This window comes from Larimichthys crocea, chromosome XVI, assembly GCF_000972845.2.
Source record: "Larimichthys crocea isolate SSNF chromosome XVI, L_crocea_2.0, whole genome shotgun sequence".
Taxonomy (NCBI): domain Eukaryota; kingdom Metazoa; phylum Chordata; class Actinopteri; family Sciaenidae; genus Larimichthys; species Larimichthys crocea.
The window spans coordinates 14,829,888-14,969,721 of NC_040026.1; the positions used below are offsets into that span (position 1 = coordinate 14,829,888).

At 40.6% G+C, this 139,834-nt stretch overlaps 7 protein-coding genes across 11 annotated transcripts; 3 read left to right on the forward strand and 4 right to left on the reverse strand.

Annotated features, from left to right (window-relative positions):
* Nucleotides 1–3,388: 3,388 nt before the first annotated feature.
* LOC104934374 (melanopsin-A) lies at nucleotides 3,389–26,492 on the forward strand. 2 transcript variants are annotated; one of them, XM_010750060.3, is made up of 11 exons: nucleotides 3,389–3,637; nucleotides 9,935–10,074; nucleotides 10,438–10,571; nucleotides 13,860–14,063; nucleotides 16,604–16,775; nucleotides 17,331–17,492; nucleotides 18,331–18,438; nucleotides 19,784–19,955; nucleotides 20,062–20,232; nucleotides 23,183–23,248; nucleotides 24,239–26,492. In XM_010750060.3, exons 1-11 carry the CDS (start codon nucleotides 3,515–3,517, stop codon nucleotides 24,401–24,403), a joined length of 1,617 nt encoding a protein of 538 aa, XP_010748362.3. In that variant the 5' UTR covers nucleotides 3,389–3,514; the 3' UTR covers nucleotides 24,404–26,492. The 2 variants fall into 2 exon arrangements, 1 of the variants encoding a protein (XP_010748362.3); XR_002042398.2 differs by lacking the exon at nucleotides 24,239–26,492 and having other exon boundaries at nucleotides 19,784–19,980.
* A 3,000-nt stretch (nucleotides 26,493–29,492) lies between these two features.
* ldb3b (LIM domain binding 3b) lies at nucleotides 29,493–43,340 on the forward strand. 3 transcript variants are annotated; one of them, XM_027289576.1, is made up of 10 exons: nucleotides 29,493–29,593; nucleotides 29,803–30,133; nucleotides 33,274–33,425; nucleotides 33,573–33,648; nucleotides 37,513–37,535; nucleotides 38,869–39,066; nucleotides 40,649–40,672; nucleotides 41,728–41,897; nucleotides 42,035–42,071; nucleotides 42,667–43,340. In XM_027289576.1, the coding sequence occupies exons 2-10, from the start codon at nucleotides 30,038–30,040 to the stop codon at nucleotides 42,761–42,763; spliced, it is 873 nt and encodes a 290-aa protein (XP_027145377.1). In that variant the 5' UTR covers nucleotides 29,493–29,593; nucleotides 29,803–30,037; the 3' UTR covers nucleotides 42,764–43,340. The 3 variants fall into 3 exon arrangements, with proteins under 3 accessions (XP_027145377.1, XP_019121597.1, XP_019121598.1); XM_019266052.2 differs by having other exon boundaries at nucleotides 29,580–29,671; XM_019266053.2 differs by lacking the exon at nucleotides 40,649–40,672 and having other exon boundaries at nucleotides 29,580–29,671.
* Nucleotides 43,341–45,659: 2,319 nt separating this feature from the next.
* On the forward strand, nucleotides 45,660–55,721 carry sncgb (synuclein, gamma b (breast cancer-specific protein 1)). 2 transcript variants are annotated; one of them, XM_019266043.2, is made up of 6 exons: nucleotides 45,660–46,087; nucleotides 49,589–49,630; nucleotides 50,751–50,878; nucleotides 51,793–51,810; nucleotides 52,722–52,763; nucleotides 53,862–55,721. In XM_019266043.2, exons 1-6 carry the CDS (start codon nucleotides 45,967–45,969, stop codon nucleotides 53,868–53,870), a joined length of 360 nt encoding a protein of 119 aa, XP_019121588.1. In that variant the 5' UTR covers nucleotides 45,660–45,966; the 3' UTR covers nucleotides 53,871–55,721. The 2 variants fall into 2 exon arrangements, with proteins under 2 accessions (XP_019121588.1, XP_010733328.1); XM_010735026.3 differs by lacking the exon at nucleotides 51,793–51,810 and having other exon boundaries at nucleotides 45,665–46,087.
* Nucleotides 55,722–57,324: 1,603 nt separating this feature from the next.
* Nucleotides 57,325–72,528, reverse strand: glud1b (glutamate dehydrogenase 1b). Its single transcript, XM_010735140.3, has 13 exons — nucleotides 71,862–72,528; nucleotides 68,225–68,305; nucleotides 67,199–67,254; nucleotides 66,454–66,517; nucleotides 64,582–64,676; nucleotides 63,405–63,584; nucleotides 61,345–61,482; nucleotides 61,047–61,184; nucleotides 60,873–60,953; nucleotides 60,403–60,526; nucleotides 59,268–59,359; nucleotides 58,820–58,882; nucleotides 57,325–58,349 (listed from the first exon to the last, which is right to left on the reverse strand). The coding sequence occupies exons 1-13, from the start codon at nucleotides 72,256–72,258 to the stop codon at nucleotides 58,230–58,232; spliced, it is 1,629 nt and encodes a 542-aa protein (XP_010733442.1). The 5' UTR covers nucleotides 72,259–72,528; the 3' UTR covers nucleotides 57,325–58,229.
* Nucleotides 72,529–80,596: 8,068 nt separating this feature from the next.
* Nucleotides 80,597–87,584, reverse strand: epas1a (endothelial PAS domain protein 1a). The gene is made up of 9 exons (XM_010735257.3): nucleotides 87,285–87,584; nucleotides 85,615–85,781; nucleotides 84,372–84,625; nucleotides 84,179–84,263; nucleotides 83,955–84,055; nucleotides 83,665–83,828; nucleotides 82,187–82,293; nucleotides 81,903–82,071; nucleotides 80,597–80,743 (listed from the first exon to the last, which is right to left on the reverse strand). Exons 1-9 carry the CDS (start codon nucleotides 87,308–87,310, stop codon nucleotides 80,680–80,682), a joined length of 1,137 nt encoding a protein of 378 aa, XP_010733559.2. The 5' UTR covers nucleotides 87,311–87,584; the 3' UTR covers nucleotides 80,597–80,679.
* A 131-nt stretch (nucleotides 87,585–87,715) lies between these two features.
* prkcea (protein kinase C, epsilon a) lies at nucleotides 87,716–121,679 on the reverse strand. The gene is made up of 15 exons (XM_010735359.3): nucleotides 121,335–121,679; nucleotides 103,354–103,417; nucleotides 99,627–99,792; nucleotides 99,465–99,499; nucleotides 97,054–97,142; nucleotides 96,619–96,748; nucleotides 95,752–95,894; nucleotides 95,514–95,616; nucleotides 94,737–94,960; nucleotides 93,225–93,398; nucleotides 92,974–93,128; nucleotides 92,683–92,821; nucleotides 92,199–92,387; nucleotides 91,168–91,314; nucleotides 87,716–89,651 (listed from the first exon to the last, which is right to left on the reverse strand). The coding sequence occupies exons 1-15, from the start codon at nucleotides 121,677–121,679 to the stop codon at nucleotides 89,502–89,504; spliced, it is 2,253 nt and encodes a 750-aa protein (XP_010733661.3). The 3' UTR covers nucleotides 87,716–89,501.
* A 4,982-nt stretch (nucleotides 121,680–126,661) lies between these two features.
* Nucleotides 126,662–128,862, reverse strand: six3b (SIX homeobox 3b). The gene is made up of 2 exons (XM_019268012.2): nucleotides 127,837–128,862; nucleotides 126,662–127,383 (listed from the first exon to the last, which is right to left on the reverse strand). Exons 1-2 carry the CDS (start codon nucleotides 128,532–128,534, stop codon nucleotides 127,245–127,247), a joined length of 837 nt encoding a protein of 278 aa, XP_019123557.1. The 5' UTR covers nucleotides 128,535–128,862; the 3' UTR covers nucleotides 126,662–127,244.
* Between the last annotated feature and the right edge of the window lie 10,972 nt (nucleotides 128,863–139,834).

The window sequence follows — 139,834 nt, forward strand, 5'->3', positions numbered from 1 at the left end:
CCTGACAGACCTAACCCTTTGAGTTTAAGTGAGTGAAGTGTAGTTTACACCACCACACCTGGATGGTGATAGTAATGGCATATTTGTTGAAACGAATTAGTGATTCTCCTCATGCATTAATCACACATCAATAACAGTCAGATTTTACACAGGATCCATGAAGATGATGAAAAAAAACAAGAAATGAATGGCAACCTACTAAAATTTCATATTTTTCCATGTTTTCTGGGGAGCTCATGTCTTATCAAGAAGAGTCGAGCTCCCCTCGGACGTTTCAGTGGCATCTAGCGGTAAAGTTGCTTTCCTAACAATTCTTATTTTCAGGTGATATGAAAACATAGCTATGTGTATTGTTCTCCGTGAGCCCTTTCTAATCTTACACACTGGACCTTTAATTCACTCAGTCACAGTAGATGTGAAAATATTTGAAAAATGGGCTGCAATGGCAGCAACAAAGCTAATCCATGGGGACAAACTATTTTTATTTTATGCACAACTGTGTGCTCATTTGCTTGTTTAGGGAGGCGCATTGTTTATTGACATGTACAACAACCAAATAACATGACTGCAATGAACTCGCCTGACCTGAAACTGGGTCATTGGATTTGCAGTTAATGATCATTATTTTCAACTCTGAGCTGCTGCATGGACGGAGTAGGATGAAAATTAAACTTATTTAACCTGAACGGGAATAAGTAAGATGGGGGGGAGGAAGGAAGAGGGGGACCATGCCACACAGAGTGTTATTGTTTTGTTTATATAACGCTACTGTTGGGTAAATCCAGACCCAGATTCTGATCCTCTTATTATCAACCAGAACTCCCCATCATGGGACTTCGTGGGATTTACAGCTGCCAGAGGGCTGCCTAGCTTGCAAATACATATACACAACACCCATGCAGGAAGGATGTGTGGTTGTTTGTTAGAGAATTCAGTGAGACAGGAAGACGATAGAAGTTAAGCGTTAAAACATGTTGCAGACCTGAACTTACAGGCACTTCGCTTGTAGGTATGTGTGGATATTTGGTGACGGAGAAAGTAAATTAGTGATTTAGTACGGTGCTATGAGAGAGGCAAACATGCAGAAAGCATGGTGACCCCGAGTGCAAGAGGGGGTCAAGCCTGGAAAAGGCGTTTTTTCACACACGATCGTGTCACTCATCTTTGCCGTAACTGATTACATCTTTCTGCAGTTAAATGCAGTTAAATTTGATCCGCTGTCTCGCTTAATTTCCTGATAGTGGATCAAAACTTAGCATTCCAGAGTTGGGGTAGCTTGACTGAGTTTAAGGGTGTTGAAGAGGCAGTTGCGCCGTATTATGGAGCATTAAACAGCATTAAGGAGCATTAGAAACATATTACTCCTGAAATGGTGAAGGGTGTTATATAAATGGTAAAATGGGTTATGAGGGAAGAGGGTAGTGTGCCTTAGTGTATACAAACCTAATACAAGCTCAAACAGAGCGATATGAACGGAAGGAGGTCAGGGAAGCAAGGAGAGGCATCATAAGACTTTCCTTCTGATCAAATAAAAACTGGCAGACAGACGTACAAATTCCTCAACATCCTTTTTCTGCTGTTCACAATCAGCTATTGTTCCCAACCTATCATTCAGCCTCTCTAACACTCTCCTTGTCCACATGGTAGAGTGCTCTCGGCTAAATGTCATCTCCAATGTGTAGAGATGAAAAAAAAGTTTTATTGCTCACCCGGGAGCCATTAGAGTCACAAACAAACATGCTCCTGCTACAGGTTTCTCTCTATGTACTAACTCAGCTTTTTCACCCTCTCCAGAAATCATGAGACAGAGAAGTTAGTGCGGGTATATGCAGATCTCTGATCAGTCTTTCTGTTATTCTGCCCCGTGGCAGCACTAAATAAACATTAGCATGAAGCTGTCCTTCCATTCACATTCCCAAATGTGATTTTCTCAAAGCTCAGCTGTACAGACACAATGTCAGTTTTAATTTACAATTTAAGTCGTGAAATATCTTTAAAGCGACAATAATATTTTTTATATGAAATAGGACTTTGTGGTGGCTTTCGCTTGTTTTGATTTTCCGTTCCAAAACTTTACCATTTTGGCTTAGACTGATCCAAGCAGCAACCTCTGTGACTGTGAAGTGAAGCCAAAACTGCAGTTCCTCAAATGCCACTTGAGGCTGGCTCCAGAACGAGTCAGTCTCCATAAGCCCCCATGTTAAAATGTCCAACTTCACAGCAGAAATAAACATGTTTCCAGCCTGGTACAAAAAACTGTTTTGGTCTCTATAGCTAAATTCCCTGTTCGTGATAACTGTACTGTTTCATTCTTTACACTGTATATGGTCTCATTGATCTGACTGATCAGCATGTTCGACTGCGACCTCGACCTTTCCCACATGGATGCACTCAAAAGCCAAAGCTTCTGCCGACCCTAATGAAACATGATTGAGTTGTCTGAGCAGCAATATAGATTTTATTTATTATTATGTGAATAAAATGGCTCAGGAGGTAGAGCAGGTTGTCCACTAATCAGATGCCTGGTTGTTCGATGCCATTACTGAACCCCAAATTTCTCCTGAAGGCTGTGCCATCAGTGTGTGAATGCATATGAATGGTTAGCTCCTAAAAATGATGAGTGGTCGGAAGACTAGAAAGGCGCTATATATAAGCACAATTCATTTACCATTAAATGCAGAAGATGTGAGCGAGACCTCTGCAAACTGCCGCACTGCATTTTTTGGCACGTCTGCATTGGCTTCACTTCACAGCCACGGACGTCGGGCACATGGGGAGTGTTAGTGTTTGTGCCACAGGCATTTCTGGACAAGAGGAGAACGTTTTCAGGCCTGGGTCACAGGAGAGTGCTAACGGCGAACGTCGTGCCAGAACGGGAGCTGGGCAAGCAGACAAATGTAACCAGGTTTTACAGCCTCTGTGGACATAAAGACAGAAGTGAAAAAACTGAACTGTTGACGGAGGAAGCTAAGAAGAGAAAAGAGGAGTATAATCGAGCAACTGACTTTTAGTCGTTGCAAGAGCTTCATGAAATAAAAAGACAGACGCCGAGCTGGACTTTTTGTTGTTGGACTAATAATTAATATTAGCTGGCGGAATTTTTGATCATAAGTCATATAATCCGAATACACAAACAAATACCAATTTACTAAATCACAAAAATACCAATTCCTGCATAATGTTGCTTTAATTTTTAACACTAACTTGTCTGTTAGCAGAGAAACTGGGAAGGAAAGGGGGCACACACTCAGAGGCATCCCCAGAGAGAGAGAGAGGGAGAGAGAGAGAGAGAGAGAGAGAGAGAGAGAGAGAGAGAGAGAGAGAGAGAGAGCTCTTCGTCCCCCTCCCTCCCTCCACAGCTGCTGTTACTACCAGTAGCCCTGTCAGAGTGAGACATGACAGAAGGACGGCAATGATGACGGGCCACTTAAACACCTAGACCACCTCTCTACACTCCACACTTCTCTTTCACACACACATAACCGCTTTTCATTAACCACCGTGGACCCCGGGAATGGATTCCAGGCTGCTGATTGGACAGGGGATCCCCACACAGGACCCGAGCGCCCGGGCACTCTGGAACATGAGCTCCATCAGTCCGCACCGCCTCATGGAGCTGTCTCCAGTCACTACAGCCGTGAGTATCCCGCTCCACGGCACTCTCTGTTTAGTTTTGTGCGGAGCGTGGATAAATACAAAGTAAAGAAACTGTCGGCTTAGTATCTGTAGTTATTGCTTTCATTCCTTCAGCAGATCATTCATAAAATATGAGGGATACCATGAGAGGAGTGTGAATGAATGACTCACACGGTCTTCTCTTTGCGCATCTGCGCTCCGTTCATTTGGCACCACACCTGAATGAAGACAGAAGTAAATCCCGATACATGTTTCTCCAGCTTGTAGTGAATTTGTAACCTCTGTTTGCACTTTTTTTGAGCCAGCATTAATTTGTGGTGAGTTGTATGGATCTCATCTCCTGTCAGTAACATTTCAGAAAGCTTGTGTACATGTGCAGCGGACTTTTATGATCCCAACAATCCAAAATATCCTATCCTATATATGCTTAATTAATTTGTAATTTAGTACATGCAGGCTGCAGGTTCAATTCGGATCAGATCAGAAAATTGCGTTCAAGATAGCATAAAAACATAGAAAGGTTTGTGATTTGTATGGAAGCCCTAAGCAGTCATGCATTCATACATTTTACTGTCTTGTGTTTTTGTGATAATGAGTTAATTTAATTTCTTATTATGTTATTTATGTTGTATATTCATTTAAAAAATGCAATTGTAACATTCTCCTGCTCCTCTGACAATGAATGATGTTTCCTGCAATGATTTAATATATTAGATTATCCTTTTGATTTCTCAATATTGAATTAATTATGGAATTATCTCGGGAAAATAAAGTTTCGTTTTCTTGAGACCTTGACAAAATTATCCTGTTATCTCTGGGAAACACGATGATATAAATAACTCATTATTACAAGAAAACAAATGAAATTAAGTGTATGAATGCTTGACCACTTAGGGCTTCCATAGATTTTGGATTGCTGGTTGTAAGCAACAGTTGTTTTTGTCAGTGTCAGCTTTGATATCATTCTGCTGTCTTGTTGACACATTTTCACTCCGGAGAGAGACGTGTGGTCACCAGCAGGAAGAATGTGTTCCCTGCAAAGTGTCGTGGATGAATCTTCTCTTTCTCTGTGTCTGTGTCTGAGACTGGGATTAGTTTACGTGTTGCTTCAGGTAAATCATTTTCCGGGAAATCCTTTTATAAGGATGCATAGACAAATACAGCGGCGTATCCACCTCTTTATTCTAAGTAAAAACATAAAGCATAAAACTTTGCTTCAGGAGCCCAACTATGATTTTGGAGACATGCTGAGAAACACATGTGTGCACAGTATGGTAAATGTAGTCCAACAAGTGAGAATGCTCCAGTTTTGACTCTGACTTTGAAGTGCAGACCTGCAGGCTTCATCTTCTGTAGCTTTTCTGGTCTAGCCTTCATGGTAGGAGTGCTGGGAAAGCTGATACTGAAGCAATGCCCAAGGGCAGCGTCGACTGAGACAGATGGGATCTTCTGCTCAGCAATAAGTGTGGTTTTCATTTTGAAAAAACTTTAAAGCCCTCTTTTCGTTGTACCACTGTTTGTTGTTTTTTCTACCATGAATCTCCAAGATTAAAAAAATATGTAGATTTGTGTAGCGGGTGATAGAGTGTGTTTTTGCGTTTGTGTGATGCCCTTTGTGAACATGTCCTCTGATGTGAAGTTGATTAGTACATTAGCTGGTAAACTAATGATTTCGTCCCTGAAGTCTCAGTCAGATAACCGGTTATTGACAGGCTAATCACGGTTAATGACTTTCTTGTGATGTGTGGCCGATAATGAGTATGATAAAACATGATAAAAGTCAAGTCAATCAATGCTGAAACAGATTAGGTTAGGTTTGAACTATGCCAACAATTAAACCATAAGTAATCATTTACCTCCTCTAACTAGTCCTGCTATAAATAAAGGCAATTGAAACACCAGACAGTAAATCGATATAAGTTGAACAGTTTACATATCATTAATGGAAGAATCTAACTCACAAAATCATATCAGAGTATCATTTTATTCCAACAACTTGACATTTTAGAATAAATCTCAGAAAGCAGATCTACCAAAAATGAGCCACTATTTCTCCAAAGCAGACTAGAGTCAGGATTCAGCAACACAAATTGGCAACACACCCATGACACAAGAAAGCTACCCCCTCTAGAACTGTCACAGTACTTATTGTTTGTCACACTTTACCTTGATTGTTTCCGTTTTAGTAAGTCGCTTTGGACAAAAGCATCAGCTAAATGACTAAATGTAAATTTCTCTTCATGTTAATCGGTTCACGGAAAGAGATTTATGTTTGAACAATTTAATAGCTGACACAGAGGAAAGCAATCAACTGAAGGCATACAAAAAAAAAAACAAGTCAGAGGTCTAAGTGTATATATATTTATGTCATTATAACTAATTTACTGAATCACATTGTTCCACAGCTCCCAGTAATATGTTGAGCCTGAGTGGCTAATGGAAACACACTTCTGCCCATTGCATAAGGATGATAATGGCGCCGCTAGAGGTACTTTTTGTTTAGTGTAAAGCCCCTCTATTTAACATGTAATTCTCTTCTTGCCCTTCAGTCTGTCCTCATCGCTAATCATTTTATTCTTTATTTATTTCTAATTTATTATCTGTTTATTTGTCTTGCCTGTTCTGAATCACCGTGCATTAGACGACCACAAGACCATTTACATTTAAATTACTTGCTCTCCACTGATAGCGGAAAACACAAAAAATGCTGGCGACGTGGCTTCAGTACGTGCTCGCAGATAATGAGTATAGAGAGACGTTGCAACACACTACTTTCACCTATAAATCCCATGCTTCAGAATTTTCAGGCTATTGCCTCTCTTCCTCAACAAGTGATCGGCCTATAATCCGGCCCAGAGCTGCTAGAGCCAAGGAGAGAGGAAATGAGAGAAAGCAAGAAGAAGGGAAGGAGTGATCGAGAGATTTAAGGACCAGAGGGACAGGAGTGAAGCAGGGAATTAGTTGGGATTTGGGTAAATCGACAGTGGAGATGAGAAAGAGGGAGCAGGGAGAGCGGCAGGAATGTGGAAAGAAGAAATAAAGCAGTGAAAGAGAGAGACCTTGAGTGTGATCCACCACATCTCAGGTGACATACTGGATCTAAGAGTGTTTATGTTCCACAAACACACCACATCGGCATTTCACCTTCATGTCAGTAACACAGCTGCATGACCTTTTGCACTCATTTGCTTACATAACCGCTCACACTTCACTATAGCATTCAAATGTCCTCCTTTCAGTAACAGCAGCTTGTGACTCTGCAGAAAAGTAGGACTGCTGGAACAGATGTTGGACACACACACACACACACACACACACACACACATATGAGGTCTTAAATGCGGTGGCCAGGATTATTGAAAAGAGATAAGGCGACGTGTATTCCAGTAGAACACTTGGGTGGAGATTTAGTATCGTGGAAGTAGTCCTCGTGAGTGGGTGAGTGTGTGTATGTGCATGTGTGTGTGTGTGTGTGTGTGTGTGTGTGTGTGTGTGTGTGTGTGTGTGTGTGTGTGTGTGTGTGTGTGTGTGTGTGTGTGTGTATGTGTGTGTGCGCGCATCTGCCTGAAAGAAACAGCCAGACACAAAGGGTGTGTGAATGCAGGGGAGTGTGTCATCGTCTCTGAAATTAATTCTCATGGGGAGGTCTGTGCTCTGAGGTGTAGCAATGTCTCAGAAGATAAATACTGCTGTGAAGTGAAAAGCTTTTAGGGAGTAACAAGTTGTTTTTTAGCACGTCAACGCAACACTGCATAGAAATACATTTTATTTGTACAATTTCACATTGTAAATCACAGAGAGTTGATGCAGCGCATAATGATGCAGTTTCACTAAAATCTGTGAAATAGCTGGTGGTGTGTGACTTAGTGAAGCCGTAAAGTGTTATGTACTTCTTGCAGACGATCGTAGCAGGAGCACAGAGTTACATAGAGCAGAGACATGTTTCTACACTGTGCTACTTTTACTTAAGTAAAAGATTTGAGTACTTCTTCCACCATTGTGTTTGTACATGTGTTGACAGCACAACACAAATACTGAGTGTGGGAGAGACAAGGTTAATCTGTAGGAGTTAACAATCAGAAACAGACATGTACTTTCCTCATGTGTCCTTGTTGAGTTCAGAATGTGAGTTGAAGAAAGATATCATATTTTCTTTGAAAAACTCATTCTAACCTTAAATTACATTTTTTTTATGTAAATTCAAGATGTTTGAAACAACCAAAGGTTCTGTGTACATTTAATGTTTTTCACCAAGACACATTCTGTGAATCCTGAATGTATTTTCCTTCCTCATTAAATGTCAAAGATTTTCTATAACAAAAGATAATGCATTATAAGTTCTAAGTTTCAAATCTCATTTGAAAGCGTTGTGAACGTAGAATCAGATTGTGTTGTACCAGAGAAGTTTTAGTTGTTATAGATCGTCTTTGGTGAAACCAGACAGATAATTGAGCACCGTCAGAGAGAAGAAATATCTGTAGTCAGATCCTAATGCTGCTGAGACAGAGAGAGTCTTAAATAAAGTTAATTTTCTCCTGATTTATTTTATTTATTTATCAGCCTGAAAATGTAATTTTAGTGTCAAAATGTTCAGAAGATATATGGCTTGGAAAAAAGTGCCCCTTTATCCACGTTTATGTTTACTTGCTTAGTTTTCACTCCTGGATGCCTATAACAGTATTTTATTTGGAAGATATCATTTTTAAGATGTTCATGAGCCAATACTGTCTGTACTATTACATTTATTAGTAAAATTCCCCCAAACTGCTGAATCTCTGAACTATCTCTTCACATTTAGGCTTGTGTGACCTCTCTGTCACCTCTCATTTTTTAAAAACCTTTTAACCGATATTTTAGTATCTTTCCGCTGTGGTTTTGCTTCTTTTTTGTCATCATTAAAGGGTTTAATTAAATCTTCCACTGCTGCTTTTTGGTTTAAGTCAACCCATGATTATCCATTTTACTACTTCTGTTATGTAAATGTGTCTTTTCAAACATCTTAATTGGCAGCCATTGGATTTTTTTTGTTGCTGACAGAGGTCATTAGAAGTCAGTGTCTCCATGACCTTCAAAAACAAAAGAGCTTCTTTCAGCTCATGAATTAGGATGAGATGGGTTATTTGTGTACTACAGGTCACTTAAAGTCCTCTAATGATATTTTAGACCCCAGTAATTATATTACTAAACCCTATTACTAAAATTATTGATATAATATTGATTTTATTTTAAATCATTGTCTGGAATGTGTATAGCGTGGCTCCAGATGTGTTTTTCTCTCACTTCAGAGATTTACAGTATCAGTACCACATTTGAATGCATACGCACCAAACCAAAGCCACATCTTGAATCCTTACAGTGCAGTACATTCACAAGCATCAAATAAAAACCAGTCATTGTAGTTTTTTTCTAGCTGGTATAAGCTTGATCTTCTTTGTTGTAACGAGTTGTTTTAACCCTCTAGACCACATAGCACCCCAAAGCACTAGTTCTAGATGTCACTACAGTCACCAGGAATCTTAAAATCATTCCCAGTGTATCCAAAACACAGAGAAAAAAGTCCTGAGCTTTGTATTGTTGATATTTTAAATCGTGATCAAGAAACCAGAACGAGAAAAACACATCATTACGTTGATATCTACATTTTATTTACAAGTTTCCACTGTAAATCTATCTAATCTAAGTATCCTGGTTTATAAATCTCATAGAAGCTGTTAGATTGTGTTGTGGGGCAGATCCTTACCCACCGTGCTTAGTGGAAAGAGACAAAGACATTATTAGTGTTTTCAGTGTATTCAGTGGTTTCATATCACATAATCACCAGCAGTAAACAGCGGGACTTACCCGACTCCCACTGCCGAGACGGAGGCTGTTTTACGGAAGAAGAAGAAGTCAGCAGGGAGGACGACTTTTTTCCTCATGTACTGTAGCTGTCCTGTTGTATGTTCTTATAAAGGAAAGAGATATTTACAACAGCTTTTCGTGCCATTTGTTGAATCAAACTTGGTTTAAATGCTATATATTTGGTATCAAATTAAAAAAGAAATTGTCCATCTATGCATTTTCTGTTGCTGCTTGTCATTATCAGTACTCGGTGCAGTTGTCATGAACTTGGGAACTGGCTACAGAGAGTAAAACATTTTTTTGTACCAGGCTGTAAACATGTTTCTTTCTGCTGTGAAGGACATTTTAACATGGGGCCTTGGCTTCACTTCACAGCCACAGAAGTTGCCACTTTGTCATGACTTGATATCACAATCCTACCACCACAAATTAACCCATTCCCATTTCCTGTTGCTAGGGTTCCATGGTTACAGGCCACCCGTTTCCACCCGTGGCAGACGTCCCAGACCACGCTCACTACACCATCGGTGTTGTCATTCTGGCCGTGGGCATCACAGGCATGCTGGGAAACTTCCTGGTCATATATGCTTTCTGCAGGTACTTTTTTTACACCAAGATATTTCCTCTTTTGGTATTTTCAGCGGCGGCGGTGGAGAAAGCAGTCTAACACATCGCTCTAAAATCTTATAGCGCTGTGTAATTGGAACTGTCATGATATATAATATGATTCATAGATTTTTCTTATTCATCAGACCCTTCACTACCCGTCATTCGTGCCCTACATGAAAACGTCTGCATTTGATATGAGTCTCCATTCATTCATTCATTCATTCATTCATTTCTTAAATTTGACATTTTTTACACATCTGTATGTGATAATGAGATGATGATTTATTTATAGTCTCTAATAAGATCAATGCCAATATTTCACCAGCTGTGTGTGTGTGTGTGTGTGTTTAGGAGCCGGAGCTTGCGGACACCATCAAATATTTTCATCATTAACCTGGCAGTCACAGACTTTCTCATGTGTCTTACTCAGACACCCACCTTCTTCATCAACAGCATGCACAAGCGATGGATATTTGGAAAGAAAGGTAACACATGCATTCAAAGAAATAATATGTGAAATATTTACTGTATTAAATCATAAAACTATCTCATCAGAGATTAAGAAAACATGCTAAATTGAAATATTGGCTTCTTGACAACAATACTACAGCCAGTATGTGTCTTCTTTTTCAAATCTGCCTTCTGTTGGGGGTCTGTCTGTTTGTGTTGAATGTAACCGCTGTGAAACACTCAGAAAATGACTTTTTGTTTCACCGATCAATCAACTTTATTGATGCCCGCGCTTGCTCATTCTCATTCACTGTCTGTCTCTTGACCAGTGCTTGCTCTCTCCCCGTCCCTCTCAAATGAAATAAACCAAGCCAGAACACAACAGAGTTTAGTCCATGAATCCAGCTGGATAGCCTCAATTTTAGAGACATTTCAGGCTGATTGCAGAGGGGTTCGATCACCTGATTGGCGGCCGCAGCGTGATATTGGGCTGTGTTTTTCCAAAAGTTGTATCTGGCCTAACTCCTGCTGCAGGTCTGCATACCAGTTTGTGAGTTTGTTTACCTCTGATGGCACTTATACCACAGTTTAAGAACCAAATCATTTAAGATGTCATCAATAACAGGGGTATCGTTTAAATCTGACCTATGGCTCTTTCCTGCATGTCATTCCCCATCTCTCTCTCTCTCTCTCTCTCTCTCTCTCTCTCTCCACATTCCTGTCGTTCTTCAGCTGTCTCTGTCAAATAAAGCTCAAAAGGCCAAAAAAAATTATCTTAAAAAAACAAAGATGTCATCAATAACCTTAAAATATATATCATAATGTTGATTTTTCCCCCCACCCAGTAAATCAATCTCCTGTAAATGAAAAAATGATTTCCTCCATCATTGTTCTTTTCAGTCGTAAGATTCAGTTGTGAGAGAGATCCTGACCTACAGTTCAATTTAAATTCAGTACACACACACCAGCCATCCTCTATCACCCTTTTCTGCTACAGTGTAAAAAGCAGCACCAAAGACTTACTCTGCAGTATCCAAATCCCATCGATCACAACAAGCAAGCAAGAATGCCCGTTGGTAGTGTGTTTTACACGAGTGAGGAGCTTAAAGGGGGTGTGTATGAAACATCATACTGGGAACAGAGACAGGGAGGTTGTAAAAGAGGCTCCGCACTCAGCTGATCAAACACTGATAGTCGAAGCGCTGTGTGGAGACAGCCATCACTGTCAGATCTGGAGGTCAGCTCTCAATGCTTGTTACTGCAAGTAGGCTTTCCTTTATTTGTTTTCTAACAACCAGCCACCTAGAAAACAAAAGACAGAAAGAGAAAGCAATTATAAGAAAGGTCCAAAATGAATCACTTCAGAAAGACTGCTGTTTCTGTGCCGTGCCTTTTGTTTGTGTCTATTCATTCTGTTTTAGGATTCGTAGAAATCCTAAGAAATTCATTATCCTCAAAGAATGAATTCATTTGAATTCAGGATTTTCTTTTTACACTTTTCCAACATGTAAAGTCCCAAATGAAATGGGGGTTAGAGCATCTTTAGCTTCTTTAAAGCAACAAGTGAAACCAGATTTGAGAGCAGGGTATAATTTTCAGAGGGATTTGTTTAAATCTTTCAGGGATTCGATCCACGCTGAAGTGAAGAGAAGGAGATGGGGATGCAGAGCTAGATTTAGGCACCGGAAGCTGAAAAGATTTTAAAATTATTTATTCTCTGTTCCCATTGGCGCTCACAGCTTTCATAACAAAGCATAAAAACTATTCAAAGTCAAATTTCAGTGCTTCCACACAATTAAAAATGTGCATAAAACTGTATATAGAAACACACTTATTGATTAACGCTTTCTTATAAGACCTGCTCCTAAAAACTCATTGCAGGACCTCATTAAGTGACCTTTATTTTCTAAGATGTTTTACAAGCGGTGAAGTCACTGCTGTCAGACAAAACGCCCCAGGACTTTTTAACTATTGTTCCTCTCTGGAGAACATCTGCTGTTCCTTGGAAGCCAATCTGGACTTCATTAGCCTCTCTAAGTTCACGAGAGCTGTCAAACACTCACAGTGAGACAGTCAGGGCGACAGACGTACAGGCGTTGTGAGTTATATTAAATTGCCTGAGTGGTATTTGTTTGAGTTTCTCCACACGGGCGACACACTTCATGCACTCAGGTCCTGAAGGGACAGCAGCTGATAAAGTGATGATTGAGTGTTTGTATTTTGTCTGTGTGTGTGTGTGTGTGTGTGTGTTTGTGTGTGCGTGTGAGGCTTGCACAGAATATATCTGTAAGTGTGCAGCAGATTTCTTCATACATTATGGATACATTTAACATAATGATTTAGAGTACAGCACCTTGGAACATAAAGAGACCCTGAATGAAACCATGCACAGTAGCTTAGCTTAGTTTAGCCTTATAAACTATTATACATACACACTTCAACATGTATTAAATATTTAAACACTATATTTAATATTTACATACGTAATTACATATTTAAACATTAATACTGTCTGCTGCTTGCACATGCCACACTTTCTCTATTATTGTCGCTTCAATAACCCATCCAACTCTTTTCTATCAGACTGCTACTCATCCTTCACCTCCTTTCCCCAAAATCTACAGTCCACCGGACACGGATGCAACATGTCGCCAAAGCAAAAAATATAACTGAAACTGATACAACTATTAATAATGGCAAGAAATACAATTTGTAGATGCCTATCAAGTCTCAAAACAACCATTTTCTGTGCACAACGTTTAAATGTTTGCAAGTAGTCTACAAGAAAAGAAAGTCACACCACAAAACAAAACAGGATGAAAAATATATCGCCCTTATTCCTTTAAATTCTTTGCTATAGACGGCACATATGTGAAATTTGACCAGAGGCTGTATGTTCCAGACTTCCAGACTGTCTGATAACTGGGAAGCTGAACATCAGACTTGACACTTTTTGTATCTAAAAAACTATTTAAAGATGTCTCACATTAGCTAAATCTGTAGCATGTTAACATGTTATCATCTTACTTTCATCCTCTCAGGTGCAATCACTCAGTCTAATCTCTTCTACCTCCCCCAGCGACACCCTCACTACATGTGTAACAGATGTTCTCTAGCTAAGATTATATTAACAAAGCAAGCAGCACAGAAATGACTCCTGTGTCGATAAAACTGAAATGTAAGCTTAGAAACTCAAACAGCTTCAGTATTTGCAGCTGTTGTTCAAGAGTGTTAGATCTACTGCCAGAAAATGTGTTTATCCTGATAGCTACAGTCAGTAAACCTTTGTCCTTCCTCTCCGCTACATCTTTCTCCTCCTCCAGGTTGTGAGGTGTACGCCTTCTGCGGAGCACTGTTTGGTATCTGCAGTATGATGACTCTAATGGTGATTGCAGTGGACCGGTACGTGGTGATCACCAGGCCTCTGGCCTCCCTAGGGGCAATGTCTCGCAAGAAAGCCCTGGGCATTGTGGCTGCTGCATGGGTCTACTCCATGGGTTGGAGCCTGCCCCCCTTCTTTGGATGGAGTGAGTAGAACCAAGACCGCTGAGTCTTTATTGATAAGCGTGATTCCTCTGAGGAGTTCAGTTTGTAGAACTCTGTCTTAGTATTTCCTCTCGCTGTTTCTATTTATGTCAGGGTGTCAAATTCCAGCTGAAAGTTGTATTACTATGTCAAATGGATCTGACTTCACCTTCTTGTCAACATGCCAAATGAAAAATCAGTTATCAGAGGACAGATCAGCTCATTTTTACCCGGCGTTCTTTGTTTTTTGTTCTATGTGCTCCCAAATAAGATGTTGGTGTTAAAAAGTCTTTGTTCTACTTCTTTTGTTGTCACTGTCACAGGCTGTCATTTGTCATTTTTATTAGCTGACGATCTTCAATATGGTGGGTCTTACCTAACACGAGCCTGCAATAGAACAGATGCCAGAGAGGAGCTAATTAAATTCTTTGGACCTAGCAACAAGTAATTTTACCAGTCAAGACACGGTGTACCAACATGTTGAAGCTAAATAACAGGAAACAGCTCTTTGTTCTGAAAAATTAAACACTGATTCAAGGTCAAAACAGAATATGGGCACAGAACCAATGGGCACAACAAAACACAGTATTTGGAAATGAATTAAAATCACACGTGTTTGGATTTAGGTTGCATTCAGACAGGATCTGGCACTGTGGTGTATCAAGTTTTCTGGCAGTGCATGGGGTCTATTTGTCTATTTGTACTGTAGGTAATCGCTGTGAAACAATCAGGAAATTAATGATTGTGTAATTTCGCTGACTAGCTGGTTTTATTAATGCTGGCACTCGTCCACTCTCATTCACTGTCTATGTCTTCTTGGTGTCTCTAATCTATAGTCCATGAATCCACCTGGATAGTCTCAGTTTCGGAGATATTTCAGCCTGACTGTGGAGGTTTACCCAATCCAAATGTCTGATTGACAGCCGCAGCATAATGTCTGGGTGTGTTTTTGGATCCAGCTCAACTTTACCACCACAGGTTGCTTTTTTTGTAGCCCATACTGCTGCAGCCAAAACACACTACCCCCAAATAAATGCAAAAATCTGCATTTTCCGTGCTGTGCCTGATCATTTCTGAATGTACCCGTAATTGTATGTAATTTAGACTCTAAATTCGGACAGTCAGGGGTTTTGTCTTTGTACAATAAGGGACCAAGTATAGTGCCCTGGGGAACTGGGGAGGTAATATTTGATCTGCAATTCCAAAATAAATTTTGTAATTAATTTTGAATCAAACCAATTTAAAACTGAAAACAGGGATGCAGAGCTGGATCTAAGCACTAGCAGCAGAAAACATTGTACAAACCATGCACACCATCTGTTATCATGGGCAACGTAAGATCTTCCCCCAATAAGATGGAGGAGCTAACTACTGCTGCTGTAGAAGTATCTTATCTTATCTTAGAAGCTACATGTCTTTTGGACACATATACTGGCAGCTCCCCCCCATTGAAGCTCTGCATCTACACTGTTGTTGTAGCTGTTTTCCACAAAAAAAATCTCTTGGGGTCAACATGCAATAAAAGTGACTTATGACTTCCTTCCATATCTGGAGAAGAGGGAGAGTGTTTGTCAAAGTCTGCTTCTGTATGATATTTAGAAAACATTATATGGTTCATCATGTTCTTGTGTAAGTGAAAACACAGTAGTGTTTCTTTATGTGTGTTTTTTTTGTTGACTTCGTAAAATTAAGGATGCAAGCGAACATAGACAAAACCTTATGGTGTGTATACCAAAGTAGATAGAGATAGATAGAGTAAGATAGAGCTCCAACTGTTTTATCTGATGGATTATGCACGTCGTTTTTAAATAAATACAGAAGGTTACAGCATTATTACTGTCATTATCTCTACATTCAGTTCAATAAGGCATTTCAATAAAATGACAAAAAAAAGGATGTAAGCATCAATCACCTTAAAGCAGGCATTTATTGAAGTCTCATTGATCCACAAATACTGAAGCTGAAATACTGAATACTGAAGAACCAAAGTCTGTTAAAGTATCTGTTGAAGTGAGTGGGACGACAAATTTTCGTACGTTTCTACTGTAGCTATAAATGATTTCTGTAGCTTGACATTTGCGGCCACAATCGCAGTTTACGAATGTATTTTTAGACAAATTTTCCTCTCCCTCTCCACTCTGGTGATGACATCACTCACACTCTAGCTCTCGAAAATTCTCGCAATACACACCCATTCATTTTTTTGGCGTGGTTTTTGACGATTTTTGGCAACTCTTAGAAAAGTCATAGCACACCGAAAAGTCAAAAAAACGGCGTAAGAATAATAAGCGGAAGAAGCACGGTGGATAACATATAGTGTGTGCTTTCAGGCACACTCAATGAGCTCCTTTTATCTAAACAATTAGTTCAAGGTCTTTCAGATAGAGAAGAAAGAGGAAGTTATACAATACAGAAACTGACATAAAAAAATGAATTGTGAGGTGCGCTGGTATCTCCTGCTGGTGAAACATGCACCATACTGTACTAAGGACTTACTGCAGCCAGGGTTTGCAACCACTAAAGTGTGTGTATTCTCCCTCAGGTGCCTACGTCCCAGAGGGTCTGATGACGTCTTGTTCCTGGGACTATATGACGTTCACCCCGTCTGTCCGCTCCTACACCATGCTGCTTTTTACCTTTGTCTTCTTCATCCCTCTTGCCATCATCATCTTCAGCTACTGCTGCATTTTCAGAGCCATCAGACACACAGTGCGGTTGGTTTACACACACACATGCACACATACTACTTTCCGACATGCATCGATAAACTAGTGAATGTCTGTCAAGCTGTTGTTCCTCTGTTGATACTGATGTCTTGTTGAGTAATGATGTGTCTGTATTTTTCTATTGATTTCCTTCCTTGGCAGTTCCAAAGAACAATATATGTCGAAGTCAGTTAGCCGTTACAATAAATTGAAAAACTGAAAACAAAACACCGTATTTTCTGGACTATAAGCAGCTACTTTTTTCCCACGCTTTGAACCATGCGGCTTATACAAAGATGCGGCTTTCTTCAGCCGAGTTATTAACAGCGAATTATTTTCACAACCTCTCCCCCTCATCATGGAAAGCACACAAAGAAGTTCTTATGATGCAGCTTTTAAGTTGAAGGCCATCGATCTGGCTATACAGGAAGGAAACAGAGCGAAGAGAGAGACAGAAAAACTTAGTGGGTGCAGCTAATATTCAGGTGCGCTCTATAGTCCGGAAAATACGGTAATCAGGCCATCTTTAGGGAGGTTTTATAACACTGCTTTTGTGTGTGACAGAGCGATAACAAAGATCAGTTGTGAGGGAAGCAGAGACTCTGCAAAGAGATTCCACAAGATGAAGAAGGAATGGAAGATGGCAAAGATTGCACTCATCGTCATCCTGCTATATGTCATCTCCTGGGCCCCTTACTCCTGTGTGGCCCTCACTGCATTTGCTGGGTAGGTGTGTGTATCTGTGTGTTCATTGTCAACAACTACTAACAAGACATTTTTACAGTTCAGTGATGTTCTGCGTGGGTTTTTTTGGGTACTGGTTGTCTTCCTCCCAAAGGTCCAAAGACATGCAGATTTATTGATGACTCTAAATTGCCTATAGGTACGAATGTGAAGGTGCATGGTTGTGTCTCTATGTCTCAGCCCAGTGATGAACTGGCAACTTGTCCCGTGTCTCACACCCAGTGTCAGCTGGGATTGGCTCCAACCCCCTGATAAAGACCAGCAAAAATGGATGGACGGTAGTTTAGGTTACTAAAGCCGCTCTACTCAAAGGTCATCCATCTATCACTCCATTTTACCCAGGTTTAGTGACTCTATGGATACAGGAGAGAACATCCAGTGGCTTTTCATTCTTAAGCAAGACAAACATTTACCTTGTGTTCAGTCTGAATGTACCTACAAGGCTTACCTTGCATTTATTTCAAGCAAAGCTTCAAGGCCCTGCAAGTTGATTGGTACACTGGCATGAACAGAAAGCACTGGCTGCAGAGCTAAAAGGAAGGTAAATATTGGACTTGTGGCCAGAAGCACGACTCCAAATGAATCACAATGTATCTTTGTATCTGCTGGATGTGTAAAAAGGCATCTGTTTGCTAACATGTTCAACATATGAAAGTCCAATCCAACACTGAAAGTGTGACTATGTGTCACTCATGTGTCTCTAGATTAATGCCGTGCTAAGAAACACTCCCACCGCTGCCCTTTCTCACATGAATGTGTCTCTTTTCCTTCTGTCGTTTTTCTTCCTCTTTCTTGCTCTCCTCCCACTCGTCTCTCTCAGGTACGCTGATATGGTGACTCCCTATATGCACTCTGTTCCCGCTGTGATCGCCAAAGCATCTGCTATATACAACCCCATCGTATATGCCATAACACATCCCAGATACAGGTAGGATGTGCGCTTAAGTGTTGAGTTTAACAACATGTTGTCGAAATAACCATATGCTAAATATATAATTTACACAAGCTGTTACTGAAGACTCAAACATGCTCTTCTCTCTCAAATTCAGGTTTTCTTTATATGCATGCATATTGCAGAGAGAAATAAAGAAAAGCATCAATATACAATAAACGATTAACACAAAAAGCAGGCGGTGGTGGCTGAAGGATGGCTAGTGTCGCAGGTGAAGTTAGGGGACAACATGAGAAACCTTGAATGAGTCATAGACTGTTAAGCATGGATTGTCAGTGGAGCTGAGGTGGGCTGAATGACGCCTGTGTGCTCAAACAAGTCATCTGTATTGACGCCCACCTGTCAGTCAAACCAGCCACGCTGTTAACTATGCATAACTTTGAGCCTTAATATAATTTGAACGGGTGAGTTAAATCAAAATTCAGACTCAGTACAGATGTCATGCACAGAAAAATTAACTATAGAGACCAAAACTGTTTTTTGTACCAGGCTGTAAACATGTTTATTTCTGCTGTGAAGTTGGACATTTTACCATGGGAACTTGACTCGGTCTGCAGCCAGCCTCAAGTGGCCGTTTGAGGAACTGCAGTTTTTGGCACTTCTACAATGGCTTCGCTCCACAGCCACGGAGGTTTCAGCTTGGTGTGCAAACAATAACTTTGCTGCTGATGTCCAGGAGTCCATCATTGATTACATGTCGAGGGTGCTCATTCTAGCATGTCCCACTGTTCGTGTAAATGTTTGTAAATGTGGGTGGAAAAGTTTATCTGCGGTGGTCGTTGAGGATGATTTGGAGCTTTGTCCAACCTGACCTGATCTGACCTCAACACAGAGCGTTTTCAAGTTTTCCCTTTCCTGCCATATATTTACTGCACACTCAGGCTCTGTGGAGGGAAAATACTTCAGGTACTCGGGGAAGACTAAACAACTTATCACACACCTCCTGGGTTTGTTTTCCTACACTCGAGTAATATCAACTTGCTGTGTGAACTTCTTCTTCCTATAAAATATCAAAACCAAAACATGGTTTTCACTCCAGTTTTTATAAAGACTCTGCTGGTTGGTGTATTGTGTAATTTATTTAAACCCATAATATGTAATGGTTAAAATGGTTTTATTCTTGACACACAGGGTAAATGACTGTAGACTAAACTAGATATATAGCACAGTGATGGATTTGCTTATTGATAACAATGTTAATATTCCCCCATAGGACCCACTGCATATTTACATTGAATGGGTGATTGCTAATCCTAATTAAAAGGTGATAATGATCATATGATAAAAAGATTAATTATGGATTTGAATATTGCTCTCACAGGTCAGAGCTCAGTAAGTATATTCCCTACCTCGGGGTGTTGCTGTGCGTTGCTGGCAGAGACCGATTGAGCAGCAGCAGTTTCCACTCCACACGTCGATCAACCCTTACCAGCCAATCAGAGAGCAAAGGGCCCAGCAAGCTCCACAACTCCTCCATGTCTGAGTGCGAATCTGTGAGTGTGTCTCATATCTTATATGGTATGTCTCTGTCTTACACTTCCTATGAACGAAAGCTTTGTGCTACGAGTTGATGATTTTAGTCTCTTGTGTTGGTCTCAGGCCCGTTTCTCAGACTTGGAGGACTGCTCGTCACGGATGCCTATAAGCCGTCAGTTGTCCAGCCATACCAGCCAGAGGTCAAGGGTGAGAGGTCACAACACGGCAGAGTTTGAGAGAACTGCCGCCCACAACCCGACTGACCCGGCCATATGTCTCCTCTCACAGATCACAGTGAGTATTTATATCAACATACGGTTACTTACAACTTATTAAACTGAAGATTTATCAACTCTGAATATCATAAATGTCAGATTTGTCTCCTGTTTTGGCATTATGTCAAGCCTGATCTTAATCCTCTCCTCTAAAATATGAGAACTGACGTCACATTGTTTTGGAGCCCTGTTAAGTTCAATGCACGTCATGTTTTAAGTTTGGTATTTCACAGCAAGTAACTCTATGAGGTCATGTAAGTCAGAGCCCTTTTAAAATCCAGACTCTTCACGGTTGTGAACAGGATTCCTTAGCGTGTAATCTAATCAGCTCATGTTGTTTTAGTCCTCTGTAAGTATGGTTTGACTTTGTATCCATGTTGCTTTAGAGTCTGAACTGCAGGTTTGATGAATGTTTGTTTACGCTTTATTCATTTCATTAAGTCACAGAAAGAATACAGAAGCTCCCAGACTAGCATGACTTCCACATGATTTCTAAAGGCCACTATTGTCTCCTAGACTGGAATAACATAACATCACCTGACTGACAGCTAAATGCTTCATCTTGTGACATGATGTAATCAGCCATCACATTGTTGTAACAGAATCTTCTAAATTTCTTCTAATATAAAAGTCGGTGAACTCTTAAAACATTACAGTTATTTATTACTTTGCATTCATGTACAACTCTAGAGTAACTCTAGTGGACTGTGGAGATTCTCAGTGATCCAGGTTTCTCAAAGGGCTTCTTTAGTTTTGGCTTAGGGTCAGAATTAGTTCGTAAGACTGACAGTCACATCCACCTCCCACGTGATTGGTGTTCGTGCTGTTCTTGTGGACAACAAAATGCAACCAGAGACTATTTTGAAACACAGAGCTCACAGTGCTGCCTCCGGGCTAATCTAAAAATTCCCAAAGACTTGGACCGTGCATGAACCTGAGGCTGGCTGAATGATGCCTGGGCGCTCAAACAATCCATCCCCATAACTTTAAGCCTCAATATAATTTCAATAGATGAGTTGAATAGAAATTCACCCTCAGTACAATTGTCATAAAAATGGGAAATTAGCTGCAGAGACCAAAACTGTTTTTTGTACCGGGCTGTAAACATGTTGCCATGAAGCCTCAAGTGGCCACTAGGGGAACTGCAGTTTTTGGCACTTCTGCATTGGTTTCACTTTACAGCCACAGAGGTTTGCAGATTGAATGCAACACAATTTCCAGGAGAAACTGCCTGAAAATGGCTGTCGTCATCTCTGTCCTTGAATGATATCGGGTCTCTATGACGGACACACCTCTACCCATGCCTACGCCTTTGACTATTCACCAGATGTGACAGACGAATCTTCAAGAATCAAATGCAAAGCTAACGGCCTGACTTAGAGATATACTCAATGTATCGAGTTAGTTTTCGTCTGCAAAAAGACACGAAAAGGATAAAAAGATGCATTAATATTTGCTTGAAATTTAATTGTTAGCATTTCAACATATATAAGTATTGAGGCTTGTTAAAAACCAACACTTTTTATATGAACAGTGCTTCCAGGTGAATGTTGTGACATTTCTAAGCATGGTGCTGTCAGGCCAGTGGAAACTGACAGGTCGGTTTATGTGGAGCATCCAATATATGGAGCATTTCCATTTCCATGTAATCATCTTAGTTCCTTCGAAATAGTAGGCCACAGACACACATATACAGGCGTATTGACATGCACATCAGGTTCACCGAGGCCTGCATTACAGAGGGTTCAAAGACTAATCTACTAATCTGGGTGTTTCAGTCTTAATCCACAGCTTGCATGACGCTGGCCCATGTTTTTAAAGTACTGCACTTGTTGCCAGTTGAAGAGGGCTGATGATTGTTTAGGAGTCTCCATCTGCCTCCATCTCTGCACAGCCTACTTGTACTCTAGCAAACAATCATTGTCAACCAGTCATGTAAAATGACAAAGATGTACTGATTACTGAAATACTGACATGTTTCCTTTTGTGATAGTTTAACATTTACTTTGACATATTCATATTTATTACAATATTATCTATTGTGTTTGTTTACATATACTATCTGTACCCCTAGTGTAACTAAAGTACTTTCAGATTTAAAGAAGATGTTGGGAAATACGCTCATTAACTTTCTTGCGTTGAGTTTAATGAGAAGACTGACACCACTCTCATGTCTGTACACCAAATATGAAGCTACAGGCAGCTGCCGGTTAGTTTAGCTTAGTTTAAAGATTAGAAACAGAGGCAAACAGCTAGCCTGGCTCTGACTCAGTCTGTACACAAGCACCTTGTCGTCTGTTCCCGAGTCCTGCTTTGTTCAGTCTTTCTGCTCCTCTGTGTGTCCTTGTTCTGTTTGTTCTTGTTGTTGTTGTTGGACTGTTTATTGGGCTTTTCTTGGATTTATGGAGTTTGTTTTTGCCTTGACCTGTCTACCACATTTTATTTTTTATATGCTTACCATCCTGTTCCATAAGTTATCAAAATCACGTGGCTACATGCCTGTATTTGGGTTCACTTTCTTGAACTAACCCGTGACAGGACTTGTGTCGGACTTAGTGGCATCTAGCAGTGAGAATGCAGATTGTGTGTTAACAGAGTTCTCTTCATCTTACCCACTGGACCTTTAACAAATATATCTCTCTCAATAAATTGTCAAAAGTTCTGGTTGTATGGGGGTTATGTGGCGGACTACTGCCATGCCAAGTGACTTCCTTGGGACTTAAGCTTGTTGCCTGGCAACCTCACTGTAAGGACAAGACTCTAGTTTGAGTAGTGGATGCTGGTCGGAAGGCTTTGTTACCTTTTGGACAGAGTCGTACTTTGAAAGCAAGATGCTCCTTTATCGGAAAGGTCTGTGGTCAAATCCCAAATGAAAGCCTGTTTGCAGTTATAATGTTACCTGGAGGCTCAAACAGTCTTTTGATTTTAGAACTAACACTAAATGGTTTTGTTTTTGTTGTTCCTTTCAGACTCAGCCTGAAGACATCTCCATGTCGGACATCAATCTGCAGCCAACCAGACATCTGCCAGCAACTGTAAGAGTCCATCAGTTGTCCACGTCTCCCTCTGTGCTGTAGACAGTGTGTTTCTTTTTGTATCAAGAAAATCAACAGATCACATTAAAAGAGGAAAGCAACAACAAATTAAACTCAAATTATTATCTCTGTGCCATGTAGCCCCATTGTTGGTCAAAATTATTATACAGTTTATCATACAGCAGTGTATTTCTGCCAAAATTCTCTTTTTTTGTGATTTCAAAGTATTTTTTCTTGATTTAACAACATACATTTCATACTAAATTATACAATTTTAACAAGATGTTGATTTTATGTTATCGTTATATATCTATATATAATTTTCTTCTTCTTTTCTTCTTTTTTTCTAACGTAAATTAATATAAAAGTAACATTTTTTTATTGCCTACATACAAACACCATCAACTCAAATTAATATTTCATAATCAGAATTTGTAAAACTACAACTTTTGAGGTGCTGGTTGGTTACTTCATTATACTACATACCTAACAGACACACAGTCTATAGGCCTTCTCATTAATTCTCAACAAGAATACAATGCTATTCCCTAAATTATAGAACTATTCCTGGTGACTGTAAGTGTGAGTGTTTTTACTGAACAATAAGACCCAAATTGTTGCCCAAAAGATAATTATCCTTTAAAATATCTACTTAAACCAGCTCATCTAGAGTGCTTTGTTCCTCTAGTGCAGAGTTATTGATCTCAGGGGGGGTCAACTGTGTAATACAGTCCCACTCCATCAAGGGCATTGTGGGAGAGCCATTCATCAATCCAACTAATCAATGCCTTTGATAAGTTGTGACTGTTTCAGGTCTTGCACTGGCAGGTTAAGTGGAGGAGAGTTGTATTTATCAATCGCAGCAAGAGTTGATAAAACGCCATTCTCTCCATTAACCTCCACCTCTCTCTGCGTTTTTCTTTCACATTAGACATGTCGAGTCACAATACCTGAACATCTCCTTGTCTCTTCCTCCCTCTGCCTACACAGCTGGATCACGTGATGGAGGAGTCTAAACCAAGAACTGGATTTAAGACATCATCTGTCATTGTCGCCTCCATATCCAGTCCATCTATAATGCATAGTCCCCCAGGTTTGCAGGGCAACCTCAAATTGACCAGAACTTACAGCCCAGGTTTCCAAGGAGCCCCTTAATATATTCAAGCTGAAGACTACAGCATTACCATGAACAGCTGGACGGGAGATCGCGCGTGTGTGTGTGTGTGCGGGAGTGTGTTTGTTCAAATATTTCCCATGGGATTTTTTTTTTTTACCAGAGTTTGCTCTCATTATTATTATTTTTATTATTATTTGCACAACAGACTGTGGGTATGTGAGCGTGAATGCCCCGTTAAATTTAAGTATGTCCTTATTTGCACACATTCTAACATGTTATGATGGTTTGGAGCCAGAGGCAACAAATGAGCCTTAAAAAATACATTATTAAAAAGATTTCTTTCTCCCGGATTAGGTTGAGATTACTCTTTTATTTATTCTTTGTTCAGATTTCTCGTCTATATATTTGAGTAGAAGAGTCACAAATGACCATACATCTTATTCTAAATGGGAAACCCCACTAGCATGTCGCAGACACAATGCTGTTGTGGTCCATTCTCCACGTGACTTCAAACCCCATCAGAAGCGTTTTTGTCTGCCAGACTTTGTTAACTTTCTCAAATTTGGTAATTTTTTTCTGGTTCGGTTGGAAAATCGACCAAAGCAGCGTCATGGCTGCGATGTGATGGTGATGTGCCTGGTGGGGTTTTGCCGTCAGTCCTCTTTATCTTTTCATACTGCAGTTGAATCTTTCCTATTCAAAACATGTTTTTCCTTAAGTTTTGTGTGGCATAAAAAATGCTGAATTTATTTTTGCACAATGAGCCATATTTTAAACACTATATGTGTTAGTGAATACCTAATTTGCAATGTAGACAGATGTGAAGTAGGTACAAACTCTGTCCGTGCTTTCTAAAAGCTTTGTTTGTTTTTTAAAATCTATTTTTCTTAAAATTAATATAATTTCCAAATCAGAGCCGATTCTCAATACCCAACCCTAAGTTTTTCTATTGTTTTCTTTTTTTCTACTTGAGAATGTGACAGTATACTAAAATATTGGTATTAAAAATGCATTAAGCAGTAGTGTTTATCATACTGAATCAAATGACTCCTGGTAGCGTCATTGATCCCACTGTGAATCAGCACTATACTTTGCAACTACATGCTGATTTCAGCCTCTAGATGTGGAAGTAATCCAGGGTGTTTTTTTTTTAATCACCTGCATTTTCAAAAAATTCAGGCAGTTTTTTTGTGTGTGTATTTTTGTATTTATTATTAAGGTTCAGATCAGTTGAAATGTGGGATGGCTATTTAAAAATACAAATATTTAGAAAATGACCTTCCTAATGCAACGTTGCTGCTTCACAGCTCACTCTTAAAATGAACCCACTGCAAATTGATTTAAATATCAAATGAACCTGCTGCTAATGTTGTATGTTAGCCAGACAAAAGTGAAGTCATTCTAATTTTTATTGCCCTCTAGTGGTCAAAAATGCTTTAAAGTAGCTTTAATATGAGGTAACCGGGTAATCAGACACACGTACACACATGTGACCTGGCAGGAGATACAGAGATACAGTTCGTTATGTTTCCCCTTTGGTTCTTTGTCATCGATTTTTCCATTGCTGGTTTCACAGATCAGACAAACCAGGCCACAAATGTGTCATGTCACCAGAATACATCAGCCAACACTGTGGAGTGTGAGAGCATGAGTGAATGTATCCCCGCACTAAAGAACTGGACTCACTACTGTACTTTGTATTTCTCTTGATGCCATACTTTACTGTAATATCTCCTATTCGATGTACAGCTGAGTTTTTTAGTGACTTTACTATTATAAGACTGTGGTTTCAGGATTGTTGTCATTGACCTTATCATAGAAAGATCCGTTTCAGTTCTAACATCCCGAAGTTCTTTCTCTCCACTTTTGTGCATTGCAACTCCCTTTGAGATTCCTAAGATTGCTGCATCATTGACTATGATTGTAATAACTGTTCACGTCATTTTCCAACAATTTGTTGTCCACTGTTGTTCATTTGTCCTGCATTACCCAAAGTACAGAATTATATGTTTTAAAATGTTATGGCTATGGAAAAAAATGTTGGCATTATGGCGAAACAATTATTGAATTTAAATTCCTCTTTAATGAAGTGATGTTTTATGAAGTGATGGTTTCATGTTGATTTTGTTTTCTTTGTACAGAATGTTTTGTGTTGTTATTTATTTTTCTAAATAAAAATGTTGCTAAATTCTGAAAAAACTAGTGTATGCATGTTTTTGCCTTTATGCTTTACCTAGCTATGCATCAAGCTACGGTTGATGCAAATAATGATAATATTTGCAATTAATTAACCTGCCAATTCTTTTTTAATTAATAATTTGGTAAAAAATGTAAATGTCAGTTTATTGTCCTAGAAAACAAAGAAAAAACTGCAAATATTTATATTTCAAAAGCTGAACCAGTTTATTTATGTAATAAATTATGTAACTTTCTTCTTAAAATTGACTTAAATCAATGATCTCAACTGCTGTTAATTAAGCTCTGCCAATGAACTAATTAATAAACTAATTTCAGCTCTACTCCATTCTTACTTCCTTAAAAAAAGTCGTGAGCTTTTTTTTTTTTTTTTACAAATATTCATGTGCAGCACCATAATAACTCTGGTTACTGTAGCTCTTAATACATTACCTGTCCATCATTGTTGACTGACCAGTATTTACATAAATCATTAGTACAGTTTTCTCAATGGAAATCCATTAATCACAGCAGATAAAAGCTGGAACATTCCAATGTCAGATATCAGAGTGACATTAGTGTAGGTCATATCTGTCCAACATGCCAGACAGCAGATATCATGGACACTGTTTGACCTGAATAGACCTCCCTGCAGAACTATGGCGCCCTGCAGAGGTGAGAGTCGGTACTCGATTTGCATGAGAAGAGGGTGTGGTGTTGTTCCCATCCATCAATGCTCTGAAAGAGAGTTTTCTTTAGTGATATGAATGTAATTTACTATCGCCAGAGCATGTGGTAAAAGATTTCCAATGTACATTACCATTCAAAAGTTTGGAATCACTTGTTATATTGATATTTTCTTCTTTCCGTGAGTCATCTTCAGCTACCAAACAGGAAAATACTTTTTCCACATTTCTTTTTTCATACAAAATAACTTGTCAAGAGGACTTTCTAAAACCTAAAAGCATAAAAGACCATTCAAAATTAAAGAATACTCCTCTCAGTCATTTTTTTTTATAATTTTATGTTTAAATAATTTTATTTTTATATTTAATAATTTATAATAATTCCACACTCTTCTTCATTGGAGAAAATACAATGAAGATCCCACTAGAGTGCTTGTCTAGTGGAGAAAACATAAGGGTGCTTGTCTTTTAATGTGTCCTTCCAGTAGAGAGATGATGGGCAGCAAATCTGGACTGTTTCACCATAAAAGCATCACAACTTTCTTCATGCTGGTGCCCCACGGCATACAGCTGGTACCCTTTTTATTTATTTATCTTTTGACCCTGCCACTCAAACATGTGCAGCTTCTTGAATAGATCTACTGGGACTATAATATAATGAAACAAAACCAAAGTAATTGAAAAAAAAAGTGAGAATAAAAATGGGAAATACTGTAGAAAATGAGAACCATAGAAGAAAATAGATAATATAAAAAAAGAGACCGGTTTGGTTTCATGTGTTGTTCTGCAAGATTTCTCTCAAGTCCTGACATGTTTTGTTGATCTCATGTAAGTTTCTTCCCTCTGAATGAATAAATACTTCTGTGGTGGTCTGAGAGAATTTCAATTTAATGAACAATTTACTTTTGATGTGTTGCTGTCCATTTTACAGTGCATCCAATTTCTTGGAAACCAGCATGAGGTCAGCCTACTACATTAGCAGGGCTGCAGGCTCTTTGGTGGCCACTCTTCATTTTATGTGTGTACACGTAGAACCATGTGTCAAAAGAAAGACTGTGAGGAAACATGGGCTTCATCGTGCTGTAGATCAGTCAGGCAGGTGATAAATAAAAAGAAAAAACAAGATGAAGTGTCTTAGTAAGGTGTTGAACCACCACTAGCTGCCAGTGCAGCTTCAGTGTGCCTTGGCATTGATACTACAAGATGAACAACATCTGTCCATTCGTATTTTGTGTTTTAATGATGGTGGTATAGAGCCCTGTCCACACACGATCTGGTGACTGTGGAGGCCATAGCGTATGATTTTTCTTATCAAAACAGTCAGTGACCCCATGTGCCCTATGGATGGGAGCATTGTCATCCTGGAAGAGACCACTCCCATCAGGATGGAGATGTTTCATCACAGGATGATTACTCAGAACTGATCTGCAGTGACTCTTCCCCCTAAGAGGACAAGTGGACTCAAACCATGCCAGCAAAATGGCCCCAACAGCATAACAGAGCCACCGGATCCCCTCACTGCAAAAACTCTGAAATAAAGAGTTTTGCATTCTCTCAGTCAGCTTCATGAGGTCATCGCCTGAATGATGAATGAACAGTTTTGCCATGTCAAAAGTTAATTAGTGTAATTTCTTGTCTCCTGAATGTGTATGTAATATAAATATTCAATTATCAAAGTTAGGCAATATCTATTTATTAGTTAATCATGTTTAACTTTAGAAAGAGTTAGGCTAAAAGGCCAAAAGACACATCTACTGCAGCATATCTGGACTGAAGATATTCAATATGGCTCTCTAGTCTTAGGTATTGATGAGCTCTGTCTTGAGTGATAGATTAGCTCATGTTCACTACTCTCTTGTGTCTTTAGTGTCACACCAGTGCACAAACATCTCAGTTTTAACATGTGTCCATGTGACTAATATTCACAAAAACATCAGGACGTGATTCTCCTGTTAAACTGTCACAATCTACAGTTGGTGTTCATTTAAACTTAGCAGCTGCGGGTTGGCTGCTAATTGAATTGCTCCGTATCACAAACACAGCTGGGGGTGTTTTAAGGGGAATGAGCGCTGTGTAATTCGTCGCTTCCTTTCTCGAGCAAAGGCTGCGAAAAGCGACTGACATCAGTGCGCGCAGGCTGATTACAGATAATAAGGTGCTAGAAGCATGAACTGATAGCGCTAAGAGAGGGAGGAAGAGAGAGGGAGAATGTGTTGCAGTAAGAGGGGTCTATATTGGCGATGTGAATCGGCAGTGAAGCATTCTGGGGCTTCATGTTACAGGCCTTATAAGGGCCAGGGCCCCTGTGTCTCTGCTCACCTCGGCTATTCTTAGGCTGTCTGTCCCTCGCCCTCAGCAACTCTGCAGGCAAGAAACTTCTCTCTAACTTAGTATTAAGTTTAAAGTTGACTTTTGAGAGTTTGCACTTGTGTTTTTGATTTCAAGGTAGGCTTGATTGTGTAGCTCTCCTGTCAGGAGAGACTATTTTTTCTGCAGCGACTCAGCTTGACTCTTTTTTTGTGTGTATGTGTGTGTGTGTGTGTGTCTCTCTCTCCATTTGTGTGTTTGTGTCTCAGAGGTTCCACAGCACCTGACCCACCCACCTACAAGCACCACCATCACCACCACCCAGGGGTGTTTGTCCTGAGAGCTGGGAGCAGACAGGGAGTGACGGTAGTGAAGCCAGGGCTGACAGAGAAGAAGCCGGACAAAAGGATAGCAGGAGGAGGACGGAGATCAAGGGCACACCTAGCAGGAGGAGAAACCACACAGCCGGCAGGAGTTGTTTCCAGGAGGACGTTTAACCCGAAGATGAGTTCGTACACAGTGACTCTGAATGGCCCGGCTCCATGGGGCTTCAGACTACAGGGAGGAAAGGACTTCAACATGCCACTTACCATCTCCAGGGTAAGGACAAAGAGTCACCCTCACAGACTGAGATTTGTTGTGGCACACAAATGATAGCAAACTGATGATCTGCTGTGACAAAACAGTGCAATGGAAGTTTTAGTGTTGACTGATTTTGACAAATACTCAAAGATGTAAACACAGTCTTCAAAAGACAAACTTTTATCACGTTTTCCTGCATCCGAGGTTGCAACATTCTGGTGATTTGCAAGTGAAAATATGTCTCAGTAAAAGACAAATTAGGTTTGAAAAGTGGCATCTACCTTCTGTTTCAACATTTAAATGACTGGAACATATTTATTATAGGACCTCCTGAACTGTAAAACACAGTCCTTAATATAGTTAAATGTAACTGAAACATTTTTCAAACATAGCTTTTATCCTTTTCACCTGAAAATCATCTGGTTTTGCATGTTTCGTTAAGCTTGTGTCGAGGCATGTGCACTGTGTACTGTATATGCGTGTGATATGTCCGTGCACAGGTGTGATTTGTGCGTGTGCATTGGTTATGTAATAATGTTGTGCTGTACGTGATGATGACAGGGGAGGCTCACATGTAATCTCTGGAGAGATTTCTAGAATAGAGCAGCAGTGGAAAGGCTGGAATAGTTTGACTGGAGTTAAGCTGCTGCTGCATTAGTCAACTTTTACTGCCGTTAGTTGTCTTGAACTTACATCTATTACATCATGCAGGAGCTCAAATATCTAGACCACCCTCAAATTTGGAGCTGGTCGTAATCAGCTTGATTAGTTTTATTCTTGCTGAGCGCAGTCAAATAATCGATTCAGTGAGAGCGATTTTGTTGATATGAAACTTATTTTAACTGTTTTAATTTAATTACAGTGACTTCAAGAAGACTAAAGTTTTGAAATACTTGCTTCTGCTGTTATAAATGACAGCAGACAAACAAGATGATTTATTAAATAAAATAAAGTTATAATATTAGATACATAAATACTTCTTAAAAGTGTAAAGCATTCGTGCCTAAAATTATGAGAATTAAAAAGAATATTAAATGTCACTTCACAACTTGTGCAGCAGAGCGACTGGGTCTCTCTCTCTGGCAAGACTGCTGGTGTATTTACAGAATTTCCTTTAAATAGCACTGGAGGAGAGGTGGATGGACGAATGGAGAGAGAGACAGAGAGAGAGAGGAGAGGGGTGGGAATGGGACAGGAAAGAAGCGAGGAAGCTAACTTGAAGGCAGCTTGTGTTACCTTTAGTAAGCTTGATTCCTCACTTATAGTCAAGTTTCAGTTTCAGCTTTTGGAGCCGCTCCGGAGGGGACGGCATGGTTGTGAGGGAGTGGATGTATTTGATTCAGATTCAGGAGATGAGAGAGGGGGTTGAGATAAAGCTTACCTGAGCAGACGAGTGTGGACGTTCTTCAGTCCTGACTGATGCTTGGCTGGTGATCAGCCTGTGTTATATTGATTCACAGCTTCAGACAGCTGTTAGTTTATTCTCTTCTGATCTCGGTCTTAGGCAACCAGGGAGGGGAGCTTTGATCCGTGTCTAATGTGACATTGTATCATTGGATTTGTGTTCATCCTGTGCTCACGCTGGACTCTGACAGGTTAACATAAAACACTGCAGCTTGACGTGACAACTCGGGGTGCCGTTACAGTTTGACGTAACGCCGCCATGGTTTGGATTTCGTTGCTAAGAAAGGAAAGAGGGATGAAGACAGTGGATTCATTAGCCAAGCTGAAGCACTGACCAATAAATATTTGACACACCATCGTGTCCAGTGTTTTTATATGAATATAATTGGGGTTGTGATTGTTAAAATATGAAAAAGGGGCTGCTTTAATATGCATCATCTGTGAGATTTAAATCTATTCATGCTGTCTTGAGGCTAAGTGAATGAACACAGCTCTCTGGTGACTGGTTAAGCTGACATATTGATGGATTGAGTCTTTTTATAGACTGATATGAATAAAAAAAACGTTAATTAATATCCAGTTTTCAGTCTTCAGTTATATCCGTTATATTTGAAGTGTCTGACGCATATAAAGACATGCATGACGCAGTGATTGGGCAGTGTTATGTGTCTATATGTGTGTTTTTCTGACGCCTACTGTAACTCCGCTTTCCAGACACACCACACACACACACACACAGGCGTAATAACTGCAATTAAAAAAAAGGAAAGGTCGACGGGAGGACAGAACAAGTTCTGCAAAATGGTGACGCGCATTTAAGTGAAGTGTGGATTGCAGAGAGGACACGTAATGTAAATAGAAAAACACGACAGAATCAAGGAAGTCTTGTATGAATGTCAGTAGCAGGTGGTGTATGTGTGTGTGATTGGAGGGATAGAGGGGGGCTCAGTAGAGTCAATCACAGTGAAGCCAGGCAGGCATCAACAGCATTGCTTATTTTTAACTCTTTAACGAGTTGGCTGTAAGCTTAGACCCAATACTGTATGCCCCCCCGAGGCCTCTGGGTTCACTTAAACCTCTTCTCTGTGTAGTTTAAGCGCTAAAGTCCGGCTTTGTAACAGAGCCAGGAGAACAAGGATACAGCTAAAGGTCAAAATCTGGCTGACAACTGTAAAAAAAACTTTAAAAAAAAAAGACTTTTTCCCTGAACACGAGTTGAAGTTTCTTTCTTCTTGGCGTTTCACGATTTGTACACTTGAAGAAAACTCTCATATCCTCTCCCTGCACACTTCACAGCATTGTTACTGATGCCTTTCTACTTAATTCAGCACCAACTAGCCTCATATAGAGCTATACAGACTGATTAGACTCTTGGATAAAATGGGAGTCAACTCGGTTGATGAGCATCGAAGAAATTTCTATCTAGCCCTTCATCTGCGGAGCTGATTGGTTTACTTGCTTCATCAGCTTCTTCTCCTCTCCACTATTTTACTGAGCTGCTACACACATGCATCTTAAATAACTACGTGGACTGAGGCGCTACATATTTGAGGTTTACGACATAAATTAAGAGTCAAATCAACAAATTAGCCTCGTATTTCACATGCACCCTGGGGAATTCGTAAATATGCCTCCAGTCTGTAAAATGTGCGTACGTTTGTGTAACTGCATATGTTTTTTAGTTGCTTCTTTATTTCCTGAGGAATCTGTGTCAGTGGTCCTTGTGTGACCTGCGCTGTTGACCCCCTCCATAGATAACTCCAGGCAGCAAGGCAGTGGGTGGCAGCCTGGCCCAGGGCGACATCATCTCAGCCATCGATGGGGTCAGCACCGATGGGATGACACATCTGGAGGCCCAGAACAAGATCAAGTCTGCCACCAACAAACTGTCACTCACCATGCTGAAGTAAACAACCAGCACACTAAAACACCCCACAAACTTAAGTAGATGATGCAGAGTGGTGTTAAAAAAGACCACACATGTTGTTTTAGCTGATAATAGTTTTAGATTTTTACAAATATTTAAAGGGAACTTTTGTTGTTTAATCTTCAGATCAAGACGTCCTCCACCAGTTCCCACAGCGACTCCAAGGATGGACTCACCCATGCCAATCATCCCCCACCAGAAGGTATGAACAAACAAGTACTGGCTATCAATGCAAGCACAATATGTATGTCTGCATACTTGTACATGTTTGTTTGTTTGAATGTCTGTGATACATGTTTTGTATTCTTCTTGTCCTTCTGAGAGAGAATCACAGTCCTTCGTAGTGTCCTGCTGCCCTCTAGTGTCAAATATTCACAGCACAGCTGCAGGAAGTCCTGTGCAGAGGTCAGAGGTCTTGACTCTCTTGACCTCTTCTCGTCTTTTTAAGTATTTTGGAGAAGAAGTTCAAACAGAGCAGCCAGTGCCCTGTGAAATTCTCCAGGATAAAAAACCCACCAAGAGGAATCTCTTCCAAGTCCCTAAAAAAGATCCAGAGCTCTTCTCGAGCCCAGTTAAAGCTCCTGCCTCCTCGACACCATCTGCTGCATCTCCACAAGGCCGTCTGGGGCAGTACAACTCCCCAATCGGCCTTTACTCTCCTGAAACTCTCAGAGAAATGACGCTGATGCAGGGCAAGTTAGGAGAGGGGTCGGCAGCATCCCGCAGAGTTTCATCATTTGGGTAGGTGACAAATAACCTCCAGTTATGTAATAATCAGAGAAGAAGATTTAACTCCTTCAGGGACCAAGCTGACGTAACAACACTGAGCTAAAGTGCTGCTTTTCACTCTGGAAGAATGAGGCAAATGTGCTTCACCCTGTCCCCATTTAATCTCACTTTTAACAGCGACTGCAATGAGAAAATATACTCAGAACATTCCCGGTGTTCATTCCTCTCACGCGTGGCACTATATCTGGAGCATACACACAAGCATACCTGGCTGGACTCCAGGTAAGAGAATAGCAGGAGATCAGACTACAGGGTCATTTGAGAATCTTTAACACAGGCAGATCTGAGAGAGTTTACGAAAAGGTTGAGTATTCTCTGTGACTCGTATAAAAGGTTATTCAAAATAAAATGAGATTCAAGTGGACGAGGATGTGAATGAGCTGTTGGTTTCTCCAGCTTTTGTGAATGGTACCGACTCGTTTACCGTGAAATAAAAATGAAAGCAGGGAGATGATGTTGCAAAAAGAAAGACGTCTTTTTGCTGTTTCAGCTCCCTGATTTCCCTCTTTGAGGTGTTTTATCTTCAAGCTGTCGCAAAGACAAAACTCAGAGCAGAGTTTTAAATCATGTTTTGCCTGGAAAACCAGAGAACCTTTGTGAAGCTATTTTTAGGTTAAAGGAAAGTGGCGATTTGTTGCTACAGCAGGTGAGGGGAACCAGTGAATACTTCAAGTCACCACTAAAGGTCTCTTCAATTATTTTAAACTTTCTGCAGATTTTTTTTATGTATTCATATTATAACTAACTGATTAACTGAGTTTAGATTTATCAACTGTTTCACAATTAAAAAGATGGAACTTAATTTGGTATATTTGGCTTTTTGTGAGGTAATACACATTTTGGATAATATATAACTATATAGATAAAAGCCATAATTGTGTGTTTATATGCATCAGACACATTTATTTTAGGAAACAATAGTGATGATGATCTCTATTTTACTTTTGTGAGCAAATCCAATCCAATCCAAAGGTCCATCTATCAATATTTTCTGACTCTGTCTGAGACACTTAAATGGCTGCTGGGCACTGTAGTTTTTAGTACTTTACTCACACAGATGGGGTAGTATATTTGTCAGTTGAGGATTAAAACACATTCTAGTGTATTTACAGCAGCAGAGCGGGGTGTGTGACATCGACTCAAAATAAACTACAGTGCTCATGGTCGTTGTAATGTATGGAAGACATCACTAAGAGCAACAGTGGAGGAATAATCTCTATCAGACTACAAAGTTTGGTTAGTTGGATCAGTTCTCGTTGGATTTTAGGACAAAATGAAAAATATAGAATAAAATCCTGTTTTGCATTTTGTATGTTTTTATATTTGCACTTTTCATTCAAATGATAAAAACAGGTATGAAGTCTTCTTATTAGGTTATTTTTGGAGCACATATTTGCACGTTTGGGTCTATCAAAAAGGCTTTTATGTCGTCTTTGTAGGTTTAAACCAGTGACTATATGTATGTTGCAATGAGTTCAGTGGGAGTTAAGCTGAGGGAGCTCTCCTCAGTGGGATGGTATGAGTTAGGGTGAAGCCTCAGTCATGGAATTTGTAGATGTTAATTAAGGCTGCTTGGCCTTAGGTATCAATCCTCACTAATGTATTTCCCCTCTGGAGCTGAGCTGCTTTACAGCAACAGCCAATGGTAAGTCAGGTGTCGGGAAACGTGCTCCAAACAGATCACAGGACGATGACGACAGTATCATGCCAGCAGCCCCCAACCTCACCAACTACATGGACACTCTGATTCCACTGGCGCGCACGCACACACAGGAGAGAGCAGCTGTTGTACATGGTCATGGGATGTTCTGCTCTGGTTACACTCCATCACCCTGAATCCCCTGGATGTCCCCCTCAAACCAGAGATAGCTCCCCCACGTCTCTACTGTAGGAAGATGTCTCACGTGTGAGGTGCTGTGGAGCACGTTACACTTTACTGTGTGTACCCTGAACACATCCATGTACCGTATGGATGAATCCACCTGGCTGATTTATGTGTTGCAGTCTCAAGTGGTGCCACCTTTAGTGCAGTAAAGTGAACACACTGACAGTAAAAGCAGAGATTTCTGGGATTTAAAGGGCTGGTTTGAATCTGGTTTTGACAGAGGCTTTGGGAATGAGACAACATTGATGCATTGCTTCTATCCGACCTTCACAGCCTGGATGTAAAAGTGCTTTAAGTAGATAATGAAACCAGACAAGTATTACGTGCTAGTTTATCATTTAGATCATTACAACAACAGTATGCTTTTTGAGAAAAGTCTAAAAGGTCTGAAACACGCTAAACTGAAAGGTTGTCAAGCAAGCAAGAGATCAGCAAGGTGGCGGCTCACCATCGACCATTTTAGTGACGTCACCCACAGGTTTCTGAAGAATAGGTTTTAAACTCAAAATCTGTGACGCTGGCTGCCACCCTTTTATCAGTCCTGCCTCTTTCAATCTAAAAATCTGCAAAGAAGTGGATCATCAGTGGACCTGAGGTTGGTTGCTCAAACAAGACAAATTTTAACATCCGGGCTTATGGAGATTTACTTGTTCTGTAGCCAGCCTCAAGTGGACATTCGAAGAAACTGCAGTTTTTGGCACTTGCGCAAAACATGATGATTTAATAACAATGTTTTAATAAAGAGTTTATGGCTTTTATTTTCTGCTTTTTTTGTCCCCCAGAATCGCATTTTGTTTGTTGTTGGAGCCGCTGATAACAGCACAGCCCAGAAAAGACGTTCGGCTGTCTGTTAAAACTGGGACTAAATGTATTTGAAAAGTTTAGTAGATTATAATCTTTATTTTAATATATTTTCAACATATAACTGGTTCAACAGGATCTGCTGGACACCCATCTTGATTAAAGCGATTAAAAAGTGAATACTTTTACATACATACATTATGGCAGCCCTTCTGCTTCTGGTGACAGCTCCCCAGTGAGTTTCTCTATCTGTAACGGCTGCAGTCCTGTCATACGTGGATCAGGTGTTGTGTTTGTGTCGTTGTGTCTTTTTGTGGCTGTTCTGTGCTAAATGTGTCCCCGTCCTGTGTCATGTGATTGAGACACTTCTGCTCTTGTCAGTCACTCCTGGTGATGCAGAGGAAGCTAGGAAATATCCCAATGATGACAGCTGCTATTCTAACCTGTACATGGGATTACAGCATAGCACTGTAGCTGGATAGTTTCCTACAAACACACGCAGTGCCATTGTTATCACCAAAATACCTCTCTGGTGATTCATTACATTGCCTTCTCTCTCTTCTCTCTTTCTGTCTCTCTGGTGTGTTTCAGGTTATCGCAAACACAGCTGCAACGTCAGTACCACAGTGTATTATGTGCATGAAGTATTCTGTATGTCCGTAGAGAGAGTATTTGTTTTTAGAGATCTTGGTGTGGAGTGTTGAAGTCAAACTAAAGCTAAAAGCTTGTAACTGTAACAGCATATGGAGTGAGCTGGTCGTATGTTTCTTCAGGTAGTTGCAACAATAACTCACAGGCTCAAAATTCAAGACGTGTTATTAACAGCATCTAGTCCCCAGAAGTGAAACATATGGAAGTAAATCTACTCAAGTACTGTACTTCAGTACAGCCTTTACTTGAGTAAATTATGTGAGACCTTTCTACATTTGTTTTACATTTATCTGCTAGATGTAGTGCTTTAATTTTGTTTGCTTGTGCTTTCATTTTATAGACTTGCAGTATGCAGACTACCTTATTTTTACCTTATACTTAAGTATATTCTAGTGCTAACACTTCTTTACTTGTTAAATTAAACATTTAAATGCTGAACTCTACTATGGTATCTGCCTGTTTGCTACCTCTGATAGTGATTTCATATTCATTTTGTGAATATGAAAGGGTCTGCAGTATTGTTGTATATAAATGCATGAGCGAGTGTCTTTTAGTAGTGTGTATCAGTGTGTGCCAGAGTTTGGCATGTTTGGTTTTCTTTGGACTGCCATGTCAGCTTTATTTTCATTATTTCTGTCAAGTTAAGTTGACAGAAATAATAAGTGTTGTTTTTGATGTTATGAAGTCATGATGGACAAACTCTCAGATCTCAGTAGACTGCTGTGTCCCAGAACAACATGAAATACTAACCCACTACAGTATACTCTGTACTGTTATGTTGGTTAGTATATTTCGTGCTGTTAATATAGAAGACGTTAAAATTATTTATACCACAGTTAGTGATTAGTTATTGCATCATTCAATCAAGCGACAAATGCTGAATTAGAAATTTATAAATTAGACATTAGCTATGAATCTCGAAAGGGGATGTATTTAAAAAGTCATTATGCTTCTGGATGGATCTGAATGAATATGCTCATTGCTGCCTTATCTGAGGATTTCCATCAGTGAGTTGCCTCCTTATGAATGTAGTATGTAGTATGTAACTGGGACACAGTACAGTGTGAGGTGTATTTGCACTGTGCAAAGTTAAAACTGAGTGGTACAACAGCTCTAACTGTCTGTCAGTAGCATTACTACACGTTGACCTGGTTTCCTCACTTTGGTGCTTTCTCTGTCGTTTCTCTCCTCTCAAACTCCCCTCTCCTTCACCTCATGTGTTAACCTCTCATCTTTACTCCTGCACCTGAAACCTCCTCACCTCCTCCTCCATCCACTGACCCCCGACACCAACAGTGTGGAGTACACTCCCAGCTTCAACCCCATAGCTCTGAAAGACTCGGCCCTGTCCACCCACAAGCCCATTGAGGTGAAGGGTCCGGGTGGAAAGGCCACTATTGTTCACGCCCAGTACAACACACCAATCAGCATGTACTCACAGGACGCCATCATGGACGCCATCGCAGGGCAGTCGCAGGCCAAGGGACATGACGGGTGAGGTCACACGACTAAACTAATCCCTTCTCCACAGTCTTTTATGCACTCTCTCCACTCATGCACTTGACATCACATCCCAATGATCAAACCAGCCATGCGTTGCAAAATTAAAGGGTCAGTTCAACCAAGTGTCACAAAAAGCATTAATCTCACTTACTGCTAGCGGTATCTAACCATGAAGATAGGTGTGGTTTTATTTGCCACGGTTAAAGATATACTCCTGAGATTTTTGCCTCAGCCTCAATAAAATGGAGACTCTTCCAAAGATCTGTAAAGGAAGGAAGGACTTTTTTCAGAAGTTCAGGGTTACAAAGATAAATGTCATAATACTCGTCTGTATTGAGAGTCTGTGTACATAAAATATTACTTGACACCTCAGTACCCTTCAACCCTCATCCAATATTTTAAGATTATTTATAGAACCATGAAAAAAATCATAGTTCTGAACGCAACTCTTACTTACCATTGACACTGTAAAGAATGGACAGTGCGACGTAGTCCTGCATTTTTTGGCTCCCAGCTAATCTTAAAATAAGCAAAGACATGGTGGACCAAATGACACCTGGTTGCTCAAACAAGTCATTTGTAATGGCAAAATGACACCTGGTTGCTCAAACAAGTCATTTGTAATGGCACCTACCTGTCAAAACAGCCACGCTCATTTTAAACAGGTGAGTTATATAAAAATTCAGACTCAGTACAGTTGTCACGGACAGAGAAATCAGCTATAGAGACCAGAACCGTTCTTTGTACCAGGCTGTAAACATGTTGTAACATGGGCGCTTATTGAGACTGACTCGTTCTGTAGCCAGCCTCAAGTGGACATTTGAGGAACTGCCAGCCTCAAGTGGACATTTGAGGAACTGCAGTTTTTGGTACTTCCACATAAAATAAAGTGTAACTATTTACTTTTCTAACATGGAGGTCTAATTAGAGCTGTATTAAATTCACAACGCTTTAGTCAACTTTTCCTTTCGTTTATTTCTCCTCCATTTTTTATAGAGAACTTTGAAACAGCATGCCTCACTGGCTTCTTTCCCATAGCACCATCTGCTGAGGCTCATGGCGTTTTTGCAATTTCAGCATCCAAAAATCACTGAGAAATAAATAGCACCCCTTAGCTTATTATTATACAGTAAAGTTTTGTAAGAATTCCTCGAAAGATCATTTAAAAATTGGAAGCTTGGAGCCGTGGTATTGGGAATGGAACAGCATAAATCTCAAAGACAAGTATCTCAAAACCTGGACAAAAATTAAAATCTATCGGCATGACTAGATATCTTTAGCAGGAAGTGAGAAAATGTATTTTTTCTGTCATTTGGATATTATAACCTTTAGCCCTGAAAAGCCCAAATGCAAAAAGCAGCATTTAAACGTTTAAGCCTACGCTGCTACAAGTCAGATGTCTACTTTACGGTACGTCCGGGCTTTTCCATGTTGTCTGTGTCCGTTCTATGTACTCCTCTGTGCCTTTCACCCACTTTCCTCTCCTCATTCCATCCACAACCAACCAACCAACCACACCCGTGCTGTCCTACACCCATCCTTCCCCATCCTTCCTTCCTGGTTGTGATCTCAGTGAGGAGGCAGGCTCCCCCCTGGCGTAAGTACAGCAGCGGTCCTTTTCCATCCCGCCTCTCCTCATGCGTCTCCTCAGCTTGTGCGTTGCTCCATGTGTCTGATCAACTAATATCCCGCTGAAAATATTTTACAGCATTTATTTTTGTCTATTTTGTTGTTTTTAATGTGTTTCTGAGGTGGTATGCGTCAAACCCACTGAGGTGTACAAACCCACTAACCGTGAGGCCATCGTGGACTCGGTTATGTGTGTGGAAGTACTTAGAAGTACTTTGGATGTGAGAGTGTTTACAGGGTTTTTCTCCTCTAAAAAACAGCCAATAGCATCACAATCGTCGAGAACCTGATGGGATGTCATGGCATGGGAATGTTCTGAGTATCCAATCACAGGATTTTAAATAAATACTGTCCAATCAGTATTGACTCACTTTCCTAACACTTAAAAAATGCTTAAAGGTCACTATCAAGTTATGTTGTTGTGTATAAACTCACTCCAGTATCGACCGTACAGTACAGGCACCATCCATGGGGAAGTATGGGACCACACAAAGACGGTGTATATGAACAGTGAGCAAACAGACTGTGTGTAAAGCAACACAAATGCAATCATTAATCTCAATGTATGAACTGCCCATAATGAGATAAAGCTTGTAAAACTTGTACTGCAAGTAAAAGTCCTGATAAAGTAAAAGCACATAAGTATTAGCATCAAAATAAACTAGTATCCAAAGTAAAAGTGCTCCTGATGCAGAATATTACATATTAGATTATTAGATTATAATTATTGACATATTTATATATAGGGATCACGAGTGTTGTAGCTGGTACTTTCTTCATTTTAACATTATATAATTCTGCAGTGAAATTTAGAAAGGAGAGAACTACTTTTAGAGCCAGTATATGAATCCTCTTTTCATCCAGAAATGAATACAGTCACAAAAAGTCATAATTTCCCTGTGAACTAGAAGGAGATAACATTATGGGCATTTAGTACATTATGATTATTTATTACATTCTGGGGGCTTTAAATACAGTACATACTGCACACTCAGAGCTCTAACAGTACTATCTGCCTTGCAGTGGCGCTCTGCCTGTCAAGGACCCGGTGGTAGACTGCGCGTCTCCGGTTTACCAGGCAGTGATCAGGCCAGGAGAAACAACCCAGGATATGTCTGAATGGGCTCGTCGTGCTGCCAACCTGCAGTCCAAGAGCTTCAGGGTCCTGGCCCACATCACTGGCACTGAATACCGTCAGTACTTTTTTGGTCTTACCTTCTCTTTGTTCTTCATACTCATCTCTGCGAGTCCTCACTTCTTGTTCAGATTCAGTTGATCGTCTCATGAGTGAAATCTTTACCGAATCATCCGTTCATTTCTTTCTATATAGTGCAAGATCCAGATGAGGAAGCCCTGGCGAAGTCGAGGTAAGATGAGAGAAAAAGTGGGAGGACTTATTTGTGTATTTGTACGCCACTTCTAAATATACCTGGCTACTCCGCTAAAGTTTCAAATAACCTTATTTGCTTTCTCGCCAAGAGTTAGATGGTAGAAGATCGATACAACTTGCACGTCTGTCCAAGCTACAGCCAAGAAACACCTTAGCTGTCCGACAACAAATATTCAGCAATTAACACATTATGTTTGCAAAAATAATGCAACAGCAGCACAATATTAATTGTTATAAATATTATGTAAAGACCAAATTTACCTTTTGAAATGTGCCCCATAACAAGCTCATTTAATTTAAAGTGTTAAAACAATATGCCAGAAGTTGTGGTTATGACCAATAATTATTTCATCACATAACCCCTCCATAAAAAAACACAGCTTTAGATATACTGGTAGGTGGATTTTGTTGCCTTTCGACAGAGTTTCAAGTATTTGTACTAAGCTTAGCTAATCAGCTGCTGGTTGTAGCTTCCATCTTCTCATCTAACTCAAACGTTTCCTTTCCAACTGTGATTAAACGTGCAAATATTACCTGATGTAAAAGCCTTGTCCTTCCTTCCACACCATCAGAGAGAGGTTTGAGTCAGAGGTGAAAGGGCCCCGTTTTGCCAAGCTGAAGAACTGGCACCAGGGACTGTCTTCACAGATCCTCAACGTCCAGGAATAAAGAGGAGGAGACGAGAAAAAAGCCAGAGAAAGAGAGAAAGAGGACATGTAATGGAGGACATGGACAAAAGCACAGGAGTTAACAGGAAGAGGGGAGAAATTATGGAGGAGGATTAAAAAAAAAGGTGCAGGAGGGGGAGAAAACTCCTCAGGAATGTGAGATAGAGTTGCCTAGATTAGTAGAATGTGAGATACTAACTGTTAGCGTGAGAATGCTATGTGTTCATAAGCTCGATATTACGTGTCAAATATGTCTGTCCGCTGCTAAGACCTGATCTCGCATTTGGGTTTTTCTTTTCTTTCTTTGTTTCCTGTTTGTTTGGGTTCTGTCTCTCTTAAACGAAAGGGGAAATTGTACAAAAAATTAATGAAAATGCAGAACTGATGATGTTTGTCTTTTAGTACATAAACCGCATTTGCAAACATTATGAATAATAACACTATAAGCACGCTTGTTAGAAAGGCACACATGGACAAATACACACATAGAGATTTACCTACATGCACACATACAGTATGTAAAAAAATGCACTCAAAAAATGTACCGATATCAATGTGAATAAATGTTTTCTTAAAACCATACGGCTGAGTGAATTGTTGTAAACTTACAAATGAAATGAATTACAGTGTTACTCCATCAGTGAGTTACATTTCCTGTCATTTCGGGTGCCGCTGGCATAGCAGAGGGTGTGTTTTGACTTTGCAGGGATGAACATCATTCAGAAAGAGCATCTAATAGATTTTGACAGAATATATGACTGTTTATTAGCTGGTGGCGACATGGACAATGACACAAGAATGGTAGCAGTGTTGACGAAGCCCCGAGAGATGAATACTGAACTGATGAGGCAGATGGTTGGAAATTTTACCTCTGAGGGAAGGTTGTTGCTATGCTAAAATACTGATTAATATTCCTATAATCTTCATAAGAGCTGTAGATTTGAGGTTTACCTGGAGGCACTGAAACAAGATTTAAACACTGTATAATTAAAGCCTATAAAGTTGATGTTAGCTACACATCAAGTAGACACATTATATTCACATTTATGGCCACTTGATCATTTTTACTCTGTTTTGGTCTCCACCAACTCTTGGCTCTTTACCCAGGTATTTATGTTCAACTTTAGCTAGCTTGAAGTACACTAGTCTGTAACTTTAGAGCTTTGTGGCTGAAAATAGCTGCCTGCTGTGTCTGGAAACTATGCAAATGAGAGTGGTGAGACTAAAACAGTGACATTTTGGGCCAGAAAACCAAAACAACGAGCTAAAATGCTCTAATACACAAGCTCTCACACTATGGTATGTGCAGCACTGGTGGTACATGACTTCCCTCTAGTGGTAGGTGGAGGAAGCTCAGAGATATCCATCTATCCATACATCCATCCATCCATCCATCCATTCATCCATTGTGTTTAACAGCTTATCCTTATCAGGGCCGTGGGGGTCTGGAGCCAGCTGCTGATGCCAGCTCATCACAGGGCACAAAATGACAAATGACCATTCACACCTACGGTGTATTTAGAGTCACCAATTAACCTATAACACGTATGTCTTTGGACTGTGGGAGGAAGAAGGATGTTGTGCCAGAGTCGGAGCTGCAATGCAACCAGGCTTACCAGCCCCTATGGACATAATGACAGAGGTGAAGGGACCAAAAGGGGGCGTAAGGAAGGAAACTAAGTAAGAAAATGAGTGACCGAGCAAGAAACCATCAAACAAGAGTTAATCTGATACTGACTTTTAGTCGTTGACAAGAGGTTCATGAAATAAAAGGCTGTCTAAAAAAGTGGTATTCCACTGAAACTGGGGCACTAAATCACAAAATAAATATATATATAAGTATTTTGAGATTTAGTGCCCCATATATATATATATATATAATTTCTACGCTGGCTGTTGCTTTAAACACTGAAAGAATTTAAAATGCTGTGTCATTTTACTGATCAGCATTACAAACCTAAAGGACACCTTGACTTGCAATTTGCCTGTGACCTCACTTGGACCTGAAAATACAGCTCTACAAGTGATGATTTCATAGAGAGCATATAATTTGTCCATTTAAAACTTTACATACATAAAGACAACTATCAGTCAGGCATAAATGCTATGTCACGATATGTCATACGTCATATGTGTTAAAGCCAGCAGATGGCAGTGATTCTGTGCAGCCAGACTGCAGAGACAAGACATCCTCCTCTCTGCAAAAGCACAGTGCCTCACATATACATCATTTTCCTTCTCTCCCTTTTTGTTTTATCATGTTTGTGCACTAAATGCCAAAAATATTGACTTGCATCTGCTTAATTTTTTTTTATCTGTGCTCCCCATTTTTTTTTCTCCGAATGAAAAATAAAAGAGATAAAAATGGAGCTGTTGTCACATCAAAACTACCCACAGAATTGCTGCCGTGCTGAGTCGGCATGTCTGGGAGAAATGGGGTGATAGGGAGGAGGAGGAAGGGGAGTGAGGGAGGGGTGGTTGTGACTCATTCAGGTGGAGATGACAAAGCATTTTCTCTCCTCTCACAGTAAAAATAGCTGCAGGTGCTCTCTTTCCCCCCTCTTTATATGAGGCATATTTGTCACGATTAATACATGCAGTACAAAATAATCATATGCAGGGGTGTAACTACAGATGACATGACAACACCTCACGAGGAATATGATGTGTGTGTGTGTGCGTTGCTGATATGCTGTTATGTAACCGAGCTCACAAACTCAGCATCCAGAAAGGTGTGTCCAGAACAAACGTGCCAATCAAATTATGCAAACAGCGAGCTGAAGGCTGAGCTGGGCATCGTCAAGAGAAAGATGGATGATGGGTGGAGGGTTGGTTGAGGCGCGGGTTTGCAGCATGACTTGAAAATGCTGCAGCATCCGGTCGTCCCTCCTCCTCCTCCTCTCTTCATCTCGTGCATACCGGCTGTTTCCTCCCCCCCTCTCTCTCAGTCTGCGTGCTGTAGCCCTGCTGTGCGGTCCTCTCAGTCCTCTGTTGTAGCACTAAAGGAAGGAGGAGCCTACCGGCGCACAGACACTCACACACACACATACTCTCTCTCTCACACACACACACACACACATAACACACACACTCTGACATCCCACATCATCCCTTCTGCACGCTCACTGTGAGCACCAGCCAGCAAGCAACCAAGCCAGCCAGGCCCGTTTGGAGCAGGGGAGCCCAGCCGTCTCGTCACCCAAAATGGATGTACTAATGAAGGGGTTCTCCATGGCCAAGGAAGGTGTGGTGGCCGCTGCAGAGAAGACCAAAGCCGGCATGGAGGAAGCGGCAGCCAAGACCAAGGAAGGGGTGATGTATGTAGGTACGTAGCACATCTTATCTGTGGAGCTACATGTAAAAAAAAGGTACATTTGGGGAGGATGCAGTCATTTTTTGATGTGCGTTTAGTTGCATCATGTGTCTTTGCGCCGTTCGAGGTGGGGTCCCATGGGTGTCCGCGTCTGGGACACTTGTGTGAAGTGACAGGAAAAGAAGGAGGAGGAGGAGGAGGAGGAGGAAGAAGAGGGGGGAAAAGATGAAGAAAGGAAGGGATGGAGTTAGTACCCAGACAAGATACTGCTGCAGGACTGGTGCAGGGCAGAGGGTGTGGGTATGAAAGAGTAAAGGATAGACAGGGCGAGGATGGAGCATTAGATGTAGAAAGTTGTAACTGGGTCTCAGGACAGTAAATGATGAGGATCGGTCTGAGAAAGAGAGGACGTCTGCGAGACGATGGCGTGCCTCTAGCTTTTACCACCTGTCCTATTTTATCACATTTAACGGTTTGCAGAGAGACATCCAGTGATGGATCCAATGCAGCGATGAAGCCCCCAGAGACTCCATTGATCTGCCTTCGTACATTTACAGAGCAGAGTTGACCTACATCGACTAGGCTGCCATTCGTTTTTTGAGTCAGATATTTTAAGATAAATATATAAATTCACCATAAAGATGCAAGTATACGAGGACGTGCTGTTTTAAATGAATACGATGCTTTAAGTGCTTTAGGGTCATGCTGTAGTTAGCTCAAGCAGCTAATGCGTCACATCTCAAGGTTACCCCAAGTACCAGGCTTTTTAGGCCGCCCGAGAGGGGAGGGGGTGGGGTGTAAAAGTAGGAGGGTGGGTGAGGAGTTATTGGAGTGGAAGTGTTTGTCGTCATCCGCAGCCCGTCCCTTCATGGCTCGTCAAAATTTTTAACAATGATGGCGAAAGTATAAATAAATTTTTAAAAAAAAGGAAACCATGGATGTGCGAGAGTCAATGTCACGAGCTGGAGAGGGAGGGGGAGAGAGGGGGAGGGGGGTGAGGTAGACGGGGCAAGGATCACTTGAGCACTGCAGTAATTTGCTGTCCCAGCAACCCCCCCCCCTACAGCCACCACCACCACCCCCCACCCTCCCTCCCCCCACAACTCCACCCTCACGCCATCCTTGTGTTGATGCGAGAACGTGCGTGCGTTTGTTGCAGCAGCAGGATTTGTCCGTCAGTTAGTTCTGCTTTGATGACTAACCACCTTCCTCCCCCACAGCTCTAAAACCCCACCACCACCACCACCACCCATCCCAGGGAAAGATGGAAGGATGGAGGGATGCACGGGGGGGCGAGAAAAAAGACAGAGAAGAGGGAGGGGTGTTATGTCAGAAAGAGCTTTGAGCTTCTAGTCTCGTGGCTCGTGTCTGAACAGATGGAGGGGACAGAAAGAGAAAGACGTGTAGTGATAGAGGCGTGATGGAGGTGGAGGTATGAGACTCAGGTGGAGTGAACTGAGAAAGGCAAAAGGAAAATGAGCATGTAGATCACAGGAGGGCGAGAAGGGGGGCGGGGGGTGATCGCTGAAGTGAAGAGGGTCGATGGCTTCGATAAAACACTGTATCTGCCTGCAGCAGAGTGCGTACGTCAGCATGGGAACGCGGGTATACAGTATCGAGGTCCGCACATACAGGCCAAACCTGGACAGACAGCTGGACGTGCTCTGTGATTACAATTATCCAAAATCCCATGAGTCACTGAACACAAGCTGACGCAGAGATAGCCTCCAAAAAACTTTTGGTTTTTGTTCTTTTTTAGTAGTTTTATTACTGAATTTATCTTTATGTTGTTTTTATTATATGGGTATTCATTCCCTGGGGTAGCACTATACTTTCCATGGTTTTATGAGTTTATGTTATTATGTTAATTAATTAAAAACTGAACCATGGAAACTCCCAAAAATCTGATTTTCCATTTCAGATTTAATCAATAATACACAATAAAAAGGTTAAAAGTACTGATTTTCTGTAAAATTATTTGAATTAAATCAAATAAATAGCAGGATTTGTGCTGCTACTTCATGACAAAGATCTATCAGCATTGATATATCTTTAAGGCTACCTCTCCTGCACAGATTTTTACAAATATGTAGAAAGTGCCTCAGTGCCTGTATTATATCTTTTACATTACTGCAAACACATAGAAATATCACCAGTGGTAGGATTTTTTAATTAAATATGGGACACATCTGAGCTTTTATCTCATCAGGACTGCTAAAGAACAAATCCTCCTCTGGAAAACCTGACTGAAGCCATATTTTTTTGCATGTTTAATACATTATTTAATAATAGGAAAAAGGCATTCACACACTCTAATCCATGCAATATTAATTTATTGAGGCAAGCTTTTGATCGGGATTATCATTTACTGTCAGGACTATTTTAATAATTGATTCCTTGTTCTTGGTGTTCTGTGAATCACCTTGAATTGCATTTGATTTCTGTCCAAATCTTTAATGATTTACATCTAAAAGAAGTCACGAGAAGATGAAGAACGCACTTACATAACTCTTGTTCACTACAGGCTCACATATAGATATTCATAGTGACATTTAGGGGGCTCCCTATGTTGACTGGGAGAAAGAAGCTGTGTCATTGCAGTGTGAGTGTGTGTTGGGGCTGTACTGCAGTACTGCTCAGTACTCAGGCACGTGGCTCATGTAGCACAGGGAGCGTGCAGAGAGATGGAGGGAAGCAGAAGACAGAAAGAGGACGGGTGGATGCAGGATGGAGCATCTGTGTTTGAACGTACAGAGAGTGAGCAGTCAGCATGCACAAACTCGTGTTATTCTGCACATTTATTCCTCCTTTCCTTCCTCACGTTATTATTCACTTTCATCTCTTAGAGCAGATATTTCTCTCCTTCTATCCCCTCACACTGGCAGATTATATAACCACAATTTAATCTGTTTGGGATCATATTACAATGAGCACAGTGCTAGTGGAACGGAGAGGGAAATCCAGAGAGGTGCTGCTGTTCACGGGATGTTTTCCAATAAATACAGATATTACAGGTGTTTCTGTAAAACATCAGACTCTCGAGCATCAAACAGAGTTCTTGTGGTTAAAATGGAAAGATAAATGAAAAAGAAACAATCCAAGCTGACAAAAAAGAGCACAGACACACACCAGTCTTTACTGCTTATCGGAGACTCTTAGGAAGGATATGACTTGTCTCCAAATGGTGCTATCGCCCAAACTTTGTTGGTGTTTCTCTAAAATTTGTGCAAACTATGACATTAACATTATAAATATAACTAATGAGTCTCTTCTCATTACTACATCATGAAATAATACATTTATTTTATCACCAGTTAGATGTAAGGGGCACAGTTTGATTTATTAACAATTAAGAATAATTTAAATTTCATGTTCACATCCCTCACTGATTAAAGGACAAAAGAAAATACTCAAAACGTGTAAGTCTGTGTGTCTATCACTTGTGATTTTTCTATTAAAGTAGCAAATATTTGTCACATACGTGAATAATCTTAATCTCTGTTTGATCTTCAGGCAGTAAGACAAAGGAGGGAGTTGTGTCATCAGTAAACACAGGTAAGAAAAGCTGCATGTGCGCCAGCCCCATTTGTGACCTCGGCACTCCAGGCAGGTACACCTGTGAGGCCAAACTTTAGACATACAGTGGTTATTTATTTATTTTAAACTTTTAACACCTGTTTGTTTACTGCGATGAGAATATCTTTGCCCGTTGTGAAACTATAGACAGTATCAATAAAAATGGACATCGTATCCATGAACGTAAGTTTCTGAAGAGCCACCGTGAGGCTCAGAGTGTGGAGGCTGGTTAATCCAAAAATAGGTATCAGTGCACCTAAGGCAGGCTGTAACGTCACCAAACTGGCAATAAAAGCATCCACACTTCTAACTATGCATAACTTTAAAACTGGCAATAAAAGCATCCACACTTCTAACTATGCATAACTTTAAGCCTTAATATAACTTGAACTATAAAAATTCACCCTCAGTACAGTTGTCATGAGCGGGGAATTTATCTAGAGACCAAAGCTGTTTTTTGTACCAGGCTGTAAACATGTTTATTTCTGCTGTGAAGTTGGACATTTTAACATGAGGGCTTACAGAGAGTGACTCGTTCTGTAGCCAGCTTCAAGTGGACGTTTGAGGAGTGACTCGTTCTGTAGCCAGCTTCAAGTGGACGTTTGAGGAACTGCGCTTCTATATTGGTCCACTTCACAGCAAAAAGGCCAGAAAAAGCGGATTTATGCTTTTATCTAACATGTTTTCAAGCCGTTTTGTCCGTTTTTACATGAGAGGAAGCTAACTGGTTACAGTGCAGCCCACAACCACTTACCTGAGCTTACCTGAGCTTACCTGGGGGTGCCTAATGAGCTCAACGAGAATGTGTCTTGGTTGTCATAGTTATGAATGTCTCCCTTTTTATATTAGTTATAATTGGTAAAAACACACCTGTTTCGTCTTTGTAGTCTTGTTTTAACAGATGTCTTTTAACTACGACACGCTAAAGGTCGCCAGTTAACACGGTCACTCGTTTAACCGAAACACCGGCGTTAACGCACAAAAAGGTCACAAAAAGGCGAAATACGTGTGTGTGTGTGTGTGTGTGTGTGTGTGTGTGTGTGTGTGTGTGTGTGTTTTACACTGAGTTTCACTAACCGTCCTCCACTCTGCGTGTCAGTGGCCAACAGGACCGTGGATCAGACCAACATCGTCGGGGACACAGCGGTTGCTGGGGCCAACGAGGTGTCACAGGCGGGCGTGGAGGGCGTGGAGAACGTCGCCGCGTCGACCGGGCTGGTCAACCAGGTCAGTTACCATGGTAACCACAGAGAGCTGGTTTAGGATCAGCCACTAGGTCGAGCTCTTTCCCCATGTTAACGATATTATACATCAAGGCAGTGATAAAAAGTTTAAATGAGCTCCTTTTTTTTAATATTTGTTATTAATTAATCTACCTTTTTATTATCATTTAATCCAGAAAATCTATAAATCAGTGGCAAGATGTTTCCAATTTAATCCAGAAAATCTATAAATCAGTGGCAAGATGTTTCCAAATTACTTGTTTTCTCTAAACAATGATCCAAAACTCAGAGATATTCAGTTCACATTGATATAAAACTGAGAAAACTAATAAATATTCATACTGGGGAAGCTGGAACTGGGAATATTTTACACGTTTTACTTGATAAATGACTTAAATGTATAGAATATTGTGGATATTGATTGTTTAAAAATCAAATAATGATATTTGTTTGTTTTTTTGTTTAAAAAAAAACAATCTTAAAAAGATCCATGAGGTTTGTCCTAGTTTAGACACAGTTTCTTGTCACTTACAAATCGGCTGATATCTCAAGTGATCATCAACATTGTTTATATTGATTTATCAGCACTGAAACAACCAGTATGAAGATGCAAGACATAATCTATCTGCATTATATTAGTAACAATGTGTTATGTATTAACCAGGTGTCGAAACATTCTACATCTTGTAGAGTTATAGAGATATTTTGTGACACCAAACGACCTCCTTCTGCTCTTATGTTTTCCAACCTGTTTGTCAGATGTTAGATGACGTTACATCTAACTTTTGTGTTTTTTTTTATGCATGTCTTTTGTGCGTCGCTTCATGTCGGAGCATCTGTGTTGTGGGTTGTTGCTGTCGTTTTTTCTCACATTTTGTTGTTTATGTTGTTTGTGTCTCATCTGTGTTTCCCTGATAGGAGGAGCCTGTATACGAGGTGCCTATTGGAGAAAGCAGGGGGTCATAGGTCATGCTGGGGTGGGCTGTGGTGGAGGAGACAGTCAGAGAGGGGTTACTCTGCATGTTACATGCACCAAGTTAGCAGTTTATTAGCCACGTCTGTACATTCTAATCCAATCAACCTGCAATAGATCTAACTTTTCCTGCAGGATGGTCATGTTTATGGTCGGATTTTTTGCAGGACTGATGTATTGGACTGCATTAAACGGCATAATTGTACATAATAAACTGGTAACTCAGTGTTTATTAGATAATAGGCCACTAAGTGAGTGTCAAGAGGGGAAAGAAAAAACAGATACATTCCTGTCGTATTTGGTTTAAAGCTTTTATTGAAGTACGCATGATGTCTTTGTGAGTAATTCACAATTTCCGGCTCTGAATATTACAAACATTTTTCCTCTGACCCCTCAGACGCTCACTCATTTGTGTGGTTTAGGCAACAGTGATACTAAAATTCTCCATTTCTAACCACGTATCTCCCTCCTTGTAGCATTAAGTAACATACAAGCTCTCAGCCACACCTTTAGATACGCCGGTGAATATATTCATGGCATGCACCAAAATAGCTTCATTGCACTGCTCAGGCTGAACAAGGCCTGTGCCACCTGGAGTCTCTTACGTGCTATTAAGCTCTAATCCAACTAACTGTACCCCCTGGGAATATCCTCAGCATGACATGAAGAGCTGATTCGACCCCACAGCATGGTCTTTGTAGTCTTAAATGCTTTATTGTATTAGAGCTGGAGGTAAATGAAAGCTAGATGGTGCTTGAGGCCCTCTGCCATGCTGTCACTTCATCCTGTCACCCACTCAGACAAATCTACTCCACCTCTTTTTTTTTTTTTTTACGCCTGATTTATTCTTGTTTTTTATTGTCTCCTCATGCAGGGAGAATATGGAGGAATGGAACAGGGTGGGGAAGGAGGAGAGGTAAGAAAACAGGTTTGAGCACTGCTGAGGAAACCATCAAGTGCTTTGACTTGAAGCGCATTTTCGCTGCCAGTATGTTGTTTTTTTAACTTAACCCTCAATTAACCAAAGCTCCTCCAGAGCTACAGGAGATTTTATTCAAGTGTTTTCACAGGCAGTGGAAGAAAAATTCAGAAACTTCACTTGAACCAATAAATTCATGTAAAAATGCTCTTACTCCTACTCAAGTAAATAAGATAAGATAGACTTTAATGATCCCACACTAGAGAAACTCATTTGCCACAGCAGGTTGGTTAAGAAATTACTCATAAATAAGAAATATATAGAAAAAAGTCAATGTACACCAAAATACCTGACAGTATGAAGAATGGACAGAGGATGTGTGACGTCACCCGCAGGTTTCCATGTTGGTCGTCCTGCATCTTCCTCCTCACAGCTAATCTAAACCAGAGGCCTCAAGAGGGAAGTAACAAACACATTTGTGTACAAAAAAAAAAGGCAAAAGGCATAAATGTGGGATTAATGCTTTTGTCTAAGGAGTTTTCAGTACTGACAGCCACAGGTTTCTGAAGAGACGTTTTGTAGCTCAGGCTTTTTGCTGCCATGTTGGCATTCTTGCCTCTTCCACCTCACTGCTAATGTAAAAATAATGGCAAAGATGTGGCTCATTAGTAGACCTGAGTGAAACTGCAGTTTTTGGCACTTCTACGTTGGCTTCACTTCACAGCCTCAGAGGTTACCACTTGGTGGGAACAAATTATATCTTGTTTCCACTAATTAATCAAAACAGGGGAAATGAATTGTATATGTGTACGAATTCTAGTGTATTTTACAAATTTATCATATGTCCTTTTATGGAAAATCTTAATCTGAAAAGTAACTATAGGTGTAAAAAGTATATAGTAGCATTACATGGAGACACCTGTGAAGCACCTTAAAGCTTAAGCGCAGTACTTTCTAGCACTGCTCATGACTGTTCAACTGACCTTACTGTAACATGTATTGGGATATTTTTCAATGTGATATTTCTACTTTTACTCGAGTAAGGGATCTAAATACTGACAGGTGTTTCTCTTTATTTTCTCGCTTACTTTGCAGGGGTATTAATCATCTTCAGGACCTCCCCTCCCTGTGCTCTCCGACGGCCCCTCGCTCCCCTCGCCTCGCTATACCAGACTCCAGATGTTCAACATATTTTTTTGTGACTTTACAGAACCAAAATCAACTAAAACAGACTCTTCCGGATGCCACACCTCAGCCCCCTAATCTCCCCCCTTTGCCTCGTCACTCCTTGATGCTCCCCCTTAGCTGTCTCACCTGTCCTCACCCCCTTCTCCTCCCCTCTGACTTTCTGCAGCCTGTAGCTTTTTCCTCCACTGCCCGTCTTACCCTCGCCTCACTCGTGTGTTAGTGTCGTCCTGATATGAACCCTGGTGTTGTTACCGACCCCCCCCCTCCCACGCCTACCAACCTATAGAGAAACCTCACACACAACGTACACACACACACACACAAAAAAAAACACCTTCATTCAGCACATGCATGAAACACACACCCACACAGATATAGTACATACAGTCAATGCCAGCACAGACGCACACACTGGGCAAACATGTCAAATTTTGGGTGAGGTGCAAGCCAAGCCTCTGCAGTCCACAACAATAAAGATAACTCACTGCGTGACTGAGGCAGGGTGTGAGAGGGTGTGTGATCTGCTGTTTGTGTGCCTGTGGTAGCTTAAATATGTGTGTGTGTGCATGTCTAGCTGCTGGTGCATAAAATTAAATAAATCTACAGAGGCTTGTGCAGGGAATCGTGCATTGAGGACAGATATCATTCTGTTATGTGTGCAGTTGTTAGTTAGCTACGATAGATTGCATGAACAGATGTGTAGAATGACTCGTCCTGTGTCGTAACCGTAGAGTAGCGGCCGTTCTGTTCTGTGTAAGCTTTGTATGGCTTAAGTGTGTGTTTCGCCTCGACGTTTAGAAACAGGGTTATAACGGTGTCATTAACCAGGAAGCAATACACAAAGCTCATTTTCCTCAGCTGTTAGAGCGGTAACTTGAATTGTGTTCACGTGATGCAAGAAGAATTTCTCCATAACAAATGAACATATTAGTGACAGACTAACAGTTAATAACTGTTGATTTAAAGGGTCAGATGATTCTTAAATCTGCTTTTTCCAACACAACCCACGTCAAACTAACGAAAACTAATATGTCTCATGTTGCTCTAACTTTGGAAGGAAAATAGAGTAAAGGCCCTTCGCCACAGCAGCCTAGGGCTCGACTCCAACCTGTGGCCATCTGCTGCATGTCACCCCCCCCCACCTTCCTGTCAGTCTTCAGCTGTCTCAAATGTCAAGTAAAGCTCAAAATGTCCAAAAAATATCTTCGACAAAGACTAATTAAGGGGGAATTAAAAAGGAAAACTAGGTCTGAGGAAAGTGTTTTTAAAAAAAATAAAAATTCAAGGAGGAAATATGAGCAGCTGATGATGATCACGTCTTGTTATCGTGTAGTTGCTTTTTAGTCTTTGTGAAACTGGTTTGCATGTCATCGGGAGCAAGTTATTCCAATTTCTATGATGAAAAACGTTTGATTCAGTGAGGGAGGAGAGCAGAATGAAAGGTAGGGTTTTTATCATGGATCAGCTTTATGTGTAGTTCTGTGTACAGCTTGAATTCTGGGATATGTAGTTATTTGTTAGGGTAGTTTTTATTTCACACTAACGAGTCTGAACCCTGGCTGTTCTGAAGCTCCCGCCTATTATCTGTCTCAGCCAGTCAGAGGAGCCCTTCATCCTCTTGGTCAGTTTGATGCCACCTGCCACTGCTTGTCTGCCCGGCATCAGTGTGTGTGTCCGTATGCACTGTATGTGTGTGTGTGCGTGTGTATATATATAAATATATATATGTGCGTTTTAACATAGAACCGGTTCAGCCAGCAAAGTGTGTGTGTGTGTGTGTGTGTGTGTGTTTGTGTCTGGAGCAGGTTTGTGTGTTTTTACTTTGAGGTCAATGGAAACTGATGACTGCATGTTGCCTTATCAAGCAATCTGACATTCACACACACACACATACACACACACACATACATAGACTACACACTACACCACACTTGTACAAACACACACATAGCACACTCTAAACAAGACACAATCACAAATACCCACCACAAATACACAAACACAAGTCGTACACCATGTTTAAGTTGGCATCGAAGCAGACTCGCTGATTTTATAAACTGTACCAGTGAAATTAAAAAGATTTTGTTGAAATCCAGCAACTGTGTCATGAATTTATTTACAGAGGTGGAACACCGCGTGTTGAGTGAACACACCAGGCTTAAAAACAGTCTGAACGTGACAATGAGAACATTTAATCTCACAGAAAGGGCCAGATTAACACACCGAGGGGCCACAGGGCTAAAATGAGCCGAAAAATTAGTTGAAAAACAACTTTAATGTCTGTGCTTACACAGATAGAGCTGGAAGGTGCTTGCCTTAGCTCATTTTAGCACAAAAACTGGAACAAATAACAAGAATGAAACACTGACAGCAGAATGAGGCCAAAAGTGGCCATATTGACAGTAAAGCTCACCCTCTCATGTAATAATGCGATTATACAACAATTACCAACTTAAAGGTCCAGTGTGTAAAATTGGAGGTCTCTATTTTCTGAATAAGGAAGTCTTAGACTACCTGAGTAATGCAGAATATAATCTTCATAACTATGATTTCATACATGTATAATCATCTACAACAACTCTACAGCATTGTAAAATCTAAACCCAAAATCAAAGCGTATTGAAGAAAGAAAAAGTAATAATTTCCTAAACGTACGTGTTTTTATCTGATAAAAATCTAATAAATAAATCTAGATATTCTGCTTCAGTCCATATTGGTCCTTCAAAAACAACATTTTCTCTGCTGCACACAAGGGAGGTACACACCTGTATTAACGAGGCACTCAGTTGTGCTGTCATGCTGATTTAAGCATGTTCTAAATGTCTATACGACCAATCAGATTGCTTAGTTGGAACTATTTGTTGGATAATTGTGCATAACTTTATTATAATTTTAACAGGTGAGTTATATAAAAATTCAGACTCAGTGCAGTTGTCACAAACAGAAAAATAAGCTATAGGGACCAAACCTGTTTTTTGTACTGGGATGTAAACATGTTTAATTCTACTGTGAAGTTGGACATTTTAACATGGGGGCTTACGGAGATTGACTCTTTCTGTAGCCAGCCTCAAGTGGCCGTTTAAGGAACTACATTTGTTGGTTTCACTTCAGGTTGACACTTGGAATGAAACGGCTAGTTTTAAGTTTTACATTTACACTTTCTCTCTACAAAAAGTTTCTATTCGTCCATGATTTCTTTGCAACATTTCTGCTGGTTGGCTGACCGTGACTGCAGAGGATGCAGCAAACGTTCCCGGTAAGCAAGAGAGCTTGCATATCAGTCCCGTTATCAAGCATATTGATTCACTTTTGACAGTTCACATACATTTTGTGACACAATAGTATGAAAATAAACAGATGCGACACACTGTTGTATCTTTTTTTTCTGAACATTTTATTGGTTTGGTTTGCATAAAATAAAAATAATTTCCTCCATAACAACTTCAACATTGAGGAAGTGGACGATTAAAACTGAGGAAAATTCAACTAAGGGGATGGGCGGTCACAGTGACACCTAGCCCCCTCCCTGCTCCCCTTTCTTGGCCAGCGGAGGAGTCGGGGAGAAGCTGCTTTTAATATAGGAGAGGAAGGAAAGGAAGGAAACTGGACGGGCGAGGAGTGGGAGAACGTCTATCGAATCTCAGACAAACTATGAAAAAAACCCTCTAAATCTTGGCAACTTCACTACGAACCTTTACACCTGAAGTGCGAGAAGTCATAAAATTAGTATTCTCTTTTATTCACATAAAGTTAAATCTAAATCCCTTTTAATTCAAATTAAACTGAAGTGGACATCTCTGTTTTAGAGCACAACTCTTTCTGAAATAAGGCATCTGCAGTGCTGTCATCTGAAATTACCGCAACTGGAGGGTCTCACGTGCGTTCGGCGATCACAGAACGTTTGCTTTGAACATGGCTGCCGTACAACAATATCATGAATATGATGGCTGCAGGAGGGACATGGTCTTTTGTCATGTCAGGACTCTTCGTCTGCTTTTTCTCAATATAACCTCAGGCTAAAACAAGAAGAGAACGATATTTAAACAGAGAAGCAGAAGATACAGTATAATGGCAGCACAAAGATCACGGGATAAATACCGGGCTAGCCGATGCCTTGCTGTATGTACGCATGTGTGTGTAAAAGAGCCAACAAGCAGCGGTAAACAGTGATATGTTCTGAAGGCTATTTAGGGGGTGAAAGAAGCCGGGGGAGGGTGGTCAATAGTAAAGAGGGTTGAGGGGGAAGGAGAGGAAAGGTGGGTCGTCATTGGCCGTTTATGTGAAGGTAAGCCCAGCCTCGTTGTAGACTTTGAAGACCTTCTCAATGGCGTTGACGTACGCGGCCGTCCGAAGGTCCAGACCCAGGTTGTACTTGCTTGCTGTGCGCATGATTTGCTAGAAGGGCGAAACAGAACACGTTATAGCACCTTCATAGCTGCTTCTTTAGGTTCTGTGGTGTTAGAAACAGCCAAAATGGACTACCCCCCACTGAAATGAATGGAAAAACCTGCGTTTTCACCACAACACTGGATTCTGTCTGAATGTGGCCTTACACCTGTCTCAGTTGTAGTTTACAGATATAATGTCTCCTGGCAGCCGAAAAAAAACATGTACAAAAAGTACTAGTAGGATTGCAACTAATGTCACTGCCTGCAGCAGGCTAGAAATAGCGTGTAAGACCTGCAGGTATCCTGTTGGAAGTGTAAGCTGTTCATGCGAGTTAGTGCTTTCACGTTTTATATCCCATGTTGTTGTTACAGGTTTTTATTGTTTTACAGTGGGGCACAACAGAAAGCCACAGCACTGAGCTAAGATTTCTGTTCACTAAAACCACTGGACAGTTTATATCCTGTACGATCACTTACCCGGGCAGATCTCTCCATGGTGTAAGCCAAACCAGAGTGAACGATGTCCTTCTCAGAGGCACCCTGCAAAGAAAAATTACCACACAGTCAATATCAGGAAGGACACTTCAGAAACAGTGTGTATGCACGATCATTATTAAAAGGTAAATGTAATAACTGGACATTTGTCACTTTAATTGACAGTGCTTTGGCATCTGTAATGAAGATATTAGTTTGTTATAGGGCGACCTTTGTTACATGTGTTTTTCTGTATAAACACATGAGCACTCTTTACTGGAACATGGAACATGGCAACTGTCACTAAAAGGTATTAAGATGTGGTGTCGATTAGCACAGTTGGTAGAGCATTCACCCCAAATCTGACCTGCGGCCCTTTGTACCAATTTGAGTATCAGTAGAAATGAATTGTTTGTTTATTTGTGACCCTCGGTTCATGTGTGTTACTCACAGCAACTCTGGCCTGGAAGTCAGCAGTAGGTACGACAGGGATGGGTCCTCCCTGCTTGCCAAACTTTCTCTCTAAACTTTCCTGCACAGACACTAGAAGGGAAAACAGAAGAGAAAAGAAGAAATTAATTGATTGACAAATTGATAACAAAAAACAGTGATGACAGCCTGGCAATCTAGTTCATCTAGATTTACAACTTCTTCAATTCTTATATGACATGGTGAATGATGATTGGCTGCATATGAACAGGACAGAGAGTGTAAACGATAAGGTTTACCCTACAGTTCTCAGTTCATGCTGAATTTGCATAGCAGCATAAATGACGCTGCCTGAACCTCCAGAGAACCAGTAAGAATACATTTATTTCAAATTCTTGTTGACTGCATTGTTATTTAGATCTTTAACTATTTAAATAAAAAACAAATTAATCTTGTATTTTAAAAATACGTTAACCTGTCGACTTCAAAAGTTAGGTGTTAAGAAATAACATTTTGTAAAAGCTAATTACAGCAACCACAGCATAAAGAGTTAAATGAACATGAAGAGTTAAACAAAAAGGTTTTGTGCAGCACAGAGTGAATCTGTGGAGGTATATTGATATATTATTGGTTTGTCCTTCAGGACCAGAGAATCTGCCATCACTCCGAGTAATCCATCACACCACCAAGAGAACTACAAGGTACAACATCACAGAAAGTCTAACCACTGAATGTGTTGTAACATCTTTCAGTAGCATGTTAATTTACAATAAATAATGTTTTTTTTTGTTTTGTTTGTTTTAATACAGATGCCTGCTATTACTTTTGTATACCCTGAAGGCTGTTCTGATAAAGAAGAGGAAAGAGACAAGATTCTGAGGAACAATAAAGACCGTCTCTATTTATGATGAACGTAAAGGGGCGAAATATAACCAAATTTTTGGTAGCAAACTGGTGACAGAATGGGTGAAAGTTATCAAGGAAAAATATCCTGAAATTCAGGAAATTCAACAGCACGAACGAACCATGCTAAAGTACAAAGAAAGTACCATAACCTTCTATCCTTTCATGATGTCATGATAACGATCGATAATGTTCTGATTGTGTCTTACGACCCTTGCACATTGTGGTAAAATAAAGAGCAGTCTTCTACTCACTGAGCAGGTGGTAGTTTGAGTCTCTCTCATATTTGAAGGTCAGTCTTCCATAGCTGACATGGTTGAGATTCTTCAGCCACTCGAAATAAGACACGGTCACACCGCCAGCATTCAGGTACATGTCCTGCAAGATGAAACATCACAAACTCAGACTTCTGCCTGTGTGGAACAAACTTCACTCCTCTTTTTGATTCATTTTCCTCTGTGCGGTTTGTAAGACTTGATTTGTGAAGACACAGATTTTTTTTCTGAATAATAAAGACTCTGGAATAAACCAAAAATGAAACGCTTTGGTCTGGCAGTTAACTTGTGAAGCCTGGCTGGATGTGTGTTTTCTAAATGTTTATGTTTATGCTTCTAAGTTTTTTCAATGTTTATGTCCAAATATTAGCATTTCTGTGTGTGTGTGTGTGTGCGCGTGTGTGTGTGTGTGTGTGTGTGTGTGTGTGTGTGTGTGCGTGCGTGCTTACAGGAATAACCATGACGTTGTTATCCAGGAAGACCTTGTCAGCCGCTGGGGTGGTGGGACCATTGGCACCCTCAGCAATGATCTAAAAGAGGCAAAATACAAAACGCACACTTCACATAAGTGCGTCCATGTTGCTCTGTCCTTAAATCATGTGGATCATCATAATCATGTTTACTTTGGCTTTGATTTTGGGAGCGTTGACACGTGTGAGCTGCTTTTCTCCGGCAGCAGGGATCAAGATGTGGCAGTCGGCCTCCAAGATGTTACCTTCGTAGGGTTTGGCTCCCGGGAAGCCTACAATGGTGCCGTGTTGCTGCAAGAAAAGAAAAGACACACAGGGAAAAAATATTAGAAAGTTTCCAGAAGAAAATCATCTGGCTGTGATATTGTTAAGTCAGTATCAGTGGGATATATACAAGGATTTTTGCATTTTGGGAAGGGAAAACAGACAAAAAAGTCTAAGGAAATTATACCAGTTTATAGTCCTCCAGCTGCTTGGGGTCGATGCCTTCTGGGTTGTAGATGGCTCCATCGATCTCACCAATGCCCACACACTTGGCCCCAAACCTGTGCAGGTACCTCATGGAGTGAAGACCCACATTACCGAAGCCCTGAGAAAAGTCACAGCGACGTCACCACGGTGCAACATGACATTCACTTTTAAATCATTCATTAATTACGAGAGTAAACATTTTAACTGTCACAGCCTGTTAAACCATAAACTATGATTCAGCTCCATATAACTATATACTCTGGTGCCACCATGTGGCCAGTTTGAGTTATAGCATCACCATCATCTACTTGCCTACCTACGTCATGACCTGAAACAAGAGCTCAGACAGGTATTCTGGGTAAAAGTGGGTGAGAAATGGAGATGGACAGAAGAAATAAATCATTGTGTTGCCGGTTTACTGTCAAATCTGTATATGAATACATGAATAAATCAAGATACTTTATGCTGATGGAAAGCTACACAATATTTCCATGAAGCAGGCCAGTCACCAATTTGCAACCTCACCCATAATGATTTAATACAACCAGAGATTAAACGATATCAATGTCTGCATAAATGTTGTAGTAAAATCTTGAGGTTTCTGCATTTTTATTATCTAAAGGTATGTACAGTATCGTCATATCACAGATCGCTAACTTGGATTTAACACAACAGCAGAATAAAAAGGAATACAAAGAGCAGACTTCTCTGATTTTTTCAATTAAGTGCGATAAAAAGAGATCAGCTCTCTTTTCAGTCACTAATAAATCTCTAAGAAAATCTAATCTCAGGACAACGTAATCCTCCAACATGCACGCACGCACGCACGCACGCATGCACGCATGCACGCACGCACGCACACACAGAGGGATGAGCTTTTTTGAACATCTACGTCATGATTCAGCTGCTGTCACTGCTTCTTCACCTCCTCACTCAAACGTCAACTCCTCTTCATCATCTTTAATATTTTCTGTACGGTTGCTGAAAAAAAATAAATAAATCTTTTATCTTTTATGTGTCTGAATGTTACAAAGCCATCCTGACTGATATTTTTGTTTAGTGACATGCATCTAAACATATAGAATAGCCACATGCTTGTGCAGCGATGTATGGGCTGCTGGAGGTATTTCTATTTGTGCATTGTAACCACTGTGAAACAATCAGGAAATAACTTTTTATTTCTCTGATTATTAAACTTTATTGATGCCAGTGCTCCCTTATTCTCATTCACTGTCTATGTTTCTCAACCAATGTTTGCTATTTCCCCCTCTCTCTCAAACCATCGGACACAAATTAAACTTCTTTGTTTAGAAGCTGGGTACATGAAAAGCCAGAACACGACAGGTAGAGTATCAGAGTTTAGTCCATGAATCCATCTGGATAGTGTGTGTTTAAATGCATGTCACGCAACAAAAATGTCTGTCAGGACGGCCGTGTAACATTCAGACACATAAAAGAGTGTGTGCGTGGGAGCTGCCACATGACAAATGGAAGTGAAACTGCTAAGGAGAATTAATTGCTCGTTTCCACAGACACACTTCCCCTTTGATGAAATTGGTTTAAATCACGTGTATCCTCTTACAAAGAGTGACCTTTCCATGATTTTAATGTGTAATGCTTAATGTTATTCACCACTGGAGCCTTTGCTCTGCTTCTTTCTACTGCATCTTTGTTTAAGACATGTGAATCTTCATCTTTCGATTACTGATTACATTAATCTTTGATACTAAAACAAAAACTGTTTTTTTAAAAACTGAAACAGAGTCTGGACATGCATGCAGAAAATTAGAGGAGCAGAGTAGTTCAGATCGGTCCCAGTCTTTTACTGAATCATCATTTGTCACAAAGACACTGCTGCCTGCTTGGTTTGAGGAGGTCCAGCGAAAACAGATGGCACTCCTCTGATTGAGGCGGAGCTCTAAAAAAAAACCCTCGCCATGAATCCAAATGAAAAACTTTAAATCCTGTGAGCACATTTAGGATCTCATCTTTCATTCTGAGCAAAATGTTTGTACTATCAAACCATGCTTGAGTGTGTACCTGGATGACAAAAGTCTTGTCCTGGAAGCCCGGTGTCAGGCCCAGCATGCTCATGTAGGACGCCTCGTTGATGAAGTTCTCGATGCCGTGGAAAACCCCACGACCTGTGGCTGAGATACGCCCGTGGATACCTCCCTGGCTGATGGGCTTTCCTGTCACACACGCATGGGCGTTGATGTCCTGCACATACACAGTGTAAAGAAAAGATTAGGCCACTCAGAACGTAGACTATACGATTATGTACACAGCATAACACAAGAGGAGGTTTTGAGGCTGCAAGTTGGGTTTACAACTTGAGTGTGACTCGCTGAGGCATCACGGCCCAAAACATACTAATCTTTAAACCTTAATGTCTCCAATGAACTTAAAAATCACAGAGACACTCATAGAATCTGCTACAGCCAACCATCATCTAGTGGCCTTTTGGTGGTACTGCACCTTACACACAGTAAGGTAGTATGGGGCTGCAGTACCAGGCGGTGAGACAGCTGACTGCACATCAGTACTCACTACCCATAATCCTCTGCCCTCAGATACCCAAAGCAGGAATGTGTCACTCACTCCAAAGCCCTGTCAGGGGTATCTAGAACAGAGGACACATGACTAGGTAAGGTGAGAGGAGGACAGAGAGCGTGAAAGGAAACTGAGTAACACGAGATTTACCCACCACACTGGACTACAGTGTTTGTAGACTTTAATGCTTTAACGGCACAGTGCTTGGTATATATCGATTAAAGCCTACTGCAGACATATCAGTATCAATGTGGGCTGATATGCGGTGATATGAAAACTATTTTTTTCTGTATATAATGCAGAAAAAATGCTTGAGGAGTCACTACAGCAATGTTTATCCCACAGAGCGAACACAGGTGGTTTACACAGACATAGTCATGGGTAAATATTTTCCATCTTTGGTCAGATATGCTCTGTTTGACAACTTTTGATACGAGAATGCTTAACTGATAGCACACACACAGACACACACACAGGCCTCATTGTGTGCGGCCTTTAAGAGAGGGGGAATGACTCATTGGGAAGGGAGCGGCAGGAAACCACTGCTCATAGTTTACATGTGACTCATTCCTTGGTTTTAACTTGGCCTATTTTTAAAATTTCTGCCAAAAAGTCAAGCCAAGATGTACAGTTCGGCCGTGTGTGTGCCTGACAACTCACTTACAGTGTGTGCGATGGTGTTAGCGTATGTGTCAGCAATCCAGGACATTTCCCTCTCTCCTGTGCTCATGTCTGGGGCCGGGACATCGATGCCAGGTCCTGGTGAAGAAACACAGGTAGCAGAGTTAAATAAAGCAGTTCATAGAGTTCATACATCAAGTAGTGGAGTACAAATCACAAATGTCCTTGTGTCATACACATGTGCCCTCAAGAGCCTCATATCCAAAAACAGCAGCAGCATGCAGAGAGATTGGGCAGGGGGATGGGAGTACTAAGAGAAAAGGATGACTTTCTTAATAAGTTTGACCATGTCATAGATGAAATCCACGGGACAAAGACGTGACACATCACAGGGCATAACACAGACTCAGTCTTTGTAGCGTGCCAGATTCACTGTGTGTGCAAATTCAGTTTTGCCAAGTGACAATGCAGCTGGTTATGCAGGGTTTGGAAGCTTATGCTAATATTAACTGGCTCAATTTAAGTACAGGATCATGGATCCACATTAACTTAGTCTGAGGCCATGGTTTTTTGACAGAAAATGGTGGAATGCTTGCTTGGCAGGTTGGTGCGGTGTCTGCAGTACTGAGAACGATACCGTCGTACCGGACCATTGTGGGGAAGAGGGAGCTGAGACAGAAGGCAAAGCTCTTGATTTTCCAGTCCAGTACCCTCACCTAGGGTTAATGAGCTTTGGGCAGTGATAAAAAAAAAGAGAAAGTGCATACAAGCGGTCGAAATGAGCTTCCTCTGCCAGGCTCAGCCTTACAAATAGGGTTAGGAGCTTGAACATCCTGAAAGAGCTAAAAGTAGAGCTGCTGCCCTTTTGCAAGCCAGCTGAGGTGGTTCGGGCATCTGATTAGAATTAGGACCCCCTGGGCACCTTCCTTTGGAGGTGTTCTGGGCATGTCCAACTGGGACAGACCCAAAACCTGCTGAAGGGACTACATAGCCTATCTAGCTTGGGAACGCCTCAGAATCACCTGGGAGCAGCAAAACAGATTGTAGTTGGGGTTTGTTATATTTTAAACAGTTCTATATAATTACCTGTTGGAGGAGTGGAGGAAGAAAAAAAAGACTAGCTGTGTAAAAATAGAGACAAGCTGCGCAGGTGTGAGCATCTTCTGTGGTCCATGCAGCAGTTGATTGTATTGGCCACGCTCTGCTGCTTCACTATTGCTGTCATATAGTATAACCCATTCTTCTTTACCGTTCATCCTGCTTTATCAACACTGGCTTTAATAAGAACAAACTCACACGCATCACACACCATGCCTGTCTCCCCACCCCCAACTGTAAAGCAATTATACGCAGAGCACTCGGTATAGCATGCGACCCCAAATCATCCTTCCTACTGCTTCCTTCTATAGCATCTCTTAACAAAACACCCCGGTAACCACCATGTGCTGAAAGGTATATATGATATGTGTGTGGAAAAATATGCTGTATTAGATGTTTATTTTCATGGTTGTGTTGCGGTGTTTAATGTATTTATGCCAGATTTTGTACAGACTGTGGCAACAAATCACCTTGTAAGGACAATAAAGTATCTATCACACTGTGTCCCTGTTATTATTTCTGATTCCACCTCCTGTAAATATGAGGTTTAAGTTGTTGTTTATCTCTGCTTCCTTTTCTCTATAATTAATCGTCTTTTTTCTTTCTTTCAGTTGGCACACCCTGAGCTACCCCAACCTGAATAAACAGATGACAGGAAATGTTTACTTCTGTGGGTGGAAACAGTCACCTCTCAACAAAGCCGCTGTAATTAACGACAAGGACATTGTGACGCACCAAATGCTAAGCAGTGCAACTAAATTAGTACTCCTGTGAGATATAACATTACTTTTGAAATAATTGCTGTTAACATACTCACCAATGAAACCCTTTTTGGCCAGCTCAATAGTGAATCTCCTGGTAATCTTCTCCAGCTCATTATCCTGCGACAGACAGACAGTGTAAAAGTTTAAGAAAAACATGCTGTTGCTTGGTTACAGTGCAAAAAAAACATTGAAGGAAAGGACAAAAACAAAAAAAAGAGAGAGAAAGGCACAGTGCAACCCAAACAGTGTCTCATCCATATAAAGCAGTAGTCATTTAATTCGATGTTTATAAAGATGCTTCCAGCGTTTTGATTAAACTATGATGTTTCTGTTTAGGGGTTTACTTCCAGTGAACTAAAACTTCATGTGTGCTTTTTCAGAGTGAGAAATTTTATTTAAATCACAATATAATCATATGCATATACTGACACTGTAGCCTTTAAACTAAAGTTTAATCTAAAAATATGAATACAACAGTTCAACATAACCATGCTTCTTCTGCTCTCTTTAATTATTCTGTCCTCTCATTAATCAAGAAACACAAAATTAAAAAGGGATACGATCCAGCAGCCCTGCCTTTTTGCATTCTGCTGTGATTGAATCATCCTCTGAGGTTGTTGGGATGTGAGAAAGAGACATAAGAAAACTGATATCTCTCCAGTTACTACCAGTCTGCTGAAAGTCGAGCGCTCATCTTAGGCTTTGTGTTTTTCCTATACGTATTGTAACACACAGTTAAACATCTCTACATGTGCACATGAGCGTGTGGGGGAAGAGGATTGACATGAGAAGGCTTACAGAGTAATTCCTGGGGTTGATCTTGACTCCAGCTTTGGCTCCCCCAAATGGCACATCTGGAAGAGAATAATACAGCTTAAGAACCAGAGCAGCAATCACATGCTTGTTCCAAACACAACATTCTGCATAACTGGCAGCAAAACTAAGATGGAAAACTATTTCTTGGCACTGTTGCCTGACCAGTAACCCACCATCCTGGCACATGTATCTTTCATTGAAAATCCCCTGACTTTTTCTTTTATCTGTTGGTTTCACAGCCTCACATTGAAAGACACAAACCGTCTGAACGGTATCGTTAGATAAGATCACTGCAGTAACCAACAGATCCTTTGTAAAGCAGTGAGTATTTGGCTTCTCCTGGACATATTCTTGCAAGTGAATTTCCACTGTTGACATCAGGATGGCGTTATGCTATACCTGCCTGTAAAACTAACTGATCTAAATCGATGCTCTGTAGTCAAAAAGCACGAAACGCTGTACTAATCATGTAACAATGCAGTCATACAGCACATTACATTAAACAGGAGAAACTCTGCTACAAGTACATATAAGTCATATTTACACACACCAAACACACCTCCAACACCGAGCAAATTCATTATCAAATATCAAATATGTATAGCGTCACAAAGTCAACCCACTCACCACATTTAATTGTAAGTGTGACATACATACTGATACCTACACATCTGACAAAAGTGTTCCCTTTATTATGACACCAGAATTATTCAAACAGACCTTCTAGTTGCAGAGATATACATAGATATTCATTTTGGGTATGTCATTTTCGAGCAGAGGCCTAAAAAAAGAGGCTGAGGCTTAAGGGTCTAAACCATTGTCACTGTTGGTGTATGTTTTTATCTACTTTTATCTGGTCTTATCTGTTTTTATTACCTTTATCTTGTCCTTTTTGTAGACTCTTCCACATTTAGCTCCCTTGTATCATTTATCTGTAGTTTGTAAGTTGCTGTGTTTTGTGTCCAAACATTTGCTCCAAAAGTTGTCTTCAAATTTTAAATTACTTACCAACAACAGCGCACTTGTAGGTCATCAGAGAGGCCAAGGCTTTGACCTCATCCACAGACACATCTGTGCTGTAACGGATACCTGAAGGAAACACACACACACACATAGGGAGAAGTTTACAACACGGCCATGCAAACAAACTCCTTTTTGATGATAAAAACCTTTTAATGGAAGGTTTTGAGTTCACGTGGAGTATACTGGCAGTAGTTTTAATTGTTCTGACTGCAATATGAGGAAATGATTACCCTACAATGAAACTGTCTCCACTACTTGAATGAATAGCAGAGATAGAGCAAAGACTGGACTGGACCAGTATGTTTCCACAACCACACAAGACCACATAAACAGGTCAGAGATCAGTGACTCCACCTGGCAGTCACAATAACAGCAATGGGCGGGTGGAGACTGAAACGAACCAATCCCAGCCCTCCATCCTGACCCCAACCTCTCGAGTCTCAGTCATTCCTTCCACTTGTCTGGGGGTTTACGCCCGTCGCCACGGTAACATGTGCGCGCCAGGCGGTGTGCGGCGTTACATGAGATCATATAGCCGAGCTGCCCAAGTCAAAGCATCTCACTGCCACAGTGCGTGTGTGCACACGTGTGTGTGCGCAGCAGTACCAAATATAGCTCATCGAGAGTTAGCTTACACAGAGAAACCCAAGGGCAAACGCCACAAAGGAGGAGACGGCAGATTGCTTTATGGGCACTGTGTCTATTTTCATGTGTTCGACTGCTAAAAACACAGGAAGCACAAGCCAAAGCCCATTCACGATGACGTCATCTTTAAGTGCCGCTTAATGACACAATCTGTGCCAACCTACTTCCATTTGTTTTCATTTCAGCCAGAGCAAAAGACTTAACCTCTCCTCTCGTCTACATTTCCATTCATCCAAAGATCAGCTGACTTACCTCGGCCAACAGAGGACAATCTTGAGCTCGCTGATCAAATTATAAAAGGAAAAAAAAAAAAAACACAACAAAAGCCCGGCTGCCTACCCATCCCCCCCACCCACCATCCATTTATCAACCCGACCAACAGCTCACCACGGCAACCCGACCCAAAACATATCTGTAAACACATTCCTCTGAAATGGAGGGCAGATTTTTTCAGTCTACGCTGCTGAGATTCAGAGTTTCCACAGCAGTCAGGGCGGGTTTAACATCAACAGTCATGATGGGACTTTGTGCTGGTCTGAAACATGTAAATCTGTGGAAAAACTGTCTCTTCTTATTGTTTTTTTCTTTTGTGAACACATAATTGTCCTTAAATCTAAAGTGTGGTATTTTGATTAGAATTACAATTATTCATGTTATTGGAAGCTGTACTTTTCCCACAGCAGCCATTTTGACATTTCATCTCAGGGTCAACCCCGGTGTTTCTAATGATACTAACTAAGGTCCCGTTCCATTTATTGAGACTTTCCCGTGAGCCAACATGCACCACAGCAGCACCCCGACTCTGTTTGACCTGAATGGAATGGGACCTTAATTAGTAGCATTGATAACACCTGTGTTTAAAGACTATTTTATGTCAAATGGCTGCTGTGAAAAAGGTCTGTTGTAGTGACGTTTCAATTTTTTCCTCTTTAGAAGTAAAAAAAAAAAAAGGTAAAATAGAAATTTTGGAGGAAGACAGATTCCCTATTTGTCTTTCAAACGCTGAAAAGATCCATCAAAGTTGTCTTCAAATCTTTTTTTAATGATGTGTGAAGTCCTTTGATTAAGTGTCAAACATCTGACAGAGCATTTAGTCATATTAAATATCTATTTGGCATCAGATATACCGGATTGCTTTTAACTATTACAGTTCAAGGCAACTCTGTGACATAAAATATCCCACAGATGTATTCCACTTCTACACAGAAAGCAGAAGGATGTTGACAGTTTTTGCAGACTAAACAAAACTTTCCACAAACTCTCTCCTGGAAGAGTTTGAACACCAACACACAGAGTTTACAGGGTGGGGAAAATATCACCAATCATAAGCCAAACACATAAAATATGAAAGCTGCTGGTAGATTTAAGACACAAAATAATGATTTACTATTGCGTTTCTGGTGAATTTTGAACATTCGTCTGTTTAGTTGGCTGGTAGATGTTTCACAGCCTAGTTAAAGGCGCTCAATAAGTAGTCAGCAGAGAGCGGTGTGGTCCAGCTCAGCAGCTGTTACTCACTAAAATAGGGGCGCCATACACACACAAAAACAGCCTCTGAACTTTGTAGTTTGATCTGAACACAACCAAGGGTCTATACGCTGAATTAATGATTAAACCCACTGAAAAATAACCGCTCTTACTCCTAGCCGACTTAATATACGAGACAAACGACTTCATCTAAATGGATCAAAACTTAACACTGGCTTTGATTTGTGTGGCCTACCGTTGTGATCATTTGATAGCTGTGCCTTGGATCTGGGTTTGATAACATAAGAGGGAGGAGGAGATTTAATAATACTGCCACTGTTAACGCCGCGCTGGGTTTTGATTTAGCTTTGGATCAAAGTGATGCTTTGCTCTCCTCTGGCTTTTATGAGACGGATGGAGGCGATGAAGCTCTTTTAATGTTATTCGTTTTACCTATATGGCTTCACTGAGTGATCTGGAGATTCATAAATGGAGGGCATGAGAAATCTGTTATCTATATTATATCTCAGACAGCCTGATTCAATCGATTTTTTTAATTATTTCATCATATCTAGCAGAAATGTCTACATTCGCTACATCAAGCGGATACAGTGGAGGGGTTTCGTGTTTTAACAGCAGGCCAATGTCCACTCTACACCATTCAAACATGCCCTTTGACTGAATAGCTGGCTGAGGCATGTCTCTTTCTACTGAGAATACCTCCTCTCAATAGCACCCTCCCCCACCTGTCACACTGCTGACAAATAAGAATGCCTGGAAACACAACCACCCCCCTCTCTGCAGACTCTCACACCTCTCGTCTTCCCATACATCATATCCTTCTTTTCAAACTGTACCCAGAGTGCAACGCAGCGGTACTCTTTGAACCTTGAACTTCGAACCGAAGAGCATAAGTCATATTATATAATATCTACAGCATGGACCACATGTGTGTGCACATGCCTGAGTGTGTGAATCTGTATGACAGAGCATGTGTGTGAGCGGATCGTCAGTGGTCAACCATGTGTTTTGTTTTAGTACAGCCATGGTCAATGACATGACACCTCCATCACACCACACATCTGACACACACATTGGAAGAAGGCCAGATGATCAGTGGTGCATCCAGATCAGACTACTATATTACAGGATAGCAAATAGATTGTACATGCAAGTGTGTTTGTGTGTGTGTGAGGGGGCTGCTGCAGTAACATCACAGTCACAGGTGAGCAGGAAGGTCACTGTAAACTGCACAAAAAGTCTGATGAGAGTAGTGCGCAGTTATGACATATACAGGCAGAACAAATGAGCTGCTATTGCAAAAACACAATAACTGCATGATAAGCCGAGGATAAAACAGTGAGGCTGTGTGTAACAAATGCGTTAGCTTGTGTTGACACCTGCCTGTTGTTTTGTGCTTTAAACTAGCTCATGTTACAGCTAAGCTAAGTAGCCGGCTAAGGCTAGCTGTCAAAGGCGGCCGGTCGCGGTGTTTTCGCTCCTTTCTCACCTCCTTTGCAGGGTGTTCTGTGCTGGCTGTGCTGGGCGCGGTACCCCTCCACCACCTCCCACTCTCCGTTATCCCTCTTGATGGGGAAAGACACGCTCAGGACGTGGTTACAGGGCTTGATGATGCGCAGGATGCCCCGCACACGGTTCCTCTTCTGCTCGGGGCTCTCCCTGGTCTTCAGATCCTCCACCAGCTTGTCCTCCACGATGGCGGCGCCGCGGTCGAAGAAGCCCTCGACCATCCTGAAGAAGTTTGGGTCGTCGGGTTGGTCCGCCGCATCGGCATAGCGACGGATGCGCATCAGGGAGGAGGACACCGGGAGAGCGGAGTCCACGCAACCCGAGGCCAGGGCACTACCCGCAGAGCGGCTCAGCAGCTCCCCGAAATAACGATACATGACTACAACTAGCTAACCGTGTAAACGAACTAATAAAAAAAGGCAACTAAACAACAAAGACGATGGGGGTGACGACAGGATAAGGGGGGGATACAATGAGCGACACAGCGACTCCTCACCGTGTCCCGTCCTCTGGCCGAGTGGGGAATGGCATGTTGTGTCAGTTTGCTTTAAAAGGCAGCACGAGCCAAGCAGAGCAGAGAGAGGGGGCTTCTCGGGACGCACGCGGAAGAGGAGGAGGACCCAACGGTAGCGCGCGTGCCCTGTGCGAAGCAACTGACAGCGCGCGAGCACGAGCTAGAACCGCTAATTTTGAAAAACAACGGAAAATTTATTTAATTTTTTTTTTTTTAAGTCAGATTATATAAATTAATTTTTTTAATGCGGGGTAGCAATGTTTAGTTAGTATTACTGCTTTAAAAAAGTTTCATGTAACGTTATAAATGAACCGTAATGTTAAGTTAAATCAAAATGGCTGCAATTTGATTGGCTACTGTCAGCAGGCTGCAATTAGCTTAGCTTAGCATAAACACTAGAAACAAGTGGAAACAGCTAGCCTGCTTCTTTAAAAAACTAGAAACAAGTGGAAACAGCTAGCCTGCTTCTTTAAAAAAGCACTAAGTTACTACTACAGGACAATGACAGTATAAACAATGGACACTTTGGCGGGCTGAATGTCATCTTCGGGCTCGAACAGTAGCCACACTGTTAATTATGAACATCTTTAAGTCTTAATATAATTTAAACACTTGAGTTACATAGAAATTCAGACTCAATATAGTTGTCATGAATGGGGAAATTAGCTATAGGGACCAAAACTGATTTTTGTACCAGGCTGTAAACTCGTTTATTTCTGCTGTGAAGTTGGACATTTTAGTATGGGAAGCAACGTTTGGTTTGAAACGCAAAAAACAACAACAACAACAAACAAAAACAATCGTGGATCATTTCATGTGACAATCTGTTAAGTTAAGTCAAAATTTTGTAGGCTACCAATAGCAGGCAATTAGCTTAGCATAAACACTAGAAACAAGTGGAAACAGCTAGCCTGGCTCTGTACAAAGGCAGGAAGTTACACGATCAAAAAAATTGTTCATCACAAAATGTGTATATTTCTGAACTTGTGTTCACCTCCAGTCTCCAGGCTAAACTGCCAATCTGAACTAACTCGCTGTTGGTTGTAGATTCATATTTACCATACAGACATGAAAGTGTTATCTATCAGTAGGTTAAAGTCCTTTAGCACAACAATGGCATACTTACCAGATTGAATTTTTATTTAAATCATAATAAATCTTAAATTTTAATATCAATCATTTTCTTGACACCCTGAACACCCTTTGAATAAACAAGTCATTAATAATTTCCTATGAGGACATGAAGGTATTATTACTTTGTGACCAAACAACCACCTGAAGGCCACGTGAAAATTATGATATTTTTGCAATAAATATGTATTTAATACCAATAAAATCATTAGGTTTGTAAGAACTTAAGCTGGCAGATATGACATGCATCAGCTTTGTCATTCATTATCTTTTGTACAGTGTCCACAGTGTTACAGTTTTGTACTTTGTGGTTTGTTCAAAGGATCTGTGTGAGGTTTGCTGTCATCAGCAGTTCTCTGATCTGGTGAGTGAGTGACGCAGCCATGAGGGAGAAGAGAGAGAGACGGTCAGGTGGGGGATGTTGAAAAGGCCCATTGTGTTGGTGTCAGTCATTAACCGCCCTCAGCTACAGCTAATGAGGGGAGTTGATCTGGTGATGACAATGACCAGAAATAATGAACTATTGAGGCCTTAATAAGAAAAAGAATCTACATCCATGCTGATATGGCCACAAAGGCAGAGCTAACCTGCTGATTTTAAGCCAGTGTAATGTTTACTATATTCACCATATTAATTTAGTGTGTTAGCAGCAAGCAGCAACCGCCGATGCTGTGAAGTTAAGCCAGTGCAGAAGTGCCAAAAACCGCAGTTCCTCAAACGGCAACTTGAGGCTGGCTACAGATCAAGTCAGGTAGGTGCCATCACAGATGGTTTGTTTAAGCACCCAGGCATCATTCGGCCCGCCTCAGGTCCACAGGGAGTTGGAAGAGGCTGGAATACCAACACTGAAACAGCTTTTCAGAAACCTGAAACTTGCAGTGGCCACTCTCTATTACAATGGCTGCTAAAAAGGCTGATGTAGGCTCGTGCTGTGACCGTGTTTTATGATGTTTATGAAGAGTAACAACTTAAATTGGCATAACGTAACAAACAAAACTTTAGATAATAGATAATAAGGAATGAGGTGGTCAGCAAAAATGATTGGCGCCTATGTCATCCTCTTTGTCTAACTCCCACCACTAAGTGCAACTACAACCTCCTGTGCCAATTACCGGAAATCAAGGTGACCCAGAAAACGTTAGTGATCTGAACAAATTAAACTATATGGCTCCTACATTACAGGTGACATCACAGATATCATGTCCTTCCTTTCTACTGTCAATGGTTAGCATGCAAACATTTGCCAATTAGAGTTAGAGACCACAAATCTCAGCCTCATGGCGGTACTAGAGGAAAATTCAGCAAAGTCAGTGGGATTCAACTTATGGGAACCATGAAGGTCTGTACAAACAGTTGTTTTCTTTATAGATTTGTTCAGACCTTCACACAGAATGCCATTGCCATCTTCACATGCTGCTAGTGTGAAAAAAAAAGACTTGATGACTCTAGATTCCCTGTGAAAAAACAAAATCAACTTGGCCTTCAAAATCTAATGTTACCAAGAATGAATACGAAACCAGAGAGAGCCACCAGAGCTGATTATCTTCTTATTGAACTTATTAGAGACACTACAAATGTTGCTGTACTAACAAACAAGCCTGTCTTATCTGTTCTGTCTATGTGTGTGTTATAGTGCGTAAATGTGTGTGTGCATACAAGCATTTTATATGTAATTGTAGTTCTATGTGTGGCTCAAGTGGCCGTTTGAGGAGTTGCAGTGTTTGGCACTTCACAGCTACGGTGTTTGACCTTTGATATGAATATTAGTATTTATCTCAAGGCACCTCTGAGAAGTACAGCATGGCTGCAGACGCAGTATAGGTCATCTGCCCTCCCACACAATTTTTTATCATCCATGGCCTGACCTACAGTTTGAGAACCACTGCCCTATGGTTTTAACTCATCAGGATGAGCATGAATGACCACTCTCGTGAAACAATTTTTGTGCTTGTTATATGTTTATGGCAGTGCATCTGCAGCTAAGATAGCGTAGCTCTTATGTAACAACTGTATTTTTTACATGCTTACAGTATTTCATACATGTATGTGCGCACACATATTGTACCACTGCGCATAGCACGGAAGAATCAGTGCTGAGCTCATCTGAATGAAGGCCCTGACCTGGGCTTACACATGTGGACTCTGCACAGGAGATAAGATTAGATCATGGTGTTGCTACAAATACACACTATGCTTAAACACTGGTACAAACACATTACACAATATGAAAAGCAAATTGAAATGTCTCTTCTAGGTGTGTAATATATAAATAAGTACATGCAGGTTCAGTGGAGACTTCGTTGCTAAATGTTTTAAAAATCCTGTATTGTCACTCTAATGTCAGTTGGACGAAATAATCAATAATAACCACGTTACTCATTGAACTGGCAGTCTCACAGTCTCACATCACTAATGCAATAATGGTAGTGCTTATCTCATCTCATTTATTGTTCTGTCTTTGTACTACAGGACCATTTAGCTTTATTGTCTCTTAAAAGTTGATATCCTGACTGCTAGCTGTGATGAAATCTTTTTACGTTCAGACGGAGGAAGGGGTTAATATCTGAATATTTATACGCCTGTTTGTTCTGTCTGTTCTTTTTGGAAGTAAAGAACAGTAAAGATTATCAGCAGTTAGATATTAAACTGAGGTTTACTACTCAGAAATTAATCTTGGGCAGGGCAACAGCAGCAAGTGACCTTATTTTGAAAAAATGATCAGTGTTGCTTTAGTCAACCATGATGCTTTCAAGGCAAATGGCATGAATAATGTACATATTCAACCTCACATGGGAAGAAGGTGTCCACATACTGAAATTTGCAAGTACATTATATAATATCATTAAAAAAAAATCCACTACTACTACTAATAGGCATATAACTAAGACAACTAACTCACAATAACTGTGTTTTAGAGTGCAGGAGAACCACTGACAGTGTGTGTGTGTGTGTGTGTGTGTGTGTGTGTGTGTGTGTCTGCTTGTGCACCAACCAATAAACTATTAAACCAGTAGATGAAGCCACAACCAACAGATGAAGTTTGAACTGTGGGCTCTGCACCAGAGGTCAGTCTTTTGCAAATTTCCTTTATCTAGATAGTCGACGATAAAGCAGTGACCAATAAAGACAATTAATAAAAATAGCAATAAAAAATAGCTGAGTAAAAACCAAGCACCTTATTGCCTTTTATTATTATTATCTATCCTTCATACCCCCTGCTCATGTGCCTCCTGCTCATCTTTAATCACATCACCCGTATCTCCACCTCTTTTAGTGTTTCCTCTGTGCACTGACACACACTGATTTATCATGGTTGTGTTTCAAAGGGTGAGCACTGTCATGTCATTGGCTGAATGCCCGACAACACCCACCCAACCATAGGGGTGTGACTGGGGGAGGAGAGGCAAGAAGTGGCAATAAGGGGATGGGGGCTGACCTAAACAAGGACCTGTGTATTCATGTCACATGTTGCTTTAGCTGGAAATGCACGAGTGCTTGGAGGAACAGAAACTATCTTCCTGTCTGCATTTTGTGTCAAAGGCTGCTCCTTTAAAATGGTAGTATGAAATGAATACCACCATGACCTCCTCCACCTCTTATCTCCGCCCTCTGTTCCTCAGACTCGCTCATACTGGAGTGATCAGGCTTCTGAAACAACAACATGCAAGGACATGAATTCACCAATGACTGCCAGGGTCACCTTGAAAACCGGCATAGTCACAACCAACCAGATCATGTTGGTTCAGCAAATTAATCTAACACACTGGAAAAGATTTCCTAGAGCCAAGACAATGAAGAACTTTGAACAGAGAGAACAGGTTTTTTTTTGGACAAACCTCATGTCACTTTCTTTGGCCAAGTAAAGGCTGAAATTCAACTGTGACTTTATGCATGAATCAAAGTTTAGATGGTCATGTGGCTATTGATAACAAACATTACCACTATACTTACTATACCATTAAGTATGACGCATTTCGTTTTCCAAAGTGAGTCACCAAAATAAGGGTCACGTCTCTAATCTTTGTAAAAATCTATCTAAAAACAGGAAAAAGATGAAGAAGGTGCTGAACTGTCACTAGTCGCCTCTCAGCAGGATGTAAAATAAGCTGACTCTTGGCCTATTTTTGGCTACTGTTGTGTCAAATCTTTACATTCCTCTGGTGGGAGAATTTTTCTATCTTGCAGGTTTCACTTCAGGTTGTTTGGTTTTTAAGCATGTTGCTGATTCTGTTACAAATTAGTAGCTTTATTTTATTTTATTTTATGCACAACCTGTTTCCTGTGTACATACATGTATTATATACATGTATATGTACAGTTTGTAATATCACTTTCTCTTAACCACGTTAAAGGCCCAGTGTATAACATGTTTGGGGCTTAATTAACAGAATATGGCAGAAATTTAATATAATTTGTTAAACTGCTTTTATTAGTATATAATTGCTTGAAAGTAAGAAAAGTTCAGGTTCAGTGCAAAGTACAGGCTCCAGCCCCGTCGTGACTCTGATGACGATAAGTGGTTACAGATAATGGATGGATGATTTTGTTTGTTAAGAATGAGCATGTTATAGCCACAGATGGCACCATCGTTTCTCCTTCATGCTGGTGAGGAGAGAATGAGGTGAGGGGGTTGGACAATCAGGATAGATGACGCTGTCCTAACAAAAGCCCCAGAAGGAGGAATATTGCCACCGTGCTGCAGATGCTGACTGAATGTGTTGATTCAATGACTTCACTTAAACAGTAGATGGAGCAAGAGTCTTTCCCATCATGCTCTACTGTGGCTGCATCAGTGTGGGGGTGACAAAACAAACCGTGTCTGCTGTGGAAACATTCAGGTTTCTGGGATCCACATATGCTAGCAGCAAAAAGGTCCAGTAGAGGATGTACTTCCTGCGCCAAGCTCAATCTGCCTAAGGAGCTGCTGATCCAATTTTACAATTAATTCCAATTATACACCACTATCATTCAGTTTGCTCCCTGCTCATTGATCACTGTCTGGTTTGGATCAACCACCAAACATTACAAGAACAGACTACAACAGACAGTAAGGACTGCAGAGAGGATCATCGGTGCCAGCCTGCCCTCCATTCAGGACTTAAATACATGTCCAGAGTCAGGAAACATCACTGCAGGTCCATCACACCTTGGACACAACCTGTTTTCCCCCTCTGGGTGGCACTATAGATCACTGTACGGCAAAACAACCCGAAACAGAACCCGTTTCTTTCCACAGATCATCACTGTGATGAACACTTAAAACCAAACACACAGTCACACACAATCTGCTCATGCTGTGCATATTGTAATATCCTCTTACCTCATGTACACAATGAAACCTGTTACATAAACCATATTTATTTCAGCCAGATCTTTATTCTGTCTACAAATGTTATTGTTGTTAATAAATGTATACACATATATTGTCACTATCAAATATGTGCATAAAGCTGTTATGGGGAAAGGACACAAACATTCACAGCAATCAAAAACAAAAGAGATAAAAGTTCATGAATAAAGACGATATATGCTCGAGACAGGACAGGCAGCGTTATCATTATCAGATGCAAAAACAGGTTTCAGAAGAGTCCTCCCCGAGGATCGAGGGTGTTGTATGCTGCGGTGTTTGTAAACCCCTTGAGACTAAATATGAGGCAAATGTGTGATTTATTCCTTTAAAAATATACTCAGTGTGCAGTGTGTGTGTGCAAAACTCAAATATATCAAATATATGAAGATGAAATCAATATATAAGTAGTTGTTCATATTGTAAAAACCCCAGTAAGCTTTGTTTTGGTGTTTTGCAGGTCAAAAGACTTAAAACTCTAAATGTTTGTAGTGACATATGACTATGCATTTACTATGTATTGTTGGGTAGAGGAAATAGCCAGATCTTTTCCTAAAAACAGCAGTATTGCAATATAAAAATACTTGAAATGTACTCACAATCCCAAAAAGTAGTTCCTGCAAGTGTTATATTGTATACATTATATTATTGGGGGCCGCAGTAGCTCAGTCTGCAGGGATTTGGCTAGGAGCCGGAGTGTGGCCGTATTGTAAAGTACTAGTAGCTGGAGAGGTGCTAGTTCCTGAGCAATGTACTGAACCCCTAACTGGTCCCAGGGCTTCGCTATGTGTGGCCATCCCTTGAGGGATCAATAAAGTATCTATTCTATTAATTGATATTACCATTACTACCATTTAAACTATTTTATACACAATTGAATCAATAACATCCATTTTCGTTGTAGCCGGTTAATAACATTTTTTTTGTATTTAAATATGTTCTATTTAAGTAAAGTGTACCTCAGATTTGTACTACAAGCCACATTCAGCCAGAGCTATATATTTTGTAAAGCAGGTCCTGACTGCACACTGAAGTGCTGTAAAGTTGAACCGAAACTTGAAATAGTGTGTTTGTTTGTGCGCACGCGTGTGTGTGTGTGTGAATTTAGAGGTCGAGAGGTAAAAAGTTGAAAAAGTTCCCACGAGAACTTTCCTCTTGAGTGTCTCTATTCAGGAAGCTGTGGCTTTGACTTGCGTCTGCACACATCTCCACATCAGCACAATGCATATCTCTATATATACTCTGTGTGTGTGTGTTTGTGTGTGTGAAACGTACATCATGTCTATGCTTGACAGTCAGATGTCACCCCATGTGTCAGGTGGCTGAGAAGGAAACCCCAAAGGAAGTAAGGTCAGGCCCAGGGAGGTCAGGAAAAAGTCAAACGGCCTGCTTTCGGCAACACATTTCAACTCTCACTACGCCCCTTTCAACTGTCTGTCAACCACAGTCTGCACCTAAAGCTTCCAGTTTCCTATTAGGCGATAAAAGTCAGAGAGAAGTGTTAGTATCGCAACAATTATGTAAAACGGTTTGACAAAACCGGAGTAAAGACGTGAGACAACAGCGTATGTGTCAGTCTGTTATGTGATACTACAACCTGCTTAAAATAAATCATTTTCCCAGGGTTTGGTTTGATTTTCTGGTGATAAAAAACATCAAGTAGTGCAAGTGGATATCATCAGAAACATCACAAACACACAGCAAGTCTTTTTAATTAGAAAGTTTTATATTTAATAAAAGCGATAATTGATAAGAATTCACAGCTGGAGGTAGAGACGATTGTTGAGGGTTTTGTTGACTCCAGTTTCACCTCATGTATCTGTGGCCAGTCTGTTCCAAAGAGAGCTGCAGGGTCGGCTCCTCCACTCCACTGTGAGACACACACGCACACAGCTTTAATTTATTTAGAAATAATAATGCTCTGAATTATGCTAAAACCAGCTACAACATGCTACCTCGATGAGATAACATCTTGGTTAGATTTATGCAAAGATTGTGGTTTCAATTTTTAAAAAATCAAAATGACTGTTCAGGGACTTTCACAAAAGGATATCATGAATGTAGCACTATTCTCATGTTAAGCAGGTTGTTGTTTGGCAGCTGACTCTCACATTTTGTACATCACAAAGACAGTTTTCAAAACAGTCCATGCTTGTAACAGCAAGAGTTCACAGTTGGCTCTGTGAGGCTATAGGCACAGCGATGCGAACATGTTGATGTTTCACTGGTATAATGTTTACCATATTGAGCAACCTTAGTTTAGTGTGTTAGCATGCTAAGATTTGCTTTACCATGTGTCAGTCTGTGGAGTGCCAAACACTTCAGTTCCTCAAACAGCCACTTGAGGCTGGCTACAGAACATGTCAGTCTCCATAAGCCCCCATGTTAAAATGTCCAACTTCACAGCAGAAATAAACATGTTTACAGCCTGGTACAAAAAACTCCCCATTCATGACAACTGTACTGAGTCTGAATTTTTTAAATAACTCACCTGTTTAAATTATATTAAGGCTTAAAGTTATGCTTAATTAACAGTGTGGCTACTTTGATTGACAGGGAGGTGCCATTACAAATGGCTTGTTTGAGCACTAATGCATCATTGAATCTGACTCACGACCACGTCTTTGCTGATTTTTAGATTAGACAGGAGGTGTCAAAGATGGCGGCAGCCAGAGCCACCACAGTCTGAGCTTCACAACAGCTCTTCAGAGACCTTTTTTTGATAATGTACAACCAAGGCTAAAGGAAATGTAATTGTTTATTTGGTAATAATGCTAAACGGAAGGAGATCATCAAACTGATTGGGGATATTTGTGTCTGTATCAAACCACAAAGTTAAAGTCATAGTGGCACTAAAATAAACAGCAGGGGATCATTAACATCAGAAGGATTCATCATTCAGCTTAATCCAACACTGCCATTCTTAGAGCCATGCTGCTAGAATGGCTAAAAATGAGCTTCATCAATGTAGTTTCAACTCTAGTTGCAAGTAGATTAAATAGATTAAATTAAATTATACACGTACACACCTGAGGACATAGGTAACACAGAGGATGCAGAGTGGCTGATGGCCACTGGGCCTGGATTTGGATGGTCGGACGCTGGGTATGACGGCACTGTGACTCTCCACCCAGACGTAACCTCCACCTTTCACAAGCATCCTGTACTGACCACTGACTGACTGGCTCTTAAAACACACTATAGAGAGAGAGAGAGAGAGAGTAAGAGAGAGAGAGAGAGAGCGAGAGTAAGAGAGGGTTGTAACACAAGATATTTACAAGTGTGTAACGTGTGTGCGTTCCTCACTACTTACAGTTCAGATGATTTTTTGTCAAACAGTTTGTGTCCAACGTGTGACAGAGATCATAGATAGAACGACCCAGAAGCTCCTCAGGACTGTAACCTAACAGCAGCGCCACTCTGCAGAGACACAAACACACAAAGCAGAAACAATGTGAATATAATTAACCTAACACAGCCTGACAAACTAGTATGTAAACATCAACTAAGCGCATTACTATTTATAAATGATCATCAAACAGTGCATAACAGTTTAAGCTTTTATCAGTGACTTAATAAGAGCATGTTGGGTTACTAGCAGACAGCAGAAAAACAGGTTTATGGTTTACTGATATTACGCAGTCTGAGGGTTAGAGGGTTAAAATAAATACAACTTAAAAAGGGGAAGTTAAAAAGGGAACAAAGCAGCAGTTCTAATTCTTAACACACTGAATGAACCTCTTAAAATACAGCTTTCTCTTTCTGTTTCCCATTTATTAGCTCAAATGAATAAAAAACAAACAAACATAAAAACATCTGATTTCACACCGCAGTGGCATACAGTATATCCTGTGTCAGCTTGTTTCAAGTCTTCATACAAAGATATATGATAGTTTAATAGTTTCAGTTTAAGTAATCAAATAATGTTACAGAAATTTCAAGTGTTTTATATTGTATAATTTTAGCAAAAGATCTTACTATTACCTCTACCCACCATTACAACTATTTTCACATGGCACTAAAAAAAAACATAGCTGAGTCTGAGCTAAGTCTTTTGAAAGCCTACTGAGATTTACTATTAGAACTATAGAACTATCATCTTCATATATCTGATTGCTGCCTGGATCGAGAACCCAGAGAAAATGACAGTGAGAAACAATACAAGAACCCAAATGTTTCCAAAAGTTTCAGTTGAGATGAGGTTTCCTGTACAACATTAAAAGCACTTTGCAAGTGGTCAACGGCTTTAGCGAGGGTTGACGCACTGCAGTAAATAACCGTATCATCAGCAAACAATCTGCATTTTTCACATCTTGACCCACATTCTTTATAAATCTAGTGAAAATAAGTGGGCCAAGCACAGAGCCCTGTGAGACACCCTCACAAACAGACCATCAAAACTGACACGTTGTCCGTCAACTGTGTAATCTTATTTATGTTTGTCAAAATACTGCAAAAATCTATAAAAATATCCAGATATTAATAAATGTCATCTGCATAAATATATACATAAGTAAAGCAACACTCAAAGTAAAATTTGAGTGTTGCCTGGGCTGAGTAACGGTAAGAAAGAATGCAAAAACTCACATGGCGTGTAGAATATTTCAAGTTTGATGGATTTATGCAGCGATTATAAATATGGAGACATCTCTGAGAGAAATATTCAACCTATCTCCGTTAGAATGCTGCTGATGGTTTTTAATTGCTAATTTGCTCATTTAATTTCACACGTATCAACACTGTATGATATGTGTGCTGTCAAGCATGTGTCTGTACATTTGTGTGAATCACCTCTGGTCGCAGTATGTGAACCTCATGTCCATGCTGTGCTGGCTGGTGAAGGTGTGTGTGCTGAGGAGTGTGTGTGAGAGTGGCAGAGGCTGGCAGGTAAGCACCAAGCAGGAAACCGAAGACGGGGTGAGACACACTTTTGCTCTGCCCTGACAGTGGAGAACCTGTCAAAACCACAGGGACAGTGAGTGAGATTATAAGATGTAATAAATATCATCAGAAACTCTCTGCTGATATACAATATTATGAATTTTCGGGATGAAGGAGTGGTAGTATTGTTTCTTCCCAACCTTCCATGTTGCTGACTTGAGGTTAGCACTTCTTCCTCTGTGTGTCAGAGCGCTTTTTATCCTCATGACAAAGTCCCTCTTTGCGCCGCACCAAACTTCCTCTAAAAAACAAGAAATCTAATAAGCAACATGAACAGCTACATGAAACCTGTTCAAACCTGCATGATCTCTCAAAAGAGCAACCACAGGATATACAGTGTACACACACAACCACACAAACACACCTGCTGTTAGACGTAGATTATTTCTGATTTCTTCATGGTCACAAGGGTGAGTGAACTCAAAAATACTGTGTCCCATCAGCTCGGTCTGTCAGAGAAAATCCAGTGTTAATCTTCAAATCCTGAATCCTATACTATTACATCTATCATGTATAAACATGTGTGTGTTTGTGTGTGTGTGTGTGTGTGTGTTTACCTGTGTCAGGCCCATGTATTTGCTGACATTGTCAGACAGGAAGATTATGTCTCCCACAGTGGACAGAACCACCAGGAATCCCTCTAGGACCCTCAAGTACATGTTTGTCTCCTCCAAAGTCGCCACATCCTTGTTTTTTTTCTCCTCCACATCACGTTCTCCGTCACGCTCTCGCTGTTCCTCTCCACCTTCTGTCACTTGTCCATTTTTTACTGTATGGCTGGACTGGACTGGAGTTTTTGTTCCAGTCTTCCCTGAAATAATGCAAAAAAAGACACAATTGTGCTACTGTTTGATGTTTCTTTCATTGGGGACAGTGCTGGACCATTTTTTTTCCCATTTTAGTGAGGTCAATATTCATGGGAACTATGAACAAACTGATGTCATTCACTCTATAAACATGTTTTTATAAAGTGAAATGAAGATACCCAATAACTGTCTATATTAATAACTATTTGTACATGAAGGTTAATTTGAAAGTCATTCAAAAACTGTACTTATAAAGATGAATTATGTCTGCTGAAGGTTTAGGAACTGTACAATAAGGTATTGATTGAGCAGAAGGACATATATAATTGTTTCTAAACCAAATTTCAGTATTAGTAAAAATGTCTTTTTTTTTACATTAAAATATTTTTTTTCTAAAATAGAAACTCAATTTAAGCCTCAGTTTTTTCACCAGACACTGCACATGTGGCTTAAACGATCTTCTTAAAAGAACTTTATTAAAGAGTGACCACCGAAGGAATATTCTGTGATTTACTCTTGCCATTAGAAAACAACATGCACTTGGTTTTGTCAGCACTGAGAACAAGTTTCAGTTTGTATGACATTAAAAGCATTTTGCAAGTGGTCAAAGGCTTTAGCGATGGTTGACACACTGCAGTAAATAACCGTATCATCGGCAAACAATCTGCTTTTTTCACGTCTTGACCCAAATTATTTATAAGAATAGTAAGAAGAAGTGGGCCAAATACAGAGCCCTGTGGGACACCCTTGCAAACAGACCATCAAACTTGACACACTGGGACCGGTCTGTAAGGTAGTTTGGGAACCAACTGCTTGTTCTGATATTAGAAAGAGGATAAAATGGTCTGTGTTGGTCTAAATACAACAAAAATATACAGTATATAAAATATCTAGATATCAGTAAATGTCATCTGCATAAATATATAAAGGTATTTTTTGCCAGTTTTTCGTCTGTTAACATGTTTGCCTTTGTAGATGCGATGTTTGTAAGTACCTCTGAGCAGTGTTTGTGTGCGTATGTAGCTGAGGGTGAGGCGAATGACCGAAGGCTTGTCCAGGTGAGCTCGGACGGACGGTTGGAGCGGCAGGAGACGAGCCAAATCTCCAAAAACGTCAGACTCAACCCGTCGTCTCCTTCTGGCTGCCTCGCGGCTGATCGCCCTGATTGAAATAAAAATGACATTAAGTGCAATAAAGTTACTGTAAACTTGCAAAGCATTAACACTGTAAAGTAATACTGTAATTTTTAGTGCCAGTACAATAATATAATATATATATGCACATTAATAAAAAATAAATAAATAAAAAGGAGGGTATGGTTGGGAGAGTATGTGTATAACTGACTCATTGCAAGACTCCACCTCTTGATAAATGTGGGTCTTTGCAGCCTTATTTTGCACGTTATTTGTTCTGTCACACACACACCTTATGTTTTAAGCCAGACGTTATATGTTGGTTGTTCAGGTTTCAACCATCTCATTTAATAGTAGCTCCCACGAGTATTAAAGTAACAACTAGATTTTTGCCCCTCAAAGCCTCAGGGATTTAACCACCTTTGGGTCAGGACATCTAATACATCTTTCAAAAAACTACTCAACTTCAGACATGACCAGAAAATATATACTTGTCTGAAGTGCTGGAGAAAATGTGGGGTCCACTTATTTGCAGGGTTCAGATGTATCTCTTTATAACTTTTCATGTGAACTCCCTCCAAATATTAGAACTGCCTCGCTGCAAACCTCCCTCCAGGTATCTAATTATGATATAGCTACTGCATGTTCATTTAAACCTCCCATTTCTTCTTTATTTGTGCATTTGGGTTCAAAAGAAAAATTAAGTATATATTGGAGATCACTTTTCTAACCTCATTTTGCAGCACCAGCATGCCATTTTATTTTAGCATTTAATTTTATAAATTGGAGTAAGCTTTTTATATTTTATATCATATTTTACCATTATGTATTATAAGAAAATGCTTCTGCTGTAAATATCTATAATAAAAAAAATCAGTCTCTGGGAGTGTAAACTAAGCTCCTCATTATAGTGGATTTGATGCATATAACACTTTTTGAAGCCCACATCTGTAAGCGCTGGTGTGAAACCCTTTAAGTAACCTACACTACCCACTCAGGAAATTCGCTTTGGGAACCGAATTAAGTCTGTACAACTCTCCTGATTTTTAGAGTTACTCTAGTTCTCTTTTTATTGGAAACATCAATACTGTACTTTTTACTGTACTTTTTACTGATTGCAGCTTTAACTTTATAGATTCAGACTGATAAAATGATAAAACATTACTGTTTGAATATCCCCAAAACTTTGCAGAAGCTTGTTGACAACATTATCTAGATAGACTTTAGAGGATTTCTCAACATTTAGGGAAGCGTGCAATACTTGCAAGACTAAGATGATGCTGGTGAGTTAGGAAATCTCCAGTTTAAGGAAATTTTCATGCCTTTTTTTTAACATGCTTACTTTTACTTTGATAATATACAAACACTTTAAACAGATGGTGAAAGACAGAAGTGTGCATTGTGGTCAAGATTATCTAGATGCCAACACACACACCACCATCCCTGGGCTCACCACATCACCTCAGTTACTTTCAGTTATTTTCAAAGAACATATCAGTGTCTCTGCGCACAAAGCAACATGCAGCTTTACCTTCTCTTCTCCTTGTCGGCTGTCATTGTGTCCCACAGGCGTCTCTATCTGGTGTCATGGTTTGAGACGAAGAGAAAATTGTGGCAGCAGGAGTTCACAGCACAGTGGGAAATCTCTCTGCTACAATTTGCACCGTCGCAGGTAGTCTAATTAATCAGAGAGGCAATTAGTGGTGCCAAATGTCACAAGGCAAGTGGTTGAACAGAACTCCTCTCCTCCCTGTGCATGTGCATCACCTTACAGGCTTCCAAAAAAGAAACTAAACACTGTGATAGGTCAGCTGGCCAGGAAAAGCATCACCACCCCCTCCCCTTACACCCTCCCTCTCACCACTCCACCCTCTACTATCACAGAAACTCTAAAGTATCCCACAGAGCAGATCTGCAAGCGAGAATCAGCAAAGGCGACACAGAAGAGAAAGAGTCTGGGAGTGATGTAGACAGCTCAGTGTTTTATTGGAATCAGACCAGACAGGACTAGCCCGGCTGTTGCACTACATTTTGGCACAGAGTAAGATAGTGTGACCAGGAACAGCCCTACCCCTGGGTGCACAAAGCTTCACTACACACCGACTCTACTGCACACAGAGCAACCAGCTCACCTTCAGATCAACTGTACAGTACACACGACAACAGTCCTTCTCTGTGTGTTTGTGTGCGTGTGTGTGTCTGTAAGAAAGAGAGTGTGAAAGAAAAGAGGGAGGAGGCAAAGGAGAGAGTGTGTATGTGGGGTTTTGAGTCTGAGTGTGTGTGAGCGTGTGTGTGAAATAAGAGGTAATTCAGCTGCTGGTTTTCAACATTTCTTTTCACCTGGCTGTAACAGACCTATGATAGTATAGTTATAGTATTATACACAAAGGTTTCCTCCAGATACACTTTACAATAATAATAATAATAATAATAATAATAATAATAATAATAATAATTTAAAAAAGAAAGAGAGCGGTAAGAAAGAAAAAAAGCCATTCTTGAAAAAAAGCAAAAGTCAGAAAAGCAAGTGGTTTTGGCTGAGTGAGACGACTGCTGGAGGCAGAGGAGGAGGGGGAAAAGAGGAATTAGTGCTTTGGAGGAGAAAACACTGATGGTAACTATAGAAACAGAAATGCTGAAGACAAAAAAAAAAAGTCGCACGCTGACAGGACGCGTTCACACATACGAAAAAAATGTACATTCACGACAAATTGAACGCCCACGGGCCAGCACATTCACGTGCCGGCAGGACAGACAGACAACACAGACAGACACGGACTCTGTAACTAGCAGATGGATGAAAAAAAAAAAAAAAATCAGGCTTTTTTAAAACTGCTACACAGGCCGCCTGTAACACTCTGCTCCACATAATTAGTTCAATAGCCTGTAACTTGTAAGCTCGACATTCACTTTATACACATACAAGACGACGAGGTGGAGGAGGAGGAGCAGGGACGTGGAGCGACTTTGTCGGAAGATGAGAGCAAAATTTCAATCATACCACAATCCAACAAAAAAAAATAATCAAACACACATTTTGAGGAGAAAATAACACATAAACAAACAAAACCGTAAAATATATAGATAGTCAGGGTATTGCACAAAGGGTATTTGGCCCTAACTGGTCCACAATAAGGACAGTAATAACACAGGTAGGGTGCTTGTCCATGCGCCACGACTCTCCTTTACTAGCAGACAATACCAACACGATACAGCCACTCAACACAGGCTATATACAGGCCTCTGCACCCAGCACCTACTGTACAGTCCACATGTGTGCTGGGGAGAGAAGCAGTGTGTGTACATGTTTATGTGTATGTTTGTTTGTTTGTTTGAGCATGTGCAGTGAGCTCGCAGTTGTATGTGTGTGTGTGTGTGTGTGTGTGTGTGTGAGTAAAACTTGGGATTGTAAAGTGTGTGTGTGTAAATCTGCATTAAAAGTGTGCAAATGTGTGTGAGAGCATGTGCAGGTGTGTATACTCATATTCATAGTCATAGTCATATTCATATTTATATTCATAATAAACCCAGGCAACAAGAACAACACAATGCAAGTAAAGAATATTCCAAAAGTAACAACAACCAATAGCTTCAAAGTAAAGGAGTGTGAGTGAGTGCGTGTGCGCGTGTGTGAATTGTAAAGGGATTTATGGTCAGCAGTGTGTGCGTACATGCGTGACAGGTTTAGTGTTGATGGATCAGTGTGTGTATGTGTGAGTGTATCTGTGTGTGTGTGTGTGTGTGTCTGTTAGGTCTGCGTCTCCTCAGGGGCGCAGTAGGAGAAGTCTTTGAACTCCTCCTGGTTGATCTGTCGGATGATTGCCTCGTCCGTGGGCGTCAACACGGGGTCCTCCTTGGTGAAGTCCTGGTCGAAGTTATTCACATCTCGCTTGGTCTTCTGCAGAGACACACACACACACAGAATGACATCTGAGGAAGAAACATATCTACAATTTAGTGCTGTAAAAATGATATTAGAGCGACACCTTCTGACCACAGAGACTTACTGCCTTTACTGTGAGAACACACACCTGGTGTGCATGTTGTTACCTACATGCGTGGTAACAGGTTTTACAATAATGTTGGATGGTTCCCAACACAGAGGATGGGCACATACCCTCATCCTCCATCTTTGCATTTGTGTTTTATTGTGAAATACTGGATAATCTCAGAGAAAAAGCACTTTATCGTTGTACTGTTTGAGAATACCAGTGCCAAAACAATATTTTTTTGTGATACCTCACTTGAAGGTTTCTCTATAAAGCACTTTTTTCTTTTATACGGTTTTAGATTTATATATTGTATGGTTCACTGTTACTTTTATTGCTTTGCTTTTATTTTACTGTTACTGGTTTTATTTAACTGTTATTTATACCTGTGTGTTAAATTGGATATCTTATAGGTGTATAGTGTTAAAGTTTTACTATCCAACCTCTATAGTGTTCAAATGTTTTTCTTGCTATTACTTACTATCTAACTTACCGTTTGGGAGCTGCTGTAACAAAAACAATTTCCCTGCGGGGATTAATAAAGTATTTCTGATTCTGATTCTCTGATTAATATTTAAATATGCATAACTTCCTTAAGGTGTCTGTGTTTAACCTATAGCCTATAAACAGTCAGTAAAAGTAGCTAAATTACGCTTTAAAGCTTTGATTTGTATAACCTTTGAGAGAAAAAATCATACATTGTTCCTCTTGAAAACATTTAGAAGCACTAAAACACAATAAACTCTTTATTGATCTGGTAGCAAACTTTTGGTAAATATCCCTGTAGACCAGACTTTCAGTTCCAGTTTTTCAGTTTGCTGGCTAACCCCTAACCCTTCATGGCATTTCTCCACTTGTAAATCTGTAAGTGCTAAACAGTGGTTTAGCATTCAGCATTACCCCACTGTCTTTAGTAGACACAGAGGTTAGATAAACAGATCTCTCAAAGGTTATATAAATCAATGCTTTAAATCATAGATGTGCTATTTCTTGTGTTTCTATGTTTGTATGTACTGTTTAGCATAGCAACCCTTGGAAGCTAGTGTCCTGTAGTCAGGGCTCATATTTTGGGCTTATGACTTGTCAATAATGTATTGCTATTTACTTTGACATTTTTAAACTATTTAACAAAGTAAATAAGACCTGATATTACTCATTTGCTACAAGATCGGTGGCACATTTGCATTTCCCCGTCCTTTTTCCATCACTAGTGTTTTCTGAGCTGATCTCGCCACAAGAGGACCTCGTTTAACTGCAGAGCAAAGTGTTTCTGCAGCAGGATACTAGAACAACCTTTGTCCTGTATGTGTGTTTTTTTTTAGTCGTGCACTTACAAGCGCATGGAAACCAAATGAGTATTGTCAGTTTTACAGTTGTGTAAGGACGTATGACATTAGTGTGTGCTTGTGTGCATGTGTCTCTTACAATCCGGGGTTTAAAGGGTGGTTTCACTTTTCTCTGCTCCAGCAGGACCCAGTCAATCTCTCTGAAGAAGGCATGGGTCTTGATGGCCTCCTCACAGCCCTGGTTCACCACGCAGCCCAGACGTTTGGCCGGATTCTTGGTCATGAACTACACACAAACACACAATATACCCTTTAGATTTCAAACTATCTGGAAAACCAGCCCCCTTTAAGACGCTTAGCTGCGGTTTCATCCATAAAAATGACGAGGACAGAAACAGAACGAGGTTGAGCAGGAAGCATTTCAGTGCTAATAATAGAGCTGAGGCATTAATGGCTCTGTGGATGGTACAAACAAAGAGGCGTAGTGGCAGAGTGATGAAACAGGTCAGCAGAGTGCTGGTGTTATTTACTGTCACTGAAAGCTGTGACTGTTGTCTGTTCAGTATTGTAAGAGCACTTCGCCATCTGCTGTGATTTCATGATCTCATTGTTATTACTTTAACCTCTCTGACTGACTTTTTTTATTTTTCTCGGTATCACAGCAAAGTGCATCGTTACACCTCTGTGCTAAGTGCACTTGAGTTGTTCGTGTGCAGCTCTGAGGACAGAAACATGAATGATAGTGTGTCAACAATGACCACAAGAACATGAGACAATGACAGCACCTAAAAAATACCAAGTCAAAAAAAACATCCATTTCATTCATGCGACGGGCAGAATATTTTTCATCTAGATCTTTTGAAAACTCTTCAGAAAAACAGTAGATGTTGTTAAAAATTGCAGGATAATTATTTTATTCACAAAACTGGATACTTAGCTCTTTAACTTGAATGTAACGGACACACAAGAGTCAGAAACATTGGCTCTTTGTCGCCAAAACTGCCACTTTTCAACCAAAATCAGCTGATTTTGACCTCCAATTCACTTGAATGATTTCTGTAAAGGTATTCTCTGAAGACCTCCATACAGAAAGATGTAGTTTTTGTTGTTTCAATCTCAAATGTTTGTGGATAAGAAGCAGTACCTAATGTTTAAACAGACAGCACATACCGCTCTGAGGATAGAAACAGCTTCTTTGCTGAGCCACACAGGATAGAGGACGTCGTCATGGAGAATCGACTCGAACAAGTCGTCTTCATTATCAGCTTCAAACGGAGGCTGTCCCGCCATCATCTCATACATCAGCACCCCGAGGGCCCACCAGTCCACAGAGGCTCCGTACTCTAACTCCTGCAGGATCTGAATTCAACAACAGGACACGGTTTAACACGGTGGACAGAAACACCAACCTGACACCAACCTCCATCTGTGTAAAATACTCCAGTAATGCGTGGGACTCGAGTCCATAGTTCACAGATGAATTTTTAAGCAAAACTGCCAAAAAAATGTGTCTCAAATAGGAATATCTGCTGGTTTTCTATGATATTAAACTGAATATGTTTTGTTTTTAGACTGAATATGATGACTGTTTTTTGTAATGTATTGGGTTTTTGCTGTAATTTAGCAGGAGCATGTACATCATAGTTCAGCTAACCTCAGGGGCGATGTAGTCAGGTGTGCCACAGAAGGTGGTGGTGGTCACTCCGTTCATGATGCCCTCTTTGCACATGCCAAAGTCTGCCAGCTTACAGTGTCCCTCTGCATCCAGCAGGATGTTATCCAGCTTCAGATCCCTGAGAAAGAAAGACACACAGAGACAGTTGGAAGAATGAGCATGAAATGTACTTTAAGAGTTCTTCAAATGATTTAGCAATTTCTCTTTTCCTCTGAAACACTTTAGTGTGTCCTTGGCTGAAAAACAAAATAAAAGTAAGCTGGTGTTTACCTGTAGATGACCCCGTTACGATGCAGGAACATGAGGGCTGAGGTGACTTCGGCAGCATAGAAACGAGAGCGAGGCTCATCAAACTTCCTGGATCGCTGAATCTGGAACATCAGGTCTCCTCCATTCACATATTCCATTACAAAAAACAAACGATCCTGCAGAGAGCGAGAGAGAGAGTAAGAGAGGTGTATGAAGAACAGACGAGCTGAACCATGAAATTTGTATGTGCGTTTGCTGTTTGGTGGTCCTACCCGTGTCTGGAAGCAGCAGTAGAGCTGGGTGAGGTAGGGGTGTCGGCGGGCGAGGGCGAGAATGCGCTTCTCAGTCATGGTGCAGTCCACGTCGTCGTCCTGCAGGATCACGTCCTTCTTCAAAACTTTGACAGCGTAAACCTCCTCCGTCCCCTTCAGCTCCGCCAGCATCACCTGGATAAGAGGCAGCAGAGAGGACAGAAAACTATTGTAAATCCACAGTCTGATAACTGTAATATCTCAAAGTTTTCCTTTGAATACTTTTTTAATTATATTAATTTCTTTTACTGTACATAAAGGCATAAAGTGTGGTAATTTATTAGATAAAAAGACTCAACTGAACTTTTCTATCTCTGTTTGATCAGCACAGATCGTTGATTCTTGAACGAGATGGTGTTAAAATACTTTTTCATGTTTTATTGTGGGTGGATGTGCAGGCTTTTCCAAAAAAGAATGATATTTTATCTCCACAGTGGTTAACACTGTCACCTCACAGCAAGAAAGTTCTTGGTTCAAACTCCGATCTTTCAGTTAGTAGTTTGTATTTTCTCCCCGTGTCTGCGTGGGTTGACAACCCTCAGACATGAAGCCTCGTGCAAGCCAGGTGATCTTTGGCACCCCCCCCTTTTGTTAAGTCAGTCTCAAGAGTATTGTAAAAGTACATCTACAATCTTACACAACATGTCTCACTGCCACTTCAGCTTCTTTACTGCTTCAGATTCAGCTGCAACTTTGTGCTTTAACTTCACTCGTTGCTGTCACTTATATTTTTATGGATGTTATGTGTATGTATAAAATCAAAATTACAGATTCGTGCTCATCTGAGCTGCAAAAAACTGATGATAAAAAGTTATAAATGTATTTGGAAAACCATGTGATGAGCTATTAAAAATAGACGCTGTTTAAAGCAGCAGTTACAATTTTTTTAATAGAACATACATCCAGGGTTGATAAGGTGGGCGTGTTGACAAATTGTTGCCTATTTACACATCCGATAGACACGGAGAAACATTAGCATTCCTTTGTTTTTAGGAATTTAATATTCAATCTCCTTTTAGTTCTGATAAATGTTCACCAGCTAGTTGTTCATGTTGTCTGTCAGTTTTCGAGAGCTTGTTTTGTTAAAGGGAGGTTTTAAAAAAACAATGAGCTAAAAGACGCTAAAACACTGCAGAGATGAGGGGAACTACTGTCTGTTAGTCACTACAAAAAGTAACTCCTTTATTTGATCAGCTGTTAATATGATAATACTGATTAGTGCAGCTTTAACGTTAACCATAAATACACAAGACAGCTCAATTTAGTTCAGTTTTAAACTGAGAGAAATCCTGGTTTCCTGTAGAGACAGTCATTTAACTTTCATGTGAACTGATCTATTCTGAGATTTCATTTATAAATAATACAAATCTGGTGAACGGGCTGTTAAGAGAACAGAAAAAAACAACAACATAAAAATAACGAGCAGTAAACACACAAACATCCCCCTCAAACGCCTCCTCTGTGTCGTCGCACCTTGCCGAAGCTGCCTTTGCCGAGAACCTTGATAAAGTTGAAGTCCTTGAGGGTCCTCCTTTGGATCTGTCCGTTCTCCCTGCCTGCCGAGGAGGAGGACGTGGAGGAAGAGGAGGTGGTGGAGGAGGAGGAAGAGGAGGAGGAGGAGGAAGAAGAGGAGGAATGTTGGGGTCCCTGCTGGTCGAGTGACAGCGCGTCCTGCAGGCGATCTAACCCTGCCAAGTCTGTGGGTGTCAGCAGAAAAGCAGATCAGACATCAGTGAAAACAGGCGGACTGTCTTTTTTCCTGTCAAATGTTGCTCGTTATTTGTTCCTAAATACTTTTCGGTAAAGTTTCTGATGAAACCTGGGATGACTCAGTTACAGCTTCGCTGACCAGGGTGATAAAAAAGCAGCAGTGACCGGTGTTGGTATCATCATCGTTTGGCTCGATAAAACAAAAATGGGACTTGTTCCACAAGGAAAAAGTTAACTTTTATGTCTCCGCTTGCAAAGTGTGAGAGGACGATGAGTAACTGAGACAGCCAAATGGTGGTGGTGGGCGGTGGGGGATAATTCTTAGATAATTCAAGCTTATACGTTCAGCAACAATAACAGATTTAACTACTTACATCTTAAAAGGAGCAATAATATTAGTACTGAAATGGAAATAGGACCTCTTACTGTTAATATTAACACATCAAAACCACATGCTGCTATCTCAAAGGACTGCTTGTTTGTGTCAAATCTGTGTTTTTTCGATGGATGTGTGTTTATGTGTGTTGTGTTCAGTGTTACCCTGCTGTGAGGGAGAGGTGGGGACAGCCGGCTGGCTGAAGCTGTTCTCCTCAGTCTGGGAGAGCTCAGGAGGAGACTGGGGAGGGTCCTGCCCTGGAGTCAACTGGACAGAGAGAGACAACATGACCGTTTAGAAAAGTTTAGAAGCACTTTGATCATCATGAAGAGATTTGTCCCGTGTTTCCAGCGTCATAACATAATCATAGAAATATCTTTATTTGTGTGGGACTTCTACTACCTTCCTCCTGCGCTGTGCAGTGTTGGAGATCTTATCGGGCGTGACTCCCAGGTCGGACAGGACCTTAGCGATCCCTCGGGCGTCCACGCCACAGTTAGGAGCTACATTGGTCTCACACCGTCTGTGCACATTCATCTTACACACTGTGTAGCAACACAAAAACATTAAAATGGTTTAGGTTAAACACATGTGAGTGCCTGCCTGTCTGACTCAAACATGTTTTTTAAACGTTACTTAAAGACATCAAACTGTGTCCATCGATGCTGCTTGCTCGTGGGATTTTACTTGAGAAAGGTAAAATTTTGTCCATAAATATAAAAACGATTTTAATCCTTTTGAATACATTTATTTTAGCCATGAAAAACACCCGTAAGGTGCTTTAGGAAATGAGGGAACACACTGCAACACGATGCCACTCGTTGAAAGATAAATAATGATTATTTTAATTATCGATTGAACTGTTAATTATTGTTGTAAAGCAGCATCCTAAAATAGCTTGTTTGGTTCAAACTATTGTTTGATTTAAAACTATAACTATCATACACAGCACAGCGGATGCAATAAAATTATTTTTACATCCAGAAAATCCTTTTTAAATCCATAATTTTACACAAAATTATATTCTTTCTTGCGAGTAGCCATACAATAAGCAGGATAATGTACAGTGAGCCGGTCATTATTGTGAAGTAAACCACAACATGAAGCGTAATTTTTTTGTTGTACTTTTATAAAATGAATTAACATTTATTGAAACATTCATCTCTTTTGTTTACAGCCTTTGACTTTAAATATATACACATACATAGATACTGCTTAAGCTCCAATGAGGGTGCACCTCTAAATGCATCCATGTACATGTGAACTCACCTTTGCACTGCAGGCCCTGCCTCATGAGGCCCCACAGCAGGGAGCCACAGTGGTCACAGAAGGTGGGAACCTTGTAGTTGTGAATACTGAACTTATGGGGCATGTTAACACTGAACCGCTGTGAACCCACCTACAGAGGGAGACACACACACACACACACACACACACACACACACACACACAGTGTTACAAAGAGGTCACCATGGCATTATCAGAGGAATAATGCATGTGGCTCGAGTGTTCGTACACAGTGTACACATTTTACCTTAAGTAACACAGATTTATTCACTAAAGGCCTCAATGTCTCTGTCCACGTTCAGTTCACCCTCCATGATGAGAAGTAATAAACAGTTTATAAATGTTATATATTTGAGCAAAAAAAAAAAAAAAACATACTCCGTGTGTACTTGGATGTCTGCATGTGAGTTTGTGTACCTCCTCTGGTGTGTCCTCCTGCTTCTTCATCCCGGCACACTTGGTGATGATGAGCTCATGGCAGCGTTTGTGAACGACACATGTACACACTGGAAGCACAACATCAACGTCAGGCATTCGTAAAATTAAAACCAGCTGAAGAATTTGACATAATAAAATCCTAAAAAGTTATTTTATGTTCTGAAGTGGGTCTGGTTTGAACACCGACTTCGTTAAAAGGGTCATGACCCACATTAAAATAAAAAATTCTAAACCATTTAAACAATGTGAAACAATAAGTGCCACGCAGTGAGAAAGAAAAACAGTGTTGGCTGAATTATTCATATTTTTAAATCATTACATATATTATAGCCATTACAGAGGTAGCACAACCTACTTACAAGACAAAACATTAATATTGGATGATTCTGAAAAACCTGGATGACTTTCAATGTTTTCAAATTAATTATTAATACCAGGGGTATGAGGACTTTAGATCAAGATTGTGACCTAAGGCATCCAACAATTTACTGTTCAAGAGAATCATACAGATTGTGGTATTAAAGTCCTTTTGAGGCAGATAAAAACAAATAACAACAAAAAGTTATACTGTATTTATTATGAGAAATTCTGACAACCACAGCCGCCAGTTTTTTATTTCATGGTAAAACCTTTATTTATACAGCATATTAAGGGAATTTATACAGTAGTATTTTACATTAGAGACTGTTAATTGTACGGTAAAACACTGTAATATTTAATGGAAGCAAAACTTGTATTTAGGGAAAACGTGAAATCAATAGTACTACTATCCTTTTACCGTAATATAAGAAATGGTTGTACTGTATTTCCAAAGCTTTAGAAAAGTACTTGCCCATTATTTAAATATTTAAAACAGCCAACATTATTTGTTAGTGGGCATTCATAGCATAAACAGCCTTGTGTTAAAACAGTGCAGGGGGCTGCTTTGGTGGCAACGTGTTGTTTAAGGTACCGCTGAGGCATGAAAGACAATCCAAGAAGTCCAGTTGGAGTAACAGATGAATGCATTTAAAGGCTTATCAGACGCCAGAACACTGCACAACAGACAGGATCTCACAACTTTGAAAAGTTTTCACTGCAGCAACTATTTTCAAGACAGAACATTTTTATTTCCTGGATTCTTCTGAGCTGGTATTGCTCTTAATGTGTCTAAAGAGATTAAATAACTCGGCCAATATCTTTCAGATGATATTCGCAGAATATTTACAGACAAGCTCGACATGCAAACTGCTTCTTGAACTTCCACAATGGTTTAAATGTTTGTAAATGTTAGGGTGCAGACCTGTTCTGTTATAATACATAATCTTATGTACAGATATATGTGTAGGCTGTTTCATTCAATTATTGTGGCGTTGACCAATCCTGAGCTGAATTTGGTCAGGTTTTAATCCAGACTATGGAGCCACTGGCACTCAAGTTTATATGTGTGTGGAGTTAGTAGATTTCTGTCTTTTTAATATCAAGTTGCATATGTGTTGTTATGTATCCACTGTTTTAATATAAAATATATTGTCTGTTTCTTCTAGTGTGCTTTGGACCTTTTCTATTAGTGTCCTTTATCTTTGGTCACAACAAATGCAAGGTTAGTAATAGAAATATGGGATTCCTGTTATAGTAATTCACCAGGACACTCGTGCATATGTTTTATTTTCCATCCCATTCAACTAAATGAGGAAGCTCAGTTTTTACTAAAGACTGTAAGAAACATGGACGTAATATCTGTGTTGTCACCGTAAAAGTTTTGAAGGGCTTTGAGATGTGACTCTGTCTGTTGGCATCTTGGCAGCCCTGCCTCTTCCGCCTCCTGGCTAACTCAAAAATTGGTAAAGACATGGATCATTGGTGGACCTGAGGTGGGCTGATGGCTTGTGATGGCAACCATGTGTCAATCAAAGCAGCCAGGCTTTGATTGACACAACTTTACATGTTTATTTCTGCTGTGAAGTTGGACATTTTAACATGGGGGCTTATAGAGACTGACTCGTTCTGCAGCCAGCCACAAGTGGACATTTAAGGAACTGCAGTTTGTGGCACTTCATGTTGGATTTATTTCACAGTTGGTGCTTGGTTTTACACATTCACTATACCCTTACCACTCACACAGTATTACTTAAACAACATCCTGTTCTGCAGAATCATCCAATATAACGGTGCTTCCTTGTGAGCCTGTCAGTATCACTTTGACCTCCAGCTGAATCTTTAGTATGTTACAAGAAAAAAGTGACACATGTCCTGAAACAAAGTTCATTTGCATCTCTGCGATGGTGGCTTGCGACCAAATCACAGCTGTCATTCAGCAAATGTAATCCCTCTTGTGTTCTCATTCTTAAATATTACATGATGTGCTGTGTTACTTGAGAAATCGGAATCCGCCAGAGAAAAGTACTCACCCTGACACTGGTATCCTTGCTTCCCCAGCACACCCCTATCAGATCACACACAAGAGGAGACAACATTTCAGCCAGGTTGTTAAGGCAGGTGGTTTAATGAAACGTAACAGAGCAGCAATAGGTTAGGTCAGACAGACCTGTGTATGTGTCTGTGTTTCCTACCAGATAAAATCTCTGCAATGTGAGCAGTAGGTTGGTTGTCTCAGGTAGGTGGCCATGAACTTGTGTCCGTTGACTTGATGGACACGTCTTCGGACGGCGCCCTGTCGCCGGCGAGGACCAATCCTCTCTCGAAAGACTCGCTCCTCGTTCTCATTGGTCCCCGAGGCTGTCAAGTGAATAAACACGAGTTTATCAACTAAAAAATGGATCTGCAAAAAGAAAATTTGCGTGTTTCTGAGTCAGTTTTAGATGTTTTATCATCACAGATGCATTGATTTGACTTCCTGAGACGGTTTGTACAAATAAGGATCATTTGCATCATGTTCAAAATGTTTAATCATTCAACGGCCTCTCATCTTCCTTCCCCCCTCTCCCTCCCTTCCTCCTTCCCTCTTTCTTTCTTGCAAACACCCAGAGGCCTATCTATGCATACGTACGTGTGCATGCTATTTATACTTCCATGTGTGGGCACTAAAACGAAGGACAGCATATTAAAATACTCCTCCTCAGCCAACACCATCCAAACAGCCATTCCCTTCCTCTCTGCATCTCCCCGGAAACATAAATGCTTTCCGAGGGTAACCTTAAGACAAGAGAACCACCTCCACTCTCACTCCCACACACACTCCTTCTTTCTCTCTGAGCTCCTGTCCTAGTTTGCCTCCCTCCATCCCTCTCCTGGGTGCGTTATAGATGTGGTTACCGCTGAGCCTCTCCAGAGTTCGATTACAGACAGGCTGTCTAGGGACTCTCTCTCTCTGTATGTGTGTGTGAGTAGGAGTGTATGCGAGTGAAAGTGTGTGTTTTTTGTGCATCTGTGTTGTGTGTGTGCGTGGAGACAGCTTAACAGGCCATTATTGGGATCACTTTGTTTTACATAATACATCATCCATCTGTCCAGGACACACAGACATGCTGACAAGGAGGGGCGATGAGGCATAACAACAGTTAAGAGTGATCGCCGTGGAGACAAACGTACTCTGACCAGCTGAGAGATGGATGTCCAATAAACACACACACACACACACACACACACACGGACAGACAGACAAAAGATTGAAACATGGAGAAGATCAGCTAAAGACAGGAGAGGAAAAGATGAACTCCAGATGGTGATACAAACAAATATGACATCAAAATGAAAAACAATACAACCGTGGCAGTGATCTATCTGCTTCTCGAATAATTAAGACGAATGAAAAAAACTATTGAGACAAAATACTTTGTTTGCGCAACACTTGTTCTCTTGTCCTTTATATCACAACATTAGTTACAGGCTTTATCATAAGCCACAATGTCCTGATCACTGACTAAAAAGAATGGACGGCGTATACGTGACGTCACACACAGGTTTCTGAAAAAGCACCTACCTGTAAATCAAAGCAGCCACACTGTTAATTATGCATAACTTTAACTTTACCTTAATTTAATTTGAAGAGGTGAATTATATAAAAATTCAGACTAAGTACTAAGTAGTTGTCATGAAATTAGCTATAAAGACCAAAACTGTTTTTTGTTCGATCCCCAGTTCCTCCAGTCTTCATGAAGAAGACGAGATACCTCCCGAAGGCCTCACCATCGGTGTGCGACTGTCGGAGTTGGCACCTTGCACGGCAGCCAATGTCATCAGTGTATGAATGTGTGTGAATGGGCAAATGAGATATGCAGTGTAAAAGCGCCTTGGGTGGTAGAGTCCATTTACCATGTACAGAAAAGTATTAAAGGCAACAGTTCTTTGTGTGTAACACTCAGGCCTCCATCTTCACTCGTAAATATCCATGTATGCGAGTACTTTCTGTTTTTATTGCTGTTGTAAACTTGTTTTTAAAAAGCAAACATGCAGCACTTACAGTAAGAAGACACTATATTAAAAAATACATTTATTTTAATCAATCAATCAAAATATTAAATAAATATTTAAAGATGCAGAAAAAGATGAAGAAAGAGAGAGACAGCAGTGAATCCAGAGACAGAGAGGAAGAGGCAGCAGATGGTCAGATTAGGTCAGATTATTGTTGTTTGCTTCCTGAGACCAACAGATGCAAAAGGATGGAGGATGGAGAGGAGGAAAGAGGAGAAAACAAGGAGAAGAACAAGTCCTTCCAGCCTCTGAAGCTGCAGAGAACAGATTGCACCAGGGGGAAAAAAAATAAAAAAATAAATCTGCTAAAAATACCACCTCTTCCTCTAGTTCTCACCCTCCATCTCTCCATCCCTCCTATCAGCACACACACACACACACCATTTGTTTTTATCAGCATACATTAACGTGACGAGCACTCAAGCCAGCTGAACTCAGAGAGGAAGTTCAGGAGTGGGCGGAGAGTGGGATGTGAGGTCACAACAGAGTGTCCAATCATCAATGAGGAGAGAGAGACATAGATGCCTGAGTCTGCATATATATGCGTGTGTGTGCGTGTGTGTGTGTGTGTGTGTGTGTGTGCGCGCGTAATCCGTGGCTCAATCTCACCTACTATTTTAAGAATATACTCTCTCCTCTCTCTTCACTCTCTACTGCTCTCTTCATCTGTCTTTTCACAGCAAAACTAAGAAACCATCAACTGTATTATACTGTTGGGCAACACACACACACGCTCACGCACACACACACACATCCACACACATAAATATATATGTACACACACACTTTCACTGCAAGGCAGAGAACAGATTCTATTTATAAGCAGGCGTGAAGACACGCACAGGTGCAGGTGAAAATCACTCTGATCAAATGTGTGTGTGTGTGTGTGTGGCTTTGTGTGTGTGTGTGTGTGTGTTTGTGTGTGTGTGTGTGTGTGTGGATAATTGGGGGAGATATTCAGGATGCTTCCATGTTTAATCAATGCAAACAAATAAAGGAAGAAGGAAATAGAGCGTGAGGGAGAGAAGAGTAGCTTTCTAGGAAAACAGAAAGACCTAAAGCCAAAACTCCACAGAGCAACATTCCTTCACATCACAGCCATGATGCTGTTTTGACCAAACCCCACCAGGAGCATTTCAGACGCATTTTGCCCACCAGAGTTTGTTAACTTGCTCAGATTCATGATTTTTTCAGCTCACTGTTTTGGTTTTATGGCCTGTAACTTTGATGTTTTGGCTCATCCTCAGTGTCCTCGCTGTCAGAAGGCTGTTTTCAAACACACACACATCTGATACATTTAGCTGCTAAAGGACAGATATTCCCCTCAGGAGTTGGAGGAGACCAAACCAGAGTTAAAAAGAGCAGTAAATATTGGACTTACATTTAAGAGACGGCCAGGAAACACGACTCAAAGTGAATGGTTTATGTGTAAATAGGCAACTGCTTGCTAACAAATGATAATATGATATGATATGATATTTTGTGTTAAGCTTGTTCTCCTTCTCATGGCCCAGAAAATGTATCTGAGGCAGTAGGATACACATTTTTCTCCTCAAATGTCTGTCAGAAGCTGTACGTAAATAAGATTTGTTTGTCTGGATCTCAGTGGTGAACGGAAAACTTTCCAGATCTTAAATAAAGTTCTATTAAACTGTGATGACATTTATGTTATCAGCAGCTGATATGCTGGTAGAGGGAGAACCTACGCAGGTTATTATCTTTAAATAGTTCCATCTTTCCAGACTCATTACCATCGTCTTTGCACTGTCGTTGTTGTACTTTATGCCACCATAAACCAGAACCTGGAACTATGCACGTGTGTTTTCATGTCAAACTGTGTGCTGTTGTTGTTGTTGTTGGTTTTACCTTCAGTGGAGGACCCGGACAGATCGATGACCACGTACACTTTCCCCTCTGGCTCCAAGTCGATCTGCATGAAACAAAGAAAGAGAGAGAGAGACAGAGAGTAAATCAGTGAGAAATAACACAGCTGAACAGTGAGTGCAGCGGGGGGGCTTTCCTCCAGCACAAACAAACACACCAGTGCACATGGAAGAGGTCATTATCTTCACTACCATTACACTCTTCCCCACTACTCACATCATTATCAGCATTAACATCAACATCTTTATTTCTATCCTCAACAGCATCACTTTAAACCCCAATCACCTCTGGTATTATAATAATCTTGATTTGTTATCTGGATATCGATTTTCGCACATGCCTCGTGTTTTGGAGCTTCTCTGTTGTCTGATTTAAGTGATCTGATCCAAGATTTGGGCAAGCGGCAACCTCTGTGGCTGTTAAGTGAAGCTAATGTGAGAGTGCCATAAACTGCAGTTCCTCAAACGGTCACTTGAGGCTGGCTACAGAACATTTAAATCTCCATCAAGCCCCCGTATTAAAATGTCTTACTTCAAAGCAGAAATAAACATGTTTACAGCCTGGTACAAAAAATTGTTTTGGTCTTTATAGCTGTACTGAGTCATAATTTTTTAGAGAACTCACCTGTTCAGATTATATTAGGGCTTAAAGTTGCATAAGTAACAGATTGACAGGTAGGTACCAGATCATTTGAGCACCTGGGCATCATTCAGCCCATTTCAGCTTCAATGACACTCCACGATTTACCAATTTTTAGATTAGACAGGAGGCGGGCGGAGGCAAGACTGCCAAGATGCCAGCGGACAGAGCCCCCACACTCTAAGCTTCAAACCGGATCTTGAGAAACCTGTGGGTGACCTCACAGATACAATGTCCATTTTTATTGATACTGTCTATGCATTGAAGCACAGGGAGAATTTAGAGGTGCTAGCACAAATTTATGATCTTGTCTAGAGGCTTCCTAAATCATAATGTGCTTCACAAAGCAGCTGCTTTTATTTTGCCTCGTCTTGCGGCAGAAAAAATGCATTAGACTGTGGTGATACTGAGACTGTAAGGGCGCTCAGTTGGACAGAAATTAATCTGCAACTACTTTGATAATCCTTTAATCATTTAAGTAATTTTCCAGTCAAAAAGGTCAAGCGTTTCCAGCTTCTTAAAGTGGGGAATTGGCTGCTTTAAGTGTCTTTTGGACTGTTGGTTGGACAAAAAAAGGCATGTGAAGATGTTATCTTGACCTCTAGAAACATTTTCATTGGCATGTACTTGATGTCCTGATGTTTTATAGACCAAACAATTAATCATTTAACCTAGAAAGAGATAATGCCAAGATTCATCAATAACTAAAATAATCATGAGTTGCACCCCTACTTAGCACAGCCATGTTTCAAGCACTGCGACATAGTGAATCATGGGATGACAGGGTGGTATATAAGGTGAAATAATACACAGGAAACATCGGGCCTGTGGTTAAACGTTCCTGTTAAATGTGAAAATAGAGACATTTCTATCTTATCTTATCTAAACTAAGAGGGCAGACCTTTTACAACCTCCCGATGTCAAAAGTGGAACATGATTAAGTCAATATGACGCCACAGGTGACCAATGTGTGCCTTCATGCTCCGGGAAAAGATAACATTGACTACCCAGTGTGAGGAAGAGAAGATCATTTTCATACTGAGATTAATAAGGTATAACATTAACTTTTTGTATATAATCACCGTGGGTATTAATGTAATTATTAACCACAGCAGCAATAAAAATGTTTAAGGCTGCATTTAAAACATACTAAATACATAAAATATTCTACGTGAAATCCTTCCCCAACAGAGCCAAATCAGCTTCCCTGACAAAATGTTCTTGTTCTGTTTGTGCTGAGTTTGCAGCCAACAAATCTGCAGCATTGCACGTTGATAAAATAATGCTCGTGGAGTCAGATCCAAACCTCTCATTTTTATTTTTATCACCAGTGAGCCCAGTCCTCTCTGGGTAAAAATCGATATCTTTCCTTATTCTCACAGAGATGTTAAGAGTTGCCAAAACACAGACTAGTTGTTAGAGGATAGCTGAAGGGGAAGTAAAGCTGCTGAAACAAAGAATGATGTCACTATGAGAAGCTGTTATAATCCATTAATCCTCCTATATACATGACATAAATAGCATACAATAGAGATGCATGACTCTCTCAAAACTACCAATCATACTTCCTATTTACTTTTATTATCTTGCAATGTTGAATATTGTAATTAGCAAACTGCTCTTTTACAAGTGTGTGTGCACTTGCGAACATGCCTAACTGTGGACTTTGGCGACGTTACACCAACAGGGAACCAGAAAACTAACAGGGGACATGTATTAGTTCCCCTGTTGGACATGCTTGAAATCATGTCTAAAACACTCTGGTAATGTTTTTGGACCTGCAGGTGTGTGAGTGTTTAAGTCCGTGCTCAGTAGCGTCTCTGCTGGCTGGAGCAGAGAATTTAACGTCCCACTTCATACAAGTCCTTTTTAACACTCCCTCATTGTTTAAATGGCTCGAGGACCCAAGGACCTTGAGTTGTTATGTTTACGTAACTAAATATATCGTATAATGTGTGTGTTTGTTTTTGTGTGAGCAGGTGTTACCAAAATGGAGGCTAATTTATTCTGGGAACAAAAATAAATTTTCCTGCTCAAACATTACTAGATAAGCAAACATACGATCTGCATACGCACAGACTTATTCGACAAATAATGACATCACCCACCACACACACACACACACACACACACATATACATGCAGTTACAGAGATTAGAGAGAGTGCAACAGATAGCGCCAGAGAAACCGACGACACAGGAAGAGCGAGAGAGAGAGTGAGAAAGAGAGGTTTAAATCCTTAGTTAAGCTCTGGGACAGCAGCAGATCCTCTTATGCAACAGTCAGACTCACACACACACACATACATGTCTATGCATTGCTGAACACGAGACACAAGGATCGCACAGAAACAAATATAAAACAGTCTAAGACAATCACACACACTGCATACATCTCATGTAGATGCAGCACAAAGTCACGTGGAGGGGAATTTATTTATTTAGTATTGAGATCCGGGGAAGGACTCGTGTGTCAGATCATATCGAACCTCAGTCTAAAATTAGACAGGTAAATAAAAACTACATAAAATATGTTTGATTGGATATTGTATACTGTTATATGTGATATGAACACTGCAACAACAATGATTTATTCACTATTGTGGGAAGAACAGTGTGTAGATTCTATTATAAACACAGTGCCAGTCAAAAGTTCAGACTTAGTTTTTAATTCAGTGGTTTCAATAGTATTTTTTTATACTTTGTAGATTCAATTAAACTGACATTAAAACTATTAGATAACATATGTGGATCTAAGGTTAACAGGTGGGGAAAAAGTGTTAAGTAAACCGAAATATATTTTATATTTTTGATTCTTCCAGTAAATAACCAATTTTGACATGTGACTCGAGTCATTTGGGCCAATCAAATCGAGTCATAGGTTATGTGCAGTGTTTAAGCAACATTAACCCTTCCCAACATGTTTCTCTTGTAGCTGGTTGAGGTGGAACTAATTGATCATTACTATTAACTATTATAGTTAGTCATTTTAATGATGAATCAATTTAATATCCATTACAGTCACAATTAAATGTGGTGTGTGTATGTGAACACTCATGACCAACGGGAGGAAAAGCAGCAAATGAGAAATTAATTTTTTACAGTTTCTTACACTACATTGTTTTATTTTTAAATTTCTTAATATGTTTTGTGAGTCAAATCTTTATTTGTAAAGTAACTGGTAACCAAAGCTGCCAAATAATCATAAGAGTAAAGTTAAATTTCAACAACGGTTGCAGCCCTAATATCTGTCTGATGCTAAATGCAATAAAAGCCACACAGAATGTAGTAAGCCTATCATCCTTTTGTTGCGTGTATAACACGCAACAACTGCATGAGATTTGTGACCTATAAACGCCATTGGATTCTTGATGTCTACCCTTGAAAATTATGTGCTAATCCCCAAATGTAACCTCTTGCATAACGGCGCATCTCAGCAAGGATTTCAGCTGAAAGACGGACTCATTTGGAACAGAGTGGAGCAAATGGACAGCGCCATCATTGATTTAGTACCCGGATCCTGAGGTGGCATGCCAGCCAAAAAACTGCACTGTTCTCACATTACCAGTTCCTGACCACTTGGGCTGAAGCTTGTTTTTTCCTGTTCAAATCAATGAGAATTACGACTACACAGATACAGGTTTTCGGAGAAGACCAAAGATAAACACATGCTTTTGATGTTTCTCCTGATTTTTAGCTTGGCAGGATGAAAAATCTCATCATTTACCGGTAAAACAATCTACTAAACCCATCACACATTTCATTTTTAGATAACCCAGAATATGACTGAGTCATAGGCTGATCTCATATAGTAAAACATTTATCAAGTCTGGTGTAATCACAGAAATTAAGTAAACAAATGTGATCTCTGAAAACGTAAAAGTGTAGGTCCATTCAGAAATGCTATAAGAAATAAGTCCTTATTTAACCTACAAACAGATGATTCACATATCTAACACTGATGTTAGCTATGCAGATATTTCTATGGTTACCGTTCTACTAGAGTGTAGCCATGTATCCTAGCAACAGACGTTTCTATGGTTGCAGAGCTGCTTTTTTTTTGGTGGGAGCTTGTAAAATACTGTAGCTTGAATCGCTTGTCAAGGGATGAATGTATATAGTAAGTAACTGTTGAAGAAATTACATAACGTGCAGCAAGTTGGTCCTCAGTCTTTATTTATACGTTATTGAAGATTTTATTATTATTACAGCTAACTTACTCCAGACCTCACTGCAGATAGTGTTTAAAAAATAAAACAATGACACTACGGGCTAATCTTTTTGCTAAGATACTGCAAGTCCACAAGAAGGTGGATTACATAACTTTAAAGTTGAAACCCCTTTATGTAAAATGGCATCATCACCATCACGATAAAAGGTTGAACTAGTAAATAATATTATCTGGATGTCTTGTGTTGTTGCGCTTGATGTTTGGCTGTCAGCAAAGTTGTCGACTCGCTTGTTTTTGATCATAAGTAATATAATCATAACAACATTTACAACAGAGGTGTTACAGTCTGAAACTGGGGGCGCTATATCTTGTTGGTTTAAGTTTTCTATTTTTAAGTGATTAATGGATAGAGTAGCAGATTATACCTGATCAGCTAGAGGCAAACCTCTTCCAAATAGTATTTAAACTTAGGTCTTTCTGACATTAAACACATGAAACATTTTATTTAGCTGTCCTACCAGTGAGCTAGCATTCACAATAACAGGGCTTTGTAGTTGGGAAACTTAAATGGGAAGTTTATACAAAAAATGTACCAAGAGCAATAACCATAACTAACTAAATTGAAGTAATTGTTGTAACTTCCTTTCCTTTAGTTGTGTTAGTTCCTTTTGTATTGTACACTCTGACGTCATGGCACTCCCAATTGGAACAGAGCCATTGTTAATGTTACTAGTTACACCTACTGTATGTTTTTCCTGCTCTGAAAGGTCAACAGCTCTACTAGAGTCAACTCACAATCTTGTTTACTGTGATTCTAAGCTCACCTGTCTCTGTCTGAACGGTCATAAACCCCGCCCTTCAGCAGGTAATTCAGGATAAAGCAAACATCAACATATGTGTATTATTTTGAATGAACATCCCTCGGGCATTTTAATGGGATCAGGTCGACTGGGGACAGAGACTAACCTCAGATGCATCAATTATTTTAGGTATAATTATAAATATAGTTTTCTGTGTGTAAAGATCTTAGCATAGATTTAACTTATTAACATGTTTAATTTCTGTACGTGTTTATTTCTTTGCACAGGTTTACTTTCTTAGCATAGGTTTAATTTCTTAACACGTTTAATGTCTCTGCACATATTCAACTTCTTAGCACAGGTTTAATTTAAATGCAGATTTATATCATAGGTTAACTTTGACGCATGTTTACTGTGGTATGGGTTCATTTTAACGTATGTTTACTGTGTCTCATGCTTTCCCTCGGGATCAATAAAGTATCTACCTGAGTCGCTTGTTTGCCATATTTTCTTTATGAGTGGCTTAAATCTTTAACTGGTCATCAAATTTGTTGTTGTAGATTTATTTCCTTTAACCACATAACCAGATTAAAAAATCACATTTGGAAGATTTCATCCACATCACCACCTACTGTTAAATGGACTGTAACGTGACTCGTATTTAACCTGCTGTGTACAGACGTCCACACATGCACTGAGTTTTCCGCCCCCCTACAACAAAACATGGGAGCAGAGAGACCGAGCCGGAGAATCTAGTTCGCCTCATTAATCTTGTTAGTCCAATTAGGACGCTGATACAGCCAGTGAAGACGGATAACTTCACAAACCCTCGCACACATTCAGGAAGTGTCTGGGGAGTTTAAAATAGACTTCAGAGGGAGGTAAGCGTTAAACACACATACGGTACGAGCTTAGCGCTGCTGCGTTCGTCCCATCACAACACACGCCACTGATTGAATTAAAAAACACACACACACCATATGCAGCAGCACTCCACCAAGCAGACAGGGCACTCAAAGCTTGCATTATATCAATACTGTGGAGCTAACCCCCTCCCACTCTCCGTCCATCTCGCTCGCTATCTCCGTCCAACCAGACAGCTCTCTCAGGAGCGTTTAGTCTCGGTGACAGCCTCCCACATCCATCTGTCAAATAACAAATTTCGGCTTTGAGAGAGCTCGACCACATTCACACAATAACGTGTGTGTGTGTGTGTGTGTGTGTGTGTGTGTGTCCTTTCTATCGCTCAGCAACTCAAGCGCGCACACACAAAGGCCCATGCTGAGTGAGACAGCATGAGAGTCATGCATCTTTAATGTAACATCACAGACGGCTAATAATGTAAGAGGAGCTGAGCTGTGTGGTGGTGGCGAGGAGAGGACGGGGGAGATTCAACAAAGCTCGTCCCCCCCCCTCCACCCTTCTGCGACAAGCGGCGGGGTCCAGCGGTCCGGTAGCATCAGCTAAGACAGGAGGGGGGATTAGATCTAGAAGAACGCACACTCCCGGTCGAATCATCTCGGAGCTGAAACATTCAAGACGAGCGTGTGATATCCAGATGGACTGGCAGACGGCCCGATGAGCAGCTTCTGTAGATCATCACTGTTGGATCTGTCTAAATGAAAACACACTTCGTAGAGACTCGAGGATGGAGCTGAATGATTTGAGAAAAATATATGTAAATATAATAATATATAGGTGTTATATTTACTGATAACAGCTACATCTATATGTATCTAATTATTGTAATGACGACAAACTGTTGGTTAGTCATGTCTGATGGCTTTTGATATCTGACTCAACGCCTAATGAAACCTAAGAGCACTAACTCCTTAACTAGCCTCAGCTGACATTAGTTTCATAGACTGGCTGCAACCTCCTCAGACAGCCACTTGAGGCTGGCTCCAAAAGTGAGGCAATCTACAGTACATAAGTCCCTCATGTTAAAATGTCCAACTTCACAGCAGAAATAAACATGTGTTTATATAACTCACCTGTTCAAATTATATTAAGACTTAAAGTTATGCATCATTAACAGCATGGACGCTTTGACTGACAGGTAGGTGCCATTACAGGTGGCTTGTTTGAGCACCAAGGCGTCATTCAGCCCTCCTCGGGTCCGCCCATGACCCACGTCTTTGCCTATTTTTCGATTAGCACGGAGACAGCAGAGGCAAGACTACCAACATGCCGGTGGCCATTACCATCAATTCATAAACTTACGTATACGACGTCCGTTCTTTATATTGTCAGTAGTTACACACTTCCCCAAAATCCTCCATGTCCCAGTTCATAACTTTTAAAACAGCAGTTAAATTTTTTGTGTAATGTTTTCATTCACTTTATAACATAAGAGTTAAATGATAAATACCAGCTGCCACCAACAGTCTATCTGGATATCACAAACACTGGAGAGAAAAGTTAGACTGGATCTATCCAAAATGAACAAAATCCACCAACCATCCCCTCTCTGACTAATTAACATGTTCTACCTCGTTAGTTTAATTTGTTTGTAAAAAAAAAAAAAATCTAAGTATAAAAAAAATTACTTTTTTGGCTCAGAGCAGTTGCCAGGCAGACTGTTGAGAAGTTCGGTCCTTGCCATGTTTTATTGTGTGGATTAAACAAATGGGTGCTAAACTAAGCTAACCAGCTGCTGACTATAGCTTTTTTTTTTACATTTAATGGAAGTTATGAAAGTGGTAAAAATCCTCTTATCTAACAAAAAATGAATGGGACTGCCAGCTGTTAGCCATTTACCTCGCTGAACCCCAAGCTACCTGGTGACACCTATCTGACAATGATATAGGAAGATAAGATAAGATAAGATAAGATAGACGTTATTGATCCCACACTGGGGAAATTCACTTGTTACAATGGCATACACAACATACAAGGTGGAGGTAGAGTTGGCTCAATCATCCATCGTCATTTACCTCACTGACGCTCAAGGTAGCTGTTAACGGTAAATTTTATGGTTCTAGTGTCAATAGACTATGTGAGTTTTAGTATCAATACACAAAAAACAAAGTTTTCAAACAATTATATCTTGCTGACAAAGTCAGATACCACAGCTAACGAGCTCAAAAAGCTCTCGATTTTCCAGTCAGTCTATGTTCAAACCCTCACCTATGGTCATGAGCTTTGGGTAGTGACCAAAACAATGAGATCGTGGATACAAGCAGACAAAATTAGCTTCCTCTGCCGGTTGGCCTTGGAGATAGGGTGAGGAGCTGAATAGATGGATCTAAAGATATAAATCATCTCTTCAAAATGAATCTCTCATTGTGTAAAAATAGACAAACTCCAGGGGATACGGAAAGAGAGAGAGGGGGCAAACAGTGTGGATTTCACCTGCTGTACCGGTGCTCTCAAATATCCTCCCATTTCTTCCCTTTCACTGAGAACATGCATTAAACACCCTCCAGCATACACTCACACACCAAAGGCTGACCTGATTTGGCATCGGTGGACAGAGTGCCATGCTTGCCTTTGTTTGTGTGTGTGTGTGTATTGTCACGGTGGCAACAGTGCATCTTAAATCCAGTCTGTCCTACTTAACCATCAGGTCACCGCGGGGTGGAGCCTATTATGCCATGTAACGAGCTATGGTGAGGGAATGGAGTCTGGGACCCCAAAAGAAGAAAGGGACAATGACAATATGGCTGGCTAAGTGAGATACCACAGCTAAGAGGCTAACCAACATATTTTTTATTGCTATATCTTGTTATAAGTCATATACGCAGAAGATTTGTGCGACCTGTGCGAGCGATTCCACTGATCATGATGATTTAACTGCAATACCTAGGTGACTAAAACACTAGAGTGACCAGACCTTAACACATCCGTTGGTGACCATTACACTGGTCATGGTATTATATTGGGCATGGCCAGTTACCAAATCCAATATAAAAACTACAACAACTACTACAAAGCTAGAAATAGGGTAAACCATCTAAAAACACATGCTTAGCCTCACAAGGGCTAAATGTTTGGTACATAAATGTAAAATGAAAATGAAAATGAATTGAGCTGTTTTTTTTTGTTTTCTTTTAAATGTCCTCTACTTGCACTCCTTCTGTCATTAATCCGGGCTCCTCTAAGTATGAGCATGTGAGTTTGTTGATGCCAAGTGTCAAGCAGTGGCTGGCTGACATCTGACGTGGCCCGTGTCCCTGTGAGGAAACATTACACTGTGTGGTCATCACTTCCAAGAAACTTCTAGCAGCCTCGCAGCTCTCTACGTCCAGCTTTATATATTTACATATACACAGAGCTTATTTCTACACCTCATCTCCAGCTCTCTCTCTGTTTCATCACTACCGTAGCTCCACAGCGTTCTCCTGTTTCCTGATGTATTTTCTTTCCCTTTCACCTCCCTCATCTTTTTTGTGTTTAAGAAATCTTTAATTGCATACTGTTTACACCCTTTTAACACAAACTTTGCTCTTTAACACACCATAGTTACCTCTGGAATGCACAGACAGTGGCTAACCTCTATGGCGATGCAAGGCAATTTTATTTATAAAAACCCATTTTACTCACAATTTAACTCACTGTGTTTATATTAAAATGCATAAAACAGGCTTGAGCATGGTGGGCCCAGTAAACACTGTTGTATCTGCTGCGTACCTGCATGCACAATCTCTACAATTATGTTGGTGAGTAAAATGGAAATACCCTTATAGAACGGACATGCAGTGCAAAGAATCCTTTTAAGTTTCTCCACCTTTGAAGACCTTGAATCTAAATTATTCTGACTTCTCAAAGAACCACCAAGGCGCTGTTCTACTTAGCTTTCTTCTTCTTCTTACCACCCATCCTCCCTCCATCTCCACCCAACTCTCACCTACCCATCTCCCTCTCTCTGGTGTTTCTGTGGGTGAGAGGCTGTCACCAAGGGGACGGGCTGTCATTGTCACCATGGGGATGGGCTCCACAGAGCATCTCAATTACTGAGTGGGACAATTAATAAGCATCAAAGCCTGGTTAATATTTCACCGGCGGCACAGAGCAGCAGCAACCTGGCCCACAGCGCTCGGGGGGCCACATGAGATGTATCGTGGAGAGGTGGTGGAAGACAAAAGGGAACAGGAAGCAGACAGGACGGGAATAACAGTGCTGAGACGAGAGGGATAATGAGATGAGATGCGTGAGGCAGCAGAAGGGTGGAGGAAGTGAGAAAGATAGAGCTGAGGTACACAAGCATCATGTGGCAAGGGCAGGAAGTGAACAATCTGGTGCAAGTTTATAGCATCAGATTAAGGAATTTTATTCTAATATTCATTCTTATCATGCAAAAAAGCAACTGATGTTAACGTGTGGCTACTGGTCATAACTGATGCTCGTCGTCTCATTTACTCAGTAGCTATTGTGCATATCATTTTTGTTATCAAACAAATAAAGGTTAATCACCAGATATCACGACTAACAATCGAACAAGACGATTTTATCTAGCTAGCAAAGTCAGATAAAACACACTAACAACCAATTTTACATTGCTATATTTTCTTATAAGTCATACACTCAAAAGATTTGTGCTTTCTACTGTGCCCCTGCGAGCAGTTGCACTGATTATGATGATGTTATTGAAATTAACTGATTTAACTGCAGAATTTAGTTGATTAAAATGCTGGAATGACCCGGCCTCAAACAACCTGTTAATTACTATATTATAATTCACACCATGTCCATGTTGAGTCTGAACTCATCCTTCTTTCCCCACTGGAGAATGAATAAGAGCAAATTAAAGCAGGAGCACCGGTGGGTGTGGGGGGGGATGAAAGAGAAGCGTAAGGTACACAAACGAAGCAGGAAGAGGAAGATGATGGGTAAATGAGGGGAGGAGGAGAAGGAGTAGGGTGAGGAAGATGAGAGGGGAATCGCCGTTGGAGAGGGGGGGATGAGGGAGACACAGAAGTGGTGAGTAATGGAGTAATGAAGGGAGGAGGACATGGGAGGGGAGTGTGTCGCTGTGAGGCAGATGTATTGACGAGCCGGCTGGCTGATCAATGAGATGTGGTCAATCAACAGAGTGATCCATACGCTCTGACCTTACTCTGGATGGCTGATGGACGAGTTATGCGTGTGTGTGCCTATTCATATGCCAGTGTATGCTGATATAATATAAGATTACGTAACTATACATCAATTACACACTTCTTAACGAACCATACCATGCTTTAGTCTACCAGCTACAACTCATGTATACTTTCACATTTTTTACAGTACCAGTCAAATGTTTGGACACACTTTACATCCCAAACTATCACAACTGGGTTTATGGGTGATTGTAGAGGCCAGGTTATCTGATGCATCACTCTCTTTCTTGGTCAAATATCACTTACAAAGTCTGGAGGTGTGTTTTGGGTCACTCTCCTGTTAAAAAATAAATGACAGTCCCACTTAGTTTAAACCAGATGGGATGGTATGTTGCTGCAGAATGCTGTGTTAGCCATGTTAGTCAAGTGTAGTTTGAATTTTTAATAAAACACCAACAGTGTCACCAGCAAAACACCATCACACCTCGTCCTCAGTGCTTCAAGGTGGGAACCACACATGTAGAAAACATCTATTCACCTTCAAAAAAAACAAGCTGGCCTGAACCAAAAACCTCAAATTTGGTCTCATCAGATTAAAGTTCAGATTTCCGCTGGTGTTATTTCCATTCATTGTGATTCCTGAGTCAGTCTTGGTCAGTCGTGGTTTCTTTGCAGTAATTCGACCGTGAAGGTCTGATTCACAGTTTCCTTCGAACAGTTAATGCTGAGATGTGCCTGTTACTTGAACTCTGTGAAACATTTATGTGGGCTCTAATCTGAGGTGCTGTTAATTTGTGATTTCTGAAACTGGTAACTGTAATGAACGTCAAGGTAACTCTTGGTCTTCCTTTCCTCAGGAGAGCCAGTTTCATCAAATCATTCGATGGTTTTTGCAACTGCACTTGAAGACATTCAAAGTTCTTGATATTTTCTGGATGGTCTGACCTTCATGTCTTAAAGTAATGATGGACTGTTGATTCTCCTTACTTAGTTGAATACTTAGCCATAATATGAATTACTACAGTAGTTGAATAAAGCTATTTACTGTATACCAACACTACCTCTGAAGAAGACAAGAAATTTCACAAACTTCTGCGAAGGTACACCTGTTAATTGAAAAGGTGACCACTGAGTGGTGTGCAAATCTGTCAACAAAGCAAAATATGTGTACTTTGAAGAATCTAAAATATAAAACATATTCTGGTTTGTTTACCACATTATTTCATATTTTTGATGTCTTCAGTGTTAATCTACAATGTAGAAAAAAAGAAAAGCCATTGAATGAGAAGGTGTGTCCAAACTTTTGACTTGTGCTGTATATTATAACTAACTGTTCTAACACTATTGGAGCTTCCTAAGACTTCAAATTTCAGATTCACCACAATGAACATGTTGTTGCCTCTCTCTCTTTTTTTTTTTTTTTACATTACATCATGGTCATATGTGAATCCAGCTGAGAGCAGGCTCTGTATTAAAAACTCTGGCATTTAAGAGTCTTCAAAACAGTATTGTAACATTCACTGTGATGGTTTAAGGGTTTCAAGTCTCTGACAGTTGATTTTCATTGTCTGCTTCTGTGAACTGAAACCAATGGATGCCTGAAAGGCAGAAAACTATTGTAATGACTCACAATACGCTTTGGAAAATGATCTGCGGTAATGTAAAGTATATGTACTTTGTAGGGAATGAGCTAAAAGCAAAACGACACAACTTCATCAGCCATTCCCCGAACGTAAAGCGAGACCAGATAAAACATCAGCTAGAAGATCATGTGTTTAAACTGGAGACCCAAAACAAAGACAGATCTACATGTGGTCGACCAACATCACAATCCCAACTTTACACCATGACATCAACATCAAACTCCCTATCTCTTGCCCCTACAAGGGTAGCGAGAAATTTAGGAGTCGTGATCGATGACCAGCTAACCTTCTCTGATCAAGTTGTTTCGGTTGCCCGGTAATGCTGCTACGCCTTCACCCTTACCTAACTCAACATGCTACCCAACTCCTGACACAGGCTGTGGTCGTCTCATGACTAGACAACTGTAACGCCCTCCTGACAGGCCTCCCAGCCTGCACAGTGAAACCCTTACAGATGATCCAGAACGTGGTGGCGCCCTTGGGCTTCAATGAATCCAAAGGGTCACCCTGCTGCTCATCGAGCTCCACTGGCAGCCTACATTAAATTCAAATCTGTAATGCTGACTACAAAGTAGACCCCGTTCTGCACCTACCTTCTTGATACAGGCATATGAAACCTCACAACCATTGCACTATTCCAATGAACGACCCGTTCGCTCAAAGCAATCCAAACTTTTCTTGTGTGTTGTTCCCCGTTGATGGAACGTGCTACCAGTTACTACCAGATCAGGGGCATCCCTCTCAACCTTTAAAAGCCTCCTGTATCGCTGCAGCCAAATTGGACTCACCACTTAAACAAATGGAAAAACCTGCGTTTTCGTCGCAGTGCCGGATCCTATCTGAATGCGGCCTTAGAGAGTATCTCCTCTCAACTACTGGACATGCTAAATCTATCCCCCTTCTTGAACTACTGTACTTATTGCTGCACTAACACATCCCTGTCACACTGAACCTCCAAAATCCCAACACAAATGACATTACATGACGAGAAACCATAACAAACGAAAGAAGCTTTGGTCTTTCCTGCTGCTGTGTTTTATTAGGTGTATCTTGATGACGCTGAACCAGGCTGTGGTGAAGTCTAACAGTATCTACATTTTTTGCTTTATAAATTTAAGTCTAGTAAGTGGAAAATACAAGACAGGCACCACATAGTTACTCCAACGAGGCATCAGGAATGTGAAGAATTGAGGAAGGTCAGACCTGAGATGCCCAAATCAGATCAAATGCAAGTCCAAACAGCTCCCGTGTCAGAGATAGAGGAGGGAAAGCTGCAGAATAAAAATACCAGCCACAGCTTAAGTAAAATGACTTTTGAACATGACTGGACAACCAGCCGACGCCTCAGCACAGAGACACACATACAGTTTGACAACAAACGTGTGCAGCCAAATTCACACTGCTGAGCTGCCAAAGACGGTGAAAGAAGATGGTGGTGATGATGGTGATAATGATGATGATGGTGGTGGTAATGGGGACTTCCATTAAATGCAGCTGACACATTTAAGATGCAAAGGTTTGATATCTGAATAGAATATGTTCGAATAAAGATAAGGTGAGCATTTCTATGAGTACGGATGTTATCAGCCCCTCTGGATCAGGTATCAGCTGATCTCTGTGAACAGATATCTGCATATGAATGTTCAATCTGTAGGCAAGACACCACGATGTTGGTATGTGATAGGGCTGGGACGATATGCCTATCCCCCAATTCAATTCATTAACGATTTTTTGGGTGCCAATTCAATTTAAATTGCGATTCTTCGATATTGCCCATTTTTATGTCTACAGACTATATCAGGAGCCATATTTCCCCAAAAATGCACATCACATGTGAGTCAGTTTTTAAGATTTATTTAGCAGCAATATATTTGAACCATTTTAACTGCCACATTTGAACTGACACTCTCTTTTCAAAAGCCTGGACTGCATATAAAAGAGGGTTATACTTTCCACATCTGAAACCTTTCTAACAGAATGAATTAAAGTACAGACTTTCGGATGTAAACTGCTACATTTATCTGCACACAACACAAATATGAGCCTTTAAATTAACATACTGCATAATAAAGTGAACTTAAACTTTCTTTTCAAAGCCTGGACTCCGGCCCGCTAAGACCTGATGTCTTGTAACATTTGTTGTGTTTCCGCAGTACGCGACGTGTGCATTACAAATAGCTTTCGACATGTCCAGTTCTGCTTTTCCCTTCAAAGCAAAAAAATCCAAAATCTGCCCACACTTTTGACTTAAAATTTGCCAGTGGAGGTTTTTATCTCCGGCCATTTTTGCAAGTTGTCCGCCATTCTCCACCAACTGTTTTTTTTCTTCTTCTTCGCGTTCTGTTTAGGTTTTTCCCGCAAACTGATATGATGTAACGTTACTAGGTAGTCGAAGTAAAACATTTCGCCCTCCGCTGGAGAAAAGCGGTAACTTTTTCCCACCTAGGCTTATACAGTAAACAAAGTATTTAAATTTTTTCCCACCTAGGCTTATACAGTAAACAAAGTATTTAAATTTGGGGGAAAAAAATCGATTTTTGAACAAAAAAATCGCGATACTTATGTGAATCGATTTTTTTCCCCCACCCCTAGTATCTGAAGTGTTCTTGTTGGTTCTTGTTATAGTGCAAGTAGTATTGACTAGCCATGTTTGAGCGGTTGCCCGCAGGTAAATCATCTGTGTGGAGACTAAAAGAGGCAAAACACATCAGCTACTGCTGTTAAAATCTATCTGTATATTTCTGTTTGAGATCAGCTGAAATGTATCTTTCTCTTCATTCTCGTGGATGAAGCGTAGACTAAAACATGGACGTCGTATCTGTGACGTCACACACAGGTTTATGAGTGTAATCTAAAAGTCGGCAAAGATGTGAATCATTGGTGGACCTGAGGCAGGCTGAATGAGGCCTGGGTGCTCAAACAAGCTACCTGTAAGGGCAGACTACTATACTACGGGTGCCAGTTTCCGCTACATAGCGGTCGCCTTTACCTCCCGGCTTCTCACTGCATGCTACTCCCTTGTAAACAAACCAACATGGCACCTACTGCAACCGAACTACAAAGCTTCTGAATGATTGGCTGTTTGCCTGTTACTGGTGAAGTCCGGGGATATGATAGGCTGTTTCTGCACGCTGGGTCCGCCCGTCTGTTAGCTGATTGGCTGTTCGTGCGTTTCTGCCGGCAAGAACGAACTCCATGAAGACAGCTCCGCTTCGATAGAAATTTGCTTCAAAACAAACGACAAGCTAAAGTTCTGTCATGCCCAGACGTGCGCACGGCTTACAGTCACAAACACGAGACAACACACTCACCATGGCAGAAGCACCAGGCCCGAGCGGCGAGTCTGCCATGGCGTCGTCGTCTGTGGCAACACTAATTTTGCTCAAAAAACCAAACTTGTTGCTTCAAACTTGTTTCAGTCTAATTCTTACTTCACCAGTATTTCATAAAAATAATAATAATTAAAAAAGGCAGCAGTATCACGATAATACCCAGAACCACGATACTTTGTCTGGTATAGTATCGTGGTTACTCATTTTTGTATCGTGCAACTCTGGTGAGTTATATAAAAATTCAGACTCAGTACAGTCATAAACAGTGAAATTAGCTATAGAGACCTGTTTTTTGTACCAGGCTGTAAACGTTTATTTCTGCTGTGAAGTTGGACATTTTAACATGGGGACTTATGGAGACTGACTCATTCTGTACCCAGCCTTGAGTGGACGTTTGAGGAAATGCAATTTTGGCACTTCACGTTGGCTCCAATTCTCCCAGCGCCGGAGGTTTGACGCTTGGTCGAGACTTCCTCTGCAGTCCAATTAACAACCACATACCGAGCTGCACTCTCTGTTGTCAAATAAATGCAGTTCCTCAAATGGTCACTTGAGACTGGCTCCTTAAACAAGTCAGTCTCCATAAGCCCTCATGTTAAAATGTCCAACTTCACAGCAGAAATAAACATGTTTACAGCCTGGTACAAAAAACATTTTTGGTCTCTACAGCTAATTTCCTCATTCATGACAACTGTACTGAGGCTGAATTTTTATATAACTCACCTGTTGAAATTATATTAAGTTATGCAAAATTAACAGCATGGCCCACTTTAAATGACAGGTGGGTGCTGTTACAGATGGCTTAATGACCTCCCAGGCGTCATTCGGCCGGCCTCAGTTCCAGCAATAATCTTTGCCGATTTTTAGATTAGCCAGGAGGCAGAAAGGGGCACGACAGCAAAGATGGTGGCGGCCAGAGCCACCATACTCATAAATCTGTAGGTGAGGTCAAAGATACGCTGTCCATTTTTTTAGACTGTCAGCGATATCAACCATTAGTGACGTTAAATACAGTTTCAATTCACTTTTCCCACTGTAAGTTGCACTCACTCGTAATATTATTGTCTTATTTATCAGCGAAGACGCTGCTGCTCAGATTTTAGGCGACAGTATTGGATCTGTATTCAGTCTCAGTCGGGTCTCTGTGTTGAGGGATTGGTAATCTGTCGACAGAGCTCCCCAAAGGTGCTCGCTGGCCCGGAGGCTCTCCGGAAGGATGAATGAGTTAAAAAGAAGATGCTGTTTGACTACAAATCTATCTACATGCATACCTGTGGCTTTCAGGACGTCTGCCCCAATGCTCTATGGGTAACTGAGACACACACATCAAACACATACCCAGTCTTCATAGTGTCTGGTGCCGTTCTGGAGCAGGTCCTCCAGCTGGATGGTGCAGTTGGCCACAAAATCATCGTATCCGATGGGTGCATCGTGGAAAACAGACAGCTCCAGGCTCCTTCCCTCACGGACCTCAGTGCAGAACTCCTGGTGCCAGGCGGGGCTGTTGGTCTTGGTCCTGGTGGTGGTCTGACCGAGCCGGGTTTGGTCCAGATTCAAAGCCAGGTAGGGATCCAGCAGGAAGGATCCGCTCTTCCCCACAGCGTGACGTAGGGCCCACGGGGTGGGCTTCAGGTCCACTGCCTCACACACTCGCACCTTCAACAGGCCGCTGAACACAGGCATGGCTGCAGACTGCTAGTGTGTGTGTGTGTGTGTGTGTGTATACAAGGATGTGAGTGTGTGTTTAGGCTGGTTCAGAGTGTTTCCTTCCAATGAGCGGGGTCACTGCACAGTCCTGCTACATCCCATAATGCCTCTGGCCCCTTGGACTCACAGCCATATCAGAACACTTTGTTATCCACACACATATACACAGACACACACACACACACGCACGCACACGCACGCACAGTCCAGCTGATGGATCCCCGAAAAACAGCAGCAACAAGGCGGACTCACACCCTTCAGAGGTCGCTCTCTCTTCAACACTCTCCCACCCGAGCGGCTGCCTTGTTTGTTTACGGTCGCCAGACAAGGAAACAGGCCGAGATATGAAACGGCAGTGAGGGAGGGAAAGGCGGGTTAACAGGCTCCGGTTGGGTTCATGTGGAGCCCCGGAGCTTCCCCCGTGTGTGTGTGTGTGTGTCTCCCGGGTCAGGGTGGGAGAGAGCCCGAGCAGCCGCGCCTATCCATCCGGGATTGGTGCTCCGTTTCCAGCCCCCTTTTTCGCTCGCTCTTCTCCGGGATTATCTCCTTGCTTCGACCTCACGGTACCGCGATATTTGCGTGTGCTCTCGGGAAAGCGAACCCCTCCAACTCCAACCACTGCGGTGTTTTTTTTTTTTTTTTTGCGGGCTCCTCTAACACATCACGGTGCTCCCGTTCCCGTTTCTCTCTCTCTCTCTCTCTCTCTCTCTCTCTCTCTCTCTCTCTCTCTTCTCCTCCTATCGGTCCTTGCGTGAGCGGCCCCCCCTCCTCCGTTTCCCGTCGCCCCCCCCCCCCCCCCCCCCCCCCCCCCCCCCCTCCCCCCCCCCCCCCCCCCCCCCCCCCCGCCCCCCCCCCCCCCCCCCCGTCCCCCCCCCCTGACTCTCTCTCTCTCCTGAATGCGTGAGTGAGCGCGAGCTGCAGGAAATGCGCAAAACGCGTCACCCGCGCTGCCGGGCTCTGCGCCGGATGAGTGTGTGTGTGTGTGTGTGTGTGTGTGTGTGTGTGTGTGTGTGTGTGAGTGTTGAGACCAAGAGGGGGATGGAATTCACCCGCAGGCATGATGTGCGTGTTTGTGCGTGTTTGTGTATGTGTGTGTCATGGCCAGACAGCCATTACAGACAATCAGTCAGTCCTTGGTCACACACACACACACACACACACACACACACACACACACACACACACACACACACACACAGTATCTTAAAATATCTCCATACCTGCTCTCCTGAGTTCAGTCACACCATCATAGGATTATTACAGAGGTGTGTTTGTTTTGCTCACCTGTCTGTATATTTATATATTTAAGCACACTGTAAAAAAACAAAAACAAATAAATAAATAAAACACTGTTTCATGGCAAAACCTTTCTTTATACGCCATTTTAAGGAAGTACTTAAGTATAATTTTGAGGTGTTTCTACTTTACTCGATTACATTCTATGCTACTTTATACTTCTCCTCTTTTTACCCTTAACTTGTAGTAAAATTGACACTATAATAAGTACTTGTTGGTAATTTTCAGTTATATAATCAGCATAACTGCAGCATACATTACGATCAATAGTGTGTGCTGTATATTGATGTCATGTAAGTGCACTGACATTGAATATATATAAACATGTACGGAAGCCCTAAGTGGTCATACCTCCAGACATTTCCTTCATTGTTTTGTGATAATGAGTTTATTTGATTTGTTTTCTTGAGATCTCGAATGTGTGTTAATACCTCGAGAAAATACACTTTCGTTACCGCAAGAGCTCGAGAAAATTATCCTATTATGTGGTTACAACTGTTATTTCGAGATAATGACATAAACAACTCGAGATCTCGAGGAAACAAATTAAAACTCGAATCTCAAATTAATTATGGCACTATCTCTGGAAAAAGTATTTTTGTTATCTATAATAGGGAGATTTCGGGTAAATTGTCTCTGTTATTTTGACATAAATAAGTTGTGATCACGAGAAAACAAATACATACCTCTTAGGGCATCCGTAGATTCATTATTTTGACATCTAAAATTAATTATGTCATTATCTCAGGAAAACAAAGTTTCATTATCTTGAGATCTTGAGAAAATGATCCTGTTATCTCAGGATAACATCATTTGCTATTTTGACGTCAACAAATAAATCAACATAATTAACTCAGGAAATAAAATGTATGATTGCTTTGGGCTTCCGTACTCTTGAGTTCAGTCACACCATCATAAGATTATTACAGAAGTGAAGTTTGTTTTGCCCACCTGTCTGCATATTTATATATTTGTGACCTATAAATTCCTGTTTATATATATTCAATGTCAGTGCACTGACTTACCATAGGAGTACATGACATCAATGAACAGCACACACTATTGATTGTAATGTATGCTGCAGTAATGCTGATTATATAACAAAAAATTACCAACAAGTTATGTTATAGTATAGTATAAATGTTACTACAAGTTAAAGAGTAAAAAGAGTACAAGTATAAAGTAGCATAAGATGTAAATACTCAAGTAAAGTACGAAATGTATATCTGTTGTATAACACCACTAATGACTTGAGAGTGTCAGCTGGGGTCGGCTCCAGCTCTCTGTGACCCTGATGAGGTTATATGTTATATATGTATACTGTTATGTTACACAACATCTGTAGGTTTCCACATACAAGACATCTGCCCTGGTGTTTTTGGTGCATAAAAACATTAAGATAAAAAATAAGGAAGATAAATAAAAATAATACTAAAAAATAAATGTAAATGTATTTAAAACATATAAAATATTTGAACGTTTGTTCTTGTAACAACAAAACCGTGTGGAGTCATGGTTACAGGTTTCAATCAACGTTCAGCGCCTCACCTGTACGTCAGCTGCGCCACCTGCCGGCTCACGGGACGTATCGCCGGTGTGATGACGACGCTTCCGGGACGTGACGTCACGGGATGCTACGTTCATGTGGTCCTCGTAGTTTACTGTTTTCAAATGTTATCAAATGTTATCTAATGTTATCAAGTGTTATCAAGTGGATTTCTGCAGCGGTGGAAGGCGTATTTATATTTAAGCAAAAGCAATAATAAAAAGGGTAAAATTACTTCACTACAACTAAACATTCAACAAAGGTATTAGCAGCTAAATGTATTTAAAGTATCAAAAGTGAAAGTATACATAGGCAGCAAGATGTAAAAGTAAAACTAAAAGTAAAAATACACTCCATTACATTACTGGCAGCAAAATATACTTCAAGTATTGGAAGTAAAAGTGTGTAGTGTGTCATATTATATATGATGGTATATTATTGTACTATTGTACTACTACTTGACTAAACTGATGTGTAATTAATTTATATATATGTATAAATATAAATTGATTAAAGTTTAAAGTCAAATTATAATTGATTAAAAATGTTCAAGTACAAAATCCTGTGAATTGTACTTGAGTAAATGTTTCCGCCACTGTAATACATGAATGGCACAGTGTTGCAAGTGTCAAAAGCTGAAAGTAAGTAAGTATCCATTCATCCTGATTTATTATCAAAGTTTTGTTTGTGCTCTTCCCAGCTGTTCATTTTCTGTATCAGACTGACATAAACGTAATATAAACAAACAAAAAAAATGGAATTTATCGTTATATTAATATTTGTTGACCACTGGATGGCGTCACTCTGTTTTCAAACTTTCCAGAGTTAGGTGGTCCCTGCAGCCTTCCAAAAATCAAACAAACATACTTTGGAAGATGAAGAGTATATTGGATCATAAATTTTGTGCAAACCAATAAAAAAACTAAATTATTTAAGAGGCCAGTCCTGAAAACTATTGTGAATAATGTGGTTTAAAACACAAAAGTAACCAAACACAGTAGACGGAGATGGAAGAAGTACTCAGATCTTTTACTTAAAAGCAATAAAACCACAGTGTAGAAATACTCTGTTACAAATAAAAGTCCAAAGGTATTAGCATAAAAACATACCTAAAATTCAACTTAAAGTTCAAATGGAAAGTTAGGGGATACTTCCAGACCCTGCAAGCAACAGCAAAGTGGACCGCTTCAGACCACACTCATATTTTCTGGTCATATGTGAAGGTGATTAATTGCTGGAAGGATGTATTAGACACCCTGAGAGAACTGTTCCACTAAGATATCACCAAAGACCTGAAGGTGGTTCATTTCCTGAAAGCTTCGAGGGGAAAACCAAAATCTGCCTGTTGCCATTAAATGTATTAAAATGAGATGGTTGAAACGTGAACTGCCAACATATAATATCAGGCTTAAAAAAACAAGGGAACTGTATGAGATTAAACAAATTACGTACGCGATAAGGCTGCAAAGACCAACATTTATAAAGAGGTGGAGTCTTGCAATGAGTCTGTTAAGACCACAAGAAGTACAGTCTGCTCTGTTCCTTCTTGTAGACAGCCTCAGTGTTGCACCTCCAGTCCAGTCTGTTGTCCAGGTCCCTGTACCTTCACCCCAGATGGAGATTGTGTTCAGCTTAGACCTAGACCTCCTGAAGTCCACGACCATCTCTTTTGCTTTGGCCACATTCAAAATCAGGTGGACTGACTTGCATTGACTTATTCTCTAAATAAGAAGTTATAGTAAAGAGTTATATGTATATATTGTTTTATCTTTCATTGTTTCTCTTGTACGGATAGTGCTGTATGTTCTTCTTTCTCTTAAACTATGGTATGTGTACCACTGATGGTGTGTATGTTTTAAATATTATATATAAATATAAAATATAAAAAATATTTTCTTTTGTGCGTACAGTATGTTGTGTTATGAATGAGAAATTAATAAAAAATAAAGTGTTAAAAATGGCCTTATATATGCCTACAACCATACAGATAATGTGTTATAGACAATAAATGAATGAAAACATACACACAGTGGTTGTCATTAAAAAGAGTGGGCACAATAACAGTCATATATTAAATAATTTTATTTATATAAAATAGCAAAACATTTATTCAGCATCAAATTGAACATAAAGTAGGACATCACACACAAACAGTGAACTCTCTTTAAATAAGAAGTAAAGAAACTAATAGTTCATGAACATACAAAGACAGACGGGGAGGTAGGCTTCAGTGCATATTGATTGTCTACAGTGGTGGACATCATCAGGGGTCTAAAGAAACAACAAGTTCCATTTAAAAACAACAACAAAAACAAAGAGAAATATAATTAGAGAAAATAAGAATAAATCTCACTGACGAGTTTCAGTCCTCCCATGTGGGGTCCCTGGGTTAAAGTCCAACAGGAGTCCAGGGCTTCATGTCTGGTTAAACAGGTTTATGGGGACATCAGGTGTGCACCTTCCAGTGATGAGGTTAAAAATCGGCAGCTGGTGATCAGTGAACAAGCAGCATGGAAAAAAAATCTATTATACTCTCAGAAGACAAAATAAATCTTCATGTAACCTGGGATAATATTTAGGCTGGAGCTGTTTTATGCCCTGAACTTTTATTGCAACCCATTCTCCTCCTTTTTCTCTGTCTGGTAATCCACCACGGATCCTCACAGCCACCTGAAGGTCCATCTCATAGATTAAAGGTCTTAAACATCCAAGTCAGAGTCACTGTCCGTTACTGAGAGAAGAGTTTCTCCATCTGCGCGCTCCCCGCCTTCATCTGGACTGCACTCTCCTCCGCTCAGTGAACGCGCACCGTCTGGACACATCCGGTGGTGCTGCAACCTAAAGAAATAAAAAAGAAAAGGTCAGTTAAGGAAATCCTCCTCAATCTAAACAACAAGTTAAATCTGAAAAACAAAACTACTGGAGCCTGGCAACTAAAAATCTTCTGCGCATGTGTGCCAAGCAATTTGCAACCCATTCACGCACGTTTTGCCTTCACCCACAGGGTGATTGACCCACACACTGACCCTGAAGCAAATTATAGAGAGTGAATGGAGAAGAAAGATCGATCAGGTCCAACTGAGAGAAGGAAAACAAAAAGCTACAAGCTGAAAGCCCGTGCGCTTTTACGCATGAATGGCTCTTTTACGCACAACCTTGGCTGCCTGTGGAGAAGAAATTACTCCAACCAGTGACTGAAATTGAGTGGTCGACAATGAGACTGATTACATTTTGGACATGCTGAGTTTTTGATCCTCATTGGAGAACTAATTTCAAGTCAAAGTCACTGACCTGTTTTTGGCTGCTGCCGCTCGGTCTCTTTGTCTTCGGTTTTTGAACCAGTTCCCAACTTGAGTCGGTGTGAGACCGGTTGCGTGCGCCAGCTCCCTCTTCTTCCCGGGATTCGGGTACGGGTCCTGCAGGTACCACTCTCTTAGCAGCCCTCGTGTGCGCTCTTTGAAGCAGTGCGTCTTCTGCTCTCCGTCCCAGATGGTCCTCGGTAAAGGGAACTTCTTCCTCACTCGGTACTTGTCAACCGGTCCAAGCGGTCGCCCCCGGAGCTTCTCTGCTTCCCGGTAGTGAGCTTCGAGCCACATCGCTTGCAGTTTCCCGTGGGAGGCGCGCGTAAAGCGGTGCGTCTCCAGAATGTGATAAAGCTCGCGGAAACTCCCCGTGTGGTAAGCCACCACAGCGCGAGCCCGCTGCACGGACTCGTGCTCAGAGATGGAGTCACGGCCGTCTGCGGTCACCGGGAGTGACCAGAGGAAGCGGGCCAGCCGCTCGATGTCTCCGGTCTCCTCCAGAGTCTCGCAAACGCTGGCGATCTGCGCCGCAGAGAAACACAGTCCCGGGAGAGCCAGAGGAGGACAGGCGGATGGAGCAGGGTCCTCCGGGGACCGAGAGCGCGCCAGGACAGGGGGCCCATCCGCGAAATGGGGCAGGAGGATACGGGAGGCTGAGAGAAAGTCGAGCGGCGATCTGAACACCATCTGGATGACAGAGTGAAGCCGAAGAGGAGTCCAAGTGTGTCTCAGAAACAGTCTGACAGAAATCTGCTGAAGTCAGACTCTTTAGCGCACCTGGGTGCCAGGGAGGGACCCTGAGCCTGGCTCCTGATTGGACATCCTGGAGCTGATGTGGGGTTGTCATGGCAGCACTGTCAATCAAGCACAGAGGATTTATCTCCCTCTTTTTTGAACAGAAGCTGGACACAATGAAGTCTCCCCTGAAGTGTCTTTGTTTTGAGAACCAGTTCATAAAACAGGAAACAGATTTGACAAAAAGTGAAAGAAAGTAACTTAAGGTCCACTTACTGGCTTTTTCCAGAGCTGTTGTTGTTGACAGAAAACATTTCTTATACTTTATTTATATATCACCTTTCAAAACACAGTTACGATAAATAAATAAATAAAAAAACAGAATCAAATGTGACATTTTTATAAGTGTGTTTTTAAAGGACAACACACAGTTTGCAGTCCTGATCTCCAGGTCATTCATAGTCTTGGAGCCATGATGGAGTCAAAATCCTGGGAGCAGAGCTTTGGATGAGCTGGAGACAAGTTTTTTGTTTGTTTGTTTGTTTGTTTGTTTGTTTGTTTGTTTGTTTGTTTGTTTTATTGATGCCTGAAAGCAACGAATTACAGTAATCTAGCCATCTGGTTTTGAATGCATGAAGTGAAATTTCTAGAGAAGAGCGAGTTCTGCTAACTAAATGCATTTAATTTTCTGTGTGTTAGAGATAAAAAATAAAAAATAAACTTTCTCTCTGCATTGTTGTGGAGTAAATTATGTTTTTAATTTTAAAAAACAGAAGATGACAAACAACATTTCAGGGATGCATAGTAACAAATATGTGATTAACATGTTGGGTGATCATCTGTTACGTTATCTAAATTTAGAAGGAAAAGAAATAACGTGACAATAAAACAATAAATTGGTGACCAGCAGTATTTTTATGAACAGAGACAAATTTAGAAAACAGCTGTCCTACATATGAAACCCATTTGGACCAGAACTTATGACTTAATGATGATGTTGTGTCATCCATCCATCTTCTGTAACTGCCCATCCTTATCAGGGCCTCAGGGGGCTGGAGCCTATCCCAGCTAACTTAGGACGAGAGGCGGGGTACACCCTGGACAAGTCGCCAGTTCACAGAGATAACACATAGTGACAAACAACCATTCACACTCACATTCCCACCTACAGACAATTTAAAGACACCAATTAAGATGCAAACTCCACACAGAAGGCCAGAACCGAGGTTCAAACATCACTGCACCACCATGCGGCTCCATGCTACATTAAGTGTTATCATATAAGCATCTCCTCTTGTTGTATATGTTATAAGTATTATGTTATATGTATTTTACTTCTGTGTTCCCCTGTCGCCCCTCTGTGCCTTGGACCTGTTCCTCCTAGTAGCCTGACCTGGGACCTCCCCCACCAAACACAGTAATTGTCTTATCAGTCAATCAATAGTTGATCAATTTAATTACATCTTGCCCCCAGTTACCCTGATTATTCACATGAGGGGTACACACACAAAATCTTAATTTAGTCACCTTTTTTCAGGCTAAACCTCCAGACTCCGGTCCTCATATCACATACTCTTTGTCTCTTTGTCTTTTTTTACTGTGTATTTACCTTTATATATTTGGAGAAACAATCAGACATGAAACCAAACTGAACTTACATCACTGTTTGCTATCAGCTAAATCTCATCACCTCTGTGGTCCTGCCGCTAAGCTGCTTGCATCATTAATAGCAGTAATGTGGACGGTGTGATTGAAAATCTCACCCAGACCTGAAAGCGTATGTTTCTCTAAGTGGTCTCCCGCCACTCTAATCACTTTCTAATCACTTTTATATTCTCTAATATCCATAAGTTCAGAGATAAGCTGCTGCTCCAGCTCCATTCTGTTACCTTGGATTAGTATCCGGCCTATACAGCCTGCTAACATTAGTCTAATAGAGGAGCATATTCAATCAGCATTAACGCATTTTGGTGTCCCTGGGCCATATGCTTTGGAGTGTGGCACCCTCCCTGAAGAGTCAGTGTGTAATAAAAATCAATATAAAGTTGATATTTTGGGGGCTCTGCAAACAAAAACAACTGTAAAACACTTTTATAACTTCACCGTGCACCATCTCTTTTTATTTTGTCACACACACACACACACACAAAATTCAAGCTCTTGTGCGTATGTGTTGGGCGTGAAAAAAGGGGGTCACCCAGCTTAAAAAAGGGTTAATGCCAATTACCCCCAACAGACAGATGTCCCTGTATGGTGATGATTGGTGTGCCAGTTTTCTACCCTTCTACCCTAAATGATGCACAGAGTTCATGTTTGTCAGGGTAATCTCTTCTTCCTTAATTGAATCAACTCAAATAAGATTTATAATGAAGTTCATTTATATAGCACAAAACAATAAGATACAAAAAAAAGTTAAAACACTGAGAAATCAGAGTGAAAACACAAATACAATTTGTAAGAAAGCAGTTTGATAAAAGAACATTTCAAAACTAATTTTGTAAGTCTCATGTTTAGGCTGTCATTACAGACGTCCACATGAATTTTGGTCAACTTATAAACTCGACTCGGCATGAGAGCCATCTAAGGTGAGATGGATGCCGTCTCTCCTAATCAGACCAGGTTTCCCCCATGGAAGTTGTCCAATCATCTATGAGAAAAGACACAATCTGATCCAACGTTCCACCAGCAGATCTTCGTCAGTGGTCTCACCAAAGTCAGAGGGTAAGAAGATAATAATTCAGAAATATAAAGAAGGGTCAGTCCATGTCCAGCAAGATCAATTAATGAGAAGAATTTAAAAATCAACAAGGACATTAAAGGGTACATCATCAAAATGACGATTCAGCTCACCTTTATTTCATGTTGCCAAAATCTGGTGCCTACATTATCCAAAATGTTACCGGACAATTCAATGAAAGTATGTCTCGAAACTGATTTTGTAAGTCTCAGGTTTGTCAAGCAGGTCAGTCCACAAACAACAAAAGCTCTGTCCCCTTTAGTCTTACAGACCAGCGGACCGTCAACAGGTTGCCAGAGATCTTCAAACTGCAGGATGATTGATAAAGAAAGTAGAAACTCGAAGACACAATCTGAGGACATGCCATGAAGTGCTTTAAGTGAGCAGGTAAACTTTTTCATTAAGCAAAAGGTGCAACTGGAAATGCTCAGTCACCTTTGGTTTTAAGACGGGAATTTAGGACCACCAGAAGGCCTCAGTGTTTTCACTGAGTCATAATAATTCAGAAATATAAAGCGGGGTCAGTCGAGGGCGTTAAGAGTGCATGACCAAAACTGATTTCTCACGTTTCCTTGCCGAAACTTGGTGCCTTCATTAGAGCCAGGCGTGTTGTGTCCATTGGGAGTCCAACAAACATGTTACCGGAGCTCGATGATAAACTGTCTTCTTTTGATTAACATCTGATCACGTTAGGTTAACAGCACAAGGTTTTTTTTTTTTGCAGGCGTGTTTTGCAGCCAAGAAAGCTGCTTAAGTCTCTCTCTTCCCACACACGTATTCACATCGAGGAGCTCATTCTGCTCTACTTGAGATGTTTGAGTCTTTGGAGGATCGCAGCGTGTTTCTGTGTGTTTTAACAGCAGAACAATGGACAAACACACACAACAGTCTCTGAGCGACTGTCACGGCCAGAGCTCCTCCAAGTTGAAAAGACATTCTTCCAATTGAAGCAGGAAGCACACACTAAATACACTCGAGGGAAACATACTCAAGGTGTGTGTGTGTGTGTGTGTGTGTTGGGGTGGTGGTGAGTGTGTTGTAATGGTGACAATTAAGTTAATTCAGCTACATCTCCTTTCAGTGACGGGACAATTATCAGGGAAGGAGGAGGGAAAGCAGCTAAAAGCATTTGGATGACACTTCCAGGGTGGCTGGAGGAACACAGTGAGGATACGAAGTGAATCGCCTCTGCTTCTCCTTATCCCCCGTAAACAAAAGCCCAGCTCCTAATTAACCTCTCCACTGACCTCCACAACTTAACACTGACCTCTTAAGCCCTGAAATTTTAACCCCCATCGCCCCCGTCTCATTGGGAGAGGCCATACAGCCCCCCCCCTAACTCCCCGCAAAGCCTCCTCCTCGTTAAGCCACTAATCACTTCCTGAGTCTTTGTTGTGCTTTTGTGCTCTTACAGGGCTCCAGGAGAGTTTGGTGCACAATGGTAACCAAAAAAAAAAAAAAAAATCAAGAAGGAGGAGGGGTCGATTGTGGAAGATTGAGAGGGATGAAAATGAAGTGTTATGTGGAAAGAGCGGGAGCTTTTTACACATACTTACCTGATGCAAAACTTTCCAAGTTATCAGTGAGTTTGGTGCCTGAAAACAACAATAATCTATTTTATTCAGAAGAATAATTCAACATTCTGGCTGATACCATTCTCATGTCTGTGTGGTAAATAGTACCTACAGGCCAGGAGATGGTTAGCATAGCTGTGCCCAAAGAATGAAATGAAAGTACATTTCTTTGAATGTTGAACTATTTCTTTTTTCCATCCATCCATCCATTCTCTTACACTTATACGGCTCAGTGGCACCAGGTTTAGCAGGGCGTTCCAGACGCCCCCTCTTCCAATGCATTCCAGCTCTTCCTGGGGGATCCCGAGGCGTTCCCAGGCTAGATGGGTTACGTAGTCCCTCCAGCAGGTTCTGGGTCTGCCCTGGGGTCTACTCCCAGTTGGACGTGCCCAGAACACCTCCACCTCCACTTCCACCTATTCAGAAGCCTGGACCACCTCAGCTGGCTCCTATTGACACAAAGGAGCAGCAGCTCAACTCCGACGTCCAAGCTCCTCAACCTAAATGTCTAAGGCTGAGTCTGGCCACGCTGAGGAAGCTCATTTTGGCTGCTTGTGTCTCATTATTTCTGTCACTACCCAAAGCTCCACAATACTGCTGATGCCGCACCAACCTACCAGTCCATTTCACGCTCCATTTTCCCATCACTTGTGGTTTCTTTTATCTCAACATTAATGAAGTAATATGAAAGGTTTCAACCTCTCAAATATGAAGATTCACCATAAGTTGAATATATTTTGGTGTGGTGAGACAAATGGAGCGATTTGAAGGTGTCACGTTGGAGTTCTGATAACACGTGATGGGAATTCATCACTTTATCTGCAAGGATTAATCAAATAATCCAAATTCTTTGAAATCATCATACAAATGCTGATCCAAAGGACCGTTGTTTGTGTGTGTGGTCACCATTTGACCACGTCCTGACCTCTGTCCAAGAAAGCTGAGCAGGACAGGTACTCAAGTAGCTGTACCTGAGCAACTAATCCTTGCCTGTGATTGGTTTGTAACCCAAGACCTCGAGGTTAATCCTGCTACTTTTACTGGTGAGGCGTTAGTCCAGCTGTGTGAGTGCTGAAACAGCTGGAGAAGAGGTGTTTTTCAGAAACACTCGAATACACATGTAAACACCTAAACAGATGCTCGCAAATAAACATTCCCACATGCCAGATGGATGATGTTAAAGCGCAAACACCTTACTGATAGACGAAATAATCAGATAATTTGACTAATAATTCCTCTTTCTAGGCCACGTGTTAAAGCAGTGATTACATCATTATCCTGTATTTTGTTAGTGTCAAGACCACTCAGTGTTTCAATTAATAATTTGAATGACACAAACACAGCAGCTGCCCCAAAAAACAAACACCAGTGGCTCAAAAATACAAACAGCTGGAGCCCGAACAAATGTCTGGCGGGAGACACGTGTCATACAGATACGGAAATGCTAGACATACGACAACACCCTCCACATGCAGCGGATTAAACGAACAAAACACTGCGTCAAAGAAAAGGAACTGAAGAGAGTGAGTCGTCGAGTGTTCCTCGTCCTCCTCTGTTATGCAGCCAAAATGGCGACCATTGATGCCCGAGAAGAGTCCAACGTACCACACTCAACTTTCCGACCATCATGAGTATGCACAGTAGACTGAATCGTGACATAATTAAATCAGTGTTAAACTTTTTAGGTGATCCATTGGCAGAAATTAAATATATGATGCATAACTATTTTTTCATTCACATATAAACACCTTAAAAATTTTTAGAATCGGCCTTTTATATCTACCGTAGCTTCTTCTAACACTTGAAATGGGAGCTGTAAGTGGGGGATGGTTGAGGTGATTGCAATCTTACCACTAGATGCCACTAAATCTTACACAGTGCACATTTACGTGTGGAAGTACGAGAGTTACCATCAGCTAGCGGCTGTAGACTCTTAGTTTCAGATGTTTTCAGACTTTCAGCTCTCCGGCTCAGTCTTGTTCCTCTCGCCTCTCTCCTATTCACATTTTCTCCTCTTATTTGAATCGATAGCAAAACCTCAGAGCGTCTAAGGTCCACAACCTTTAACCTGGAGCTGTTTGAGAAGCTGCAGCTGCTTCACAAACTCCATTTACAAAGCTGCACACGTCGATGACACTGAGCCTGCCCTGTGTTACAATATTTATATATTTATCGCTGCTGTACGAGCATTGTGTTGATTCCTTCTGCTGCTGAAAGGTGTTCGGTGCCAGTGGTTGTTGTGCTCTCTCCATCGCAAGATCAGCTGACCTGGTTGACCTTGACACACTGAAGAAAGTGCCAATAGAAAAACCATCAGCTGAATCGCTTAGCAGGGAGGAAAATGCTAGTGGTGTTTGCTTTCTCCTCATTCTGATGTTCTCCATCTTCCACCGCCCACTCTTGTATTTTCACCGCTAAGGATGTTTTTTACACACTTGTGTGAAATGATGACCGGGTGACTCTGCACGGGGGGCATCACATTTCAAACAAGACACTTTGAATGCAGTTTTAAAGCTTCAGTGCGATCTCCACACACGGTGAAATATAATATACTGATGGTGGTGCCCTGAAATCCGTGTGGGTGGGTGTGCGTCTGAGCCTGAATGATGTTCGTGTGGCTGAGCATATGATTTTGAGCGGAGTAATTTAGCAGATGAGCGTGTGGCCATTGTTAGAGGGATAATCTGGCTCTTGCTGCTCAGATAGGGTAACATGCAGCAGATTAGACCAGATTACCCCTAACCACACCAGACAGGACAGAGGGTCTATAGCCTCCTCCCTCCTCTTTTCACTCATTCTGACCCCAACTTCAATTCACTTCATCCTCTCTTGGCTTTTTATTCCTACACCCTTGTCCCACTTATTTATCTCATCAGGCTTTCCCTTATTCTCCTCCACCACCAACCAATCATTTAATGTCTCCAGAGTACAAACACATCTACTTTACATGTCTATGTGGACACTGCAACATAAAAACATAACCTTTGATCCCTGCTGTAGGTGTAGCTTCCATCAAATCCATGAAAAACATCAAACAAGAGTTTTATTATTAGATATACAGTAAGTGAATTTTATACATAAATAAAACACTGACAGTATAATGAATGGATGTCGTATACCAGAGCTGGTGATTGTTGGAGAAGCTGAAATACCAACCAAGACGTTTTGTTTTGTTTCTGTCACATTTTAATGAAGCTAAATAAACTAATCTTAGTTCTATATACGAATAAAACTTGAATTCAGAAGCTGCAGCGTCAGTTTATTTGAGCTCACGCTGGCTGTGAGGCATATCTAAATATTATATCAATCTTATACACTGGACCTTTAAACTAACATTTCTACCATTAAATCATGTCCGCAATGTTGAACAGCCATGTTTTTATTGTTAGATTTTTTTTGTTGTTGTTGTTTAGTGCATTTTATGACCACTGTAGTTTCTCCTTCACAATAGGGAAGGAGAGAGTGAGGAGACAAGGTTGCAATCAGCAGCTAGATGTCACTAAATCCTACACACTGGACCTTTTATTAGATTATACAAAGAAAACAAACAATCAAATTATTACATACGATGCATGATTACAGAAACGTCTTTAAATCATACAAGTTATTCTTTTGTGCACATCTTCTGGGACCATAGCAGCAATGTAATGTTACACTAATGTGGGGCCATTCTGCATAATGAGTACTTGTAATACTTGAGGTCCGTTTTGTAGTATCATGAATTTTGAGTACCACTGGTAGATGCAGAGTGAAGACTTTGACCTGCTGATAGAGCTAGAGGTCAGAAGTCAGAAGATCACCAGAGTTACCAGAATGTATCCTCTGTGGATTCCTATTTCAGTCTATCCCTGCATCACTGAGAAATGTGACAAAAAAACCCAAAGCGGTTGTAGATCTATGTTTCTTGGACTAATCTTGTTTTGTTTTATGTCGTGTACTTCTACAAAAAACAAATTGAAGTGAAAGAGATTAAAGACGAGCGGTACACAAACACATTTTAACGGGTCAGTGTCGTGTCTATTGTTTTGTAATGTTAGGCTTAAAGTGGATTCAGTGGGTGATTCAGTGAAAGGGTGCACTCCGTACCCCACCATCATCAAATTAAATTCACCCCCCGCCCCCCTAAAAACATCATAGACACCACCACCGTAATATATTTGGACTCATTCATACTCTCATTCATGCTCTGCAATCCCATAATCCCACTACAGATTGAGAACACCTTTAAGATGCGATGTGATTATGATTAGAGATTATGATCAAATTATGACAGAGTGACAGATTAGACAGCAGTGTGTGTGTGTGTGTGTGTGTGTGGTGTCAATGCAGTACATAAAATCGTTTTTTAATATCTCTTTCTTTGCAAGGCATTCAAGTCATCAATGGATGGCATCGTTGCTCTGTCTCTCAGTCGGCCCACCACTTTGGTCAAATATCTCAACATCCCCAGAGGATGGATCCTAATTACGTTGATTGCCTGACCTTTCCTCTAAAGTGCCCCCCTGAGGTTGAAATTTGTGATGGGTTGACAAGAAATGTGGCTTTGGCATTCATGTTCCCCAGAGGATGAACCCTAATGACTTTTGCTCTAGTGCCCCCATGATGTTGAAATTTGTTATTTTAGCAAAATGCAGCAGCAATTATTGGATGGATTTCCATGAAATATTGTTTAGTCATGTTCCCCAGAGGATGAACCCTAATGACTTTGTTGATCCCATGACTTTTCCTCTAGCGCCTCCATGATGTTGAAATTTGGTGCTTTTAGTGAAATGTCTTAACAACTATTAGATGGATTTCCATGAAATATAAATCATACATTCATGTTTCCCAGAGGATGAATCCCAATTACTATTGATCCCATGACTTTTCTCTAACAATTGGTTCAATTTGTTAATTTAGTGAAATGTCTCAACAACTATTGGATGGATTTGAATGAAATATGGTTCAGATATTCATGTTCCCCAGAGGACAAAGAAAGTACTTTGTTGATCCAAAGTAATTGTTTTCCACTAACGCCTCCATGAGGTTCAAATTTGTTATTTTAATGAAACATCCATTTCAGGGATGATTTCCATGAAATATAGTTTAGACTTTCATGTTCCCCACAGAAGTATGTTGATCCCCTGACTTATTACGCCACCATGAGGTTGAAATTTGTAATTTGCCTGAATGAATAAGGTGAAACTAAATGGTAATTCAGTTTGATTATCAGGCTGTTTTATGTGCACTAACTCTAGACATGGTTGGCTGTAGTTACACTTTGATTAATGCACATAATCCTAGGTCACTTCAGTACGTGGACAGATATTTTTTAATGAACTGTGCTGTAAATCTGCAGATCAACCTCTAAACATGAACCAGTCTCTGGAGGCACCGCGATACACCCACACAGGTGATTTCACATGACTTTATACTGATGAGATGTTATCTGAGGATTGTGTGGGAGTGTACAGACTGTGGTTGACTGACATTGTCCTCACCCTCATTGTTTCACCTGTTACGGCATGAAAAATAAAGACTTGTTCTTGTTAGTACAAAGAGTTGCGTGTCATCACACAGCAGTTAATTCCTTGAAAGCAGAGCAGAGGTCTAATCTACAAGATTAGGTAAACAAAACACCTGTTGGGTGTGCCAGGCCGTTAAACTTCTTATACCAATGTCTAAGTTTGTTCATCTATCTATGAACTAAACACTAATATCACAAGTATGATGTTTACCATGTTCACTATCCTAGTTTAGCATGTTAGCATGCTAACATTTGATGGTTATATAAAACACCTTTTGGAGTGCGTGGGGTGAATGAAGCCTGGTTGCTCAAACAGGTAGCCAGTATAATAGTACATTTTGTATAACTTTAAGTCTTAATATAATTTGAACAGGTGAGTAATATAAAAATTCAGACTCGGTTCAGTTGTCATGAACGCGGAAATTAGATACAAAGACCAAAACTGTCTTTTTGTACCAGGCTGTAAACACGTTTATTTCTGCTGTGATGTTGGACATTTTAACATGGAGGCTTATGGAGACTGACTTGTTCTGTAGCCAGCCTCAAGTGGACGTTTAAGGAACTGCAGTTTTTGCCACTTATTCTTTGTAATTATAAAGTAGAATGAAAAGTAAAAGTTCTCGAATTAAAATTAAGAATAGTATAATCAAAGTAATAGTGAGAAATTATTATTATTGATTATTAATGATTATTACCATGCTTTGTTTCAAAATTATAAAAAAAATTTAAATGCTCCGCCACCATTTTCACGATCACCTATTTTAGATGATTTTTGTCAGTTTCACTGATTATATATATATTATATTATATATATAATCTAGTATATATCATATATCTATTAAATTTAAAATATTTCACTTTGAATTGTAGCATACTGAAGTACAATTATGTACAATTATGTAAAAATGGGTGAGGCTCATTCTGAAAGTGGAGATTTTGGTCTAAACATTATGCATTGACATTGACTACACAAAGGTTACACAGACATACACAAACATCCACAAATGACACGACTTCCCCGTATTAAAATACGCAGCCACCACCTGGATCCTTGGCAGGTATTTTATTTCATATATAGACGCTTTCTGTAATCAAATGTGAGTGCAATCAAACAACAGCAATACAAACATTACCAATGCAGTCTGAGAACCAGGAACAGGGTTAAAACAGGGGGTTCACTCACTCTACATAGCGAGCAGCTAGTAACCTCATGGACAACATTTAAAAAAAAAAAAGCCACCACCTGGATCCTTGGCAGGTATTTTATTTCATATATAGACGCTTTCTGTAATCAAATGTGAGTGCAATCAAACAACAGCAATACAAACATTACCAATGCAGTCTGAGAACCAGGAACAGGGTTAAAACAGGGGGTTCACTCACTCTACATAGCGAGCAGCTAGTAACCTCATGGACAACATTTAAAAAAAAAAAA

Coding starts and splice junctions, on each gene's coding strand:
- LOC104934374 (XM_010750060.3), top strand. CDS start 3,515: ATGGATTCCAGGCTGCTGATTGGACAGGGGATCCCCACACAGGACCCG. Junction 3,638..9,934: donor TGTCTCCAGTCACTACAGCC/GTGAGTATCCCG, acceptor TCCTGTTGCTAG/GGTTCCATGGTTACAGGCCA. Junction 17,493..18,330: donor GCCCTCACTGCATTTGCTGG/GTAGGTGTGTGT, acceptor CGTCTCTCTCAG/GTACGCTGATATGGTGACTC.
- ldb3b (XM_027289576.1), top strand. CDS start 30,038: ATGAGTTCGTACACAGTGACTCTGAATGGCCCGGCTCCATGGGGCTTC. Junction 30,134..33,273: donor TGCCACTTACCATCTCCAGG/GTAAGGACAAAG, acceptor CCCCCTCCATAG/ATAACTCCAGGCAGCAAGGC. Junction 41,898..42,034: donor CATCACTGGCACTGAATACC/GTCAGTACTTTT, acceptor CTTTCTATATAG/TGCAAGATCCAGATGAGGAA.
- sncgb (XM_019266043.2), top strand. CDS start 45,967: ATGGATGTACTAATGAAGGGGTTCTCCATGGCCAAGGAAGGTGTGGTG. Junction 46,088..49,588: donor GGAAGGGGTGATGTATGTAG/GTACGTAGCACA, acceptor TTTGATCTTCAG/GCAGTAAGACAAAGGAGGGA. Junction 49,631..50,750: donor TGTGTCATCAGTAAACACAG/GTAAGAAAAGCT, acceptor TCTGCGTGTCAG/TGGCCAACAGGACCGTGGAT.
- glud1b (XM_010735140.3), bottom strand. CDS start 72,258: ATGTATCGTTATTTCGGGGAGCTGCTGAGCCGCTCTGCGGGTAGTGCC. Junction 61,483..63,404: donor ACAAGACTTTTGTCATCCAG/GTACACACTCAA, acceptor GACTTTTCTCAG/GGCTTCGGTAATGTGGGTCT. Junction 60,527..60,872: donor ACAACGTCATGGTTATTCCT/GTAAGCACGCAC, acceptor TTCATCTTGCAG/GACATGTACCTGAATGCTGG.
- epas1a (XM_010735257.3), bottom strand. CDS start 87,310: ATGACAGCCGACAAGGAGAAGAGAAG. Junction 84,264..84,371: donor AATACATGGGCCTGACACAG/GTAAACACACAC, acceptor TTTCTCTGACAG/ACCGAGCTGATGGGACACAG. Junction 80,744..81,902: donor TGTGTTACCTATGTCCTCAG/GTGTGTACGTGT, acceptor TGTGTCTCACAG/TGGAGTGGAGGAGCCGACCC.
- prkcea (XM_010735359.3), bottom strand. CDS start 121,679: ATGCCTGTGTTCAGCGGCCTGTTGAAGGTGCGAGTGTGTGAGGCAGTG. Junction 103,418..121,334: donor CCAGACACTATGAAGACTGG/GTATGTGTTTGA, acceptor TGTTTCATGCAG/ATCGACTTGGAGCCAGAGGG. Junction 93,129..93,224: donor ACTGCTGCTTCCAGACACGG/GTAGGACCACCA, acceptor CGCTCTCTGCAG/GATCGTTTGTTTTTTGTAAT.
- six3b (XM_019268012.2), bottom strand. CDS start 128,534: ATGGTGTTCAGATCGCCGCTCGACTTTCTCTCAGCCTCCCGTATCCTC. Junction 127,384..127,836: donor GCGGCAGCAGCCAAAAACAG/GTCAGTGACTTT, acceptor TTATTTCTTTAG/GTTGCAGCACCACCGGATGT.